We start from the raw sequence: 144,179 nt of genomic DNA, 5'->3' as shown, positions 1-144,179 counted from the left end.
GAGAGAGAGCTAATATCTAAAATATGTAAAGAACTCAAGAAACTAGATACCAAAAACCCAAATAAGCCAATTAAAGAATGGAGTACAAAGCTAAACAGAGAATTCTCAACAGAGGATTCTCAAATGGCCAGGAGATACTTAAAGAAATGTTCAACATCCTTAGCTATCAGGAAAATGACTTATACAGAGGGCTTAGTCCAGTCCCATGCAGGCTCCACAGCTGTTGGTCTAAAGTTCATGAGTTCCCACTAGCTTGGTTTGGTTGTATTTGTAAGTTTCCCCATCATGATGTTGATACCCCTTGCTTATATAATCCCTCTTCCCTCTCTTCAACTGGACTTCTGGAGCTCAGCCTGGTGCTTGGCTGTGGATCTCTGCAACTGTTTCCATCAGTTACTGGATGAAGGCTCTATGATGATAGTTAGGGTATTCACCAATCTGATTACTGGGGTAGGCCAGCTCAGGCACCCTCTCTCCACTATTGCTAATAGTCTAAGCTGGTAGTAGTCTAGGCCCTCTGCATAAGCAAGACAATTGTGTAGCTTGGTCTGTTTAAGGGGCCCTGGCAGTGGGAATAGGATCTATCCCTGGTGCATGAACTGGCTTTTTGGAGCCCATTACCTATGATGGGACACCTTGCACAGCCTTGATACAGGAGGAGGAGCTTGGACTTGCTTCAACTGAGTGTACTAGGCTCTTGTGACTCCCCATGGGAGGCTTTCCTTTTCGGAGGAGGGGATGGGGGTGGGATGGGGGAAAGGCTTGTGGGGAGAGGGAGGAGGGAGGAGAAGGGGATCTGTGGTTGGTATGTAAAATAAAAAAAAAAAATTCTTAATAAAAAAATAAAAAGAAAATCAAAATGACACTGAGATTCCATCTTACACCTGTCAGAATGGCTAAGATCAAAAACACAAATGACAGCTCATGCTGGAGATGATGTGGAGCAAGGGGAACACTCCTCCACTACCGGTGGGAGTGCAAACTTCTACAGCCATTTTGGAAATTAACATAGAAGTTTCTCCAAAAGTTGGGAATCAACCTACCTAAAGACCCAGCTCTACTACTCCTGAGCATATACCCAAAGGACACTGCCACACCACAAGGACACTTGCTCAACTATGTTCATAGAGCTTTATTCATAATAGCCAGAAACTGGAAACAACCTAAATGTCCCTCAACCAAAGAATGGATAAAGAGAATGTGGTCAATTTACATGATGGAGGATTACTCAGCTGTTAAAAACAATGACATCAGGAAATTTGCTGGAAAACAGAACCAGAAAAAATCATCCTGAGTGTGGTAACCCAGACCCAGAAAGACAAACATGATATACAAGTGAATATTAGCTGTAAAGTAAAGGAGATCCATGCCACAACCCACAGACCCAGAGAAGGTAAGTAACAAGGAGGGATCAAGGTAGAGATGCATGAATCACATGGTGAAGGAAAAATAGAATGGGCACTGCCAGTGGAAGGGGGAAGGGCCTGGAAAGAAGAATGGGGATGAGAACAGGAGGGATGAGGTGGGGGGAAGATGGAGGGAGAGAGTACTGAGAGAAACAAGTAGAATCTAGGGGCATCTCTGAGATGAGCTAGAAACCCAGAGCAGTAGAAACTCCCGGGACTCTATGAGGGTCATTCTACCTAAGACTCCTAGGAACCCAGGATATAGAGCCTGAACTGGCCATCTCCTGCGACCGGGCAAGACTTCCAATGGAGGGACTGGGACACCAACCTAGCCACAAACCCTTTGGCCTACAATTGGTCCTGCCTATAGGATGCACTGGGGTAAAGATGCTGTAGAAACTGCGAGAGTGACCAACTATGGACTAGCACAGGTGGAGACCCATACCCTGAAAGGGAGCTCACCCCTGAGGGCCAGGACCCAGAGTGGGATACACCAGACACATAGGATTCCTAATGATATTCTGCTACACTTATAGATTGATGCCTAGCCCAACTGTCATCAGAGAGACTTCACCCAGCAACTGATGGAAACAGATGCATATAGATACAGAGACAACGCAGCCAAACATTAGGTGGAGTTCAGGGAATCCTGCTGAAGAGGGGGAGGAAGGATTGTAGGACCCAGTAGTCTCAAGGGCACCAAAAGAAAACCCATAGAACGAACTAACCTGCACTCATAGGGGATCACAGAGACTGAACTGACAACCAGAAAGCCTGCATGGGACTTACCCAGACCTTCTGCATGTATGATACAATTGTATAACTTGGTCTTCCTGTGAGACTCCTAATAGTGAGAGCAGGGCCTGTCTCTGATTGTGTTGCTGGCTTTTGAGACCCATTGCTCTTACCAGATTCCCTCATCCATCCTTAATAGAAGAGGAGGGACCTAGTCTCACTGCAACTTGATATACCATAGCTGCCCAATATCCATGTGAGGCCTGCCTGTATCTGAAAAGAAACAGTGGAGAGGATGTGGCTGCAGGAGATGGTTGGGAGGAACTGGGAAGAGGGGAGGGAATGGAGGAAGGGAAAACTTTGATTGGAATGTAAAAATGAACAATAAATAAATAAAAACAAAAAATTCTCATATAATAAAAATATTTGTAAGGAATCATAAAAGGATACATAAGCTTGTGATAAAATGTTTATAATAATGAAAGGTATATTAAATGTAGCATAACTAATAAGAAACATGAATGTTTGTAAGAGAAATTATAAGAAAGTTAATTGACTACAAGTTAAATTTCATGAAGTTCCATTCAGAATACCAGTAAAATTTAAGTAGAAGTTGAAATATATATTTGAATTAAAAGATATACTGTCCAAATCTTTAAAAGATGAAAGCAAACAATAGATAAGATTGAGCATGTTCAAAGTGGCATGGCCATAAATGATGCAAATAATAGAGATTAATTTCACATGTCCTGATAAAATCATTAAAACATTATAATTTTGCAGAACATCAAAAGCAGACCACTGAAATATGATGATGTGAGAAAGTAAACCATGTATCTTTAGTAAATTGATGCATGGTCAAAAATGAACCACAGATCAAGAAAAACGGAGTAAGACTTTGTGTAGGCAGTTTTGGAAGAGTTGTTCCTTAGGGAAAAAGAAAACAAACACAGCCAACATTTTACAAGCTGTATGAAGAAACAGCTGTAATTCCCTGGCCACATGTGAAAAGAATCTGATGGAGAGTAGTCTGCAGGGCAATAAAGGAAAGACTATCCTAAGCAACTTGCCTATTGGGCTTTCGAATTGGTCTTTAGTGTGGCAAAATAAAACAGGAGAGACGTGACAGCGTGGTATATTCCACACATGTTAAAAATTAGTGTAGGGATTTCATTAAGAACTTAATGCTAGTAAATTCAATAACTTACATGAAAGCAGACAAATGAAGAAATAACCTGGAACCATACATATTAAATAAATTGAAAGGTTAGTTAACAATCTTCACTAAAAGAAAAATCTAGATCCAGATGTTGCTGGTGAATTCTAATTTAGCACTTATGGAGAAAACTTCCCAACTCAGCATTACTGTTTCCATAAAATTAAAAAGGATGAGATACCAGCCTTATAAGTCTAGGATTTCTCTTACAAAACAATATCCATCATAAACATGAGTGGAAGCATACTAAACAAAACTTTATTGCTATAATCCTACAATATAGCACAATGATAGTACATTATGATCAAGTTGCATTTTTCCCAAAAATTCAATGAACATAATTCACCATATTAGCAGACTTAAAAACAAAGGTCTGGTGAGATGGGTTAGTGGTTAAGAGCATTGTCTGCACTTACAGAGGACCTGGGTTTGAACCTCAGCACTGCATGGTAATGCACAATCATTTGTAACTCACAGATCTAGGGGAATCTGACGTCCTCTTCTGGCCTCTTAGGGCACTGCCCACATATGGTGCACAGATATACATGCAAGCAACACATCCACACCCATAAAATAAAAATAAAATAAATACTTGAAAATAATAATAAAGTTATTGGTATTGGAAGGAGATAATGGTGTGTTGATAGGATCAAAATACTTTGATTACATGTAAGAAATTTTCAAAGAATAAATTTAAAATTATCTTAAAAGTCATATAACCATCACAATTGATTACAAACTCTGATTCCCTTTCAAAAAAATTTGCCTTTTCCAGACTAAAGATGAAAGGTAACTTCTATAGTCCAATAAAACTTATCTATGAAAAAAATCTATAATTAGCATCATATTTAATTATGGAAGGTGATTGTAAGTTGTGTTGATCTCAGTTGACAAACTATGTTGCCCTTTGATTTCATCTTAAATATCACCTTTGATAAATTACATTGACAAGGATTCTGGGACCACATTAAACTTTTATAAGAAACCAGATTTTAACACAAAATAAAGTGATTTGCCTCATATGTGTTTGTCATACTTACTATGGACATTGAAAAATTACTGACAATATGAGAGTTGCATCAAGAGAATAATAAATCTAAAGCTTAAGGTGCTAGAAAACCAAAACATGCATTTTAAAATCAGTAAACTTAAAGAACACAAGACAACTTTGTAACAAACGAATAGGGTGTTTTGTATATGTTCAATAACAAGGTTCTTCCTACCAATTAGGAAAAGGATAGGAGATTGCTTTTCCTATGAGCATCTGGCAGAAGGTATCCCAAATGGTATTAAAGAACACAAACAGTTCTTAGACTAAAACTTTACAGAAACTCAACCAAGAATTTTTTTTCATATTTTAAGAAATAATTGATCAAAGAGGATCCCACTTTTTTTTATAACATATAACCCCACTATTATAACATGGACAATGTAACATCAACCACGCAAGAATTACAATTGAGCTACAGCTTTCACCAAGAATAGATGTGCTGGGCTGTGAAAGAAATCATGTCACACTGATGAGCTACATATTGTATGATAAGACTTGTCCTGGAGAGATACAACACACAACTGCTCACCCCAGATAGAGATCCCACAATAAACAAAAGTACAGATACCACAAAAGTCCGATTTGGTGAACCAATGAGTCTTATCTGGGTTACTTACAGGAATATGGGTGAGGGGTCACTTGCAGGAACAGAAATTACTCGAAGATAGCTGAAATACCAAAGTCCATCAAGCATTTGTGACATCTCATAAAAGCTGAGAATCTGGAGCACATTGCACAGTCTGTAGAGATCTCAACAGCAGGGTGTCCTTTCTAAGTGATTCAGTTGGTCTAAACCTCATCCAAACACCTAGACTTGTTCTGCTTTTTCCAGGCAGCTGGTCTGCTCTCAGAGTCGTCTTTGTAGCTTGGCTTTTCTGAGAAAGACTCTCAGATGTCTTTATAGCTTTCTCCAGGAGGGAGGGAACCTAATAAAACTGCTCAGTTTCAGGGACTTTTGAGTTGTTTACCTTCTGGCTGAAGGAACTTCCCGGCAGGATGGAATGTTTCAAACTCCAAGGAAACTGTTACAAAACATTATTCAATGCTATTGATGTTACAAATCAACAAACTCCGCCCCCGAATCCCATGGGACTAGCAAAACAAACAAAATAAGTTCTGTAGTTCAATTTTTTTCTAAAGCTGTTCCCATTCTGAATTACTACGACTAGGTAATTACAACTATGCAAATAATAACAAACAAATAGTATAATTTTATGGACTTACTCCTCAGTTAGATAAAGAAGGCAGAAGACATGTTTGGAGTATAGCAAATATCTGGCACCAGTTCTATTCTTATGTACCTTGAACAGGGATTCAGATTATACAAAACTGTGAGAATATTGTAGTTTGACTGAAGAACACAGTTTAGTGGCTAAGAGTGCTTGCTGCTCTTCCAGAGGTCCAGATTTCAGTTCCCTGTGTCCATATCAGTGGCTCACAGATTGAAGGGTTCTGATGTCATCCTCTCACTTCCATAGGCATGTGCACACATGTGTACACATGTACATATGCATGCACACACGCACGCACACACACACACACAAATAAAATATATCTTTTAAAGAAAGAATATTGTGGCCATACTAAAAACACTTTTTGCATATGTATTTCATATTATTATTATGGGAGACAAGGCATGGCCTAGAATTCTGATTGTTTAGTAAAATACATTTCACGTTTCTGCTCCTTCTGGTGCTGACAAAAATGTAAAAATAAAACATTTCCAGGCCAGGAATAGTAACACATAACTTTAATCTGAGCACTTGGGAGGCAGAAGCAAGTAGATCTCAGTGAGTTCAAGGCCAGCCTGGCCTACATAGTAAGTTTCAGAACAGTCAGGGCTACATAGTGAGACCCTGTCATGAAAAAAAACAAATTCCAAAAGGTAACTTACTTAAATGTACCAAAGATAACGTACTTAAATATAGAAACTCATGCTGCATTAGTTTTTAGGAGGTCATGTTGCTGTATTTGTTCTCCATATCAAACATTTCCATTATTATCCCCTTAAATCCCAATGTTCTAATTAAAATATAGTTTTACAGCTCCACTCTCCCTCCATTGGGTCTCTTTAATCTCGTCTTCCTAAATTTTTTAAGGAATATTGCTATTAATAATTCCACACATTACTCTGTTTCGCTTTTAAATGAAAAATATAGAGAGAGAAACAATACCAGTCATACTTTTTGGCACTCGTGCATTTTGAAGCTAACAAATGCAGTTCACAATAACAAGCTGCCAGAGACTTCAGGGGAAACAGCAAACACTGCCTGCGCCAGAACAACTCGCTTGCCATCAGTCATGTTGACATAATGAGCATACACTGAGAGAGACGTAACAGCACCCTGCTAAATAATTCCAGGAACGGGGTAAATGCTTAATAGAACAATTAGTGGGAGATTTTTAACCTATTTAAAGACTGATTACAAGACAGGTTCTGCATTTGAAGTTCTATTAAACATTGACTCATTTGCTTTCCGAATGTTTAGCTCAACACTTTGAGAAAGCAATTATTCGTCATAGACCTTTGAGATAAATCTTGAACAATATAAAGATAACAAATTGATCACTGGCTTATACTCATATTGAAAAAAGTGTGTTTTGTTGACATCTTTTTGTTTGTTTGTTTGTTTGTTTGTTTGTTGTTTTTTTTGGTTTTTTTTTCTTTTTTTTTTTTTTTTTGAGACAGGGTTTCTCTGTGTAGTTTTGCGCCTTTCCTGGAACTCACTTGGTAGTCCAGGCTGGCCTCGAACTCACAGAGATCCGCCTGGCTCTGCCTCCCGAGTGCTGGGATTAAAGGCGTGCGCCACCACCGCCCGGCTAGTTTTGTTGATATCTTAACACTAAAAATATCGTCAAGTCTTAAACTAAGGAGATCTGTGGACATTTTCTTCGTGCTGCCCCCCTCGCAAAGCATCTACATATATAAACTAATTTAGAGGAGTTCTGAGAGAACAAAGATGAAATCTATAAAAAGTACAGCAGAACTAGCTTACATCCAATTGTGGGAAGAGATTAGTCATCACAAAGGCCTTATCTGATAGTGATAGACAGTACTCACAGAATTTGCCTGATGAAATAGAAGTAATGCAGAAGTAAAACATTATGGAATTAGTAACACACATTTTTAAAGTCAACCAGAAATTGCCCCCTCAATTATAGGATACAGTTGAGCATGAACAACACAGACAGGTGTTATCTCTATCACGGCAAAATAAAATTCAATCAGAACATGAGTGATATCACATATCATTTAATTCTCAGACTTGTTTTCAAAATTCTTAACTGACCAGTTTAAAATTTGGTAGCTAAAATTTCATTGAGATGAATCACATACTACAAATTAATCACACTGAAATTTGGATTCACCACATTTTCATTTAAAACTTGGTTTTGTAATTTAAGGAATGCAACTTTTCCTTATCTCCATTGTTATTCCTGTGTTCAAAAATTACTATTTCAGTACTAGGAAAAAGATTCAAAGAGACCACAAGTTGAGGATGGGCATGGGCTACATGGTGAGCTCCAGGTCTGACAAGGCTATATCAAAAATTCCTGTCTCAAAAGAAAAACAAATATATAAGCCAGACATACGGAAGTGGACCAAAGGCTAATAGTTCTTGTTGCTGTGTATATCAAAAATAACTCTTATAAAATACTTTAACTTTCATTCTGTAAGTAGTTATCATTCAACAAATAAGTGAATAAAATACTCTCTTACATATTTCTACATAGAAGCTTCCCATAAGAATATAATACAAAATTCTCAGTTGTCTGTAGGATCTCTGTGGTGTTCTCCATCAGTGTCAGGATTTTGGTTGACAATAGAATAAAAGAATGCAATCATAATTCTTAGGAAAATAGATGTGGTGTGTTGGGTTGTTGGTTGGTAGATTGGTGGTTGGCTGGTTGGTTAGTTGATTGGTTTTGAGGGTTGGTTTACTGGCTGGGTTGTTGGTTGGTAGATTGGTGGTTTGGTTGTTTTGTTGGTTTGTTGTTTGGTAGATTGGTGATGCGGCTGGTTCATTGGGTTGTTGCTTGGTAGAATGGTGGGTTGGTTGATTTGTTGGTTTGTTGAGTGGGTGGGTGGGTTAGTTTGCTGGTTTGTTGGTTGGTAGGTTGGTTAGTTGAATGGGTTGTTGGTTGGTAGATTGGTAGGTTGGTTTGTTGGTTGATCAGTTGGGATGATGACGTATACTACCAAACTTCAGTATGTAAATATGTACATATATGTACATCCTTTGATTTGCTGTGACAGTTATCTAAGAAAGATCATTTAAATGGAGAAAGGTTATTAGGGCTTGGGTTCTCAGAACTCTCAGCTCATAGATGCTGGCTCCATTGCTGTGGGTTTGAAGAGAGGGTATATGTCATGGATGAGCTGGTGGAAAGAAACAGCTTACTTTATGATAGAGGAGAAGCAGAAAGGGGTAGGAAGGAGCTGAGTCAAAACAAAACTCCCAATTAACTACTTCTTCTAAATAGATGTCACCACCATTTTCACCATTCAGTATGGTGATTATACACAGGGGAATCATTGCTTTGGAATATGTCATTTCACAGGAAGTGAGCTTATCTTGATATCTGGTTATACCAAAGGGAAAAACAGGAAATTAAAAGATATATGAACTCAGGAATCTAGAACCTAATCTAAGCAGGATATTTTGTTGTTGTTTCCTTACTACTATGGCCTCCATAGAATGATTTCCATTCTCGAGAAACCACATGTATATACATGCACGCAGGCACAAACACAAATATACAGACATAAATTTATACAAAGCCCATTGTTACTGGAACATGAGATAATTTTTCTCCCTTTATAGTCTATTATATATCACAAAATTATACAATGTTCCCCTTTTCAACCTCATGCTTTTAAATTTACTTTGCAGTCTGTAACATCAGTTAGCATTTCAACATCCTCACCAACATTCAGAAAAAAATAAACCAAAGAAAAACAAGAAACTTGATCATCTTCAAAATTAGTTCCATGTTATTTAGTGATGAGGAAAAACACATCACATGTGTCAAGGCTAAATTTACTACAACCTATTTTTTCTACTTTCCAAATAGTTTTTTCAGTAGAAGAAATTTATATTCCTCAAAAATCAATAAACAGGCTAAACTGCTAGCACAAATAACTGAAAATACTTGGTTCTTTTATTTTATAAATAGTATGCTACCTTTTGAAAGTGACTTAGCACCATTGTAATTAATCTTCCATGTTATAACATTGTCCTGATCATAATGATAACATTCTAACTTGCAATTACTTTTATAAGACAGGATGCCACTAGTAAAACACAAATGCAATTAATAGAACAATTATGATATTTAGGATAAATGAGACTAAAGCAATAAATAAGCTCCAAATTTTAGTACCTTAATACAGTGTAAAGTTATTTCTCAGAGGCTCGTATTCCTAGTGACTGCAGGTTTTTCAGGCTGCGACTTAGGAACCCAGATGTTTTTCAAGCTGTGACACCACTACTCAGTAGGGGCTTCTACATCATTAGCTGGCTCTAGTTATATAAGAGAAGCACTATTGTCCCCTGAAAGTCTTACCTACAAATTGAATGCAGTATTTCACTTTACTTTCCAGGAGTATTTATAAGGGGGAGTAAGAAACAACACTCCTCTAGGAGGTTAGCCATCCTTCCATGCCATATAACATGCATAAAATCTGATGTATAGCTTGGTATCTTTGTCACCATTATGTTTATATAAGCACAAAAATATCCCAGTCAAGACGTACAATTTTTGGACAAGAAAAAAGGTATTAAAACTAGTGGTTTTATTTTGATTTTTTAAGCTGTTCTGAAAAAAGTGCTTTGTCCAACAAGGGCATCAATTTATTCATTATAGAATGTATCCAAACAAAACGATTGCAGAAACATGTGTGATGGTTCAGCCGTATGACTCTGACCTATTCCCTAATGATGATTTAATAACTCATCTACAAACACAAAGGCACATCTGTTTCCTGACTCTTCTTACTGGTGTATCTATTTTTGATCATGTGAACACTAACATTCAAAACTAAAATAGAATGTTGTGGTGGTTAATATTGACTATCAGTTTGACTGTATGTAGACTCACCTAGGAGACAAACTTCTGGGTATGCATGTGAGGAATTTTCTAGAGTATGTTGAGGTGTGAAGACTCATCTTAACTACGGTGGCTTTATTTCATGGGCTGGGTTCCTAGAATGAGTCAAAAGAGAAAGTATTGATGATGCTCTCTTTCCTGGATAGTGACCCAATATGACCAGCTGCCTCACCTTGCTGTAGCCGTGAATTTCTCTCAATGGTGAATCCATTGGTGAGGGTAACCTCTAATCACAGGCCAAAATAAACCCTGTTTTACCTAAGTTGCTTCTGTCAGATACTTTGTCACAGCAATAGGACAAGTTTTAATAGAAATATTATCTACAAACTGTAGGAAGTACCTTTAATATACACCTATCTATATATAGCTCCAACAACACAAATTCCAGATGAACTTCTAGTTAGTTAAATTGACAACGAGATACATTGTTGACTCAAAATCAGTAAGTCTAAAGCTATGTGTATGTCCTTCCTCTTGAAACATGAAATTTTCTGACTCTAAGAGCTTTGCAAATGATCTGACCATAATACCAATACCAATAAAACCAATAAACTAAGGTTTATTCCCCCACTCAATCAGAAAGTATTTTGGAAAAACATCTGCACAGTGGCCAAACGAAGCAATGCAGCATGGTTCTTGTAGTTAAAAAACAACTAATCCTGTAAGATTTAAAGATGTGTGACGCATAGGAAGGGATGAGACAGAAACAAATTGAACCGATTCTAAATTGAAAACACAGTGAAACTTCAACCAATTGTGCTCCTCTACACTGATGGATGCGGTCCAGCACAAAAAGAAACCTCCATGATCAATGTTGAGAACAGCCCCAGTTTATGGATATGTGTGTGTGTGTGTGTGTGTGTGTGTGTGTGTGTAATTTGAAAACATGACCATTTGTAAAATAACAGCAGCAAGTTCTGCTCTAGGACCTATGACTTCCCCAACATGGCGTTTGACCTTGAGTGCAGAAGGAGCCCCTTAACACCTACATCAAGAGAAAGGCAGGTAGAAAGAATGTAAGAGCTAAAGGCTCAGAGAAGTGATGCAAAATGATGTTTTCCGATCATGCTATCATACTCATGAACTCAGATCAGCTGCTGTTCCTACACAAAACCAGCACAGGGTCAAGTCATCCGCACCCATTGGAAGCATGAACCAGATATAGCAAGGTATTTTAAAAAAGGAAAAGAATACATGAAGTTGAGTAGGGGACATATTGAATGGGATATGAGGAGAGTTAGAAGGGGAAACAGAAGAGATACATCTTGTCATTGTATTCATGTATAAAATGTTCAAGAATAAATAAAAATCATTGAATAAAAAAGAGATTATCATTTCAGTTGCAACCAATGATTATGTGAAATACATCAAGAAAACATTGACTTAATTAAGGGACTGCTGGAGATATAAAAATAAAAATTAATATGTTTTGAAAATTAGAAATTCAATTAGTGTTAAGTCATCAACTACATACTTTTAAGTCTAAACTATTGTGTGAGTAAAGTTTCCAGAAGAAAAACAGAACATCTAGCTAGATTTGAGCTTCAGATGAATAATGAAAAATAGTCTTTGTCCCAAGTATCACAGATATTATACTGCAAATGTTATGTGGAGTAGGATGATTAAAAGGCCATTTGTGCCTTCTCTAAAATACAATCTGACTCTGCCACTGATTTTAGTTGTTATATCTATCAGTTTTGTGCACTTAACACTCCAGGAATGGAGATTAATTAGTACTATGATCAGAGATGATCACAAAGTAACTATAATAAAATTGTTTCATTTTCCTGTTTAAATGTAATTTTTATATTAAAAGTTAAATTACTGAATAAAAAATATCACAGAACAAAAGGCTTAAATAGAAGTTTAAAAGACAGAGTCAGGGAATTCTCTTATATATTGGATTTTTAAAAATAGTAATAAATAAACAAGAATAAAATTATATGATGCATAGAGATTAGAATTTTTCAAAATCTGGCATCTAAAGGTAGAAATAAGGAAAACAGAGAAAAGGGTATTTTAGAGAATTATGTTTGTATTCCACATGAGGTACAGCTAGTAGAAGTTTCCTAAACTTTGAATTTCTAAAGAAAGAGGCAACATATATTAATTAATATGGAAAACTAATGGATAAATTTATGACAATAAAAAGAATTATCAAGCTGAGGCAAAGAAATGGGATAAGAAAAATACTTTCATTTTTCCTTCAAGTGCAGAGAAAACAATGACTCAAAGTTATGTGTTATAATATTAAATTCTGTGATAATATATTTATCCCAAGTTCTCAAAACAGAGTTTCAGAATAAGGCTTAAATGTTCTGTTCCCAGGAATTAAAGAGCATAAAAATGGTAAGTTAAGTACAAAAGGAAGTAAAGAAGATATTAAAAACAAATTATTGACTTGGTTACAACTGGTAACTAAACGTCTGAAGGTGCTAGTCAAGCTACCAAAGGAAAAAAGCAATTCAAAGTCCTACCCAGGTGTAAAGCCCATGAACCCCAAAAATGACCAACAGGGCAAAAATATCCTTAAAGGTGCAATAGTGGTACTTATCTAAGGAGTAACCAACAGCCAGCCACCTAATTGGACTTAAGGCTGCTCCATAAGAGGGATTTTATGCCTAGAAGTATAAACTTAGTCAACTACCTGTGGCTGGTGAAATTATGTAATGAAAGCTATTGAGGTCCAGCCCCAAATAACCTTCTCCCAGAGTCCCCGGAAGAATCTATATAACCAGCTGGAAAATCTACTTATCGATGAGTAAATCTACTTATCTGAGGGTATATCAATAAATCTACACACACTATGCTCTTTCAGTCTATCACTTTATTGTTCTAAGTAAGCTTTCTCATCTCTTTACTATTGTCCCTTTATTCTATCGCTTCTCTAAATCTACAGCTTCTTTTCAGCTCTCATTCTTAGCTCCTCTCTTGCCTGACTATCCTTACATTTCTAACAGGAGACTCCTTGCAATCCTGCGAAAATTTCAAAACCCTCAAGGTCATAGCATATTCCTAGAACATACGATAAGGAACAGAGCCATTACCATAGTGACACAAGGTTCCAAGGTCTCAGGACCAGAAGGAAGGGGCTCAGTGCCCAGTGCAACAAACTCTGAGACACAGCTTTTTATCAGTAGACTTGGCAAGTGAAGAATTGGCAGGCTTTTCTTAGGGTATTTTGTGTTAGCAGCCTTGGTAAGATATCTGCAATTCTGACTTTGTGCATAACTGTAAAGTTTTAAACTTATGATCTATTTACAAAGGCCTTTAGTCTAGCTTGAACTTGCTCTGAGGTAAACGTGAGCTAATGTGTGCAGTTTGTGTTAGACTGAGGAAAGATTATTATTTTCTGTGTTAGTCTGAGCAAAAGGAACAAAGCAGGCTTTAAGTGTCTACAGTTTCATGGGACAATGGATCTGGCTATGAAACATATCCTAGTATATTTTCTATATATCAAAATTATACAGCTAAATGAAAAGTCATCTTCCTGACCACCCATGGATATGTGCCCATAACACTGAGATATAATCACAAGATTCATATATACATTACAAGAAGATGCATGGTAATTGGGAGATATAGCTGTTATTGCACAAGAAGTTTACAAGAAACAGCCAGTTCATTCAAAAGGTAATAACTTTCAATAAGTATGGACCCAAGAAGAAAACTTTCTACTGCCAATTTCCTAAACCAATGTAATTTCCAAATACATGCCAAATACCTATCATTATTTCTAGAGATAAGTGTAGCTCTCGATCCTCATCAAAGAAGTTTCATTCTTCAGTAGCCCACTACTATGATAGAAATCCACAACTGGTCAAAGTGTAGAGAACTGACTGTGGGATGCCCATCTCCAACTGATACATCTAAAACACAACCTTCACACATAAGTTTTAGGAAACATTCAAAAGAAGGGATAGAAAGATTCTAAAAGCCAGAAGGCCAGCATGTGTACTATGAGGTAATGTCTTCTATATATGACAGAGATCTGTATCCACGAAATCTTAATAAGTTGGTTGCCTAAACAAGACCTACACAATTAGTTGACATCCCATAGAGGGAGGGGAAAATCTCACAAGAGATTTAGACCATCACTTGAAGATGAAAAGCAATACGTAACTAATAGCTACTAAAAGATAATCAGTCTTCTCTAGAGATAGGCACTCTGGTAGATTACCCAACCCCAAGTGGTCACCCTTTAACACATGCATGTATGAGCAATACTAAATGGACTCACCAAATTGTATTTATATATACATATACATATATATAATACACATAATTAACAATTATAATTTAAAATGAAAAGGGAGTTGGAAGACATAGGAGGAATTGGAGGGCGGAATGTGGGAATGGAAATTATGTAAATATTGTACTTACATTTGGAATTTTCATAAAATAATAAATGTTTTAAAAATTCATATTGGAATATGTTGGAAAATGAAAAGAAAAATTTTAATCCTTCTACTCCATGCTTACAGGCTAAATTCAATAATATAACCCATTGATAATTTAGCATACTATTTCTTTTTAATATGCCAGTCCACATCCTTGCATATTTTTTTCAGATAACATTATAGTTAAGGCCTCTCTAAATACTTTCAATTTCCAAATGAATCTGTATTAGTTAACATTTTCTGAGGCCCCTGTGTGTATATCTCAGGTAAATACATTTATTCTACCTGATTATGATTATGTCATTACTTGTTGCTTCTTTGCCCAGGTGGCAAAAGTTGATCTCCTTTAAAGAGTGTCTATTTATCATCATGTGCTTAGTACATGCATGACAATAACATACAATGTTGACATGCAAAGGTTAATATCTAACACTTCGTCAAAGCAGGCTTCTAATGAAAAGTAAGGACTAGTTCAGGCTCATCTTGAGACTAAGTTATTTGATTTTTCATATATTAAGTTTAGACCCCTTTCCCCCCACCCTCCTCATGTTTATAGACATGCAGGCTTTAATATGGGAGCCACACAATATTTTCCTAAATATTTATAAAAATTTAGTTCACACACTTTTTTCTCTGCTTATGTAAAATAGGTTCTTCATAGAATCTTTCTTCCAACAACACAAATAAATATAAGGCCACTGTGATGATTTTTTAATTCCCTTCCTTATTAGTCTTCATCGTGTGTGGTATTAATGTAATACAGCTTTGGTTATATCTATATAAAATCTAAAATTTATTTACCTTGAAAACTTCATCATTTATTAAGTATTTTTTCAGTAGTTAAAAAACTATTAAAATCTCGATAAAGGTTCTACTCTCCCAGTGGAATACACTTCTACCAGGTAAGAGTTATCTGACTCAAAGTAATTTTCTGTGTAATATTGTGTAATATTATAAGTAATTATATTATTTTTACACTGTTGTGACCATATTAGAGAAAATACTTGAACTGTGTTGCCTGCATGTTACCCTAGGCAAGAAACAAGAGAAAATATAATCATGATATTGGCAGCTCTGTCCAAATGCCCTTCGAAGAAGTCTGGTCAGGGCAAAACACTGCTTAAAAACAGATATTTATAAATTGCTTTAAATTGCACGACACCTTTCCTCTCCCATGGAAACGACTCTGATAGGATTCAGTCTGTGGCATTTCAAAAAATTGATCGCTCTCAGTGTGCATGTCCAGAAGCCCCAAGGACATAGCCATATTTTTCACAGACTTAATCAGTAAAATTAACTTGGAGCCAAAAGCAATGAAGGTAAGCCAATGCAATCCAGCGGTCATCAGGAAGACCTGGCGTGGCACACACTGCTCATCTCACAGAATGTTTTTCTCTAGGCGGCAAAGATGCCGAAGTCAGTGACCTTTCTCTTCCTGACTCCGTGCTGACTCAGTAACAGATATGGGCAAAGGAGTCACCAACCATTGTGCAGCTGAATGTATTTATCTATTAGAAATTATGTTACTGGACAGCTGTGTTCTAACAACACCACCTCCCAGACATTACAGGGACCGATGAGATCATATTGTAAACAGATTAGAATTCCTCGGAGAATCAGAAGGAGCAAATCATAACTCATATCTTCCTGAGGGAACAAAGGAGACATCCCACTGCAGCTCCACTCGGCCCACCCTCATTTCTGGGCATGCAAATTCCTTGCATTGTCTTAGAAACATTTGCCTCAAGAGAATGAGGTGATACTCCCTGAGTTCAGGCAACTGTGATCAAGATCATACAAAGAATAATAACAGACTGAGACAGAAACTCCAGATAACAGATAACAGTGCTAAAACCCTCAATATTTACAACTCATAAGACATTGATACTCTTTATTCATTTTTATTTTTATTTAAAGAAATATGAGATATATATATATATATATACATATCCAGTTCCATATATATATATATATATATATATATATATATATATATATATATACATATATGTGCATATATATACATATCCAGTTTCCCTTAGTTCTGGGATTTTGTCTGAATAAAACCTGTATAAGTCTTGTGTATAACGTCATAGTTTATTGTTACATATATGTATCTGTCCTACTGTATGCAGTTGATGCTGGTTCCATGGCTTCATCCACCACTTCTGGCTAGTTACTTTCTACTCTTTATCCTGATAATAACTACAATGTACAGTTGAATTTAGTTAAATTAGGTTTAAATGAAAAACACAAAAAGAAAAAAAAAATGTGTCACCATTTACGTTTTTCAATTCAACTCTATACATTCAATAAAACACTTGTTTTTTTCTGTTTTTTGTTTGTTTGTTTGTTTTGAGTAGATAGCAATGACCCATATATTTCTTGTGACTAATTATCTGCATTATTGTATTCCCAAGTTGTATCAGATATAAGAAGAATGAAGGGGTATGGTATATGTGGGCTTACTTGATCAGTTTTGGTTAATGGTAACTCAATCCCACTTTACATTAATATTACCTACCATTCTCAGCAGAACCTCAGCAGAAATTAAAAACTGGGTTTAGCAAACAAACCTCCAGTCTGTGTGTGTGTGTGTGTGTGTGTGTGTGTGTGTGTGTGTGTTGTGTCTAGTAATTATGTGTCTCTAGTGAGTATGTGTATGTTTCTTGTGTGTGTGTTTCTTGTGTGTATATAATAAGTGTGTGTCTCTGGTGTGTGTTTATATGCATGTATGTGTGTGGTGTGTGTGTGTAGTATGTATGTGTGTGTGGTGTGTGTATGTGTGTGTAGTATGTATGTGTGCCTGGTGTATATGAATATGTAGTATGTATGTGTATGATGCGTGTGTGTGTAGAAGATATATGTCTCTGGTGTGTATACGTGTGTGGGTATATGTGTCTCTGGTGTGTGTGAGCGTGTGCTGTGTGTGTCTGTGTTTAACATAACACACAGCCCATTTTTCTCTATTTTTCTACTGCTTTGTCCCATTAGGCTTTCCCCATGGCCTGCAGCTAACTTTTGACCTGATATTTCTTACAATGTTCTGCCAATGAAGGCAACAGGTCCAACACTGCCTGACAGTTGAGCTCAGCACTTTCCACTTTTCCTCATTTGTTCTGATGTCCTCGGACTCCCATATGCCAAAATGCTCTTTACTTGTTTTGTGTCTCCTCGTGTCTGAGACATTTTCCAGAACTGGGGAAAGACACACACTGAGACTTTTCCTCAGTGATGCGGATTTGAAAAGAGTCATAGATTAGAATCATTTGTAGAAAGTTTGCCATATCTAGTCGTGAAAATGAAGACTCCAGAAGAATTTTCAAACTCTTCCATGTCAATCATCTTATTTCCTTAAACTAACTTTATATGCATCTTGCATTTTGAAAGACATTTATTTATTGTTTCTCTGAATCAATGGCTACCCAGCTTCTGTTTTCTTATTCCCTAGGAACTGATTGTGCAAGCATAGATAAAAAGTCTGTGGAGAGTTGGGCTCTTGTCCCCTCAAAGAGATAAAACACAACAAAGAAAGAGTTGAGTGTTATGCCCAACAGTGCGAACATATGGTTGATCTCTTGTTGTACTCTAAATCAGAACCTACTTGAAGTAGCCCCTTAGTACATCCAGGGTAATTGTTTTTACTTTTGCCTCCAGGTATAATGGAACACATTTTTTATTCGGGTTCAAGATTTTATTTTGTGTACTTTTTTCTTATTTTCAATTAAAAATTTTTCACATATTTTAATCATGTTTTCTCTTCTCCCAAATTCCTTCAAGATTCTCCAAGGAATGCAATTTTTAAAATTATGTGAATCAATGGGTTTCTGAAACTGAATAATAGGAAGAACTGGATCATGGCCTCTGAGAGAAGGGAAAAACGTTTAAGTCCTCAGTTTGCCCTATCTTACCACCTGAGGAAGTTTCCAGCACGGGATGATGACGTCTCAAGGAAGCCATGAGTGATTTGAGTTGAGGAGATAGAAACAATTAAGAAATCAGGCTTTGCCGGGCGGTGGTGGTGGTGCACACCTTTAATCCCAGCACTCAGGAGGCAGAGCCAGGCAGATCTCTGTGAGTTCGAGGCCAGCCTGGACTACCTAGTGAGTTCCAGGAGAGGCGCAAAGCTACACAGGGAAACCCTGTCTCGAAAAACCAAAAAAAAAAAAAAACAAACAAACAAAAAAAGAAATCAGCCTTTGAGAATTCACAAGACAGAGAAGAAGAGATAGAAGGCCACTCAAAGGTCTGCAAAGGGTTCTACAGCAATCTCATGTGCATTGGAAAGCAAGAGCAATTCTGCTGAGAAGAGACAGAGGGAGGACAGTGTCTGCTGTGGCCTTTGACTGATGGAGGAAACAACCCTAACCAAAGGAAAGTGTGGGATGCAGCTCTGGATGCTGGAAAAAGGAAGAGAGTGGATGGATACCCTGGATCCTCTGGACTAAGTTTGACCCAACATACTATTTGGTCTTTTATAGAAAAGGGATGTCAACCCTTGATCTACACTACATAAAGAAAATCTATAACTCAGAAATAAATAACTCAGATTTTGTAAATTGGCAAATAAAAATTGGACAGTTTACAAATGGAAGTACATAGATGGCCAACAAACATAAAAAGCTCAAGGTCATCAGTTACTAGGGCAATACTAAGTTAAAAAGAACAAGGAGATGGAACTACATACTAAACAAGAAAACCTCAAGTTAATTATAATGTTTTTTAATTAAATTAATTACTGAGGAAGGGGGAAGGGAGAGTGAATTTACAACTATTGTTGGTAAGTATATAAAACTACACAATTATTTTGACAAATTTGACAGTTTGATTATTTTTTTAAAGCTAAACACACACTACTGTTTATTTCAAGCATTCTATACTTATTTACCTAGAAAAAAATGAATGAATGAATAAAAATATTTAAAAAAAACTCTCACTGAAACAACAAAAATGAAAAAAAAAAACCCACTGAAATAGTATAAATATAAAGCACATTTAAAAGACCTAACTTGACTAAGTTGCAAGAGGAAAATGGGCCTCGACTTATCATTTTCAAAGTGACCCACTCACTGGATCACTAATGTATTCCTGCCCTAACAGACTTAGTCCATTCAAACAAGCAGTACTCTCAGGACCTAATAATCTCCCAAAGGTGCCACATCATGAAACTATTACAGTGGCAATTAAATCTCAACTTGAGTCTCAAAGGAGAGATTCAAACCACATAGGTAACATAATATTAAACGGTAATGTTAGGTGGTTAAAATCACTTTAAAATCTTGGGAGACTCCCTTGAATTCATTCTTCCCTCAATTCTTGTATATTTTGATAAAGTGGGATGGAGGGTCATTTCTGAGACTTACAGACATCTAACTTGTTGGATTAAAGCTCTCTAAATTTAACTTCAGAATCAATGGCCGAAATAACTGAGGAAAACTCAACTGTGCAAGCAAATAGCTCTTTAGTTCTTCTATAATAAACTCTGGATAAGGTCTAGTAAGTACAACTCAGACACAGAAATAAAGGTCTAAAGAACAATTCAAAACACAAAGCACATGTGTTGAGAAAAGGTCACACAGTGGGGAAAACATTATCCCCCATTACATCCTTTGTGTATATTTTTACCATATTCTCACATTCATTCTAAATCTGTTTCTCTAAATCTATTACATAAGAAATCAAATATTATCTCCATTTTTTTCAAAACATTGTGTAATTTTCCAATGGCATTCAGCTGGGGATCTAATTCCAATTGTCTCCACATGCAGCCTAGCAGAGTCCCTCTGCTAGCCTATACTAAAATGTGAACTACCCTTGCAAAAATCACTGTGAGGACCTCTCAAGTTCATATATGAGCAGTTCAGGTAAGACTAAAACAAATGCCCTGAGTCATTGGCTCTTGTGATGAGCCAAAACCTGAGAGGCCACTGCAGAGTTTCAAAATCATATAAATAAAAGTTTATCTCCAAAACTTGGATTATCTTCCCATCTAAATGAAATAACAGGCCTGGTTAAGTTTCATTCGGTTAAAATAATAAAACTGCTGAGCAAAAAGATTTTTTTTTTAATCTGTATAACATTCTTCCATCAAGTCGGTAGTCTTAGGAACTCCAGATGTGTTCTCAGGAAGCACCCCAGCCAGACTTCCTACTAAGAAAGGCGTCCCCATCCCTTAGGTAGATTTACCACGTTTATCCTACCTGTTAGCCAGCAATTAGGAGTCGTGTGCAACCTTTCTCCTTTCCTTATTTAAAGGCTTAGCAGAAATAATAGCCAGAAAAAAAAAAGAAAAAAAAAAACAACATTGCGGCCTTGGAGGATCATAAACTTCCAAGGTGAATTTGGAAAAGCATCTGAAAAGGCCACAATGCAGGCAGAGCAAAAACAATGGTGGGTTTCTTTCCCCCTCCTTTCTCTCTTTCATTATTTTTTCTTTCTTTCTCTGAGAAGTGGGGGAATTGTTCTGCATTGCATTGGGTCTGCTGGCACACTGCACACTAACATATTTTTAACTCCCCTTTCTCCCTTCAGATGCTTTTAGATGTGCCCCTAAATTAGCTTTCCTTTAACTCTTGAAGGGGTTTGGCTTCCATTCCCTACACAGAACAATAGTTCTTCTTGGGCAAGAGTGCCAGCTACATATATTATCTGTCCTCTTCCCAGCAGGGCATTCCAGTCTCTACTTAGAAAAAAATAGTCCCGTGAATTTTTTGATTGGTGAAAGGACAGCAAGCTTTAGTTGTCATCTTTAATTTGTAAGAGGATTGGACTGTTTTTCTCTTTCCATCTCTCCCATTTACTCATTTTGGACGTTTGTAGATGCTTCGCCCTTTATCCGTAATCGTCAAGAATGAGCCTATCTTTGGAATGCTCTAAGAACTACAGACACATTTAGCCTGTTAATGCTGCAGATTTGGCCCAATTCCATTTAGGCTAATTACACTCTGTTCTTCAAAAATATCTCTTTTCACTTTCATTGGGTGATGAAAAAGATTGTTTTTCAACCTCCTTTTCTGAGCTAGAGCTCCATCGTCAAAAGCCCAGCATGGATCCATCTGAAGTGGCCCAAGGATAAATTCCCCAAGTGTGGGAGAATCCGAAAGAAACACGGCCATTCCCAAAATCAGTATTCAAAGAAAAATATATGATGATCTGGCTGCAGAAGCCAGTCTTTCACTTTTAAAAGAGATACTTCTTCACCCAGCAGTAGAGATGACATACTTAAGGATCCACACTAAATACCATCCAAGAGAGTCAGGAATTCCCTGGAAACACATTGTCTGCTTCTTGTTCAAAAATGAAAAGCATTACAAAGTAATCCAAAAAGTCAGATTCCTACAGTTTCTAACCTCTCCTTTGACGCTACATGTTGCATATTTCCAACGTGTCTGGCATGCTAAAGACATCAGTGAAATGCACACATCTTCTCATGATGTCTCTCTTCTTTTAGCTGCAACGTTCATAACAAGGGCTTCTCACGTTTGTTTCAATTGTGTCACACAGAGTGAGGTTTGGCTTTGTTATCCTAGCTTCCTTTCAGAAGTTTCTATAATGCTTGTCTATGCAAGATTTTCTTTATGTTAACACATGAGAAATTTGCTTTGGGCTCTGCTGACTTGATGTTTAAACATTTTTCTTATGATGAAGTTGCTTGTTTTAAAACCAGATGATGTCATGCAACTAAAACAAAATAGAATTATACTAATTGTGATCTAGAATGACAGATTTATAAGGAATCATACTTTATGTCTATTCTTGGAATATATAGTCATCATCTATCAAGTATTCACATGTACGCTGGGATTTTTCACACTGACTTTTAAGACTCCAAACTTAACCACACAGAAACGAAAATAAAACTTCAAAGGCATGCAGGTTTCATTGAACAGCAGCACCGGGAATGAATAGATTCATTCTGCTAGTCCGTGACTAGAAAGTTCTCATGACAAGGAATTTTTTCTTGAGAGTGGGATAAAAGAATATATCGAACATTATGATTCATGAACTTAAATAGGTTCACAGGGGCCTTACTGTTACTGCTAAACTTCCATGTTTTCTCTGGCAAGTTTTATAGAAGTGAAAAATTGCATTCACCTCTCTCTCCTAAATAGCCTGGAAAGGGATGAATCATAATAGAAACAGATTTCCCCCTAAGATATCAGAGATAATGAGGTCTCCTAATATATAGTTTTAGGTGACAAGGAAGAGGGGAGAGACACTGTGAAATGTCCCAAATTGTAGTTAGCAGTGGCCTTCCACTGAGAGAGAAAAATGGAAGACAATCTATTTATGAAAAAGAAGACCCTACATCAAGGCTGAACAATTCATCCTGCCATAGGAAACGGGCTACAAAAAGCCACTTCATGCACCTGGGATAAGTCCTGGTCCCACTGCCAGGGACCCCACAAACAGATCAAGTCATACAACTGTCACCCACATTCAGAAGGCCTAGTTCAGTTCCCCCCGCCCCCCACGGGCTAGGCCCTGCCTTAACTTGGTATGACAGACTTTGTTGACTCCCTAAGGGAGGCCTTAGCCTCTCTGAGGAGTGGATGGGGGAGGGGAAGGGGGGAGGGAAGGGGACAGGAGAAGGGGAGAGAAGGGGCACTGGGGTTGGTATGTAAAATGAAAAAAAAAAAGAAGACCCTAATTGTGTATCAATCACACATAGACTGCTCCCAGAAGATGGCACTTTCTTCCAGACAGTATTTTTTAAGTATAATTTTACATTTTTACTGAAACCTAAGTCTTTATCTTTGGCCACTGTGGAACCTTTCCCTGAATTACAAAATAAGCCCTGGTAAGTCTTTCTCTAGGAAGGCGTCTATAATGAATAACAATGCAGTTATTTCCATGAAAGAACAGTTTAGATGTCTTTATATAAAACGTGAGTACCTTCCGAATACATGACCAAACTAAAAACTTACATGAAGAATGTAGTCAAGGTCAAAGACAAGTGTTCAAGTGTTAGCCTTGGGTGCCATTCCAGTATTTGAAGGGGAGAGAAGTAATAAAAAAAAAAAAAAAAAAAAAGAGTGGAATTTTTTTTTTCAAAATGTATAGCAAATTGGTAAAACTTCTAGGCCAAGAAGTTAAAACTGAGTGTGAATCGTCACATCAAACGCACATCACAAACAACAGTAGGAATTTGACCATCACTATCATTTGTTTACCTCAATTTACTACAGTATTAAGAGAGTAATTACCAAGTTCTCTGAAATATCATAGCTTGACTTTCAAAGACAATGATGAAGAAAAATCCCGATTTTAAAACTCGTGAAAACAGGAAACAGAAACTGGTCGAATAGGGCCCAAAGCAGCTCTTGGGAAAATGTCCTTGCTGGAGGCCAGGAATGCCAGAGAAAGTCCTGGTTCCATTTCCTGGTTTTCTCCTCAATGAGTGCCTTTGCCGAAACATTGACTGAGACTAAGATTCAAACGGACAGGAGGCACCTGGGGGGGGGGGGGGGACTGTGGGACTGACCGGCTCATCCCGCACCTGCTGCCCCACGCCCCATACCTCATCTGGGTACCTCTTGAAAGCCCTCAGAGTAATAGGTCAACGCACCTTATTCCTGGGCTCTCTCCTGATGTACAAGAACTCTGCTCGCTCTTCTTTGTAAGCCCTTACCTATGGATCTATAATAAATTTCTCTCTAAAATATCCTCAGAGGTACATGAATTTCATTCTTTGAGTTCTCAACATAAAAACCAGATAGATGCCTTTGCCTCAGTGAAGGCTCTGTGTGAGTGTGGGTGTCTGGCACCTCAACTTCTGAGCAAAGCCAAATCGAGAGCCAATCAAGGTTCTAGCACTCTAAAACGCACCCAAATATTTCGGTATCAAAATCAGAAAGCAATTTTTTAAAGTTTCTGTGTAAGGACTCTTTTACTCTCTGGGATAAAATTCTAATGATAAATGGAAGCCCTAAAGAATAGTCAGTGGGAAAATTCGGAGAAATTTGAGTATCTGCAAAAATAGTAACCCCAGAATGTTTGAAGACTACAGAATCCGTTACTGCTCTATTTCTCCCTAGTCTTTGGGGTACTTTCTGGACATGACAAAATGCCAGACTTAAATAATAATAATAATAATAATAATAATAATAATAATAATAACTTGGGTTCCTAGTCAAAGTGTATCCTACTACAGTTTCACTGTGGATTTTGAAGTTTCTAAGAGTACTTAAAATAATCATACTTCCGTTCCTTACGTTAAGTACTAAGCTTCCTGTAGTGGGATCAGAGTCTATGAAATGCTCCTTATTATTTTCACTTACTTTGTTTCACTATCCTTATTTTACTTTATTCCTTTATTAATTAATTAACAAATTTTTGCACTACTAGAGATAGAACCTGGAGCCTTACCTATGTTAGGCAAGTGTTTTACCACAGAGCTCCTCCCTGGGTCATTAATTCACTTGATTGGTTTTTCCCCTATTACTTTTCACATTTCAATGAATCTCACTGATGATTTTTTTTAAGTGTCTGGTAAGTCTAAAGTTGTAGGAGATTCATAATTTAAAATATAAATTATGGCCTGGAGAGATGGCTCAGAGGTAAAGACCACTGTCTGCTCTTTCAGAGGGCCCAGGTTCAATTCCAAGCACGCACAAGATGGTTCATCAAAGTATCTAATTCCAGTTTTAGGGGATCTGATGCCCTCTTCTGGCCTCCGCCAGCACTGCATCCATGTGTTGCACAGACATCCATGCAGACAAAACAGACAAATAAAACAAACATTTAAAGTGCTTTTCCAAATAAATTATTTGACCAAGAAATAGATTTTTCCCTCATCTTCTCACACTGATAGATGAACAGCATCATGTTGACACTAAAATTCAAAGGACAGAGAAAATACTGGAAAGCCAGTGAGCTCTCCTGCCAGGTAAACAACAAAACTTAGAATTTAAATCTCAAAAAGAATCTAGAGCGATCACCAATTGCTAGGTGTGATTATCATACATTTTACACATTTATTAATTATGTCACACTGTCTCCTGATAATGTGCGTGATTGCTGTGTGTTAAGTAAAATAAAATATCAGCACAGTTTAACCACATTATGGTCAGTCATGTATTAATTTCACCAATTCACTAAGCTTAACTATGTATTTTACCTCATTTAACCTTGGAATAAATAGAAATTAAACAACATTGCCATTTATGACTTATAAAGCTGTCTGTCATAACTGATGAAATTATTCCAAATTCTAACTTTAACCAAAGGATGTACTTGCATGAAAATTGGCTTGAGTATTTTGGCTTGAATTTCAACTTTTGCAATAGCTCTAAATTTTATCCATCTGAATTTATTAAAGTCAGAATATCTTCATAAATAAGCAAAAATCTCAGTGTACGACACTCCCTTGAAACAGAAACCAGACATGTTTTTGAGAGTAGGATTTCTCAATTATCCACAGCTGAGTTCAAGCCAACAAGTTTAGTTAGCTGTTTCTTAATTAAAGGTGTGCCCTTATTGGCATTCTTCCCGTCTACCTACTTGGCTCAGGTAGCACACTGGGAAACCTCCGAAAAAAAAGCATTGACAGAGTAGCCTCTGTATGTTTGTACGGATGGTTTTATTCCGTGGTTTTCTGACTTACAAAACTCAAGAAAGACTTTAGTAAGAAGTAAAAAGTAAATCTTTGTGGAGATCATATATATATATATATGCAAAGATCAAATATATTATATATATACAAAGATTATGAATGAGAAAGACAAAGTTGGTATTTTAGGCAAAGTGGCATTGATATTTAACTAAGAGCATATAAATGATAAGGTATAGTGTCTCCTGCCTGGAGTCTCTGAACACTGGGGGCTGAGACAGAAGGATTGGCATTAGTTTAAGATCAGCCTGGCTGGACTATTGTGTTAATCCCTGTCTCAAAAAAAAAAAAGCAGAAAACAAACAAAAACACCAATATAGATAAGAGAATAAAAGTCGTGGGAAAATGACAAGCTGAAGCAGAAGATAACAAATATTTTAATTAATAAAAAGAACCGATTAATGGAAGTCTGTGGGAATTTCTCAGAAGTTAGGTCCCAAAGCTTAAATCAGACAAGTCAGATTTGCTAATTCTAATGGGCTGCAACAAACACAGGAGCATAATCCTAGCATTCAGGAGGTGGAGGCTGGAGGACAAGGAGTCGAAGTGCAGTCTGAGATGCACAGCAAGCCTGATCCAGCCTGAGATATATACCAAGATTGTGTCTCAAAGAAAAAGCAAAATAGAAACAGGAGAAAAAGAAAACCTATACTGAATTACGATAACAATTTTCAGAGAGCAATTAACTTCTAGGATTTGAATATTCCATCCATGCTGCAATTCAGAGATTTACTTGTCATGGCAATAGTACTGGAAGGTGAGGCTTTTAAGGGGTCAGTAGGTCACTGGGAACATGAATGAGTTAATGTAACTCATAGTGGGCTACCTATAAGAACAAAAAGCTTGGCCTAATTTGTGGCTCACATGCTCACTTGCTCTTTTGCTTTTCACCATGAGATGAAAAACCACAAAAGCCTTCCCTGGATACCAGCACTGCGCTCCTGGATTTTCAAACTCCAGAATGATGAAAAAACAAATTTGTCTTCTCTTGACACATTACTCAGTTGTGAGCACAGCAGAAAGTGAACCAAGTCAGGGTGTGAGCCAGTTTTCTGTGTGTGTGTGTGGAGGGGGGGTGTCAAAATACCTGAGAACAATAATTTAAAGGAAATGCTCTCAATTTGGGGAGTTTCAGTACATGGTCAGTTGACAAGTTCCATTGCTTCTGGATCTGTGACGTGAGAGTGCATCAGGACAAGAGCCTGAAGCGGGGGAAGATTGTGAAAGAAGAGAGAGAGAGAGAAGTTGGAGGTGGGCTGGGGAAAGTGAGAGAGAAGAACAAGAAACCAGACTTGAATGAAGACACTTTAAGGCAAGCCTTTAACAAATTTCTGTTCCCTAGGCCATCATATAAATGATCTACCACCTCCAAATAGCACCATGAGCTGAATATGAGCCATTGAACTAGAAGAACGTTTAAGACCCAAGCTACAAAAGATGGTGACTAACAGAGTCATGTTCATAGCATATATGACATCCCTGTTTTCTTTCCTTCCTTGGAACAGTGCTTTGAAAAAGAAAGAAGAAAAATAAAATTAATATTTTCTTTTTTATTTAATTAATATTTTTTCATTTATTTTACATACTGACCATAGTTTCCCCTCCCTCCTCTCCCATATTACCACCTCCTCCATCTATTCCTCCTCCATCTTCATTCAGAAAGGAGCAGGTCTCCCATGGGCTTGAACAAAGCATTGGCACATCAAGGTGAGGCAGGACCAAGCTCCTTCCCCTGCATCAAGGCTGGGCAAGGTTATCCAGCATGGGAAACAGGTTCCCAAAAGCCAGCTAAGTGCGCCAGGGACAGGTCATTTTCTGATGACTCACTTTGAAGCAAATAAGGTGTCTCAGCACACTGTTCTCCTCATACAAAGGAAAGGCTAGAGTGCTGAGGAGTAGGCTGTGTAGGCAGAAGACACAGTGTGCAGAATTTTTCAAGAACTTCCGTGCTCTGGTAGAGCAAGAAGTGCACTTCTCTACCTGGATCTTCCTAATGTGATGGATAGGAAGATCCATATCACTTTTGGAATAAAATCTGAAGACCAGGGCATTTAGAATTGAAAGTTGACAGCAGATATCTAATACAGACTTTGAAATATCAAGAGAACAAGGGACTCCAGGTCTCTAAAAGAACATGTATATACCCTCCCATATTTGTTTCTTAAAGTTTCCAGTGTCCTCCTTGCCTATTATATTTGTGATGTCCTTCTACTTTCATGACATGATTGACTTTAAGGCATAGAGCTTGCATCCTCTGACTCATAATGTAAACGAATAGTTGAAGAATAACTACCTGGTACAGGGCAAATTAGGGAAAGACATCCCCAAAGGATACTTGAAATTTCATTTGCTAGAACCAAAAGAAATTGAGAAGTCGGGGTAGAATAAGAAGACCTTGTTACAGGTGCAAACAGAGCAGCCTATAAGTTTTGATAACTCATGAAGCAAACTGGCATTACATCATGTGTAGGTGTAACTGTGGAAATTTAGGGTCATGAAAACTGTGTGGTATGCCCAAGGTCCAAGGTCATCCACCCAACAGATGATAGCGTTAAATTCCAAGCATGGTTATGATCTACTTTAAAGCCCTTACTCACACTATTACATCACCATGGCCAGCACAAGCGAATCTAAAGTCAATAGTGAGAAGATGGAACTGTTAGAAGAACAAGTATGGAGCAAAACTGTTTACAATGCTTAATACAATCAGTTTAGTTGAAAAATCATCACCAAATATAAAATATCACACTATGAATACTTTGCAGTATCAAGAACTAAAATAACCATGAAATTCCTTAATTTAACATGAGTAACAGTGATTTGTGTTAGATAAATAGACACATGCTTGTGTATGTCAAGTTGGGAAGAGGTAGATTCTGCTGTCACTTAATAGAAATTATATATAGTTTTGGTTATATCTATGTTCTACTGGACATATGAATAGTTTGTGGACTATGAAAGAACATGAACCTGAAGTTCTGATCCATATATTGTTATATGACTCACAATAAATCAGTTCGTGGAATGTCTGCACATGAGTTTTCTAACTATAAAATATGAGGCAGTTGGCCAAGATCACTAGATACTGTAAATTATTTTGTCACAGATTCTTGGTTATGAACCAGTTATTCGGGTAATTTCAACCAGGTAATGCAATAAGAAGGACAAAATAAATAAATAAACATTTTCCTTTGAGCCACTAGGTTTGTGTTTTAAATAAGCCTTGCCTTGAAAATATCTGGAAAAATTGTGGTGATATTTTAATTGTGCTGAAATGTGATTTTATTTGTATGTTAATAAATTAAGTTTGCCTGGAGATCAGAGGTCATAGCAAGCCAGGGACAGCAGTCAGGTGGTGGTAGCCCACGCCCTTAATCCAATCACATGGCAGGCAGTGTCTCTGTGTGGTCAAGGACACAGCCAAGCCTGGTGACACAAACCTTTAATCCCACTACCAACCACAGAGACCAGGAAGTCTGTATAAACAGGCAGTGATGAGGAAGTCATGTGGCTGGGCTTAGAGTCAATGAGAAAACAGAACAGGAAAGCAGTAAAAACACAAGTCAGACATTAGAAGGTATGTCTCTCTGGGGAAGCTACCGTTGGGGGTAAGCTAAAGCTAGGTGGCTCTTGCTCTGATCTCTTTGGCTTTAACTCTGTATTTGGCTCTGTGTTTCTTATCTGATAAGACTGTTTAGAAATTCGCCTACAGGCCGGGCGGTGGTGGCGCACGCCTTTAATCCCAGCACTCGGGAGGCAGAGCCAGGCGGATCTCTGTGAGTTCGAGGCCAGCCTGGACTACCAAGTGAGTTCCAGGAAAGGCGCAAAGCTACACAGAGAAACCCTGTCTCGAAAAACCAAAAAAAAAAAAAAAAAAAAAAAAAAAAAAAAAAAAAAAAAGAAATTCGCCTACAAAAGATATTTCCGCATTTTTCATATTCCTGAAAATTCTGTACCTTAGAAATACTCTTTCAAAAGGATCTCTGGAGAACATTGCAGAGTGATGAATACTATACACAACATGTTACAGAATCAATGGCATTTGTAAAATGGAAACCTGGTTGACTTGTGTATTATAAATGACCTGGGGACACTTTTTCACCTCTAGTGAATTCTCAAAGAAACTTTTTAACAGGATTATAAACTCATGAACGCCATGAATTCCAAGGACCTTAGATTAAATATGTCAATTTCCTTCCAGATCAAAAATGTTAGCTATTAGACTGTGGTCCTCAGTGAATAGCCCTTCCATGGACAAAAAAAAAAAAAAAAAAAAAAACAGCATCCCATAAGCACAGTAAAGCAGGTGTAAATGCAATGTAAAGAATCTTTAAAAGAGAGAGGAGGTGATGAAACACACTTAATGGTCTTCAGTAAATAGAGAGAGAGGGAATGTAGATTTACAGTGAAAGTTTATTTCATCTCCCCTTTATTGACTGTAAGCTACCTCAGGCCTCCTATTACTGATCCTTCTTATTGCTGCTTTCGGCTTCTCAACTCAACTTTTAGCCAAGAGAAAAAATAATATGGAGAGGGAATGTTAGACTCTTAGAGTTGTCAAACATCCATCCACCTATCTGTTCCCCCTCCAAGTCCTGGTCACCAGTACAAGATTTGTTTTCATCAGTCTTTATCCTCAACTTCAAAAGAGGCTTTCTCTCCATGTTGATATCTAGTACCATGGGTACAGCTCCTGTAAGAAGACAAATAGTGGGACCTGGGACTTGTGTCCAGCTGAAACATGTACTGATGACAAACCCTTCTTGAAGTGAGAGTATCTTCATCATTCACAGATATCTCTAAAATCACTAAATGAAAATAGTCATCCCATAAAAAGAAGGCTGATATCACCTTATCTCTACAGTTAGCATAAGCTGATAGTTCTTTTAAATGTTCTAGCATCAAAATGTAAGATTATTGTTTCCAACCAGTTGGTCAAATTCTTAAGCAGGCCCTGATGTTCACAGCTATTCATTTAGAAAGACTCTCCATTCTTGTCCCCAAAACATCAGAGTTTCGAGGAGATCTCTGCCAGTCTACCAATGCCAAAGATGCACGGCACCATTTACAAATTGATACTTTGGTTTTCCATCAAAACATTTTAATATGTACTGTCATCTATCACAATGAACCATTCTCCATGTTGTGTACAGTGTGATTGGTAAGCTAATGTTGGAATAAACACTCCCACTGTAACATGATACCTGCCCATTGGGGACATAAATTAATCACACTAAGTATATGACCTAAACTCACTCTCAGAAGAAAAAAACAATACTAAGAATTCTATAACCCAGTATAATTTAAAGACAGAAAACTTTCCAGAAGATAGCAACCAAAATGATGCATGAGTTTACAGTGTTTTACTTATGTGAAAATGTAAATGAGCATAAACTATGTAAGAGAAACTTGCTGAGAGAAGAACATCTTTTTAAACTCCCCTGATGGTCTACAGATTGTGGAAAGTGCAGGCATCAAGCCTAGAAAATAATTTAGTAGGGCTCGAGGGTCAATAGTGTGGATAATGAGAATGTGCACAGAGTAAAACAGAAGCTGTGCCATGCAAAAATAGCACAGGGACTACAAATGTAACTAGAATATAGTTCAGGAACGCAAACCTGGAGAACCTTTAGGAAGAGATTATCACAACAGATTACACTTGTGTTAGAGGAGATAAAGCTCCCTAAACAGGGATCAGTACCCTCTCCTCTCCATCTTGCAGAACTGTCTTTCATTCTTTGATGAACAGTTGGCTCCACTGTTTTCTTACCATCTCTTTCTAGCACAGCAAAATCTGTTGGGAACCTTAATGTTTGAGTGACAGGCTGCTCATGCTGTACTATGGCATCTGAAAAATGAGCAGATGCATTATGAGCACTTTAAAATCCATAGTGAACTTAATTTCAATGACAAATAGCAATCCTATATATTCTCAATAGTCTTCCAGCCTGTCCAATAAAAATATGATGTGAGGCATATGTGTAATTTAAAGTTCCTAATGAGATAGCACTTGTTAAAAAGTAAAAAGAAACAGTATTCATTGTAATGACATTTCATATTTTGACTCAATATGTCAAAAAGTTCTTTGTGATGCTAATAAAGATCCTACAGAAAAATGCAGTTTTCACTTGAGACACCTGTGCTTCATAGGCATAGGTAGACAGGGCGTGTATGGTTCAACCTATGAACGGGGGAAAGAGTAGAGACACAATGGAAAGAAAAAACTCTATGGTGGGGTCCATGAAGATAATTTCCCTTTTACTTAAGGTAATGAGTGCAAGGGCCATATCCAGTTCTATCCAAGGTACTCCACTGAGAAGGTAAATAAGCACTAAGTACGACAGATATGCCAGGGGGCCAAGTCATCCAAGTACCAATAAGAGCTGGGAAGATGGCTCAGTGGATAAAGCGCTTATCATATAAGCATGTGGATCTGTGTTTGAATCTCCAGAACCCATGTAAAAGCTAGGTACATGGCTAGAAATCCTTGAGTTCCTATGAACAGGCGGGAGGCAGTGATGAGAGAATCCCCGGATACTCACAGGACAGCTAACAGAGTATGTAACACCAAAGGAGACAAAAACCAGGGTGGTCCTCTGACTTCCAAATATGCACTGTGACATATGTGTACTCAAACACACACATGAACATGTAAACATACATGCACACAGACTAAAAAAATAATATATAAATAAAAAATAATTGCTCCTTATGACTGGGTATTTAAATTTTAGGATAAAATGAATTTATTTATGTCCTTTCTAAGTATTTAGTCAAAAATAAATCAAAACATAATTTTTTCAATCTTCTAGAAATTGTCATGGTGTTCAAATATTGTGACAAGATAAGAAAACATTTTAATGAAAACTGACAGGAATGTGGTTGACAGCACTAAGGCAATTCTATGACAATTGAAGATCCTCAGATTCAGAATACCAAGGTGAGATCTTCATTCAGAAACATACCAACAATGGACTCCTTTATTGGAAATTTCATTAGTATTCATTGTATAGTTAAAGTTTGTTTAGATCCTGGAATAAGCAGAAACAAAATATAAAAATCTATGTTCCCCCAGGGCAAATATTCTTGGGTAGATACATACATTCATTGGTCAAATAGCTTTCATAGGGATTTCCTCCTTCCGTCTACAGCTGATGTGGTCTACACTTTGCTAACATATTCAACCCTAGGCTGTCAGCATCAAGAAGTCCAGAAGATATTTCATCTATCTCTAAATCTACCTCAGTCCATAGCAGAATGCTGTAACTGTTATTTAATGATGATGTTAAATAGAATAAATTTGAATTACTTCAATTTGCACTTAATTGAGTTGATAAAAAAAATTCTAGTTCATTGCAAGGCCTTCTCTACTAAATGTTAATACAAAAACCACATCAAAACATTATAAGGAAAACTATTAACCAATGTCTGTGATGAACACCAGTGCAAGTATTCTCAATAAGATATTAACAAGTCAAATATAATAATGTCAGTAGAATTACATAACATTGCTAAGTGGAATTTATCAGAGGAATATAATAGCTTTTGAATCTGTGATAACCAATTAATATAATTGATCATATGAATATAATTACAGAAGAAAATTTAGAGGATGTGGTCAATTGGTTTAGAATTAGTATATTTAATTTCTACTATCTTATGTTGAAAACTCTTAGCAAACTAAGAAGAAACAGGAATTTCCTTGATCTGATGTACATAACAGGTAGCAAAGCAAAATGCAGTGATAAGGAGATGTCAAAGGACACAAGAGCCTATTGAAACATCCCCTATGGCCCAAAAATGCAAGAACTATGATAAAACAATGGTATATCATTGGATTATAACCTTTAGGATTAAAAAATATGTATATGTTCAAACTAATACATATAATTGTGTCAATTAATAAGCAGAGATGACATAAAACTCTCGTGTAGTGCAATTCCAAATATAACATTTAAATATGCCACCTGAAGGAAGTACGCTCAACATCTCTGCTTTACATAGTAATTTTCTTCCAAAAAAATACAATATTGAAAGTGGCATTGAGTGAGGAGAAAGAGGAGTAGTAGATAAATGACACATTTTATGACAGTCATAAACTGTGCAGTCTTCACATGACCCTGAAATTCTGTAGTAAAAAATGGCATGTACCTCTGTGATCACCTTCTCAAAGGCCATACTCCCAATCTAACAGCAGCAAAAACATAATATTACAATGGTTGGAAGGGATATCCTACAATACATATAACTGGCACTGTTCAAAGCCATTAAGGAAAAAAAATGGAAAATGTGAGAAATTATCAAAACTAAGAAGGGGCTAAGAAAACACTACTCTAAAACAAAAAAAGAATCAATGAGCCCAAACTAAGGAAATATGAACAAAGGATAGAATGGAGTCAATAATATTTATCACCATTAGTTCTTTAATTTCAACAAGGGAATCATTAATTCATCAACAAGAGAAATATGGAATTCTTCACTGTGTGCTTCATCTTTTTGTAAATCTAAAACTGATGTAAACAATAGATTTTATTAATAAAAATTAATCTAATAAATCAGCACACTTATACTTTAATATAAGATCTTTTTTTGAATCAACCAAACTTGTTAGTTAGATTGGAAAGCTTAGTGATGTCACCCAAACTTCAATGTCATTTGATGAAATGTGAAACTCTAATCATGCTTACTCATTTATTATGAAAACTGTACTATATGGTGTCAATTCCTATGAGAATATAACATACTGAAATCAACACTCTAAACTTATAACCTAGTCCAACAACCACCCTTTATACCCATTCACAGCTAATTTTGAAAGATTTCCCCCATACTCACTGTCTCTGTCTCCTTATGTTCCACTTATTGTTTAGTACACAATTATCTGGCTTCTGCTCCAACTTCACTTCCAAAGTCAATAACAGTTATCTGTTGGCAGAAGCAGTAGGCACTCACCCATTACCTGACTTTATTTCTTGGAATCACTAAGCACAGTGTCTAGACCTTCCTTTTCAAAACATCCTCTTCTTTCAAATTCAACCCATTTCATTCTCCTGATTTTATTAACACCTCTTCTGTCCATAAAATTCAGTTCAGCATTTTTTTTATTTTTCATTCCTTAAAGTGTGTGATTATTTTAACTCTTGTGGCTTTAGTCAATATTATGTACTGCTGTCTTCCTTCACTTCTGTCTCTAACTTAGAGCTCTTTCCTAAACTTAAGAAGATGTTAACCTCCAATTTACACTGATATTTCCATTCTTCAGTCTCATTTACATATAAAAAACCGGCCAATCTCTTAATACCCTATCTTTGCTTTCTCCCAAACTCCTAGCCTTTATTGCCGCCAATCTAGAGTACCACCATTGTCTACTCAAGACAATAATGTAGCTATCATAATCAATTCCATCTTCACTTACAACATGTTGGGTTGAGGTCCAAATTATCTTATTTTGCCTATAAGACCTTTCATAATTCTGGCACTATATAACTTTTCTAATAATAGTTTAAAAAGTGATTAGCATTCAAAAATATTTGATAGATGGATTTATTGATAGAAATGTAAATGCATGGTTGAAGTAACTCAGAAAAACTTTCAAAAGTGTAAAATCTAAGCTAAGATATGTGAAGTAAATCAATACTCTGGGTGGAGTTACAATGACCTGAATGTCTTTAATAGACCCTGTTAGCACCCATGTTTTCATACATGGTCCTAGTTGATGAACTATTTGGGAAGGATTTGGATGCATGGCCTTGTTGGAGGAGCTGTTGCTGGAGGTGGGCTTTGAGGTTTCAAAAATCCACATCAAGCCCAATTTCTCTGTCTCTCTGTCTCTGTCTCTGTCTCTGTCTCTCTCTCTCTCTGTCTCTCTCTCTCTCTCTCCCTCTCTCTCTCCTGCTTGTGGATCAAGATGCAAACCTCTCAGGTACTGCTCCCTGCCATGACGATAATGGACTTAAACGCTGAAACTGTAAGCAAGGCCCCAATGAATACTTTCTTTTGTGAGCATTTCCCTGGTCCCAGTGTCTCTTAACAGTCATAGCACAGTAACAAAGACAATATCATTAGTTTCTGTCAGTAAAAAATCACAAAGAATATACACTGTATCTCAGATTTAAAATGAACATTTTTCAAGTGAGTATTCTTGCTTTTAGCTGCAATATTCACATTAATTACCCAATCCCAAATTTAGACAACACATGAATGAACAGTACCAAAATTCCAAGACATCAAAGCACTCTCTAACTTTGACAATAATAGCTTGGAAGTAATGAGAATATTAAAAGGAAGGATTGTCAGCAACTGAAGGGTATCAGTGGGAATTAAGCAAGACATATCACAAGTCCTTGGTGGTAGACTCAATATATGATGTGAAAATTGCCACAGAAGCAGAACCAAGGCTCTGGTTCAGGCATCTTTAAGATTGAATGACTGAACAGTCCAAGACAATGTCAAAGTATCAAGGAATCAGTTGTAGAGAAGATTAAAGATGTTTGGTTGCTAATAGGAGCAGATAGAGAACAGTAGGGGGTGATAACACAATATACGCCTTCCTTATGTTCCTTTGAACTTGGTTCAGTTATCTCTGTAGATTTCCCCACCATGATCTTAACTCACATACCCCCCCTTGCTCATATAATCCCACTTCCCTCTCGTTGACTAGACTCCTGGAGCTTGGCCTGGTGATTAAAAACACTAATGACAGCTTGTGTTGGAGAGGATGTAGAACAAGGGGAACACTCCTCCACTGTTGGTTGTAGTGCAAACTTGTACAGCCACTTTGGAAATCAATATGACAGTTTCTCAGAAAATTGGGAATTAATCTACCTCAAGACCCAATCTACCCACTCTTGGGCATATACCTAAGGGATGCTCAAGCACACCACAAGGACACTTGCTCAACTATGTTCATAGCAGCATTATTCGTAATAGCCAGAACCTGGAAGCAACCAAAGATGCTCCTCAACCAAAGAATGGATAAAGAAAATGTGGTACATATACAAAATGGAATATTACTCAGCTGTAAAAATGACATCATGATATTTGCAGGCAAATGGATGGAACTAGAGAATGTCATCCTGAGTGAGGTAAGCCAGATTCAGAAAGACAAACATGGTATTACTCACTCATAAGTGGATACTATGTAAAGTATGTAAAGCAAAGGATAATCAGACTACAACCCACAGCTCCAGAGAAACTAGGTAACAAGAAGGACCCTAAGAGGGATTTTATGAATCACCTTGGGAAGGGGAAACAGAGGAGAGCCCCATGAGTAAACTAGGGATTAGCAGGCAATAGAGGGGAGGGGAGATGAGAGCATGAGGGAACAGGATGGTCGAGCTGAGGGAGGGATGGAGTGGGAGACCAATGAAAGAGATATCTTGATAGAGGGAGACATTATGGGATAAGGGAGAAATCTGGTGCTAAGGAAATTATCAGGAATCCACAAAGACAATTCCAGCTTAGACTACTAGCAATAGTGGTGAGTGTAGATAAATTTCTAAACAGTCTTATTGAATAAGAAACACAGAGCCAAATACTATAATAAAGTTAAAACCTTCCTTTTTAATTAAACAGAAAAGGGAAAATGCTGTGGGATAATGCTTTTGTACACTGGTTTAATAAAACACTGATTGGCCAGCAGCCAGGCAGGAAGTATAGGCAGGATAAGCAGACAAGGAGAATTCTGGGAAGTGGAAGGCTGAGTCAGGAGATGCCAGCCCACCATCCAGGGAACAGCATGTAATGGCACACAGGTAAAGTTACGGAACACGTGGCAACATATAGATTAACAGAAACAGACTGAGTTTAAGTGTAAGAGCTACTCAGTGGTAGGCCTGAAATAATGGCTGAGTAGTTTTAATTAATACAAGCCTCTGTGTGTTTACTTGGGTCTAAGTGACTGCGGACTGGGTGGGATACAGGAAAACTTTCAGCTACAGGTGAGGGTGCATGAACTGCCCTACCCTGATAATCAGATTGGTGAATACCCTAATTGTCATCATAGAGCCTTCATCCAATAACTGATGGAAGCAGATACAGAGATCTACAACCAAGTATATATCTTTTAAAATACACAATCAGAGGCTAGGGAGATGGTGTTGAAGCATGAAGACCTGTGTTCAGATCCTCGGCAGGTGGTAAACCCAGTGCAGATGGTGTGGGCTAGAGACAAGTGGATCCAAAGAGATCACTGGCCACGCAGTCCAGACATTCTTTGACCCCTGAGTTCAATGAAAAATCCTGTCTCAAATAGTGTGGACTGTAACATGAATCTTAAAAGGTCTTATTAAAAAAACAAAAACAAAAAACAAAAAAAAAACCTGATGCCAGATATTGAGGTGAAAGCTGAAAGATCAGAGAAACAGAACAAGCCACTGCAAACCTCACCTCACCAACTCCTCAGCCGATCCTGTTTCCATGAATTCTCAGACTGAAAGCCTCTGAGTCCTCACCTCTGAGGGTCTCAGTTGAAGTGCTGCTTAGTTCCTGTCTCCTCAGGCCTTATATACTGTTCTCCACCCAGCCATGTCACTTCCTGGGATTAAAGGTATATGTGCTTTCCAAGCAAAGGCATGAGATCTCAAGTGCTGGGATTAAAGGCATGTGCCACCACTGCCTGACTCTGTTCCCAGTGTGGCCTTGAACTCAGAGATCCAGATGGATCTCTACCTCCCAAGTGATAGGATTAAGGGTGTGTGCCACCACTCTCTGGCCTCTATGTCTAATCTGGTGACTGGCTCTGTTCTCTGATCCCCAGATAAGTTTTATCTGTTAGAGCACAAATAAAATATCACCACTGTGGATAATAATAGACACTCAACATTGACTTCTGGCCACCATACATGCATGCATCCACTCACACATGCACATACATACACATAAATAAAAATAAATTAAAAATATCAGAGAGAAGTACATTCCAAGATGACATTAATGATATACTCCCTATTATCACAATTAAAGTAACATAAATCTTTCTTTTGATTCTCTAAAAGGCTATTTTTTATTATCCATTAGTGATTTTTTATTTGAGGACATTTTCCAAAAGGAATAGCTGTCCACTCATCAGTTTTGAATTTATACTTCTTCCATTGTCTTCACTGATACCAACTAGATGATCTACAAAGTAGTTACACTGGAAATGAGCTGTCTACCCAATTCGAGATGTGTTAACTACTTTAGCTCTCTAGATCCAACTGACCATGCTGTTGCACACCTTTCCTTTTATCTCTTCTGCTTAGAATTAACCTGCCATGTACTAAATTCCTGAGTCCAGAAGTATGGCTCGTCATCCCCACGTCTCACCAGTAAAAAAGAAAGAAATTCATCTGTATTCCTAGAAAGTACTGGGGAATTCCTAGAAAGTGAGGAATGAGCAAGACATCTGAAAAGAAATAACTGTTAATCTTTAGTTCACCTTGTATAGGTATTCCTAGGTTGATAAATGTATCATACATATATATCATATATAATTTATGTACATATGTATATGTAGCAGCAATATAAGAAAATAGGTCATTAATTTAAAAGAGCACAAACAGGGGTACATTTGGAGGGATGAAAGGGGAGGGAATAAATGATGCGATTATGCTATAATTTCAAAACTAAAAAAAATATAAATATTTATACATTCAACAGTGAAAGTGCAACATTTAATGTGAAGCTCCACTCCTTCAGAATGGCTACTGCAATAGTACAGAAGTTCGCTGAGATACATAGGCTTTGACTCTGGCTAGTTTCAGTGACTGGTAGTTTTTATTATCAAGTTTTTTGTAATAAAGTTTACTTAAAATCTTAAACAAAAAAGAGGAGTTTAAAATGTACCAAACATGCCTATCTTTTACTCACAATACACAACTGCAAATTCTTAATTTCTGCAAGATGCGAGATTCTTTGTGACTATGTTTTTACTACATTCTTTTAACATATTTCTTGGGTTTCCATATTTTCTTATTCACTTTCTTTTATTTCATTCATTTCTGCATATAATGACTTTTAATCCATAAAGTTGTTGGTATAAATAATGCTATCTTGGATGAACACTGCATTTAAAAGGTTAATAATATTGTTTGATAATAACTCTTATCTTTAAATAAATGAAAAGAGGTACAATATACTAATTATGTTTAGCCCTCCAACTTTGTGTGGGCACTTGATATATAGGATGGCATTAGAATAAATTCCTTTCTGCCTCAGGAACTAGAGCTGTGCTGTAGTGTTCTCCAAGTATTAAATATTTACTTGAACTTCCATACAGAATGAAGTGCCAATTATATTAAAATAATCTAGACACTTAAAATCTAAAGGTCTATTCAGTGGGTAATTTGGACTTCAAAATTCATGGAAATAGTGATTGCATAGACATATGCAATAACTAGTTTCCCTTGGCTACTATGCCAATCAGACCAACAACACAGATGCAAAATTTCACGGGGAAATTTCCATTTTTGTAGCTATATTTGTTTGCTCTTAAAAACCATCCAGTAGCATGATGTGAATTCTATAACTGGAAGTCTTCAGATACTAACCCTCTCAAATTTCATAAGGGATGCAAAATAGTTTATTTATTCTTGAAATTCATAAGGAATAATTTTGGGCTGGGGAGATGGCTCAGTAGGTAAAGATATTTTTTAAAACCTATCCTTTCCTATTTCGGTTACTTTTTTTGTTTTCTGTGTGTTTGTTTGGTTTGGTTTTTTAAGACTGGGGTTCTATATGTAGTCCTGACTATCTTGGAATTCACTCTGTAGACCAGCTGACCTCAAACTCAGAGATCTACCTGACTCTGCCTTCCTAGTGCTGGGAATAAAGCTGTGCACCATCACCATTTGGTTTTGGTTGTTTTTTGTTTGTTTGTTTTTTATATTATTTGACTAGCTAAAACTTTAAACACTGTGCTGAATAAAAGAGAAGAGACTGGGCACCTTTATTTCATCCCAAATTTTATAGGAAATGCTCTCCATTGCTCCTCATTTCATATAACGTTACTGTTAGGTGTGATACGTATAGTCTTTATTATGTTGATTATGACAGCTAGTTTTATGTCACCTTTACATAAGCTAGAGGTATTTGAGAATAAACCTCAACTGAAAAAGAAGCCCCCATAAGATTGAACAAGTCTGTTGTACATTTTCTTGATGGTTGATGTGGGAGAGCCCCAATCACTATGAGTGGTGCCATCCCTGGGCTAGTGGTCCTGGAATCTGTAAAAAAGCAAGCTGAGCAAGCCAAGAGGAACAAGCCAGTAAGCAGCACCCCTCCATGGCCTCCAGGTTCCTGCCATTTTTGAGTTCCTGCCCTGACTTCCCTCAGAAAGGGACTGTGATATTAACCTATAAGCTAAAATAAATCCTTTCATCTCTAAGCTGCTTTTGGTGGTGATGTTTTAACACAGTAATAGAAAGCCTAACTAAGACACCAATGTTCTTTCTATTCCTGTTTTCTTCAGGTCTTTTATGAAGAAGGCATGGTGAGCTTATCATGTACCTTTTTTCCATCGATTGGGATAATGTTTCATTGCTGTCTTTTAAGTCTATTTATATGCTGCATTATGTTATTGATTTGTGCACACAGAAAGAATCTTACATGTTGTGATAAAACCAACTTGGCTCTGATGTATGATACTCTTATAGAGTCCTGGAATTCAGTTTGAAAGTATTTAACTAAGAGTAGATGCATCTATTTAATTGGGGAAATGGATCCATAGTTGGCCTTTTTGTTGTCCCTTGTCCAGTTTTAGTATCCGGACTTCACAGTATATATCCTAATGATCTTCATTTCCTTGGAGTCTATTGAAACAACACATATTTCATCACTAATTTTATTAGTTTGCATCTTCTCTTCCTTTTTTTTAGTTTTCCCAGGGGGTTATCAATCTTGTTTATCCTTTTGAAAAACCAGTGGTTTGTCTGATTGATTCCATACAGTATTCTTCTAGTCACCATTTCAGTAATTTCTGTCCTCGTCTTCATTATTTTTTTAACCGTCTACTGAATTTGGGTTTATTGAGCTAATATTTTGATGAACACATATTGTAAAGTAGAATTATAATTTTTAAGCTTCTAGATAACTGAAAGGCAAAATATCAAGCTCAGTTCATTTCCAGCCCCATGGGTAGAGAAGGTGTGACGGTGGGAGCATGCCTTACTTATACTTTATGGGCTGGAAAACAAGAGTTCTAGGGAGAGCTGTACCCATGCTATACAGTGCAGAAGACTTGTTCCCTAGCAACTCACTTCTGCCAGAAGGCTCACCTCCTAAAAGGTCCACAACTGCCTAAATAGTGCCACCTATGGGGAACCAAGTTTTTAAACACGAGACTAAGATGTTTCATTCAATCTCAAGCAATGATGGTGGCATTTTTGTACTATGCCTCCAACTGCAACAAAAATATTACAAATATCTTCACTATCTCTAGAATACTCTAAATTTTGATTCAGTAAATTAAATGAATATAAATGGGTGATTTTTTTATCCATTTGTGACCATAACACAATTAGACAGCCTTACTTCTCTTCCCCTTGCCTTTTTGTCTGTCTTACCAATGTCCCAAGCTTAGTACATCAAAATCAACATACTCTTCTCTACTCACCCCAAATTCACAATATATGCATTTTCTCAGTCTCACTTTCATTTGGCCAGACTGTCATAACAAAACGTCACAGAGTAGGTGACCTCGACAACAAAAATGCACTTTCTCACAGTTCAGGAAGCTGGACGTCCAAGAACATCTTTGCAACAGGCTTGGTTTCTCTTGAGCCTCTTTCATAGATCTGCTAATGGTCAACTTTTTTATGAATTCTAATACAATATCATTTTATATACATATGAATTACCTTTCTAAGGGTTGTGATACCAAGTACAGCCATGTTTGGGGGTATGGGTGATCACAGCCTAAACACAGGCATTTTGAAAACTATAATCCAATAAACAACAAGATCCAAAACTTCTTAATTATCTCAAAATTTCTTAATTTCTTTTTCTATAAAACTTTCCCCTCCTCCCAAATAGGTATTTATACCTAGATTAGTCTTCAAGCATGCTTGGAACTTTCATGGTAATGCCACACCTGTACTTCCCAAGCTTAGAAGCAACAAATCTAAGCAACTCAGAAACCTAAGATCCCTACTACAGCCTAGTAATTTTTTGATTATTTTTTAAATCTTGGGCTGACCTTTAAGGAATCTCCCCATCTCTTTCTAAAGAGGTAATCAATATTATACCCTATGGTATCTCTGTGAAATTTTTTTCCCATTCTAACTCTTTAATGATAAGGTAAACTTTATTTCAAGAAACAGTAACAATTATCACCATCATTATAATCACCATCATCACTGTGACCATCATCACTACCACCATTATTGTCACCATCATTTTTTGCCTTGACATCATCATTACCATTATCAATGACTTCATGACACCATGACCACTATCAATCACTTCATGACAGCTAGCTTATACCATGCCAGACATGTATCAATACTGTAATCAACTTTTGATGTTCATGACATGCTTATTTTTAATGTCTAGGACCATGTATTCTACATTGAGAGTGAAGAACTACTGGTGAGCCATAAAAGTCAATGTTAGACACCGTTTGAGATCTTAAAATATTTTCCCTGCATTTTATTTATGTCTGTGTATGTGTGAGTACACACATATCTTATGATGTGTGTGTGTGGACATCAGAAGATAACTTGTGAGTAGGATTAGTTTTCTCCTTCTACTGTGTGGGTCCCAGGAATCAAACTCCAGTTGTTGGGCAATTAGCAAGCATCTTTACCCATTGAGGCATCTTGTTGTCCCTTAATATCATTTCAGACAGTAAAGGATGGAATGACATTTTAAGAACATTGAAATATACATACATGGAATAAAGTCTGAGTGCAGACTCTGAACTTTATATTCCACCTAGCTATCCCTGCACTTTTTTTTAAATCATATGCCTTTCTTTGGCTATTTTCAAGACAGTCTTATTGTATAGGTAACTAGATTACAACATGCGAATATAAATTACATCTATTTCCTGAAATAGTAATTGAATTCTGCTCACAGAAGTGCCTATTTTCTGAAACCTTTCCTCTGACTGCTGACTGACAGGTGGGTTCAGAACCTTGTCACCACATATACGGCAGCATGACAGCAGTAAAAGCAGTGAGAATGCCACATCCCTTGGCATTCATTTGTTGCCCAGGCCTGTGAAGCCTTCATTACTGCACAATTCTTAATTTACTATTGAGTAGACCTAGACTATTAGTCATGTACAGGTGACGCAGTAGGTACTTTAAAAGATTTCTGATACATACATATAATCATATACAAAGCCAGGGTGCCACAAACCAATGAATGTAATAAAGATGTAAGCATAAAAGTCTCTCTGAATACAGGAAGTAGAAGAAAAGTCTATTACAGCAAGTCTTACCTGCTGTGGGATGGTCTGTATGTCAAGTGTGTTGCTGATTGGTCAGTAAATAAATCACTGATTGGCCATTGGCTAGGCAGGAAGTATAGGCGGGACAAGGAAAAGAATTCTGGGAAGTGGAAGGCTGAGTCAGAGAGACACTGCCAGCCGCCATCAGGACAAGGAAGATGTAAGGTACCAGTAAGCCATGAGCCATGTGGCAAAGTAAAGATTAATAGAAATGGGCTAAATATAAGAGTAAGAGCTAGACAATAACAGGCCTGAGCTAATGGCCAAGCAGTTTAAATAATGTAAGAGTCTGTGTGTTTATTTTATAAGTGGGCTCTGGAACTGGCGGGACTTGGTGGCGGGAGCTGGAGAGAAATTCTCCAGCAACAAATGGCGCCCAACGTGTTGGCAAGAGTTTCCACCTAACACCTGAGTAAAAAGATTCTAAAACGGAGCTAAAAACAGCTTCCTAATTGTCTCTCTCAAATGAGCGGCAGCTGCTGGTTTGAGCTACTGGCAGGTTCCTAGGGTGCGTGCTCGACCTGCCGCCGTATGGCGGGAATGAGGCCTCTGCGAATGGCACATTAAGCTATGTGGTGAATTTAGCCTTTGCTAGCACAAAACAAAAAAAAAAAAAAAAAAAAAAGAGGTTTCTGGGCTACACGCTACTTTGGTAAAAGTGTAGACCCACTATTTCTGAGAGTTATGGCTCCCAGAGCTGGCGGAAAGCGGACCGCCGCCATGTTGGGAAGCTGAAGTGGGCGGAACCAGCAGCCACAGCGCCAGTGCCGTTTCAGGCTTAGAAGGCTACAGTTTAAAGCAATAGGCTCAAGCTAATATAAAAAAAATAAGCCACGTAAAGATGGCTACCACACAGAGAATCTGGATTATGTTCTCTTTGATATTCGTAACTGCAGAAAAACATTTGATTGTAAAAGCTGTTGAGTTATGCCAAAATGTATATTTTAAAGGTACCTTGACTTCAAAATTTGGATATAAGGATATGTTACTTTGGAAAGGAGTCTCTGCTCTTGTTTCCACAGAAAGCCAGAGACTATGGATTTGTTCCAGATTAAGATACATCAGGTTTGACCAGCCAAGACCCCCTGAAAGGTCTCCAATGACACCATGGCCCAGATGATTCAACATCCAGAATGGTTTCAAGTCAACTGGCTCAGACGATACAGCCTCACGGACTACTCCATGATCCTAAAATTTTCTTTCTGTCTCCAGAAGATACAGCGCCCCCCTCCAGCAGGAAGTAGTAAGAGAAGCTACGCCCAAATTCCCAAATATACCAAGCTGGCTTTAGAGATGGAATTGGCTCACTCCCCCTCTAAACCCAGACATATTGCTCAAAAAAAAAAAAAAAAAAATGGTTAAGAGATTCTTGTGTCCCAAATCAGAAGAGCCCTCTGGTGTGGGACAGAGAAAAAACAATATTTTTATTTAAATCAGGTTGATTATAAATACAATCTCTTTCTAAAACAAAAAAGGGGATAGTTTAGATATGATAGGATGAAAGGGTAGATTAATGAACCTACTTTTAAAGAGTAACAACTTGTTTAAAATGTTTTGCATTGCTATAGATTTTAGTTTATTGATACAAATTTAAACTTAATTTTGTTATACTGTATATATATTTCTATTCTTGTTTGAGGTATTATGTTTATGTAACTCATTTAAAATTATAATGGATAATTAAAAAATAGATTAATAATTAGTCATCTATGATAATCATATTTGTAGCCATGTTAGTTAAGTCTTCTAGGTATACATAGTTATATTTCAGATAGATAGGTGGTCTTCAAACACTTCAAAGACCTACAGAATATGGCATTTAAAATGTTTTAAAAATTTAGACTTTCTGGACAGTGAGACATGTCTGCTCCTGACAGCACCGATTTACTTCAGAGAGGAGGATGGGCATCGAAGACACTCCATACGGAATTTATCTTCACCTTGACAAAAATAGCCATTTGGGCAAGAAACTGTTCTTGCTTGGACTGCCTGATCAACTGGACATGCAGGACCCATACAAAGGTGACCACTGAACTTTGCTTGACAAAATGGTCCTTCAGGTTCCTGCTTTGCAGAGAAAACTGCCAGACATTCTACAGGACACAGAGAAAAGTGAATAAGAGACTCTAGGCCTGTGGGCTGAAGACAGATGCCCCAACTTTACAAGAGAACTTTGAATGACTGTCCAGGCTGCCAGCTGTCTCTGTCTACCCTACAAGACTCCTAAAAGTTGCTTATATCCTTCTCCATTTCTCAGGTAGTAGTATATCCTTCTGAGGTCTTTGATGTGGTTAAAGACTAGATACTTACAATTTTCCTTAGTTATAATAAAAGATAAGTTAGATATAAAACCTTAAACTTACAAATATAAGATAGATAGGATCTCTTCTTTAATATTGTAACTGTAATTCTTGCTTGATAATTACAATTATATGTAATTTTACTATGTTAAAGTTAAAACCTTCCTTTTTAAGAAAAGAAAAGGGGAAGTGCTGTGGGATGGTCTGTATGTCAAGTGTGTTGCTGATTGGTCAGTAAATAAATCACTGATTGGCCATTGGCTAGGCAGGAAGTATAGGCGGGACAAGGAAAAGAATTCTGGGAAGTGGAAGGCTGAGTCAGAGAGACACTGCCAGCCGCCATCAGGACAAGGAAGATGTAAGGTACCAGTAAGCCATGAGCCATGTGGCAAAGTAAAGATTAATAGAAATGGGCTAAATATAAGAGTAAGAGCTAGACAATAACAGGCCTGAGCTAATGGCCAAGCAGTTTAAATAATGTAAGAGTCTGTGTGTTTATTTTATAAGTGGGCTCTGGAACTGGCGGGACTTGGTGGCGGGAGCTGGAGAGAAATTCTCCAGCAACACTTACCAAGCTGTAAGATCATAGATTGTCAACACAAGGGACATACATTAATGGGTCAAGAGAGATCATTCATAAAGAATGGAAAGTTGATTTTTATGTATTTTTTAATCAAATATAAAGTTAAAAAGATGCATGTGTCTTAGTTAATACTGGCTGCCACAACAAAATATAGAGCTAATTAAACATTCTTTCTCATACTTCTGAAAGGTAGGAGCTACCAAGTAAGGCACCAGCAGATTTGATACTTGATGGGGAACTTTTCTTGATTCACATGACCTCAACATGGCCAAAAGAGACTCGTTTTGATATCCTTTTCAGTTGCTAATAGTACTGAATTGCTTAGAGTGTATATACTCTGTTAAAAACGTGATTTTAAAATCTGGCTGCTTCCTAACATCCAGTTGAAGGCCACCGAATTTATCTTTAAAAGTAAAACTTGAGGGTAAGAGCTAAGGCAAAGATACTGAGAAAGATATCAATTCATGTATATGTTCTTGAACACCTGATGAGTACGGTTTTTTAACACACATACAAATGTGCATATGTATATCAGTGTAGGCGACATGAAGTTGATAAATACAATTTTATGAATTTTGACAAATATTTCCATTCATTTTGTCAAAGTACCTAGCTCTTACATATTATTTTATGTTTTATCTTAGCTTGTTAACCTATGCTTGGAAAATATAGACCTGCTATAGTTGATTTAGTGAGAGCTGTTAAACTCAGCAAGGTCCCTGGGCAGCACCAAATGACTCATGAAGGATCTGGACTGTAGTCCTGAACCCTTAATAACACAGAGATGATGCAAAAACAGTACTTCTAAGTCACACGCCACCATAGGTTGATGTAACTTCAGCCTCGTTCCCCTATCTGAGTGATGGCAGAACTCCCTCTGATCATGGCAGAACTCTCTCTGATCTTGGCAGAAATCTCTCTGATCTTCTGACCTCTTAATCCTTATCCTTCTGCTCCCATCAAATTCTAAATCTACATCTGGTATAAAAGAAAGAATGGCATTCAGCAGAGACAAGATACCTAAGAAGCCAAGAAAATCCCTTTGTTTTTCTTTTAAAGAATGAGATAGCTAACAGTGTCCTTTGTCTTACCAAAGCCTTTCAGTTCATAAAATGGCAGCCTATAGAATGGGAAAAGATCTTTACCAGGCCCATATCTGACATAAGGCTGATCTCCAAAATATATAAAGAACTCAAGAAACTAGATATCAACAAACCACATAATCCAATTTAAAAATGGGGTATTGATTTAAACAGAAAATTCTCAACAGAAGAATCTCAAATGGCTGAGAAACACTTAAAGAAATGTTCAACATCCTTAGTCATCAGGGAAATGCAAATCAAAACAACTCTGAGATTCCATCTTATACCTGTCAGAATAGCTAAGATCAAAAACACAAATGACAGCTTATGCTGGAGAGGATGTGGAGCAAGGGAAACACTCCTCCACTGCTAATGGGAGTGCAAACTTGAACAGGCACTTTGGAAAACGATATGGCAGTTTATCAGAAAATCGGGACTCAATCTACCTCAAGACCCAGCTATACTATTATTAGACCATATACCCAAAGGATGCTCAATCATATCATAAGGACACTGTTCAACTATGTTCCTAGCATCTTTATTCATAATAGCCAGAATGGGAAAACAACCTAGATGTCTCTTAACTGAAGAATGGATAAAGAAAATGTGGTACATTTACACAATGGAGTATCACTCGGCTGTTAAAAGAATGACATCGTGAAATTTGCAGGCAAATGGATGGAACTAGAAAAATATCCTGAGTAAGGCGCCCAGAAAGACAAACATGGTATGTACTCCTTATAAGTGGATATTAGCTGTAAAATAAAGGATAGCCATGCTACAATCCACAGACCCAGAGAAGCTAGGTAACAAGGAGGGCCCAAGGGTATACTCATGGATCTTGGGGGGGGGGGGCGCGGCTAGAGATCCTTGGGTAGACTGGGGGTGGAGATGGGAACATGAGGGATCAGATTGGGGGGTGGAGGGGGAGAGTACTGAAAAAGATGACTAGAAAAGGGGAGCATTTGGGGGTCAGGTAGAAGGTACAGGAGAAACTACCAAGAATATGTAAGGACGACCCCAGCAGTCAGAAGGTTTCTCTGGTCCCACCCGGCCCCCATGGTCCTGCCCAGCCCTGTGATCCTGCAGCTGCTTATAAAATAATCACTCAGAGGCTTAATATTATTTACAAACTGTATGGCCTACAGCAGCCTTCTTGCTAGCTAGCTCTTTCATCTTAAATTAACCTATTTCTATTAATCTATATTTTTGCCACAAGTGGTCTGCTGGCATCTTGCTTCTCCTTTCTTTTCTCTGTATCTCTGGTTGGATTTCCCACCTGCCTCCAAGCTGCCTTGCCATAGGCCAAAGCAGCTTTATTTATTAGCCAATGGGAGCAACATATATTCACAGCATATAGAAAGGCATCCCACAGCACCCAGCTAAGACACCTAGCAATGGTGAATGCATAGCAGGATTTGGCCATCTCCTGCAACTGGGCAGAACTACCAGTGGAAGGATTGGAACACCTGCCTAGCCACACAGTCTTGACCTATACAGTCTGTCTTGCCTATGATGTGCTGGGCAGGGCTGCAGGGGGGCAGGGAGAGTGTAAAGATGGCACAGAGACTGAAGGAGTGGTCCATCAATGGTTGGACCAGCCTCAGACCCATACCACGAGAGTGAGCCCACCGCTGACACTGCTTGGAATGCCAGGACCCAGAGGCTGGATGGCCCAGAGACCTAGGATAGAACCAGGTCTATCTACCCCAATTGTCATCAGAGAGCCTTCATCTGGTAACTGATGAAAACAGATGCAGAGACACACAGCCTCATCATTGGCTGAGCTCAGGGAATCCTGTTGAAGAGAGGGAGGGAAGATTGTAGGAGCCAGAGTGGTCAAGGACATCACAAGAGAACCCACAGAGACAGCTAGCCTGGGTTCGTAGGAGCTCACAGAGTCTGGACCAACAACCAGGGAGCCTGCATGCGACTGACCTAGGCCTTGTGCATGTATCTGACAGTTGTGTAGCTTGGTCTTCTTGTGGGACTCCTAAGAGTGGGAGCAGGGGTTGTCCCTAGAGCTTTGTCTGGCTTTTGGGAACCTATTCCTCATACTGGATTGAGTTGCCCAGTGTTAATACATAGGGATGTACTTAGTCTTACTGCAACTTGATATGCCATGCTTTGTTGATACCCATGGGAGGCCTGCCCCTTTCTGAACAGAAACAGAGGAGTGGATTGGAGGCGGGGGAGTGGGGAGGTGGGGAAAAGGGAATGGGAGAAGAGGGGGGAGGGAAACTGTGGTCAGGATGCAAAATAAATGGATAAATTTAATTATTTTTTTTTAAAAAGCAGAACTTATAAGTAAGAAATGGAAAGGATATTATGTGCATTTACAATGATTCGAATATGCAGGAAATGCCTTTTATGCTCCGTTTTTCCATCCTTGCACTGAGGGCATAAAGCTTCAGAAGGAGCCAAGAGGGCTGTAAGACACAGCAACATTTTTGACAATTCCAAATCATTATCCAGATGTGAATTTTAAAATCAATTACTCCAGTGAGATGGTTTTTTCCATTTCCAAGCTCTACAGAGTATCATTCTGGTTTGATAGCTGAATTATTCTTTCCATTTGGATATTATAAAGCTACACATATGTGTATGGTTCATTCTGATATAGAGTTTTAGTTACTCAAGATTGTGATCTTCACCTTGGGACAAGATATAAAATGTGATACAAAGGTCACCATTACTATATTACTTTAAAAGTGTGAATTTTAATGGTGTTTTTTTCCTAATTCTCTACCCTTCCCACCCATGTAGATGAGTATGAAAAGGAAGTCTATTACTCTAGCAGTTTGGCTACGTGATACTAGAATTTGCATTTAAGTGAAATTCATTTTCCATGAGGCTTCTGCTTAGTTCATTAATGTTTTTGTAAATTTTATGGAACCTGCAATGTGTTGCATTGTTATTTTGTTTGTGAGAAAATATGATACTAATATGATATATTCAAATATATATGACATTTGATCAAAACCTATTCTAAGCCAGGTGTGGTGGCACACAGCTTTTATCCCAGCACTTGGGAGGCAGAGGCAGACAGATCTCTGAGTTCGAGGCCAGCCTGGTCTATAAAGTGAGTTCCAGGACAGCCAGGGCTGTTACACAGAGAAATCCTGTCTCTAAAAGCTAAAACAAAACAAAACAAAAAACAAAAAAAAACACCTATTCTAAAACATTTTAGATTAAAATCTGATTTCCATGAAAGATTATGGTCAATGATTAGATTAATTATTAATTGATTATCATGTCAGTTATGTCAGAAATCTCTCATATATGTCAATAGGATATCGAAGACTTAATTCTAGAAGACACTAAGATATCTGGCCTATTGTTACCTAAATAAAAGGACATACTCTTACATGTATAAACAATTATTAAGGCAGCAATTATGAAGAAATTCCCATTAACACTGGTTCTTAGTGCTCACAAATTCAAAAACCTGGAGAAACAAGTTTGACTTGAGATAATGAAGACATTAAAAAGTACAGGTGTACACATAATGCCTACTAGCTCCAACCAACATTTACCATGGAGGACCTTAGCCCTTGTCTTAACAATTCTGTCTTTTCAAAGAAGTTAGCTCAGGTTTAGTGTATGGAACCTATCATACTCTAAATGTATAACAATAATACACTAAATACCATCCATACATTTAAAATGTTAGTCACTAACACAATATGATTAAAAAAATTAAATCATCCTTACATTTTGGACCAACCTAAAAACATCTGTAGGCCAGATGTGTTTAATAAGGCACCAATTAGCCAATTTTACTCCAAACTAGAGACCTTGCCTTAGTTAGAGTTTCTATTGCTGCAATGAAACACCATAACCAAAAGCAAGTTGGGGAGGAAAGTGTTTATTTGGCTTACACTTCAGCATTGCTGTTCATCACTGAAGGAAGTCTGGACAAAAACCTGGAGGTAGGAGCTGATGCAGAGGCCTCAGAGGGGCAGCTTACTGGCTTGTTTCCCCTGGCTTGCTCAGCCTGCTTTCTTGTAGAACCCAGGACTATCAGCCCAGGGATGACACCACCCACAATGAGCTGGGCCCTCCCCATTAACTACTAATTAAGAAAATGACTTACAGCCTGATCTTATGGAGGCATTTTTCTCAATGGAGATTCCTTCCTTTCAGATAACTCTAGTTTGTGTGTCAAGTTGACATAAGATTAGCCAGCACAGACCTCTTGCCTTGTTTATTACTGACACCTTTTAGTTAATTTTTCATTTTTATACCCATGTGCTTCTCTATGTGCACCCCTTTCCATCAGGGAGCTGGGGCACAATAGGTTCGTCATGTTCTCATTTCCCATAATACATCTGAGACTCTATGGACACACACTTCTGAAAGAATTTGATCATGGTAAAAGCTACAAGAGACAAGACCCCATACATATCTGCATATTTGATAGGAGAGAATTTTGTCAATCAATTGAAAGATAATATACCAACATGTTCCTCTTCTACATGGTTAAACAATATGCAAATTTAAAAAAATAAACTGCTGTGAGTTGAGCAGCAAATACATTTTCTGAATATATGGAAAGTGTTGGAAGTATGTACATCTCCAGGTGCTGAAGAAATAAAGAGGAAACATATGAAGAGGAAGGGAAAGTTTATGTTGATTCTCACAGAATGGCAAAGTAGACAGAATTAAAGCCTTTTCAAACAAAACATAGCTCACTCTTTTTATAAACTTTAAATCCCATACATGTAAAAACTAGCTTTTAACCAAATATAAATGTATAAAGTAGGGATGGTTTGTTGTTTTTTCCTGTACAGTGGATAAAAAGAGGCTGAGCCCTTTCCCACAGGGCTCCTGGTTTTGTCTCCTGCATAGCAGTATCATCTGAGTTTTAGAAACCCCCAAGTCTCACCTCAAGGACCATTTTGATGGACACAGCTTACTTTGACAAGTTGGAAGAAGCATAATTTGACTTTGAGTTTCCCCAAAGCAAATCTTACAGCATAGACAAGCCACACCCCTGTGGAAAGTACCCTGCTCTCACCCTCCTCTGAGCTTCACTGGATTCTTTCAAAAATCAAGTGCCTGAGTCGCCATGCAACAGCACTATCATAGTCATTTATTAATATCTGAATAAATTAAGACACACCCATTAATGCAGATGACTAAATATATAAATTGTTTAAATGACATTTCTAAGATTACCATTGTTACCTTGAGCTTTCTGTTTTCTAAAACGTGCCCCTTATTTTCACTTGACTTTAGGCAAAAGGCCAAGAAGCAAAACTGTTTGTTTTTCTTTCAAGATAGCCTCTCCTCATTCTTCTTACTAAAAGTTTTTCATAGTAGCTAAGAGTGAGGAAAAATCCTTATTGTGTAGTGAAATAACTTATCATTCATAATAAATGAAAGAGAAGGTCAAACTAAGTATATATAGACTCATAGCTATTCACATGCAACAACTCTCAATGGTTAATATGTCACTTAAAATTATACCAGGCATGGTAATTCATTCCTGTAATCCTAGCTATCTGGAGGCTGGAACAGGAGAATCACCTTGAGTTCAAGCCCAGCCTGGACTGGAGAGTTAGATCCTGTCTCAAAAAGAACAAACAAAAAGTAAAAATAAACATATAGTAAAAGATTGAACTACAAATGACAAAACACCTAAGACTGTTAAGAGGAAAGAAAATATTTCTCCAATGAGAAGTTCCAAGGACCACAGCCCAGCATTGGAATAACTGTTGTTGAGGTACCACAGGGACCCAGATCATTTCTACTGTGTTCCACCATTTCAGCAATGTTGACTTTCATCATCAAGCTTGTCACTGCACAGACAAGCACCCAACTCATCAACATATAAAAGAAAAAAGGAAAAAGTAATACTAGTTCGTTCATCTGTCCTTCTCTCAAGAACAATGAAACTTTCTCAAAAACTCTCGAAGATGTTCAATATAACCTCATTACTTAAATTGGCTTTAAAAACCCGTCGACTATAAAGGGTACACAGTCAACCTCACCTACAAAGAAACTAGGAAAGAAAATAACATTTCTGGAAATGTTGCTGTCTATCACATCTTAAGTTCTGTTAGCAAGAAGAGGAAAGTAGATGTTTGGTAGGCAGATGATAGCATTGACCACAGTGCCGTATCTAAATGTTAGCAAAAGCATCCGTGGGTTCATGCAAGCATGTTAGAGGACGCAAGGAGATACTGAGAGAAGCAGACATATGCTTACATGATCTCTAAGCAGCATAATGATTGTTCTTCGTAGCTTGGGCATTACTTTTCTTTGATTACTTTTCATCAGCATACAAAGTATCAGGTTTTCATGGCATTTTCCAAAACAGAAATGTGTTTGTTGGTTCTTGTCCATCCGTACTCTCCCCCACAGCACTATCACCACTGTACCCTTCCACATACAGTAGCCCCCTTTCAGCTTTCATGTCTTACATGTCCTATTGCACAATTACCCTTCTGGAACATCTTTTTTCCTTTGTCTGGTCGCCTTTTTAGTTTCATGGCCTGTACAAGACTGGGTACCTTTAAAGTATTTTTGCTTTGGAATAAAGTTGTCTTAGTATTTAGATATTTTCCTTGTATTTTTCCCCACTTGACTAGCAAGGTTGGTTTTTTTAAAAAAGGGGGGGCGGGGGAAGGCTGCTTTTTAAAAGTTAATGTGAGCCTATTCTACTTACATTTTTCAATTTCAGGTCAGTAGAGTGTGAATGCTGTTTCATGGCATTACTTGAAACAAAGCCTTCAGTGTTAAACTTAGATGCTGAAGTTGATATTTAACAAAATATACGGTAAGTACTGAAACTCCCATTGAAATTGCAAATAATTCTACTTTAATCCTTTATAGGAATTTACAATGTCCTCATAAAGTTCTACTGTGGAAACAGTCAAAACCTTTGAGATAAAAAATATTTATTGTTGGTAACATACAAATCATAGCAGGATCCCACATCAACCACCAAATGATAGTGACGACTTCAAAGTAAACTGACTTGGGAGCTCTGTTAATTCTCTCCATGAGTCCCCTCTTTCTTGTTCTCAACTATGCCGCCCCCTCTTTCCCTCTGTCCTTTCTCTCTCCCCTCTCTGTAGTATGTAGATTTTTCCTGGACCCCAAGCATCTTCCACCCAACCTTTCTCCCTCATTCCCATTTTGCTCTTCTACCAAATATTTCCCTTTCAGATTTCCTTACAGTTTCTTCACGGCTCTCAGCAGGCCTGGGCAGAGCCATAGGTGATCCAGTTTCATCCTTGCAGCAGGTTCTGCCCCCTTGTCATTTGGAGCTCAATTTGTCCATGAGAAACAACCTCCGTTGTCGCCAACACTAAGAGCTACAGTGGGGTCTTCACGGACTCACTTTGGGACTTTCAGCTGCTCACCACTCCCTCACAGATTTGTCCTCAATTCCTTTACCAGCTTAGTTACTGCACAGATATTCGATGCCAAACGACTTAAGTCAAACTTTTCATGGTTTTTGGGAGGATTTTCAGTTTCAGAAAACAGAAAGACCTCTACGTGTACACACACTTTCCACAGACATCTACAAATATATTCACCTTACACAAAGCTTCCCAAGCAACACAAAGATTCTAAAATGGGCTACAAGAAAGTGAGGGAATTTTCCAAATAAAACTCCCCTTCATCTGTGCAGACATCATTGTAACAGTCAAGATATGTCATTAAGTTAATCTTTAAATGACTATCCATCCTCATTTCACTTTTATGGCACAAACTTTAAATACAACTATACATAGAGCTATTGTCTTTTTCCTTTGGACCCACTAATGACAAGGTCCTAAATTGCCCTAAATCTAATGCTTCTGTCTAGACACTTGTCACATCTTCTGTTGAAGCTATAACATGATATTTAGTGGAAGAGCTTATAATACCATGGAAGTGTTCTGTTCTCTGAGAGCATAGGGTAGCGTTCAAATCATCAGAGACACTGTGGCTCTAGCCTGCATGTGGTATGTGAATTAACTGTGTAGTGATTTGAATGTTTCATTCCATTCCTATCTCCCATGTCACATTTCTGTCAAAAAATCACAGGTAGGTACAATGTTGCCTTTCTGGTAAGAAAACTGTAGTCAGGTACAAGTTCTAGGTATGTTTTGTTGCCTTTATTCAGCGATTCCCTCCCTCCCCTATGTAATACCTGGATTCTGTTTGTTTTGTCTGTTAGGAAAGGAAAGGAGGTGAAAAAACAGGCATAATTCAGCCACCCAAAGCTGAAGAGCAGTAACTACTTCGATGGCATTACAACTTCTAAACGATCACATAGAATTTGGGGGAAGAAAGAAGGGGAGAGTTCTACTTTATCAGTTTTGAAGGTCATTTTTTCCTGAAAATGAAAATTACTTTGGTGCTAATCTGGTCCAGACACCCCACATTGCAGTAACTGAAATCAACAGAGGCAAAAAAAAAAAAAAAAAAGGTATGTGACATTCTGCAGCTGTTCATCCAGGATCCAGACTCCATGAGGGTCCTGGTCACAGAGACCTCTGGCTCAAGCACCTGGTCTTTGTGATCACAGCTCTGTCTCAGAAACTACTATGTGGGTTTGATAATATATTCAGTAGGATTTCTTTTTAAGTCAGTCATTTTCCTTTGTGGTGGGAAATTCAGAAACAGTAACAAAATCATTGTCTTTGGGGTAGGTTTTAATTGAAAGAATGCATCAAATAATATTAATATGAAAAAAATCCAAAGCCAAAGCATTTTCACCAATATGTATGATAAGTGCTCTACATGAATGAGAAAGCTGGAATCAATATTAATGCACTTGCAAAATGTGAACTCTTTCCTCAAATACACATGTGAATTGGCTGTTGATTATTATTTGACAGGACACATTTCACCTGCAGCAAAATTCAACATTTTACTATTTGCAGCCGTATGTGAAAGCCAATCAATAGGTTTTTCTAATGCTCTAGGCAGTAGATGCTAATCATATGCAACACTGCTGAATGGAAAACACAAAATCAGGTTTAAGTATTTCTTGCTCACGATAAAATGGTAGTCGAATTGTATAATTACAAAAAAAAAAAAAAGACATGCTATTGAGCCATGGGGGTTTGGGACTAACTGTTCGGACACAGGAATTTCAGCAAGCATTGATTACGCTTCTGATAATATTTTTCATACCTAATGAGATGGTCAATGACAAGTTAGATGAAAGGGTAACTAAAAACTATATTTTCACTCAAAATGGCAGAGAAATTGTTTTTAAAGTAACAATATAAACCATTGAAGGGACTGTGATCTAACTGTTACTTCAACAGATGAGAACTTGAGGAGGAAGTTCAGCTTCTGACTCAGGCATTCAAAATTATCTAGGTACCAACAGAAGTTCAGACCAAGAAAAGTAAGTTTATATACAACCAATTGCAAGAATATAAGTGTATTTGGAATAATTATTCACCACCAATCACACAACTTAAACTAATAAGTCACAAATGCAAAAAAGGGTTTATATTATCTTTTCCAAAACAGTTAATAACTTAAGAATATCGTAGAATAGTTGACTAAAATGCTTCTAAGAACTTAAACTCCATGTTAATTCTGCTAATTATGTGTTTTAAAACAGTTTCTAGAAATAGTAAAGATATTGTGACCACACCTAGTAGAAACAAGACGAGAACCCAGCATCCTAATAGGATAAATTAATTCCTTAGGTATGTTTTGTCACTGTTCTTGTATATAAAAATATATTCATTTTATGTCTATTGTATATTATCCAGTCTCAATCAACAATTTGCTTCTTTACCCTAGTAACAATAAACTAAACCATTTTTAGCATACCCATTGATTTACGTCTTAAACTCAATTCCCCATCCAATACTTTAATACAGAACCAGGCACTGGAGTAAATAGCATTAGCTTTTCTTTGATAAAACACCAAGGCTGCTTTTTAAAACAAAGCCAATTTACTGATGTAATCTATGAATTAATGTGCCTTATAAATATGCCTTGTTAGCTGATTAATGAAATGCTTATAATTGCAAATTATAAATTAGATTGAGGCAGATGGAAAGACAAATGAACTTATCTGAGATGTAGGTCCTATTACACTTAAGACTTAGTTAATAATAAATTCTCGGGTAATTTGGGGTGATTTTCTGTCTTGTGCACTAATCATACCCTTCATCAGCTTTAGTGACTGAGGTGAGCCATTGTCCTCCACTTCTACCTGAAACACATTAACTAAAAATTGATTTTTTTCCCCACTCTTATTTTCAGAAAGTGCAATCAGCAGGTGACACTTCAAGAAGAAAACCAATGTCATCATTTCACTTTCTATTTTTATTTTTCCCATCCTCTTAACTCCTACAAGCTTGCTACATCACTAGAGATGTTAGTTGGGTTTCTTCAATATTTCTTTTGAGACTTTGGACATCATTCATTTATTTGCCACATATGAAAAAATCAGCCACACAGCCCTGATATGATATTTTTAAAAAGGAAGCCTATCCTATGTGGGAGACGGGTAAATGGAAGATTTAGTTGAACGAAATGCAAAGAAATCTAAACTGGAAGCTTGAACAATAGGAGCAGAGATTAAAAATTTAGAGAGAGGAAGCCCATTGGAATCAGTTTTAAAGATGGAGTAGAATTTTGTCCACTTTTCAGATTGACATAGCATTATAGGTTAAAGAAGACATTTGACCATAGCATGGAGTTTAATATCCTTTCACAAAATTTAGCATGTGAAATTGCATCTCTGATTCTCATATAAAACTGAATAGAGTGAATTAACTATCTCTTCTAGTACAAATGCATTGAGTTAAAACTAATTGGAAGCATAATAATAAATGTTGTCAAACAAGAGCTGGATAATAAATGTGCTAATATGGACAGGGAGAAATCCCACCAGGCTTCGACCCTACAAAAAAGGACTATAGGAAACTACAGAATGAGACAGTGAGATAGTCTTCCCCAGGGAAGAGAACACCAATTGAATATCCAACACAAAATATTCATCCCTGAAAACACACATGTAAGTAACATTATATAGACTGAAGAGGGTATATTTATATAGAGAAATAAATAAGTATATATGTAGATATATATTGTTTTTAATATAAACATATATGTATATACATATCTATAACAAAAATAATGCAAAAAGAGGCTATCAATTTGAGAGAGCAAGGAAGACTATGTGGAAGTGTTTGAAGGAGGAAAGGGAAGGGGGAAATGATGCAATTATATTATAATTTCAAAAAGATAAATAATGCTATTTCAATGCATCCTAAGGCATCGAGATGGACTTGGGTCACAGTCTGCAGATATGCACTTTCATATTCATTATTATTATATTTTTGTGACACTCCAGAATTTCCATTAATGTGTCTTGCCTTTCTTATCAAGGAATATTTGAAAAACTCCTGTTTGTAGAAAGAGTATAAAGTAGAGGCACAAGGGTGTTCCAAATTTCTTCTGACATTTCTTTTCCCTTCTGAAATGAACTTTAAAGACTCATTCCAAACGCTATGAAATATAAACCTGAATAAAGATTTAAATTTACATGGGGACACTTCTCTGACTTGTCTTTCAGTTCTCCCATAAACTACTAGTTCCATTCATTAAGTGTGGCAAACAGTAATATTTATGATACCCAACTCCATGGTCAAGGATTTATTATTCTCTGCTTATTGGACACCTTGAGACTCTCAGTGGAGGAGTACAGTGTGTGTGTGCACACAATATCAGGAATGCATGGTCTCCCATGAAAGAGCCACATGCTCCAAATATTCACCAACATCTTACCTTAAGATCCAGGAGAGCCCTAACCTACCTTCTCTGACTGCTATTGAACCCATGAATGGCCTGATCCCAGCTTTGGCATTGGCAGCTCTGCTGTCAGACTCTAAGTGAATATGATTACCCATCTCTGTATTTGTGCATTCTCATCCTCTTATCATGCACCTGAAGCTGGTAAAAAAAAATGATCACTTCATTACAGTCATACTACTTTCCGGTTGGAATAATCCTGGATGGAACGTGTGTGGTGGACAGAAAAACCATGATGTAATGAGTATTAGCAGGCTTAAAACTATAATACCCAGGCACTCATCTTGTACTTCACAAGACATGAACAAATAATTATATGAATGTCAATTAAGATGAATGTTTAGCAGAAAAATAGGATGACCTAGTAGTCCTAGGTGAGAGGCATCTGGGACAAAGGGGAAGTGTAAGGATTTCAGGTCAAGGAAGATAAAGTGCCAAACACCAAGGAAAAGAGCATCTTGGTGTGCATGGAAACAGTTACATTCTTCTCATGCAGACAAAACAGATAATCATTATTTTTCTTCAAGTTGTTAGTGTTAGTAATTTTGAGCATACTATAGATGAAGACATGTGTTGTGGAACATTACTTGTTATGTAAAGATGTGTCACGTTTGTTTATGTTGCAGAATATTACTTTAACTATGTAAAGGTGTGTTATAATTGTTTGTGCTGCATTTGTTTAACTAACTAAAGATGTGTTGCTGTTTCACCTTGCCTGACTAAGGCACCCAATTGATCTAATAAAAGGCTGGACGGATAACAGCTAGGTTGTAGAGGGATAGGCAGGGCTGGTGGGCAGAAAGAATAAGTAGGAGAGAAAAGAACAAGGGAAAAAGAGAAGATGCTCGAAGCCAGCTAGCCAAGCAGCTGCCAGCCAGAAAGACATGGAGGAAGCAGGGAAAGTAACATATACAGAATGAAAGAAAGCTTAAAAGCCCCAAAGCAAAACACAGATGAAGAGAAACTGGTTAAAATAAGTTACAAGACCTAGTGGGACAAGCATAAAACAAGGCCGAGCATCCATAACTAATAGTAAGTCTCCATGTTATAATTTGGGGGCTGGCAGTTCAAAAAAGCCTGCTATAGACATGAGTTAAGAGATTACCATTTAAAAGCATAACATTAACCTTGGACAGTACAGACGGCATTAATAAGTAAGAGATTACCAAATTGCTTTATTTCAAAAGAAATATTTCAAGAGTGCTCACAGTTTATGATGTTCTCAACACTACTTATCAATATAAGGATCAAATCTGAGACCAGAGACAGTCTGGCACAGTGAAGAAAAAGGCAACATTAAGGAAAGACAACCCAAGATATGTGTAACATACACAGGCACTGAAGATAGATTTCCTACCTCAAAAAATCTACAGATGTGTATACTTAATACTAGCACTCTGCGCAAGTGGGAGACATTGTTTTTGCATTATTATCACAACATCACATATATGTTACCTTAAGCCACTTAGAAAATGACTAAAATGTCACCTAAAATCTAGGTGACAACTAGATTGTGTATATATATATATATATATATATATATATATATATATATATATATATATATATATATTTGAGTGATATGTCTCTCATGTTCTAATTCAGCAAAAATGTTACTAAGTATATGAAATTAAAACCTGAAATTTTCCCTTGAAAAGCTTGTTGTCAGTTATAAGAGACAAACATGTAATTAGAGAATATCAAATTATTATGATAACAACATATGAAAATGGAAAGAGATACTTCACTAAATCTTCCTCAAGTAAACGGTGTTGAGGAAAAAATTGCAATATATGTAATTTAGTTAGAGCAATAAAAGGTGTTATATAGGGTCCAAAAACTAACCTACAATAGCCATGTTTCCAGATTTGAATGGGTACAATAAGCATATAGCAAGCAAAAATACAAATAAATAAACAAATAGCAAGTAGCAGATAGAAAGAAGTAACAGACCGAGAGCAAAAGATCATCAAATCAGTCACTCCCTACTTCCAGCCAAGATAACTATAGCAGCATGATAGTGAGGGGAACTGAAGTAACATCATCAAGTCAGGGCTTACAATGTTCACCAGAAATCAACTGGGGAAGTCGAGGCAGTCATCTGGAGTTCCAGATTGAGCTCTGTCTCCGTGGCTGAGCTTGTCTTCTCTTTCCCACCAAAGCATGTTTATTCCATGGCATACATGACAGTAACCTCTGATAGTAACGGCTTACCTTCCTCTGTTGTCAAAAGCAGTGATTTCAATACCCTTACCTGCTTGCTCTTTCACTTCCCCTGGTGCAGAGTTGAGGGACCACTACTCTCTCCTATAAGAATTCAAATATGCCTGTCAATCACCTGGACAGGACAAAAGTTTCTCACACACAAAAAAATTGCTTATTCTAGAGAGTTTTTAAAATAGTATAAATGTAGATTAGAACAGTTTTCTCTCTGATAATTGTCCACTCTTATCCCTTGAGATGATGTTCTGCTCCATAATTAATTCTGCCTTTCATCTATGTTATACTTTGTTTATCTCATCTAGATTTTTTTGGATCAATACCACAGGGGCCAGGGAGACAAGTTGAGTTAAGATAATGTTCCCAGCAACAAGCTTACTCCAGACTGTCTTATAAACATAAATGAATGTAAATGATTATAATTTTGTATCTCCCTATTTCATAGCAAATATTTTAGGACTGAATGTCTACACATTATTGAACATGGCTAACTCTGTTGATGGACCAAATGCCTGTTGGTTTCTTATTTTTATTTTATAGTGTTTGTAAATGTGTTGTTTACTTTTACAGTAAAAAAAATCACATATGTGTATTTTTCATGGTGCAAGAACCTCTCAAATTTTGTAGTGTCTTTCCTTTTAAATAAATTTCAGTCACTAACTTTATCTTAAGAATTACATTAAAGAATTTTATCTAGCAATTGCATTTGAGGGCCAAAGATAACAAAGTAAAACCCTCCAAGATTCCAGAGAATTTTTTTCTCAAGGTATTTCCCTCATTATTATCTCAGAAAAAAAAGATGAAGTGAGAGAGAACTCAGATCTAAGGATATTGTTTCAAAAGATAATTATATAAAAGTGTCTCATGCGGTGCCTTGTGCTCAGGAATAGATGTTCATGTGAAATTAGGTTCATTTGCACAGTCTCCCCTAATATCCCATTAGTCAGTTTGGGGAAAAGTCTGCCTGAGGGTTTTTCAAGTTCATACTCATTTGCATTTGTGATGGTGGCCACGGAAAATTGCACTGTCTCTTTACAAATGCAATTAAGAGAGGGGAAAAAAAAAACTTGGGAAGGTTCTGGCCTTTTAGATTTTCATGAAATTTTCAGTGTCTGATTTGACATTTGAGTTTCTGATTTTCTGTGATCTGTCATTTATGAAGGCTGCAGTGAATAAGCGAGTCATTAAACAGCCGCACAATTTGGGGGACTTTTCACAGCCCAGTCATCAAACACAGCAGGGGATCAGTGAGGATTAGGCGCAGGGAAACAGACAGGCGTTTTAATTTGAGTAATATTAACATTCGCAAACTGTCATATTATGAACGTCACTGGCGGTGCGCGGGCTCTGCTACTGAGGGAAAGGCTGCAAGCGACAAAGAAAGGGCAGCAGCCAGGCAGAAGTGTCACCCATGGCTGGAGGGTAGGAAAGCCAGGTGAGGCAGGACTCCAAGAGACACCGAGGGGAGCCCCCCAGAACATTCCCAGCTTCGGAAAAATGCCGCATCCTACTCCAAAGCGTTTCTATAAAGAGATTGCATTTTCTGGTTGCGGGCCATCAGCCTGCAGTGTCTCTTTGTTGTAATGAGGACATTACAGAGACACAGGGAAGATAACAAATCTATAACATGGCTCCTGACTAAATGAAAACGTGAGTCACAGCTGCACGGGTTTGGGCGACTTTTCACAGCCCAGTCACCCAAGACTCCAGAATTCAGAGACTCCTGGCTTCTGGGGCTCAATGAAACTGTTTACAGATTCAGGTACCTACAGGATAACTCCTGGTAATAAATCAGAGGTGGGTTTTGACAGGAGACGGATGGGAATTGACAGGGAAAATTAAAAGTATACAGACAGTCAAGTGGCAAGCTAACTGCAGTCTGAATATTCTGAGACAAAAATCAGTGTGCGAACAATGCTGAGCAAGGGGGAACGGCGTTGAGTCTGCCTTGTTCAGCTTCTCAGTCTGTTGACACTTTCAATACTGTATAGTGACCCGGTATATAGTGACCCAGTGGCTACGGACCTAGCACAGCCTTCGCCAAATGCAGCATCTCCCCCTCCACCTCTGAAACCAAAGACTCGGGCACCCACCGCCCCACAGGAGAGCACCGTTGAGAGCAGACTAGAAGCCTTCACGTCTACATAAGAGGTGTAGACAGTGGAGAAGGTCAGAGAGGCTACACCTCTGTGATTAGTCAGGAGCCAACTAACAACGTTCTTGTTCCTTAATTACACGCTAGTGGAATGTTAAGGAAAGAGAGCTTACATATACCTACACAGGGCGTGGATAAACTGAGAACTCTAGATAATGTTCCTTTTAATCCTACAGAAGATCTGTTGGTGTGTCACTTCATTGTGAAAAACAGCTTCCCTGGCACGCAAAGTAAACAAGGTTCCCGGCAGCTAAATCAACTGATTACTTCTCCTAAAAAGTGTCGAATAATTGTGAACAGATAAAAACTGGCAATTCGTTTCTGTATTTCCAGTTTGCTTTCATTGAAAAATAAAATGATTTTGTCTTCTTAATTTCCTTTAATTAAACTCCCAGAACCAATACAGCATTCTTTTATGGAAATATCTTTTAATGGGATAAGTACTTTACAGAACCTGGGGTTTTAATTACTTGGCACTTTCTTTTAGGCCTTCCTTGGCCTGGGAGTCTTCCACAATACTAAAACTTACTTATGTGCAAGAGAGGGAACTCTCTAAGAATTAGACATTTCCATACTTGCTTCTCTTTATTTCATTATTACCTTTATCATCTTTATGGTTCAGCTTATCTAGTATCATTTTATATGCTCCAAACTAACAATGTATTAAACAGCAATATTGATAAACGTATTTGTGAAGGAGAAATCCTAGCTTTGGAAAACTGAACTGACAGGTTGATGTTTTCTGAAAAAATGATGGAGCTTCAGCATTATATCACTAGTCCTTAAATTTCAGAGCTATATCTCCTTAAGCAGAACACACACACACACACACACACACACAAATTACTTCAGAAACCCACCAGAGAGAATAGGAGGACAATTGAGGAAACAGGAGTCATCTCTCACAAATGCTGCAACAGTGAATTCTTCTGAAAACATGATCGGAGAATAACCTTAGTAAGTGCAGATGGAGACAGAAGAGAGGAACATGGAGAAGTGGGATCAGGTACAGAAGGACTGAATAAAGTAATAGCAGGGTCAAGTATCACACTCACCCACCATGAATTTCTCCCTACCACTCCCCCCCACCACCCCTGCCAACTTCTTGAGAGGAAGAATAAATATCCTGGTTCATAGCATATGTATGCATAGCTAGCCTACATCCCTGTGTCTCTCAAATCTTTCCATATGAGCTTGCAGGGGACGTGGGTGAGTGTGTGTGTGTGTGTGTGTGTGTGTGTGTGTGTGTGTGTGTGTTGTAGACTGTCCATTTCTCCATAGGGCCACTATTTGGTAAAACCTGTATGTGGAGGAAACCATCACAGAAATGGAACTGTGGTCTGTTAATGTTCTTGGCTGCAGGAGTGCTGGCCCGTTACCTGTTACCTCTTTTCAATCAACAAAAAACACTTTCTTTCAAAATCAGTTTAAAATATCATGGTAACAATTACCTAATGGATTTACTACTTTCTATAAAATACCTTATCCAGGATCACACAGGACTTCCATAATTGAAGAAGACGTGCATATTGTTTCCAGCGATAATAAATTTTGGCTGGATATAAAACAGCCGTCAACCTCAATCTTGAAAAATTCTGGCTGGAAGCCAGGACCCTACAATATCATGCCTGTTCTAATCCAACCAGACAATGAGACTGACATAGAACCTCTCCCTTGGCTTTTTCTACTTTTCAGTAAAGCACAAATGCCTCCCAGGGGAAAGTGATAATTTTCAAATATTATCAGTAAATGTTATTTCAAAAAAATTGTATTTGGAAGCATCACACACATCTTTCTGATAAGTACAATATTTTCACTTCCTTTGTGATTTTTTCGCATGTAGTATTTGTTCGATTTTATAATAAGTAAGGGGCATTTGTCAGAACTTAATCATCAAACAAGCCTTCTCCACTAATTCTTTGTTGGGGTTGAGAGGGGCAGCACCAATAAATTCTTCTGTGTTTTGCAATACCTTCAAACATCTTCACTTCCTGACCCTAAGGAAGTTATTTTTTTTTTTGTGACAGTTACAGAGATCTCAGTTGAATTTTTGGCCTAACATTGTCTACATGTTTATTTTTTCTATCTCATCAAAAAACCATTTGTGAATGTTATTAAGGTTATAACAAAGCCAATGTTTCATTTCAAAGTCAGCTTTTAATTTAACCTTGATGAGGCATGTTGTCTTAGACAGACTGTGTGGCCTATGAACAGCAGAAATGCATTTCTTAGTTACAGGGCTAGAAGTGAAGAATATTATTAGTGTAGCTGGGTTGTGGCAAGGTCTTAAAGTGCATACTAGAACCTCATGCGGCTCTAAAAAAAACCTAGAAAGTTATGTAGGATCCTTTCATAGAGAAACCCATTCCACTCATGAATATTCTGCTTTCATAAACTTAGTCCACATCAGAAGCCCTACCTCTCCTTACCTCCTCCTAGCATCATCCTGAGAGTTAGGACCTTAACAACCAATCTAGGGAAACACAAACATTCAGTCTTTTTCTCTAGAAGAGTGTCCTCATAAATTTATCATACAAAAAAAATTTAATGTTATTATGTTTTATGTAATATAATATGTATTATTATGTATATAATATAATATATACATATATAATATATATAATATAATATATAATAATATAATATAATATATAACATATGTATTATGTTTATCTTACAGCATTTCCTTCCCAGCAGTTAATTGGCATGTGACTCTTGGTTCCTTGCACAGGTGCAGCCTGAGGATGGTGCAGCATCATCATGGAGGGGAAGTTGGAGAGTTTGAATCACCAAAGTACCCTTATGTTTAATTTTTTACGTTGACTACAAATTCACTATGCCTATGAATTTTCTGTGCCCCTGCTGGTTAATATGATCTAGATCTTGTAACTCAGTCTTTGACTAGTGCAAAAATAAACCTACTTTTGGACTACTGTATACAGGAGACAGGAATGATATATGTTAGGAAAGACTGTTCTATCTTTCAGCATAGAGTAGCTGCATCAACTTCAAAACTCGTAGGCACTTTTGAAGCTCAGGGGTCTGGCTCAAGGAACCTGAAGACCTGTGTTTTTCACACACATTAAATAAATATTCTCATCCAATATCTATGAGTTTCATCCATTACCAGAAACTCCCCTGGTCCTTTTATAACAGCCCTAACTAGTTGGTGAAGTTAACTTGCCCTTAGTTCTATTATCCTTAACACGTGAGCCTGGTCATCAGCCTCTCCTGCCTTCAGGCTGAAGAAAATGAGAATCTCTTTGTGTGTTTATAAGGAGTCCCTTTAGCATTCACATTTAGTACTTTATTGACAGTTAATCTCTTCCAATCTTTCATTTTCTCTTCCCAGAGTGCCAATTGCCCCTAGCAAAAACTATCCAACACCATTGCATTTATAATTAGTGTCTCTCGTGTATCTTAAATGTTTACTAAAGCAAACTCAGTATTGCATTTCCTTTTACCAGCATAATATCACATAAATAAACACCAATGGTGAAAGCTTTATAATTTACACCTTGTACCAGTCCATCCTTGTACTTCCTTGACATTGGCTACTTTGTCAGTGAATGACTCAGCTCCAAACTACCATGTTATTATCTACTTTCTCAGAACAACTGTTAAACACACTTCTGCAGGACATGGACTCTGAGATTTGGAAACTGAGATTTATTTAGGCTAAGAACTTCACACAATTTCAATTAACACTATACAAAATAACCATTAACTATGAAGGTGGGAAATAGCACTTTTACATTTTGGTCTTCTTTGTAATTATTATCCTAATCACATGGTCAAACTTACTATCAGCAAGTAACAAAAGAACAATAACTGATCCTTCTGACTTAATACAATGGGAAATACAGACCATCTTCTATGCGTTACTTTTGACAAAATAATAAGAAATCTGATCATAAGGAACCAACTGGACAAATAAAATTGTGTGTTAATTGTCAAGACCACTAGCCTATATTCCTGAAAATACCATAGTCACAAAAACTAAAAAGATGAAAGGAATTGCCTTAAATTCAAGAAGTTTAGAGAAATATGATGACCAATTTTACTGTGGGATTATTAATCAGTCACAAAACTGAAGTTAAAGACAGCTAAAGAGCATATGGGCTCAGTTGAGTAATCCTGGATATGGACTGCATATTAGAGTTCATTATAATATCAGAATTTGATTTTTTGAGTATGGTAATACCACTGTAATTATATCAGATTTACTTGGGTACATAAGGATCAAATGTCACAACATTATGACTGCAAAAGGTTATTTTAAAGAAGGACATGAGAAGAGAAGACACAGCAAAAGTTCACAATTAGAGGATCTGGCAAAGTAGACATAGGTAGTAGTATTATTCTTTCTATTTTTTATTGGCTTCATCTTTTTCAAAACATAGAGGAGCAACATTCTAAATTCTAAGTGCAACCCAAGTCCTGATCAGCTTCAACCAGTTTTCCCAACATAAAATCTGTGCACAAAATTCAATTCTTATTCTGCTTAGAGATTTCCCCAGAACCAATGCTTTCTTCCTAAAATTAAGGCAAACTAGATCAAGTTAAATTTGATGCAAGTTTAAAAGGATAAATAAAAATAATGTTTTAAAATAGGGAAAATGTGTTAATTCTACATTTATTAGAAATATCCCCACAAGGCTCTCATGCAGGCTCTTTATTTATTAGTGTTTATTCACTGTACAAAGTAACAGGCTTTGTAATGATATTTTCATTGGTATTTTATCTCTTAACACTCATTTTCACAAATTCACATAGATCATGAACACTAAATCTCAACATTCCCTAAATATTTGCTTTGGACACCAGTTTTTAGGTTTGGGGAGTCTGCTTCTATTTTCTGAGGTGACAAAAATCCCAAACTATCTTTGAAAAAAATATTTAATGTGTTAAAGAAAAATTACCATCTTTTAAACTTCCTTTCCAAAAAAAAAAAAAAAAAAAAAAAAAAAAAAAGGGTTTCTCCTGTCTTGCCACTTCTTTCTGCCAAGGTCACATTCCAGCCTATTTTCAAAGAGAACATAAAGTAAAACTTAAGTTCTATAATGACCATCATTGGGGGATTATGGAAAAATAGATGCTAGAAACACAGACATGTCTTAACATATATAGATTAAGACTTTGGGAAAAAAACTTTTTAATCTCAGGTTTACAAAGAAGTAGTAACCTCTATCTTGTCGTCTTATAAAGAGCTAGTTTTAGGTGGTATTTTTCTCTGAATGAATGACTCTCGTTTCAGGAATGTCTCCTTTCTAAATTTAAAGACTTTGCTGTACTTCTTACAGACAAGATACGTCAAAGTGAAGAACTCACATTTAGGAGATTAAGGCCCTGGATATGTGTACAATATCTGAAGCGTCCTTGAGATTCAGGCTTCAGTTCTTTCTTATGAGAAGATGTCTTCTCTTTCCTAGCATATTTCTTGAACCAATAACACTTTGATGGAGCCCAAGTAAATTTTAACAAGTATACATTTCTCCAAGATTTTTCTTGCTTTGCTATTTAAAGTCTCTCTCTCTAGTCTCACAAATGGCCTAGTAAATTCAGACTCATATTTTAAAATAAGTACACATATGCATCTACGAACCTTTATAATACAGTTATGGAAAGGCGCCCCTCACTCCATACATAACGAGGTGAGCTACTTTGAATTTTGCCATGGGAAATATATGAAGCTATTGGGGAAGAAAATGAAGCAGACGCTCAACTTAGCTTTTATTGGACAAAAAAAAAAAAAAAAAAAACACTCTATGGTTTTGTGAGCAAAGAAGGAGAAGTTCTCCATAGGGTTGAAATGCCAAGGAACTGTTATGTAAAGCAGTTTTATTAGAAATATATTGTTCCAGACAGCGGCAAAGAGAACAGTTTTAATCCAAAATGCTTCTGGGCTCCGTCCCTTCTGGCTAATTAATTTGATTTCAGTACTGCTCTGGTTGCTTCGGCCTAGCAATAGCTATTAAATATAGTGTTGTGCCTTTCAGAAGACTTTTACTTTACACGAGAGCCAGAAGGTAAATCTGTACAAAATTGGATAAGGAGTTGAAATAAGATTTGGAAATGGAAAAACATATTAGCTCAAAATATAATAAATGAGAATCTTCTTGGGGGGAAAATTGGGTGACAAGTGCCAGTCAGCATGCATTAGCCATCAGTATCTTTTAGTCAAAGCCTGGGCAAGGCTCAACTAGCTATCTATCCAGAAGTTATCAAATATTTCTCTTTTATTTATTTCAAGGCTGGAGAGAAATGTCAATATTTTCTAATGTAAGGATTAAACTCAACAAATACCTATTTTAGAAAATACTGGATAGGCACTTTGACAAACACACCTGAATTAAATAACCTCTGCCCTTAAGGCAATCTAATGTGTAATGTTGGGCAGGCTTTTTATCCATGATGAGATAGGATAATTCTGCTAGTAATACAGCCCAGAGCTCTTCTACACTGCTTCATCTTATCACATCCTATTCTTTCTCTTTTTCTCCCACAAATACGCAGTATTTTACAATCCGAAGAAGGCATCCCTTTATCCTCCAATCTCATAACGTCTCTCAAATTCTTCAATAGCAGGTTTGAAATCTACAGATATAAATTGCTTCTCTCTTCTTCAGTCCTTTTTCTTTATCTGATGATGGGTTGTGTCCTCCGAGTATCAGATCCAGTACATACTCCACCTCCACTTCTACAGCCTTCGCTGTCTCTCAGGCCCCGCTTTCTCCTCACCTGGGTTACTGTAGATCAGGCGTCAGTCCTCTCCGATCTGTCCTTTAGGCCTTTGATGTAGCCATCCTCCTTGATCCACACTGGGCTATCTCCTTCTGTCAGTCTTCACAGTGTCAGAATGATCTCCAGCTCATCCATGACTGCCTGTATTCATAACTTCCACTTCTGGGAATACGTGATTTACTCCAAAAATATGTATTCTCATTTCCGGAGCTGTATTTTGAAATCCTGACTAGCTATCGGATATCTCCATCCATGGAAATCCCTAGGTTCCCATCATCTGCCACTTGTCATCTAGTTTTCTTCAGCCTGGGGCTTTTCACTGTGGACTTGTTACCTCAACAGTCTACATACTTGTCTCTGAGGAGGACTCTTCTTTAAAAGGTGGCAGTAGCATACAAATAATTTTAATAATTCATGATGACTTAAGCATTATGAAAAAATGGCAAAAGAAATTTTGGACATTTTGACATTACATTCTATAAACTAAATTTAACATGAAAGACCATCTTTAAATAAGACATAATATCAGAATATATTTTAGCATCCTAATAAATAGAAAAGCTATTCATGATTGCTATTATTGTTACTGTTTTTGGTGTCCTTACTTGATAAAATAAAGGGTAATTTCAACCTAAGAAACAGTTTGTTAGGTCATGAAATCCAATTTTTAAAAAATTTCCCCATACATACACACACACACACACACACACACACACACACACACACACACACACTTAGAGGTCAATAGTCCCGTAGAGACCCTAGCCTCATAATCTCATTTAACCTAGTCTCAACCCAAAGACCCTGGCTCCAGATGCCGTCTCATCGTAAGTGAGAGCTGATTATGAATGCAGAGCAGATGGGTACTCAGACCACACTGTCCTTAAGGTCCTACTGTGAAATAAAGACCAGAAAAACAAAGTCCACATGCGGATCCCTCTGCTGCTCTTCTTCCTTGCAACTACATTTCCTGTTAAAAGGAGACAGGTCAAGAGTCTTCCACACATCCGACTTTCAATATAGAATCTTGAACACAACCAGATGAGGTGAAAACAAAATGAAATTAAAGCCCCAAACTCAAAATATATAATAATTAATATCAGGTTAGTTTTGTGCATTTTTAAATTTTTTCCTGTTATTCTCACATACTGTATAAGGTAACATGCTGTGGGTTAAAGGAATGCCATGGATTTTTAAACCATAATATCAGTATTAGGATGCTGGTTATAATATGTACCACCCCTGAGTCTACGGCAAACTTGGAGGTCATTCACATGGGCTTCCTTACTTTTGGTGACACTGAACGAGTAATGTAGTCTGATACCTTTCAAAACTAAATGAAATTGCATAAATAGAAAAATCTGGAAACCTAAGAAGTGAGTCATAATTGAAAAATTAGCTCAGGTTAAGAATAAATAAACTGTTCTTCAGCAAGCAGTCAGAAAAGGGTCTGAATCCTGCCCATTCATTCCATACCATATTCAGGGCATGTTTCTGCTTCACGAAAACTCCTTTGTCCCTTTCACGTGATACTCAATAAATCCTTGCTAAAAATTGAAGCAAATGGCAAAGCCTACCTGAAGATGTAATGACCAAGCTCCTTGGAACAGTGTTTTGACCTGGAGACTTTGAGACCATTAACACCAAACCCTAGACAGTTTGAAGAATCTTTGTTAGTTAGGTCAACCTTGGCTAGTATAATAAATACATGCAAGATGTTAGTGGCTTAACAGAGAGGTCTGATACAAGTGTTTCTCATTGATAGGCAAGTACCTTCCATGTGATTTAGATGCATGTTTCTTCTCTGGCTTGCATTTCCTACAGCTCCACATCCTCTTGGCAAAACCTACTCGCTTGGCTGTATGAGAAGGGAAGCGGGTAAGGAGTAATGTAAATCTTGGGCAGCTGCTTTGCATCGATAATTCAGACCAAAATTACATGTTAAGAATTAGCAGCTCTAGTTTTCCAAAAACCTTGTCATAAGAGTAGGAAACTATGGTGGGGTTGGCCCAAGTGGGCTGTAATTCATCCCCCGCACTCTTGATGTTTCCGCCAGCCTGAATGCCATTAACTTGCACCCACACACAAGTTCTGTCTCCCTCCATAATCCCACACTAGACTCTTGCCTGTATTTAATTATTCCCCTCTTCATGACCCCCAAATCCTCTCCATTCATCAAATGTTCCTATAAACCATAAACTTCTCATGTTTTAAATGTCATTATACTTCATAAATATTTTTCTGTTGGACTAATTTTAGACCTGTATAACAGTTGCAAATATTGGTCACAGAGTTTTCATGCATTCCTCATTGGGTCCCTCCAATGTAAACATTTTAAGACATTGTTCAAAGTCCTAATGAAGGCCATATCAGGGGGACAGAACTAATTCTGCCTCATTAATTGTCTGTGTATAGTGTAAGATGTATATGTGTTGATGGATATGGATGTGTGTGTATGTGTGTGTGTGTGTGTGAGTACATGTGCAAGTGGGGTATCTGTGTGTGTGTTCACATATATAGGGTACAAATGCATGTGCATAGAGGTTAGAGGTCAACCTCTACTATTGTTCCTCAAGAATCACACACCTTGTTTTTTGACACAGAGTCTCTCAGTGGAACCAGTGGCTCACTGACAGGGTAGGCTGCCTGACCAGCAAGCCCCAGCAATTCACAGTTTCACTTCCCAGTTCTAGCATTACAAGTAAAGCTTGCTTTTGACATTGGTACCAGAAATCAAACTCAAGTTTTTGTGCTTACACAGCAAGCATATTATCACTGAGCCGTCTCCCCATCCCCCATGACACTTTTCTTTTATTCTTTTATCTTATTAATTAACAAATTAATTAATCCTTTATTAATTTCATACATGTATATAATGCTTTCTCGTTACTTTCTCCCAAAACTCTGCCTCTCTGTATCTCTGTCTCTGTCTCTCTCTCTCCCTCTCTCCTCCCCATCTCTCTTTCTTTCTCTCTCTCTCTCTCTCTCTCTCTCTCTCTCTCTCTCTCTCTCTCTCACACACACACACACACACACACACACACACACACACACCTTAAAAGAAATTAAGCTACTTGGGCTAACAGTGCTCCCAATACCCGGCTGGTTGGTCAGGGTAGTCCAAGAGCTTCCCAAAACAATATAGATTATAGATGTAGCCCTTGGTTCCCTCTCAGGGCTTGCAGATGGACCATATCACTGAAGACACTGCACATTTAGAACAAAAGACTTAAATGACTTGAGCTAGATAGGACCTGAAAGCCTCCTTCCTTTGATTTGGCTTCCATGGTTCCAGAAAATACTATGCACAGTAGTTCTCTATACATTCAACTCTGTTCATCTTTCTCCCTAAGTCAAAGAATTAAAATTTCTTTGGGTCCTCTCCTAATTGTAATCCATCTATTAGAATGTTATGTGTAATTTCTGTTATACACAGAAGAATTGTGAGGCATGGCATATTTGTAAAATAGTGTCCAATGACATGTCTTGTGAGAATTGCAGGACTTTTATATGGAAGAAATAGTGAATACTATGTAAAGGAAGGGCACACTAGTCACCAAGTAATATAAATATGGTGCCTAGAACCATGAGCTTTCAAGAGTTTGCTCATATATGGCTTTCAAAAGAAAAAAAGCATTAGTTCAAAACAATGAAGAGAAAAATTTTAAATTCAAAATTAACAACTATCAATTAAATTATTTATTAATGTCATTATTAAAGTAAAATATAAATGGCTTAGACTGAAAAAAACTAGGAACAATTAAAATTATAGCTATAAAATATGTAGTTTATGTCCAGGAAAATTCAGATTTATTTCATGCATAAAATATTAGGTCTTTGTATACTAGTGGCTTCAGGCAATACCAGATAGTTTACACTAACTCTGTGATTTATGTTTCACATTCTAGGCTAGGAGGTATCAGACTTCCTTCTATAAGGGGAGAGAATAAGCAAAGGTTAATCATCTCAGCAGCCCATGCCTATGAGACTGTGGGCCAGCAGTAACCATGGGCAGAAAACTTGAATGAATGTTTTTTGTAAGTTGGGGTAATAATTATATCAAATTTTCAGACTGTTATGATGATAGAATGAGATGGTGTGTTTTACATACACAAGTCAGTGACGAGCATGATCCTAACAATAATGACTGGTTAAATAAAGTGGCGAGTTCAGGAAATCCAGAATCTGGAATCAAAAAAAAAAACAAAAACAAAAAAAAACATATATTTAACATGGTATCAGTGGTGATATGAGGGTAAGAGGAAGAGAGAAAGAATAGAAGATGGAGAGAAGAGGAAAGGAGAGAGGAGGGGAGAAGAGGCAAACATACATTAATCTGAAGTACTTTGACAGGACCTGGATCAGGACACAGACCACAATGTAAGCAATCCTATACAGTTGGTCTCTGGTCTATGTATCGTATCTTAAAGGACAAAGCCTAAGTAAATATATCCCACCTACACTTTCCTTACATTTCACACCACATACATTCTTTAATGGTGTAGCAGCACGCATAGTGGCTTTTGTAAAGGAGAATGTTGTCCTTCTCCTTAAAGCCATACAAAACACACGTTTTACATAAAAATGATGACCTGCTTATATCCGAGCAGTGTCAGGAAACATCCTTATTTTTCTACCCTCCAGTCGTTATTTTCTTCCCACTTAAACCAGTCCTGAAGTTGGTGTCATTAGGAAGAAAGATGACTGTCCCTTAATTACATGGTTTATCATTGAACATTAATAGTGATGAAGCTGGAACAATCCCAGAACCTAATGAGAGCATGGTTTCCATTGTAGAACAATTTATACTGCAGCTCTACAAGTTTAAATGTCACTCCAGATATTTATGAAGCTGCTAAACACTGAAGTTTTTGTTCTGGTCCACAGGCGACATCATTGGGAAGCAGGTGAGATCTTTTGTAAGTTTAGCCACGCAGCTACATGGTCATTGTCTCCTTTCCTCTCTTACCAGATACGAGTACAATGCATCCTTTTTACTTGACGAATATGTATTATAATACATGTGTATTCACTCATGACTTCTCTAGTGGAAATCTTCCAGTTTCCTTGGGGTGCTCAAATAGATCTCTTAAAGCTCTGGGACTTTGCTGTGGATACTAGAACAGATTAAGCAATAAATTTCAAGGAAATCTGTTCTTTCTATCTAACTCCCAAGAGTCTCAAACACAGGAAGTTGCTGTGGGATGTTCTGTATGGCAAATGTGTTGCTGATTAGTCAATAAATAAAACACTGATTGGCCATTGGCTAGGCAGGAAGTGTAGGCGGGACAAGGAGGAGAATAAAGCTGGGAAGTGGAAGGCTGAGTCAGAGAGACACTGCCAGCCGCCATGATGAGAAACAGCATATGAAGATCCCGGTAAACCACGAGCCATGTGGCAAGGTATAGATTAATAGAAATGGATTAATTTAAGCTGTAAGAACAGTTAGCAAGACGCCTGCCATGGCCATACAGTTTGTAAGCAATATAAGTCTCTGTGTTTACTTGGTCGGGTCTGAGTGGCTGTGGGACTGGCGGGTGACAGAGATTTGCCCTGACTGTGAGCCAGGCAGGAAAACTCTAGCTACAGGAAGTATTTGAATATTACATCTCGTGGTATGAGTCAGACCAAGACGGAACCTTCCCTATCTTCTATTTGTGTCCTTCCTTACCAGCCAACGCCACAGAACTGCTTCTACCAGGAAAGGAACACCAAGGCACACAATCTGGTAAAGGTCAGACATGGAATAGGTGGGATTTCTCTCATTTCTGACATTTTGTATAAGGAAAGAAAAGTAATTTGAAGGAAGTTAACTTGGTAAAGCATCAGTTTCATCTTTAATTAGAATTAATTGGTCATGGAATAAACCTAATAATTATAAGAAACACACCCTAAGAAATTCTATCTAGAGCTGAAACCGTGAATTGTGTCTCAGCATCCAAGGGGAACAAAGATCTCTTTTATTCAAAAGGCTTCCTGTTCTGGATTCTGTTACTTAAATCTTTGAGGTTATCAATCAGGTAGTGTCTATGCCAACCTTGAAGTGTGTGCCACAATAGAGGCTACCTACTTAGAATGACAGCATGCCCTATGGGTACATAGTATCTGTGGTTGCTTGCATGAGACTGGCCCCTATAGGGTTACAGCTTAGAATGCTTAGGACCCAGTTGATGGAATTGTTTGGAAAGGATTAGGAGGTGTGGCCTAATTTTTTTTTTAATTTTAAAAGTTGGATTTTTTTTCAGCCAGACATTGTGGTACAAGAATTCAATTCCAGCACTTGGGAGGCAGAAGCAGGCAAATCTCTGTTTGCCTCAAATTTCCTGGTCTAGTCCATCATGACAGAGAAGTCACAGCAGCAGAAGTCTGAAGAAGCTGGTAACATTGCATTTACAATCAAGAAGCATGGAACTGTGAATCCATGCCCAACTTGATTTCTCAATTTTATACAGTCTGGGATCCTCTGCTCAGGGAATGGTCCCATCCACAGTTAAGATGGGACTTTCCACTACAATTAGCATAATCAAGATAGCCCCTCATAGCTACTCATCTCCTGGGTGATTCTGGAATCCGTCAATAAGACAGTTAACACTAATCACCACACTTGTCCAAAAACAATACTAGCACATACAATAAATAAACAGTAGTTCTTAAATAGAGATGTTTTCCTAGCAGCAGAGATTTGACAATATACAGAAACACTTTCATTACCTCAGTTAGAAGCATAGAGACCACAGAAGCTGCCAAGCATCCTAGAATATACAGGATAACCTTCTACAGGGAAGATTTGATCAACTCAGTGTTAACTGTAAACTATTGAGAAATCTTGCTTTTCGTCAGTATAGTAACCACCAAGAAAATATTTGAAAAGTCCGATGATAATCACAGCAGTTATATCAGCTGCCATGTATCTAAAGATTAGCCTAAAAAGACATTCAACGGAACTTAATAGCAGCAATGTCAGGCTCGCTCTAACATTAGGTGGCCCAAATGAGAAGCTAAATTTATTGAATAATATTTTATATTCAAGACTATATTAATAATAACAATATTATAAATTTATTGATCCTATCCTAAAATCACCAATAAATTTTACATAGTATTTTTTTCCTTTTTATTAAGAGATTTTCTATTTGTTTTATATATCAACCAAGGATTCCCCTGTCCTCCCTCCTCCTACCCCCCAGACTTCTCCCCCTCAACCCACCCCCCATTCCTACCTCCTCCAAGGCAAGGTCTCCACTGGGGAGTCAGCGGAGCCTGGTACATTCAGTTGAAGCAGGTCTAATCCCCTCCTCCCTGCACCAAGGCTGAGCAAAGTGTCTCAGCATAGCACAATTTTTTAATCATTAGAATTTGGTGATCCAACGTTGATGTTTTTACTTATTTGTTTTATCGTCATTGTAAATATGTAAAGTATGGGTGCATACATACCATGGCATACACGTAAAGGTGTAAGGACCTTTCAAGATTTGTTTCTATCCTTCCACTGCAGGTTTGGGGAATCCAACTCAAGTTGTCAGGCTTGGATAACAAGCTCTGTTACCAACTGAGCCCTCTCACCAGCCTGATGCTGACATTTTTCTTGGAGTGTTATCTGGGAAATACGTTTAAAGGTTAGTAACTTCTTCAAAGGTCACAATATGGTACTGTAGAGGTATAACTTAGAGGTCGAGTAAATGGTTAGCCTACAGGAGTCCATGATTCAGTACTCAATGCCATGTAAACCCTGGAAAAGTAGTGGTAGCAAAGGTCAGACATAAACACACTGTGGTATTTAGGGGCACAAATTTCTTAGCTCAGAGCCAACTGTCAAAATTCTTGATACATGCAGTTTAACCTACTTGAAGATAACAAAAGCTTTTCATCTTGAAGGATTAAAACTGCATGTTCAGCAGGAAATAGCTTTCAAAATAACATTAATGCTATCTCAAAAGCATCACTGTTTAAAGTATGCACACATATAGCCACATGTGAAATATGAACTATATGATCAGATACAAAGTTTTGAATGTCATTTTTCCTTTGTTCTGCCCTGACATGACATTCTGCTAATTTTAGTACATGCTTTATATCAAAACTCCCTAATTCTAATCTCCCAGAAGCTCATTAATCTGCATTAATAGCCTTTCTGGGAAGCTGTAAGTTTAATCAATTCTTATTTGATAAGGGTCTCTAATGCTTTCAGTGATGGCAGACCTTCTGAACAGAACACTCTTTCAAAACCATCCACATTCTGAGTCATGTCAGATGGTGATAAAGTGAAATTCCTCTTATGCTACAGGAACGCAATTCTCAATTCTTTATCCAGAGAAAAGGTTAATAAAATAGAAAGCCCTCGAAATGTTATCAAACTACTAAAAAAAGATAACATTAAAACCATGCCTTTTTAGAATCTGGATACTTTTGTATTCAGATAGTGCCAGCTATTCATCAGTAACGTCCTGGAGCTGTAGAAGTTGCCATTTGCTTAATGTTTAAATTGTCTGTTTACCATAATGAAGGTGATAATTGTGGCTAACAGTTACTCTTCAGTAAAGGCTTTCCCTGAGCTGCATTCCAATTCATTATTATCTATACAATTTTCTTACTTTCTGCCTAACTGTTTGTATCAGCCATTTTATTTCTTCCTCAAAATAACTCTATAAAGAAGAGAGCAGGAGCAATAGTTTCACCAACGTGGAAATGACCCCAGTAACCTAACACAACGTAATTAAATATCAAGTACCTTGCTGTCCTAACATACTGTCCTGAAAAAGAACCACAATTTGGGAAGAAGATAGATCAGATATTGAAAAAGAAAGTTAAACACATGGACACGGGTAAGGCCTAAAGGAATTTTCCCATGACTATTTAATAAATCAGCTAATATTCATTGACTGTGAATGAATTTTTTTTACATGAAACATTGATGCTACAGGTCTGCCATCAAAATAGCATGCTTGCTATTTGATGTCTACAAAGTTGAATTATTTTTATCCAATTCTCATTCTATTCGTGCTGTGTGTGTTCCTTTCCAATGCTCAGGGGCTTGATGTGAACAAGATACATTTATAATAATTACATTATGAGCTGCTTGGGGATAAAACTCACTCATGCCTCTGTGTCTCCAGTACTCTGTCCACTGTCTATATAGCGAAAAAGAAATCTCTACCTTCATCCATCACTAAACTCCTAATTGAGGCTTCTACAATACAAAACAGATTAACAACAGTAAACAGCGATACACAATTACATAATAGGATTCTTACATGACAAAGAAATGAAGACCTAAAAGAAACAGATCAAACTATATTTTTGATGCAGTGTTTGATGTAGAAGTGCACGGTCATGGAGAAATTTGATTGGACAAAAATGGTTTGATCTAATCTCAATAATCTGGTGGGATTTGGGTAAGCCTGTGTATTCATTTCCTATTCCAGGTCCTTGCATCATCAGAGCTTATAGTATGGAAAGTGCATTTATTACATGAGGGTCTTGTAAACTGGAGGGTCAGAGGTTACAAGTGACCTTCCTATTTCTCAAATCCATACAACTTAAAATATTCTAGTTTTATGATTACTGAATCCCATCACATATATTTTTTTTAATTCTATATTTTAATGTCCTGGCTGTCTATTCTGATCTAGTAATTCAGCAGGCCTCCATTGTCTTACCCATCACATGGACCCCATCCCCGTATACTTGTGCCTAGAAGTCATGGGATTACTTATCTGGCAATCCACAACTCTAAATAAACATCCTGCTCCTCCAACAGCTACATGTATTTCACTTTCTACCTATCATTTCTCTCCGTGCTTGTCTTCCTGCAGAATTACATCCCCTTCAAGCCACAGATCAAATGCCACTTCCTGATGAAGGTATTCTGCGACTCTGACTCCAGGTCAGATCACAAGCATAAACGTCTTTTTTTCCAGAAATGAACATGTTTCACTGCCCTCAAATGCTGCAGAATACCAAGCTCTGTGCTTTACATGGCTACTCTCAGGGTGGATTGTAACACTGAAGTGTTTGAGAACAGGAATAAAAATGTTCTGGATTGATATTGTTTAAATAAGTGATTGCAAGGATGCTTCACAATCGTGAGCTCAACTGGAAATTTTAATCCCCAGGGATGTCCTTCTTTAAGATATAAATTTAGGAAATTAGTCCCAGAATGTCAAACAAGAATGTTCCAGTGTTAGATGGAACCATTTTTCAATGTCATGCAGCTTCCAAGTTTCCAAGAAGTCTTGATCTTTCACATTACACAGCTTCAACATGAATTCAGGTGGGATGGGACAGGGCATGGCAGAGTGGAAAATAGATCAGGATCCCAGCTGGACCAGAGGGATGAGACAGACAACACCACTCAGGAACTAGGATTAACAATCTGGCTATTCTGTTGCCTTTGAAAGTAGAGCTATTACAGTAGAGTCTGGATAAAATAGATTTCCATTTTCATCTCTTACTGTAATATTTAAGCATTTCTATCCCTCCATGAACTGAAGATTTGGGTTCTAAGAGCACAAACAATGCCAAACTCTGAAACTCCTCCTGGCAAACTTGGTTTTGCTGCTGACAAAAAAAAAAGAAAGCATAATTGGATCTGGATTTGTCATATTGGGAACTAACAGTACAGTGGCATTTTAGTGTGGTGTGTCCTGGGTTAAAATACTTCCACAAACAAGACCCGTCCCCTTTTCTGGAGGTCTCTCACACTTACGTCATTCTCCTTACTTGGAAGTATCCATTTGTTGTATTCCTGATTGCTGTGGGATGTATGGCAAATGTGTTGCTAATTAATCAATAAAACACTGATTGGCCGTTGGCTAGGCAGGAAGTATAGGTGGGACAAGGAGGAGAATAAAGCTGGGAAGTGGAAGGCTGAGTCAGAGAGACACTGCCAGCCGCCACGATGACAAACAGCATGGGAAGATACCGGTAAGCCACAAGCCATGTGGCAAGGTATAGATTAATGGAAATGGATTAATTTGAGCTGTAGTTAGCAAGAAGCCTGCCACAGCCATACAGTTTGAAAGCAACATAAGTCTCTGTGTTTACTTGGTCGGGTCTGAGAGGCTGTGGGACTGGCAGGTGAAAGAGATTTGCCCTGACTGTGGGCCAGGCAGGAAAACTCAAGCTACAAATGGCGTCCAACGTGGTGGCAAGAGTTTCCACCTAAAACCTGAAAAAAGATTCTAAAACGGAGCTAAAAACAGCTTCCTAATTGTCTCTCTCAAATGAGCGGCAGCTGCTGGTTTGAGCTATTGGCGGGTTCCTAGCGTGTGTGCTTGATCTGCAGTAGGGCGGAAATGAGGCCTCTGCAAGTGGCACATTAAGCTGCATGGTGGATTTAGACATTGCTAGTATAAAACAAAAAAAGAAGTTTCTGGACTACATGCTGCTTGGATAAAAGCATAGACCTACAATAGCTCCCAGAGCTGGTGGTAAACGTAGCCATGTTGGGAAGCTGAGGTGGGCGGAGCCAGCAGCCACAGCTGCTGCAGTTTAAAGCTACAGATTCACAATAAGACAGATTCAGATGTAATAGTTTACAATGTGTGTAAAAGATACGTAGGCTTGAAAGAGACAAGAAAGGTGATATATAGAGTTATAGAAGCAAATACATAGTTTTAAAAAATAAAGTCTTTAAAGAGACAGTAAAAGTAGTATAAAAATAAGCCACGTAAAAATGATTATTACACAGAGAATCTGGATTGTGTTGTCTTTGGGATTTTTAACTGCAGAAAAACATTTGATTGCAAAAGCTGTTGAGTTATGCCAAAATGTATATTTTAAAGATACCTTGACTTCAAAATTTGGATGTAAGGATATGTTACTTTGGAAAAGAGTCTCTGCTTTTGTTCCCACAGAAAGCCAAAGGCTATGGATTTGTTCAAGATTAAGATACATCAGGTTTGACCAGCCAAGACCCCCTGAAGGTCTCCAATGACACCATGGCCCAGATGATCCAACATCCAGAATGGTTTAAAGGCATCTGGCTCAGACGATACAGCCTCATGGACTATTCCATAATTCTAAAATTTTCTTTGTTTCCCCATAAGATACAGCGCCCCCTTCCAGCAGGAAGCAGTAAGAGAAGCTACGCCCAAATTCCCAAATTATATGTAATTTTACTTTGTTAAGGTTAAAACCTTCCTTTTTGAAAAAAAAAAAGGGGGAAGTGCTGTGGGATGTATGGCAAATGTGTTGCTAATTAATCAATAAAACACTGATTGGCCGTTGGCTAGGCAGGAAGTATAGGCGGGGCAAGGAGGAGAATAAAGCTGGGAAGTGGAAGGCTGAGTCAGAGAGACACTGCCAGCCGCCACGATGACAAACAGCATGGGAAGATACCGGTAAGCCACGAGCCATGTGGCAAGGTATAGATTAATGGAAATGGATTAATTTGAGCTGTAGTTAGCAAGAAGCCTGCCACAGCCATACAGTTTGAAAGCAACATAAGTCTCTGTGTTTACTTGGTCGGGTCTGAGAGGCTGTGGGACTGGCAGGTGAAAGAGATTTGCCCTGACTGTGGGCCAGGCAGGAAAACTCAAGCTACACCTGATGTTTAACTAGAGTGTTTTCCTCCACAGATTTGGTTCTATTAGTGTTTTATTTCCTGGCACCATTTTAACTAGTTCTGAATAACATCTGAAGTTTCCAAAGGTGGTTGGGTAGACATCTCTGTCCTCTTTATCCTCTTAACAGACATGTGTGCTTGATGCCCTTTATCTCCCCTCACAAGATTGCTCCTAGTTTTTCAACTATTTCTGTGGCTCTTCATAAGCCCTTATCCTTAAGGATTATCTCTAAATTTTCAGTGATGAGAAACCCTCAAAATAACCCAAATTAACAAATCCTGTGCAGCGGGTCTCAGAGTCCTTTAGCATCTATTAAGACATCTGATCTTTGCAACAGTTGTATGAGGCCCAGCCTAGTACTTTAGCAATTTTACTGATGAGCAAATTGGAAAGTGGAAATATTAAGTGATTTTCCTAAATGTGTTCTTGTCAATGGAAGAGCGAGGCTTAGAGCACAACTCTTCCAGCTGGGAAGCTGACCTCTTCACCACTGCACTACACCACAGTGACAAATGGCTGAGGGGTAAATTAGAAACTGTTATCTCCCCTTTTCATGACATTAGCATATTTATGGAGAAGCAAAGTTTAAAGCAGAGTCTAGAGAGAATATTGTCTTCATGTACTCTGACAGTACTAGTCAGTATATAGTCTGTCTTGTACTATTAAATCCCAAACCTAAATATTAATTCAGCAGTCTGTTATTCTCTCATTGTTATTCCATGGGAATCTTGGAAATATTTTTGACTCCAAGATCTGTTTTTCATAATACTAGTATTCCCAGGGATGGTTATGAATTATGCCTTACCAATTATCCATCACCTATCATCACAAAAACACCAAGAGTAGATGACAGCACAAATTGATGAATTTGATGTATGTCTTGCTTGGCTTTTTTCTTTATTTTTCCATGCTTATATCAAACATTTTCTTTATTTTTTTAAATACATTACTCTGAACAATGGCTCATCAATATGGCTGCCTAAATCTGACCTGAACAAGGGTGACACCAATAGACATGCTCATGAGACCTCAACCATAGACAAAAAAAAAAAAAAAAAAAAAAAAAAAAAAAAAAAAAAAAAAAAAAAAAAACTACAGGAAACTAAGGAATGCTGAGAACAGGAGACGGGGAATAGTCTTCCCCTGGAGAAAGCACACCAATTGATTATCCAATACCAAATGATCAGCCCTGAAAACATATGTACATAAATAACATTATATGGACTAAGCAGATTATAATTATATATGTAGGAATATACATGCTTGCAATGATATATTTATATACACTTACAGTTTTCTATATATACACATATACTTTCTGGACAAGCCTGGCAATCTGTTTTGGATCCCTGGAATACACAGAAAGATAATGGAAGAGAACCAACTCCCCAAAATTGTCCCTTGGCCTCCCATCATACATACATAATATTTTTAATTAGTTGTCTATTCATTCATTTATCTATCTAATTTTTATCATACTTGTAATTCTGTAAGCATTAAATGAGTATGGTTGCCAGGCGGTGGTGGCATATGCCTTTATCACAGTATTAGATACTATGATAAAGTAGAGGGAGGCAGAGACAGGAGGATCTCTGAATTCTAGGCCAGCCTGGGCTACAGAGTGAGATCCAGGACAGCCAGGGGTACACAGAGAAACCCTGTCTCAAAAAAAAAAAAAAACCTAATAATAATAATAATGTTTGGTAAATTTAAGGGTGATGGAAAACAAAGTCAAAAATAAATCCCATAAATGTTTTTTACCCAGGAAGGAAGAATGAAAGTGAAACAAGACCAGAAAACTCATAATTCTGATAGAATCCCTGTAGACAGGGCATATTTCCAAAGAAATGGCAAATGAGAAGATATTATTTTTATCGTAAACGAAATCTCAGTCATTAACATTAAACGTGTGTATATATATATATATATATATATATACACACACGTTTAATGATTAGAGCAATGTAAAGTAGAAACACACTATAATAAATTGCATACTGCAAAGTTAACAATAAACATTCTCATTAATAAAATGACTGACCAGAAGTACTGTTAAGAAACTATGTCAAATAAAACTGTACATGAAGCCAGGTGGCGGTACACGCCTTTAATCCCAGCACTTGGGAGGCAGAGCCAGGCGGATCTCTGTGAGTTCGAGGCCGGCTTGGTCTAGAGAGCCGGCCATTGTTCCATCTGAAGACCTAGCCGTCTGAACTCTGTTTCTTCTTGTACTTGTTGCTTTTCTGGTGCTGTGATAAAACATCATGACAAACAGCAACTTAGAAGAGAAAGTGTTTACTTGGGCTTAGGGTTGCAGAGGGTAAGTGTCCATCGTGGCAGGGAAGCGTGGTAGCAAGGGGCAGGCATGGCAGCAAAAACGAGATGTTGAAAGCTCACCTCCTTTACTGAAAGCATGAAGCAGAGACAAGAAACTGCAGTAGGTGAGACACTTTACTATCAAAGCCTGCCCCCAGTGAGGTTCTTCCCCCAACAAGGCTGTCTCACCTAAACTTCCCACAAACACAGCACCAACTGGGGACCAAATGCCTGAGACTATGGGGACACTTGTCAGGCAAACCCTACACCTACCTCTCCTTGCTCTCACTGCAGGTGTCTTCCGCCTGATTTCTAATGACTGTTCTTGGCTCTAACTGATGCTGCATGTAAGCACCCCCAGGAAACGTCTGCTGTCTTACCTTCCCTGAACCCCATTCACACATATCAACACCGTTGAACCTCATGACCTACCAGAAGGAATACTACAAAGCACAATGAAGGCTTCTTAAAATGACCAAAATCGCTTTACTCCTTCCACATCCTCGACTCACAAACCTTGTTCCAGTTCACTAGTACCTTCTAAGACGTTTGATGTGTGGGAATCCACTAACTTTAATTTTCAAACCTTGTTACACCGCTTGATGCACATTGTCTTTATGTAAGGCAGGTTAAGTTCTAGACAAAGTATTGTGTTTAATACAGAAAAGAATGTTTTATCTTTTATCCATGAAAGATAGAGTAACCGGCTGCCCTTAAATGTGAGTTTCATTTTCTCCCTCGTTATATTTATAACGTGGCGTGTAACTTTAAAGGAAAGAGAAGTAAGAGAAACACACTGAGACAGCGCTATCTTTATAGCCTCTCTGAACTTGCCCTTCCCTTCCTCCTCAGTTTCAAATAGAGACAGCATAAAGCTGCATGCTGGCAAGCGGATCACAGTCAGGGAGGGAGTGAGCTCAGCTGTGTATGGAGAAACTTGGTTGTTTTTCTTTGATTCATCTGATAGCATCACACTGGGTCAGTCTCTTGTTTATGCTTTCTTTATTGTTTCTGGTCTTAGAACAATAAACATCCCTAAGTGGTTTCAATTACCGCAGCAGAACTGTGCAAATGAACTTTGGCTTTGTTTCATATTAGATAGAGGGTTTTTATGATTTTATAAATGGTGAGGATGTTCAGGCCTCTTGCCAAGCCTGCTCTATAAACAATGAAGAGCCACATTTACCAGCTCAGGGCCTTTAATCACCCAACTATCCTTCCCTTGATATGGATAAAATATTTTTAACATTGTTTCATAGAGATGGATGAGGATGATCGAATTATCTGTGGATTCAGCAACAATTTGCATAAACAAAGAACAGGAACATTTTTGCTGGTCCTGTATCCATGTGCTGATGCCTTATTTTTTCCTTGTATGTTTTCTTTAATGGCAGGAAAATACTGCTTCAGGGGCATGCAATTTTAACAAATTCAGTGCACAATCATATCAGAGAGGATAAACTATATTATGCTATGGTAACAGACACCCGTACTCCAGATCTTACAGCTTTTTCAGAATAAACATCTATATATAAAACAGTATATAGTCGGGATAAGCATGTGGGCAGTGGGAGCCTATTCTAGAGACACTTACATAAGCAACTGAGCTCTCCAGAAGGCCTCCTTCCAGGAGAAATTTGAGAAATTCAACCTTCCATTTTGCTTAGGGGGGTGCTGTAGTAAGACACTAATTTATTTATAAAACTTGGGGAACTCAATGTTACAGGATATAGCTATAGAGAAGCCATCAGTCATTAGGGAAAGCGTCCGTCTTCTGAGGCTGAAAGTATAAAATACGTAGGTGGATTAAAAAAACACACATTTCTACAGCTTCTGAGGCTGTTAAGTATGACTATGGTGTTAGCAATTTTGGTTTCTTCAGAGGCTTTAGTTTCTCTGTTCTTGGCTTGGAAAGGGCTACATTTCTTTGTGACTTCATCTGTGTGTCATCTCTATGCACACAAGTACCTAGTATCACTTCCTCTTAAAAGGACATCAGCCATACTGGACTGGAGTTAACATTATGACCTCATAGAACCTTAATTATCTCTTTGCTGGCAGTAGTACAAAATGTGGCTACATTCCCAAAGTACTGTAGGTTAGGACCTCAAGTTATAAATTTTGTGAGGAACACAGTTCATCTTGCAGCAGTGAACAGAACCCTGTCAGGGTGTTCTGGCAGTTCAGATTTACAAGTTGAAATACTTTCTTTGTAAGCAAAAGTTTAGCTCACCATCATCATGAAGCTTACATGTGGATTTAAAAAGTCTTGAGTATGAGAAAAATCTCTTAAGCACATTTACTTGAAAAATTGAATATGATGATTAGAACATCACCTATATTGTTTGAACTAGCTGCCTTAAATTTTTACAAGGTATACTCTCTCTGTTATCATTAATTATTTTTAAAAAGAAACCCCAATTAAAAGATACTGAGAAAATTGTGTCTGTATTTATTTGCTTTTAGAGGACTATCACTTATCCATTCAACTTCCTGTTTAGCATCTAGATTCAGCAGAATTAGGAAAATCTGTAATTACATGTATATATGTGCTAAATATTGTCAAAATGTGTTTCTGTAGACTGAACCTATGTTGCATTTGTTTATCATTTTTCTCGAAGTTAACCTTGCCAAACTTCAATTTCTTTATGCTCATGATAATGATAGTAAGACCGACTTTTCACCTTTAATGCAGTATAATATGTGAAAGTGACTTGTAAATAAACATCCATATAAAATATAATGAAAGTCAACTTTAGAAGGTGAAGATCCCTAAGACATAAACATGGAGTTTTATGAGGGATTGGCAAGGATGCCTCACCATCAACATAGAAGGGTTGTTATTTTTATAAGATTTGCTTATTCTCTGCTACAGATGTATTAACAAATTCAATAACTCAATTCAGATTTCTTTCACTGGATCCTTTATTAAATCACAGACCTATACTTCAAATGATATAAATTTAGTAGCCTCAGACACAGGTTACTGCTGATCATGTTAACACTAATCAATTCAAAGTACATTGCAGATGTTCCAGGTCTCTGCTGCTAAAAAGAAAAATGAAAAAAGAAAAAAACAAAAAAACATTTTCAAGTGTACACATTTCCACTAACAAAACAATGTCATTGGAAAGGATGTTAAAGGCTATTTATAAGACAACAAATGAAGCAAAACCAGTCTAGTAAAATGCAAGATTATAAGACAGCTTAGTTTACGGAATTGAGACTGCACAAAAATATACCTATGACATTTGGGCATCCAAAGGTGAATCTGGGATAAGAACAGGTATATAGATGTAAAGGAATACAATTGAGAGCCCAAATATCCATGGAGAACTATAAATATGGTTAGCATCCTTCCATAGTATCTCTCTTTCCCATCCCTATCTCTCTCCCTCTCCTATCCTGTCTCCTTCTTCCCATTCCTCCTCAAAACATTTTAAACAGAATAAAATGCATCAATCTCTTCCTTTAAGCCTGAGCTTTCTTCTCATGGTTTTAAGTCACCCCTCTCCTCAATGACTGTTTAGTCAGAGTTACCAAAGAAGTGGAATCAATAGGAGATGCTTATACAAACAGAACAAGACTTCTAGGAAACTATCTGCTGCAGTTAGAGGCCCAGAACCCCACTATCCGCCAGCTGGAAATGCAAACAAAACAGTCAAGTCAAATTTGAAAGGGAAAAATTATGTTTCAGCCTAAAAAAAAAAAAAGTGCAACTTTTGCCCTACGTAACAAGGGAAGAATGCACTAGACTGATTTTGTAAGGTTAGCAGTTAACTGTTGTAAAACGTCAGCAACTCCACAAGGTTGATGCAATATAGGTTGAAAACGCCACCATTCCCTCCTACTGATCCTTAATATTCCCTTCATCCTTGCTAACGTTTTCCTCTTACTCAAATCTATTTCTAATATACATTTGCATCCATTTATCACTCAATCAGATCACAACACAAATGGATGCTTTAAATACCGTAACTAAGTCCTTATGTTTTAATATTTAATCGGACCCATGCCCCCATGTTATTCTTTGCAAACTAGCTTTGCTTTTTTCGTTCTAGGCAAGCTCTTTTGAACTGGTCAGCTGAGGCAGTAAACAGTGAGAACGGGACCTGCTTTGCAGCACATTCCAAGAATTAGTGCATAAACCGTCCTTCAGTCTACCACAGCAAGTCAATTTAGAAAACCACTGGGGCTGGCAATGCCGATCAATGAAGAGAATTGGCCTAATGGGCATGAAGCCCTAGATTCCACCCTTGGCATGGTAAAAATTAAAACCTTAAAATTAAAACTAAAATTTTGAGAAAATAAAGCTTAAACATAACCAGCAGAGCCTCATTAAAGTAGCCCCACCATTCTAGATGAGCGAATATCCTTAGGGTAGAATGGAAAGCAGTAAATACAACTAAGGAGAAAGAAGCTCAAACATAAAAAGAGAAACCAGAAGAATGGAGGGCAGAAAGCAGTACACATCTGCAAGCCGCTTTTCTCCCCAGGGCTCATCTGCTCCCTTTAGATAGACTCACTTCTTTGACCAATAAGTGAGCCAGCATGAGAATCAGCTGGCATGCTAAACCAGACGTGTAGTGCTGAGCAGAAGAGAAATGGATGGCATGGACAAGACTTGGATGAGAAATATCTGAGGACATAGCCAATCAAGGTGAGTGAAGTCTACAAACAAATTGCAGCAATAAAAGTCATTACTTCACTAAGCACTACTTAGATTTTGTTTCTTTATACAAGATGCCCCTGAGCAGAGAATTCTGGGTACCTATCGTATGGAATAGCTCAGCAAAACCTAGACACACACACACACACACACACACACACACACACACACACACCTATTGTATGGAATAGCTCAGCAAAACCTAGACACACACACACACACACACACACACACACACACACACACACACACACACAAGCAAACTACTGTTCTAATTAAGAGGGAAAGTTCACAGGTGAGTGATAGTCAGTCTCCATTTGAATCAGAACTTGTCTCAACTACAGAAAGGAGCCAATGGGGTTCTCAGAACTAGAAACGGGAAAGGAAGCCCGTCACCATTTCTCAGTCATGTTACTTTTCCACGTAAGCTAGATGATGGCGAGGAAGGCAAGGGAAAAATAAAACGGTGTATTAACAGGATGTGTGAAAACCACAGTGTTAAAAGGGTTGTGCTGTTTTAAGGAAGGCTTCCATTACTCTGAACAAAACACAAAGCCTTACATGAGCTACAACACACAAATTCTCTAATTTTGGTGATTCTACATAAGGTTGAAATGGTGATGAATTTGTATTAGTAGGGCCATTGTATATGACTTCTAAAATTCATGCAAATGGTTTACAACTTGACTATGTTTACCTAGGATTATGTTAAAGAGAGATACTGTGAAAAGTCATAGAAAACTATGAAAGAATTTTTTTTCTATTTCAGCACCATTCACAGAATATTTTTCCTGTTTTTAAAACAAGGAGGCCTCGCAGTTTCATTTGAACTGGATCTTACAAATTACATCAAGACCCTGCACACCTACCAACTGATTGGTTTGAACAGAAGGTAATTGGTTTGGAATTAGGTTGCACTGAAATCAGAACCTCAGAGGAATTCAATTACATTCTTGATGTCCTTTCTTGAAGACAAACTTAGTTCTAAACATCTGCATCGACGCGCAAGTCTCAAAGCTTTCTTTGTTCTGCCGGGACTTAAAACTCTAGATAGTTTACCCCTTCTCTACAGAAGAGCTCAGGTGCTCCATTCCTCCTGTTACCTGGATGCCATAACCTTCGGTTCCATGTTACCAAGCTATAAATTACCCTTTCTCATGTTAAAAATGAGAAGCTGGTATGTGCAGAGTACTGAACCCTCTGCAAAAGCCCTTGAATACATCTTTTGTTGCCTTAATTATGGGTAATGATGTGTTAAAAAATACTGGCTCCAACAGATTTTTCCCTGTGAAAATATGATAGCCCAATCATTTTACCAGGAGTGTTAAAATCAACACTGTCATGATGGAAATTGTAAACTCTTGAGCCCAGGTGTTGGGTCACCATGTCATGGGTGGGGCTATTTCTAAGTGCTGGTAACAGTCAAGAAGATACATGGATTTACTTCTCAGAGCAAAGCTTGTTGCTTTATATTTTAAACAAGGAAGAGTTCTGTGGCACCCCAGTAAATGCTCGAAAGTGCATCAAAAAAGATCACCAGAGAGAGATGTAGGAGGGACACCCGCATTTTCGACTTTTCTCCTGCACCTCCACTCCAGCTATACCAGCCCTATGTGGTAAATGGGGTTTGCACACAAACTCTTCCTTGAAGAAGCCATCTTGAGAATTAAAGAAAAAGAAGACAACAAGAAACAAGCCTTTCCCATCACCTCACAGAGTAACCTGCTCATTATAAGATGAGAGAGAGAGAGAGAGAGAGAGAGAGAGAGAGAGAGAGAGAGAGAGAGAGAGAGAACTGAAGAATTACTTGTTTCTTCTTTTTGCAATTATTTTTATGAGATTACCACTGATAGACCTATAAAAAATTATACATTTTATGCTCCTCTTATACTAAATGGAGACACTTAACATGTCTTATAAATTAGAGCCCCTGGAGAATCTTTACTTTTTTTTTCTTTTTTGTGATCTTAGAAATAGAGAGAAGGCTCAGTGGTTAAGAATTCTTCCAGAGGACCTGAGTTCGGATCCCAGTACCCACACTGGGCAGCTCACAACTGCCTATAACTAAGCTCCAGAGGATCTAACAGCCTCTTCTGGCCTCCACGGGCAGCACGTGCATTTGTTGTGTTGTGCATGAATGCATGAATACACATACATAAAAAAACATATCTCTTTTCAAATTGTATTTCATGAGGCCCAAAGTAGACCAGTGGTTACCACAGACTGGAGAAGATAGGAGTTATGGAAATACTGACAAGGTAGCAAGATATAATTAGAAAACAGTTGAAGGTTTGGTATGCTATTACATAGGCAAATGAAAACAGGTAATAATGCATTCCATATTTCAAAGTGTCTAAAAGAAATATTTTTTAAATTGCACGGTAGAGAAATGATAAATGTTTTGAGGTGATAGATAGGTAATTTTCCTGATTTTTCATACATGTAGTTATACAAATGATTTTACCTATAGGATAAATGTTATATACTTTATATAGACTTTGGCCATTTAATATTGGGAACATTTCCCTTTGATATTAAATGTTCTTCTATAATAACACTTGAACAGATAAGTGATGTCTATCATTAGGAAGTATTTTCATCACTAAAGGGACTCCTTGTAGATAGGATTCCTCTCACACAGGGAGAATGTGGAACTCCACATTTTCAAATATCCTGTTAGCTTTCTTTCTCTAAGTTCTGAGATAGAGAATTATCAAGTCAAAAGCTTAGGGAGATCTTAATCTTTTGACTATTTATTGTATTTGCCTGGATAAATTATGCGACTATTCATATTTTCCTGTGTCCATCCCATTAGGAAGATTATCCATCTTATCACTGTGGTTCACTATTCCTTTTTCAGAAAGAGCATTTATTCTTCTCCCACTAACCAGAAACCATCGGGCTCGGCTATACTGTTTGACTTAGCCAATAGCATAGAGTAAAGCAAGACTTATGCCACATCCCACTCAAAAATCTGAAAACTGCTGTGGTTTTGCCCTGGCCCTTTCGCCCATTTTTTTCTCCTGTATTCTAACTGCATGTCCAAGCTTAGAGCTGTTCCATCAGCTTGACTTCCAAAAGACAAAGAATCCTTGCAGCAGAGTCGTGAGGAGTCAAGTGGCCACCAGCCGCCTGCAGTGATATCTAGCCAGAGCACATGGTCTCAGCCTCAGGCAAGAGGAACAGAACAAACCCCAGCACAAAACATGCACATGTTTGATAAGATATGCTGAAGAAGCAGAGGCATGGGAATCATGAGTTCAAGGGCAGGCTGGCCTTCATCTTGGTGGGCTGGAGAAATGACTCAGCAGTTAAGAACTAATATTGCTGTTGCAAGGGACCAGAGTTGGTTCCTAGCACCCACATGAGGGAGTTCAAGACTACCTGGAACTCCAACACCAGGTTGATTGAAGGCTTCTGGCCTCTTCATGCACCCACATTCATGTGCACATACCCACACAGACCTGCACACATACAATTAAAAGCAAAATAAATCTTCTTTTTAAAAAAAAAAAAACATAAACACAAACAGAAATACCCATAAATACTGTCTTAGTTAGGGTTTCTATTAACGTGAAGAGATACCATGACCACGGCAACTCTTATAAAGGAAAAACATTTAATTGGGGTGGTTTACATTGGAGTGGTTTAGTCCATTATCATCATGGTAAAGGATGGTGGTGTGCAGGCAGATAGGACGGTGCTGAAGAAATAGCCAAGGGTCCTACATTTTGACCTGCAGGCAACAGGAAGTGGTCTGAGATACATGGTGTAGCTTAAGCACATACGAGATCTCAAAGTCTGCCTCCACTGTGACACACTTCCTCCAACAAGGCCACACCTACTCCAACAAAGAAACGCATCTTCATAGTACCACTCCCTTTAGGGACCATTTTCTTTCAGACCACCACATTTCACTCTCTCACTTCCAAAGGCTTGCAGCCGTATCATAATGCAAAAATACATTCAGTCAAACTTCAAAAGCCCCCATAGTCTATAACAGTCTCAAACTTATTTATTTTTCTAGTTGAATCTTTATAGCTTTTTTTATAATACAACATAAAATATTAATATATGCAAGCCCTTGAGAATGCCTAAATTTCAGTAATTAACATATACATTACCTTACATAAGTAGCAAGATTTTGTTTTCTTTTTGTTTGTTTTGTTTTTGTTTTTGTTTTTTATTAAGAGATTTTTTATTCGTTTTACAAATCAGCCATGGATTCCCCTGTCCTCCCTCCTCCCCCCCAAGCCTTCCCCCTCTCAATCCACCCCCCATTCCCACCTCCTCCAAGGGACTCCCCTGAGGAGTCAGCAGAGCCTGGTACATTCAGTTGAGACAGGTCCAACCCCCTCCTCCCTACACCAAAGCTGAGCAAAGTGTCTCAGCATAGGCACTAGGTTCCAAAAAGCTGGCTCATGCACCAAGGACAGGTCCTGGTCCCACTGCCTGGGGGCCTCCTAAACAGTTCAAGCTAAACAACTGTCTTACTTATCCAGGGGGCCTAGTTCAGTTCCATGGGGGCTCCTCAGCTATTGGTTCACAGTTCATGTGTTTCCACTAGTTTGGCTAGTTGTCTCTGTACTTTTTCAAACTTATTTAAAAGTCTAAAGTTCAAAGTCTCTTCTGAGATGCATGGGAATCTCTTAACTATAATCCCCTGTAAAATTAAAATCACAAAACAGATCACATACTTCCAACATATAATGACACAGGATAAATATTGCCAGTTCCAAACTCAGGGAAGGGAGCAGAGTGAGGAAATACTGGACCAAAGAAGGACCAAAAACCAGCAAGGCAAATTCCAGACTCTGCATCTCCATGTCTGATGTCAAAATACTCTTCAGATCCCCACCTCCTTTCAGCTTTGTTGACTGTAACATACTTCTTTCTCTTGGGCTGGTTCCACTCCCTGTTAGCAGTTTTCCTCAGCAAGTATCCCAGGGCTCTGGCATCTGCAAAATCTTGGGGTCTCTAAGGCAATCCAGGCTTCACGCCTGGCCTCTCTAAGCCTCCATTCAGGGACACCACTTACACAAGCCTGGCCTCAGCAGCTTTCCTTAGTCATGGAGGCAAATTCCATAGCCCCTATCTTCTGTCTTTAACTCCAGAACCATGTGGCCAAAGCTGCCAAGTTCTGCTGCTTACTGGGGCTGAAAACATGGCTTCCTTGCTCAATTACATCTTCACCAACTTTCTGTTTTTGATGTTTCCCTTCACTGCCTAAACTTGGCTGTCCTTTAACTTGCTCTGTAGACCAGACTGACCTCAAACTCAAAGATCCATCAGCCTCTGGCTTCCTAGTACTGGGATTAAAGGCATGCACCACCTTACCCGGCTCTAAACTTTTCTTTAATTCCTTTTCACAAGTTGGAAATTAAGCTGGATGAGATCTTGCCATGAGGTCACCACTCCTTTTATTCCATTTCTTAATCTGTTTATCTTCTTGAACACAGGACTTAGCTCCATTACACTCTCTCATGCTCCTTTTCTCCTCAATTTTACATTTTGTAATTTACCTTGCTTAGCTTGCTCCTTTCCATTATAAATCTTCATTCAAGTTACCACTAATAAGCATATAACAGAGTTCATACTAGGCTTTTAGCCTCAGGCAGACTCTTCAGCAAGGGCAAAAAGCAGCCACTTTCTTCAACAAAATATCAGAAGTATGATCTCTAGACCACATATTAATAGTCTTCTCCTCTAAAACCTCTTGAGTCCCGCTCCCCAGTTCAAATCACCCTCAGCACCACTGTCTTCCATGCTCCTACTAGTATGGCCCATTAAGCAGCAGTTAAAGTGTTCAACTGCTTTTCTAATCCACAGTCCCCAAATCCATATTCCTTCAAACAAAAACATGGTCTGGCCTATCACCAATACCCCAGTCCCTATGAAGAGACAACATGACCATGGCAACTCTTATAAAGGAAAAACATTTAATTGGGGGCTGCTTATATTTTCAGAGGTTTAGTCCATTAATATCATAGTATAGCATGGTGGCATGCAGGCAGACATGGTGCTGAAGAAGTGTCCTACATCTTGACTTGCAGGTAACAGAAAGTGGTCTGAGATGCTGGGCATGGCTTGCACATACATGAGACCCCAAAGCCCACCTCCACAGTGACACGTTTTCTTCAACAAAGCCATACCTATTCTAATAAAGCCACACCTCCAAATAGTGCCACTTCCTGTGGGGGCCATTTTCTTTCAAACCACCACACATGCATATACAAATACATAGACATAAGCTACTGAGATCTGAGGAATGATTGTAACTAACAAACCCTGACAAATACTAACTTTATAGATTACCCACATGGACACATTTTTTGCCATTTTATCTGTGTTTATGAGATTGTAAGCTATTCAATGGACTCCAAAAATTGATAATTATACTGAAAATGATTACCACACACATAAGAGGTATGAACATACTAATTACTTATATGATGAGTCCTTGGGGAAGAGCACCATGTACTTCCCATGATCATTCAAACATGCCTTGAGATAATAAGAAAAGACTGGCTCAGGATTTTCAGTGATGTCTAGAAGTGGGCCTGGGGTAAAGATGACCACATACATAGAGTTTTCTGTGGTTTGAGCTTCCCTGGCTTCCAAAGGAGAAAGTACCAGGCTTCCTTAGCAGCTTTCTAGGATGTGAGGAGTCAAGAGGGAAGTATGAGGCTTTATTTTAAGCTGCCAAATATCACAAAATGAGTCACACCATTTCTGTGCATGCTTTTAAAAGTATGACTAAGATTCCTCCCATTGAAAGATGCAATCTGTTTCTTCAACTCTTGGATTTGGGTTGGGCTTGTGAAATATTCTAATATAACTTGCCAGAGGAGATTTTTAAAACCGCAAGCCTACATCTCAAGAGGCTTTACTTCCTTCCTTTTACTCTCTTAGAACCATATCACCAATGATATGGATTTTTGTGATAGAAAACCTGCCTATGCAAGAAGTCATCCTAGATGAACTTAGAGTCAGCCAATACAGTCATTAGGATAACAGAGCTACCAACCAAACCGACCACTAACCACAAATGTGTGACTAAGATTAGCCAAGACTGGATGAACTTCCCAACTGACTTTGGAAGTTACTAATTTTTGTTATCACTTGTTATGCATAAGAGTTAAATGATTCACTGATTAATAGAAATACCTAGAATGGTATAGCCTCCTCAGTAATATAGTAGTGTGCTGGCTAGTTTCATGTCAGCTTGATACAAGCTAGTGTTATGTGAAAGGAGGGAATTTCAATTGAGAAAATCCCTCCATAAGATCCAGCTATAGGATGTTTTCTTAATTAGCGATTGATGGGGAGGGCCCAGTCTATTGTGGGTGATGCCATCCCTGGGCTGGTGGTCCCAGATTTCATAAGAAAGCAGGCTGAGCAAGCCAGTAAGCAGAACGCCTCCATGGCCTCTGCATCAGCTCCTGCCTCCAGGTTCCTGCCCTGCTTGAGTTTCTGTCCTGACTTCCTTTGATGATGAACTGTGATGTGGAAGTGTAAGCCAAATAAACCCTTTTCTTCCCAAGTTGCTTTGGTCATGGCGTTTCATCACAGCAATAGTAACCCTGACTAAGAAGTAAGGTGTTCATATCTCCATAGCTTTGTCATTTTCTAAAATCTATTCCATTTCAATTTTATTGATCATTTTATTATTATTAAAATAGATCACTGATGAGGCAGATGAAGAGTACCTGAATATATTTTCTCTGTTCCAAGCATCACCCAAGGAACCACGATAATTATGAAAAATTAAGGGAAGAGACAAAATTATTTTATTTGATGAGTCTGATATCTCTCAATATAAACATTTGGGTTCATACCACCTGTCCTACCTGTTGTGTACCATTCCCATGAAAGCCATAGGGTCCTTTCCATAAGGAGCAAGCTACTCTAAAACAGACTAAAATAGACTACTGCTAAAACAGACTGTGCTGTTCAAGATTCAATATCAGGTGAAAATGTTCATGGGGGTAAAAGTTGGCCTAAGGCTAAGCAATAAGAAAGGAAATGAAAGCAGAGCTTCTTCAATTAGAAAGAGGAGGGTTTGTATGACCGAGAATTGTTGAGACCAAGATTGGAAAAAGCACAGGGATAAATAGCCAAACAAATGGAAACACATGAACTATGAACCAATAGCTGAGGAGCCCCCAACTGCATCAGGCCCTCTGGATAAGTTACATAGTCGATTGGCTTGATCTGTTTGGGAGGCACCCAGGCAGTGGGACCAGGACCTGTCCTCAGTGCATGAGCTGGCTGTTTGAAACCTGGGGCTTATACGGGGACACTTGGCTCAACCTGGGAAGAGGGGACTGGACCTGCCTGGACTGAATCTACCAGGTTGAACTCAATCCCCAGGGGAGTCTTTGCCCTGGAGGAGATGGGAATGGGGGGTGGGCTGGGGGGGAAGGTGGAGGGGGAGAGGGGGGAGGACAAGAAAACCCGTGGCTGATACGTAAAATTAAATTAAATTATAAAATAAAATAAAAATAAAAACATTTTTAAAAAAAGAACTTAAAAGTCAGTGACAGTTTGGGGCTATACACCCAGGCTCCCCTCAAGGTACTGCAAACTTCTTACAACAGGAGAGAAGCTGGTTGTGGCCTAAGTGACAGTTGAGGCAGGACATATTTCCAAGTCATTCTGTATTGAGGACAGCTCCTTCATTATCAGGAGCTCAATGCACAAGTTAGGGTGCAAAACAAACATGTTCAGTAGTTTATCTGAAGCTGTTAATAACCAATACCACATACTAGATGAGGTTTTTATCCCTTTTTGTGGTGCTGGAGATCAACACTGGGCACAGTGTGGCAGCGCTGTAACCCCAGAGCTGGACCTATCCCAAGTTCCGGTTCAGTGGGAGAGGTTTCAAAACATAAGTCGGACAGTAAGGAAGGAAGCTCCTGACACTGCCCTCTGGCTTCCACACATACAAACATACATGCACACCCAGACACACACACACACACTCACACACACACACACACACACACACACACACACACACACACACACACACACACGCAAACATATACACATATGCCAGACTCGGGGAAGAAGAGACAGAGACAAAGACAGACGGAGATAGAGAGGAAGGGCTTTGTTTAGCAAATTTCAATGTGCTTTCTGATTCTTTGCTGAACTCTGACTTACACAGATATCTCCAAGTCAATAAGTCAAAAACTAAACCCCAGCTGCCACTCCCAACTCCACAGAACTTACTGCGTCTGCGATCTTTTTCATCTTTGGTATCATTCCAATTGCTCTGACTCAAGTCTCAAAGTCATTATTGATTCTTATTTTTTTTCTCGATCTCTCATATCAAAAAAAACAAAAAAACAAAAAAAAAAAACAGGAATTGTGTTACATTTACATTCTGCATGTGAAGAAAACTTGATAAAAATTAGAAGGTTCCAATTTCTGAATGAGATGGAAGGCTGGAAGCTACCGCCACGTAACCTCATTGAAGAGTCAACATTAGCAAGAATAGATTCTCTGCCAGTGAGAAAAAGAAGAACTTTGTCACTCCACAAAGGCGGCAAAGAACAGCAGAAACGTGAGTCTCTGCGCCCTTCCAAAATGACAGGTAATGCACCAAATAGGAATCGGCCAACCTGAACATAACTCAAACCACATGGCTCTGTAGTGTGGGAAGTGGAAAGAGAAACTTCATCCAAACTAGAAGGCAGGACACCCTGATGGAAAGAAAACAGCAGACCCGACTCCAGAACAGCCACACCCCTCCAAAGCCTCAAGTGCATTGGGTGTGTTTGATGAGATAAAGATCCCTTGGCAAGCTACCATCCACGGTCAAGGAATCCCAATTTGTCCCTACTTTGCTTCAGGTGGGAAGTGGCCACCTGACATCTTGAGAACGAATCTATTGTTTAAAATACAACTATTGAGGGTGCAAGAACAAAGGAAAACCACTCATCAGGAAGGGTGAATTGAACCTGCCATAACTCCCGGGTGTGACACAGCTCTGGGAAGCAATTCTGCGAATGGGAGGGAGGACACTGAGGGGCTGAAAAGTCCACGCTTCAGGTTCAAGCGTCCAACTGTATAATCGCAGCCTTTGGCTAGAAGCAGATCTCATCAACTGAGAAGACCACCAGAAAGTGGGAGCTTGGAGACGGAGGCCACCACATAAATCCTTTGTTAGCGCTCCCTGCTGCTCTCTGCTGAGCAGCTGGAGAACTCTAAACTGCACCCCTCCAGCTGGGTGATTAATACTGAAGACATCTGGAAAGAGAGATGATAGGTCCTCCAGCTGTACGGATCTCAGCACTGGGCATGTTGGCAACAGTTCCAATGCACCTGAGAGACAAGAACACATGCCTAGACACACACGCGTGATAAAATCTTGGGTGAAACTGCCCATCTCATAGACTGCAAACCTAACTGGTCATCAGAAGCCCCAAAGTACAAAGAGGGAAATGCAGACAGGCTTGGTGGGCACCAGAACTTTGTCTATCACAGGCTTAGCACAGGTATAGGGAAGCACTGGGAAGACTGGAGTGCACAATTCCCTAACATCCATGCATATACCCAGCAGTCTAGAATTTCTGAGGCCCCAGACAGAGGTGTGCCCCAACACCTCAGCTTCTCTTTTGTTTGGCTTCATTTGTTGGGTTGACTGAGTGTTTGGTTTTAGTTGTGTATGTATGTATGTGTGTTTGTATGTATGTATGTATGTGTGTATGTATGTGTGTGTAAGTTTTTTCCTTCTTTTCTTTTTGTATTTGTGCTGTACTTCTTAATTTTTACTACATTTTCAGCATTGTTTTTACGTGATTGTATTTTTTAATTATATTTTTTCTTAATACACTTACTTAATTTTGTTAATGTATATATTCATTTGGCAATGTTTTTACTTTTCTTTCTTCTTTTCTCTCGTGTACCCTATGTTCCTTCTTTCTCTGTAAATGTTAGCATATTTTTTAGTTTTATCATTTTGCTTTGAAAATATCATGCACTCATTTTTATTCCCCTTCTCACATTTGTCTAACTAACTTTTTCTTAACTTTTTCATTATTAGGAAATCTGTTTGGAGTTTTTTTTTTTCTCATCTCTTGACCTTTCTTTCCTGCAGAACATTATTTTCATGCTGCTCTATCTCTGTTATTCTTCCTCTGGTTTTTTCAGTCTGCTGGTGAAGTTTTCTATGTTTTCAGTTTAGTTTGATTATTTTTCCCCCTTCCAACATTTCTTCACCCACCTCAATTTCCTTGCTATATTTTTCTGCCAGGGATCTGACTGGTTTGTTTGTTTGCTTGTTTATCATTCATGTTGATGATTTTGTACTGTTTGCTGATATTCCCCTTCGGGTCCTGGAGTGAATTAATCTGCTTATTTGTTTTGTTTTGAAGGTTATTGTTCATTTTTATTAATAAACTTTTGAAATACCTATCCTCTGCATGATCTGTTTCTGTGTCTTTTCAGTTGGTAGTTAAGGAGCTATAGTCTGGGGGAATCCTCTTGCTTGGCTTTTTCATGCTCCACATGCTTGGTGTTGCAGCGTGTACATCTTCTGTTTTGGAGAAATCTATTAGCTTTATTTAGGAAATATCCTTATTAGCAGCCTATTTTTAAACAATCCATCCCCTGTACCAATCAGGGATCACCAAGGGAAAAGTATAACATCAACATCAAACCCTATGAGATACAGAAATGAACTTTGAATTTAAAAGATACACTATCAATAAATTGACTTCATATTTATAAAAAATAGAAATATTTACATACTGAATACCTGCATGATGGAATTAAGAAGCTGATTAAGGAGCTGAAGGGATGGTTCAGAGGCTAAGCATGTACCTTGCAAGATGTCAGGTGACTGTGAAAGCCCTCCCATAATTCTAGTCTGGAAAGATGGAAACAGGACACCCAGAGCAAACCGGCGGGTAAAACCTGCCATGTCAGCAATCTCCAGGTTTGGTGGAGAGACCCTGCCTCAGGTAATAAAGTAGAAAAGCAGTAGAGGATAATTCCCAACGGTCCCAACAGCAGCCTTTGGTTTCCACACGCAGGACCACATGGGCACACATCCCTGCACATGCAAACACACACACCCTGAGCACAAAACATGGAAAGGGGGAAATCTGATTAATAGTTTATATGTGATAATTACATTGCAATTGCATTTTAAATGTTCTCCTTTGTTGTCACTTTGTGTTTTATCATCATTTCAAAATGATTCATTCGAGAGAAATGGAAGTGACTGCGAACGAAAACAGGCTAACTATGAGAGGAGCACTCTCCACATGGATGGCAAGAACTCACATAGGAAAAGGCTTTTTGTAACTTTATTAAAACTAACTTTCATGATCGTTTGAAACCTCGGTGATAAGAAAACACTGCACAGCTGGCCAAAGGGGACAGATCTGTGCTGATGAAAGTATTTTTATTCTATGAGGAAAATAATGGTTCATCCTGAGGTGCAGACAATGAAATGGAGGCGCCGCTACATCTTGTCAAAACTCTACTTGAAAATCTGTAAGACACGGCTTTTTTTTTTTAAAAGAAAAAAGTTAAAATAGGAAAGTGCAATGACTTTTCACGGAGCATAATCTCTGCTGTAAAATAAAATGCTTGCATCTTTATTTCACATTTAACGCAGAGGTGAAATACGATACGAAACTCTGAAAGAATGTTAGAGCGCATCTCTGGTCCTTTTCTCGTTGTGCCCCACATGACTCTGTGCTATTTTTACAGGAACATGATTTGCCAAGTGGAAAAAAGTTTTTATGTGCTATAAAAAAAATACAGAGCTTTTATTAAACCAGCAATGATTTGTACATTGACCTGTTTTGCTCTCTGGATATTAATCACATGCATCTTGTTCATCTGCTCCAGTGAAGGAAAAAGCATGCTTTTCATGAACTTCAAAGCTACTGAAAGTCTATGATCAGAACCGTAATCAGCCATGCTAATACCTGTTACCAGACCAGCCCTTGACCATCATGGTGCTTGCCCGGCAAGCTCCGGCAATGCCCACAGTGAACTTGTCACAGTAGCAGCTGCCAAGTGTCATCTCTTGGATTTGGAAATCAAGGTCCTGCTTAGCTGTGGGAACAGAGCTTTTCTTGGCAGGAACAAATCAGCTAAGCAGAGGAACCAGGTCCAATGGAACCTGCTGAAGCCGTCTGAGAAAAGGATCGTGCATACCCTAAACGAACACCATAAAAGCCCATGGGATGCACTGTTCTTTGGATGTGAGCTACAAACTGAAGGGAAAGTATACCGCCATAAACAAGGCTTCCCTCGGCCTCCCGGTTGAAGTCTGGAAAACAGAATCAAATTCCATTCATTTTTTTTCCTGACCACTCTCCATACTCAAGCATACATTTTCAGTCTCACCGATGAGTCCAGTTGAAGACGCACCACGATTTATGGAAAGCCGTTTTAGCATAAAGTTTACCAGAGACTACAAACACTCTGAATCCACTTCAGAATCATGTGAAGTTAGCTACTACTTATGGACCACATTTGGCAAGTGAGATAGGGGGTAAATAAAGAGAAACATGCTTCCAGAGCCTTACTTCTTGTCAGTCTATGGCCGGACACTCTATGGCTACAGTGAAAACCTAAGTATGACTGATCTATCTATCTCTGCCATTCTATCTTCTCCCTCCAATGTTGCCTAAATCCCCAAAGAAAAGAAATATAGGACTTCAAACTCTTTAAACACTATTACCCCCAGGTCTAGGCTCAGGAAGGAAGCCTCCATTTCAAGGCCCTCTGCTCCCACAATTATTTGGCTGTGTCCTGAACATCCCCATTGCGACCAGCTCTAATAACTCCCAGAAATACACCATCTACCCCCATGAACCAGCACACTGTAAAACAGTTGTTTTCACATTTCCCACAATACAATCCAGACAATAAATCTGGTTTCCGTTATCCGATTTTTAATAGTGGAAATGTGCTTATGATTTTTAAACTAACAGCGTCAGTCAGGAGGAAGGGTAATATAGGAGGCAACAGACTCAGAAATGTCTGTCAAAAAGAAACTGCACCACATTGGCATGTTAAGATGCTGTAGAGGGGGAAAAAAACCTGTAAAGTGGAGAGCAGGACCTTATCTGAAAGCAGTCACGTCAACATGTGTAACCAGTTGACCTGGAAGGTCAAAGGTCATGGCACCAACACTGCAGAAGAGAATGGAGACCATGGAGATTCTCTTCCAGGAAAGTGGTTTTAACATTTCCCCAAGAACAGACTTGTGGGATTTTGAGGCCTTCCTTACTAAAAGGCGCAGGTTCATTTTTCCCTCTCTGGGGGAATTACAAGTGATGGTGCACATAACGAAGAGTCGGCAAACAACGCAAAAGAACTGCTTGTAACTGCACACTTAGAAACTAGAAGTGAGGCGTGGGCCCACTGTAAAAGACTGAAATATAGTTTGGAAGAGAGAGAGGGCTCCTGCCTGGTCCAGCCACTCCTTCTCACTTTATGCTTTGACCCAAAGATTGGCCTGATTTTAGAATATTCTGGCAATCTTTCAAGATCGTGCTGAAATTTGGCTTCAAAATCATTTCCTACTCCCAAACTCTCCACCAACCATATGTTCCTACATCAGCATTTACTGTACATTTTTATTATTTATATCATCACAGAATACAAAATAGAAGTTCACTAAGTTGATAGGACATACTTATTTTATGCATTCTGGGAAATACTATTCAACTTTATTGCCCATCCTACAAGAACTACTGAGGAAGAATTTAAACTACTTGTAATGGGAATATACCTCAGTGTAGGGTACCCTTCTTGTATGTAAGATGCCCTGGATTCTATCTCCAACTAGTGTTATATATATAATTTCCTTTCTTAGCTATAGTAAGTCACACACACACACATATATATGTATATATATGTATATATACATTTATATACATATATATGTCACTTGTTATAATAATGGGAAGCATACACAAGCAAATACTCTATATGATACAGAAAATTATGAACTAAACATAAAGAAAATTTTAAAGATTAAAGCAATTCTAAGTGCATAAAATATAATTTTTCTAGTGATCAAAGGCACTTGTAGCCATGTTTTAGGCAGTTGATGAGCAAGGAAAGTCATTCTACAGAAATGTCTTCCTTTCCAAGGCAGACCAGTTAGAATGCTTTGCAGAATATAATCCTGAGTTTTCAGTGACATGAGCACTAAATTTCACACTATTTTTTTTTATAGCACCATCATCCTAATTAAGACATCTGACTAAACTGGTATGTTTAACTTTGCAATCTATTATTTAAAAAGACAACACAATTATTGAGAAAAGTTGTATAGATATTTTTCAATCCAAGAGGGTTTTGACAACAATATAGGCAAATAGGCACTACCTGAGTCATAGGACACAAATAAAACAAGAGAACTCCACAGAAAAGCAGCAAGGTTTTCCTTCCAACTCTCCAGTTCTCAAAACAAAGAATCAAAGGGGCAACGAACTTAAAATTAATACCAATTCTACCTGTGTCATGAAGAGTGTATGTTAGGAAAAATTTCAGGATTATGATTAACATTAAGAAAGTCTTATTAATTTAAATATGCAAATAAACTGTGCGCATGATTATGTATCCACAAAACAAAAAATATTTGGGAGAAAGGTGAGCTCAGGGCACTGGAGAGCTAACCCATGCAGGCTCTACCCAGACTTACTGCATGACCTTTAAGCCATTTATCTCATCTGCTCCTTCTCAAGTCTTTCAAATGAGAAAAACAGGACATTCATTCCTGGCTGCCTCACAGGATGGTTATAAACATCAAATGAAACAATGAATATTTATGTACTTCATAAAGTATGAAATGCCTGCCCAAAATGAAGTGCTATTTTTACTGTGTGTGCTGAATGAGAAAGGAAAGTCTGAGGTTTGCAGCTAATTGTCTTTAACATATGAAACACATGTTGTAATAATTATGCTTTTGTGTGTCTTTCTTTTCTTTAGAATTATTAAATGATGGATACTATTGTTCTGAAAATCATTAAACTGAGATTTTTTCCACTGCTCACAACCACAAATATCTGTCCATCAAGCAAAACTGGATGTTGAACTCCCAAATGCTGTTGAGAGCAGCCAAAAGCCTGCAATGTTGCATGGGAGCCTTTAAAATATTTTGCCACTTCTAAGTGGTTCCCAGTTGTTTAAGAAAAATCATGAGCTTATTTTGAAGCAACACAGAATAATTTTATTCTAATCCTCTATATAATTTCTCCTCGATTCTGGAAATTTCTCTGAAATTATATCAATGGAGAATTTCATTTTGTGGGATTATCTTTATCATTAGAAGTGATGTTCACTGGAATAAAAATGAATCACTAAGATGTCCGTGGGGAAAATGTGTCTACCAGAATTGTCTTTCAGCCAGAATCATAGTGGCATATACACATCCCAGAAGGCAAGAGAAACAATGGAAATAATGAAAAACACATTAAAACTTTTAATGAATGCTGCCCAAAGGTTGATGATAAAACTGTGACTATTGAATGTTTGAACTCCCAGGATACATTACAAGTGAATAAATAACAAAGGTTGATGATAAAACTGTGACTATTGAATGTTTGAACTCCCAGAATACATTACAAGTGAATAAATAACTACACTTACATTGCACAGTGTATGTTTGCTCAAGTATTTTTCACTGATAACTGGTAATACAAATAAAAAATTGTGGAAAAGCACCAACTTAGACAACAAGAAAAGTTTTCAACTTTGCTGTGGTTCTCTCTAGAAGGCACTTGAGCTCTTTGCACAACATAATACTGCAGAGCAGTCTAAACAGAGGTAACATTAACTAACAACAAGGTGCTTGTAAATTACCCATCCCTGCCTAACTTACTGGGATAGTACAGAACAAAAGCTAGCCCTGTGCCATTCACTGGTAGATATGTCCACGGCTTTGGGAAACCATGTTCTGTGGTCCTTCACTGAGAACACTACAGAAATTCTGATGCAAGTGTTATTAAAGCACCTTTTCTTATTATATAAAAGTAAAAAGAAAATGACGATAGTCGTCTTTCTTCCTGCTTTCTCCAAGGCCAGTATGGTTCCCTCTAAAGAAACAGACAGCAAGCATCTACAGATGGCACAGCCTGGCGATAATCAGGAGTTCCTGGGCACTAACCTAAGAAGATTTAGAATCAAGAACTGTTCCTACTGATTCATAACTTTAACCATGCATGAACTGTGAAAGGGGGTTATTACCCTTTCTATAATTTCGCCCTCATTGATTTCTAGACTCCTCTCTCCAATTACTTACATTCTTACATTGAGCTCACCGCATTGATTTCCAGTGTAGCTATTGGGGTTTTGCACAACTTGTAAGAATGTCAGATCTGAGCTGGATGGTGGTGGCGCACGCCTTTAATCCCAGCACTCGGGACGCAGAGGCAGGCGGATCTTTGTGAGTTCGAGGCCAGCCTGGTCTACAGAGCAAGGTCCAGGAAAGGCACAAAGCTACACAGAGAAACCCTGTCTCGAAAAACTAAAAAAAAAAAAAAAAAAAAAAAGAATGTCAGATCTGTAACATACTTCCTCTCTGAGCTGCAGAGTTCCAAATATGATCATAGTGTTCTGTCATACAACTTTTAGAAAATATTTTTGATTACTCTATGGTTTGTCTACACTGAGTTGAGTTTTTCACCTACAACAATGTTTAAGAGAAACCTCTCCAGCTTCATAGACTTCAAGATCTGGGGATAAAGGTGCATGAACAAGCCATTATAACAAGAACTGTGCTAAGAATGATGTTGTGGGCATCCAGGGAATATAGAACACAGTCCTAACATAGTGAGTTAAAGTTTTTCTTAAAGAGACTTTTAAATTGTCCTAAATATAAGTAAGACTTGACCAGGCCAAGAAAGGTAACAATGTCCAGATAAGAAAAAGTCATTGGCACTATACAGAGCAGAGAAACATCTAAACATCTCAAGTCAGACCTAGATTGTGGCACATTTGTGAGGAAAAATCATGACACTGTAAGCCATGTGGCCTTCCTGAATTGCCCACTCCCTGATACGTGTGGCATTAGGTGCCCCCTGATGAGTTAGTGCATCTTGGGTAGGATGAGAAATATTTGTGAAGATTTGGAGCTGGGAAAATAAGAAAGGGGTACACACCAAAGGACACTGTCGTTCAAGTGTTGTGATCTGCAGGCACATATCTGAATCAGAGAAAAAAGAAGAGCATCATATCCCCATTTTGCAGAGACTTCTCTGTCAGATTATGATTTTTTTTTATTTTCAGATAGTATTCATCTGTACCAATCCTCCATCTTTTAAATCTGTATTTTGCTTTTTCCCCCCTCTAAATTCTTTAAACTGTACATTTTACTTTAAAGTCCTTGTCCTCTATGTTCAACACCTGGGTCACATGACAGTATTTTCCTGATGACTTTTCTCTTTTGATTATGAGTTACAATTCTGTCTTTAGACTCTGTAGTAAGTAATATCTCCACCCCTGAAATGGCATGCTTTTCTCCAGTTGGATAGCTGGGGGTCAGGGCTGAATTCTTTTTTTTCTGTTTCAAATGTTATTTTATTGCAAGATGGTATAACTTGTTACAAGTTTAACTATAACTTGGTAATTTTCGTCAGGCAGCAAGTTGCTGCAAATTACTAATTCAAAAGTGATCACCAGACAACTCCAGATACACAGCAAGGACCAGAAATATCTGACTGGCCAATAATGTTAAGTCACTAAATCAATCTCAAATTCTTTTGCTAAAAGTGTAAGTGGATTCCAAAGAGGTCGCTGTTCAGCTTCAGCTGACCTCTTGCTTCAAGTGCCTTGAGGTCAGGCTCAAAAGATTCTCCTTTGGGACTCCCGGGATGGGAACTCTCAGCCTGCTGAGAGTTCTCTGCCTTTCCTTCCAGTTCTCAAATGACAATACCATCAGGTATCCAGCAGCTGGGGGCGGGTTGAGGGAAGGGCTGGTCAGGAAGCAATTACTCCACACTTACAGCTTAGTCAGATTCCAACCCAACAGGTTAGCCAGCATTTAGCTCAGAGAAGTCTGACAATGTGGTGTTTTGATGAGAATGGCTTCCATTGGCTCATGTCTGAATGTTTGCTTCTCAGTTGGTAGATGACTTAGGAAGTATTAGGAGGTGTGGCCTTGTTGGAGTAGGTGTGTCACTGAAGGTGAGCTTTGAGGTTCCAAAGTCCATGCCATTCCCTCTCTGTGTATATCTCAGTCTCTCTCTCTTTTTGTCTTTCTCTATCTGTCTCTGTCTCTCTGTGTGCATGTGTCTCTTTCTCTGTCTCTGCACGTGTGTGTGTGTGTGTGTGTGTGTGTGTGTGTGTGTGTCCTGTCCATGATATCCCCTCCTAGCCCTCAGCTCTGTCCCCTACACTCCACTCTCCTCACCTCCGCCTCTCTGCCTGAACCCTAAGGATCAAGATATGTGCTCTTAACTCCCACCAGCACTACACCACCACGTTCATGAAGGGATCCTCTGACACTGGAAGCCCCCAGTGAAATGCTCCCTTTTATATGCTGCCTTGTTCATGGTGTCATCACAACCAATAGAACATGACAGCCAAGATGTTCCACCACTCAGAAAAGATTCTCTGCTGATTCTAAGAAAGATGCTATAAATCTGTATGAATATGATTGTTAAATAAATTTAACCTGGGTTCTTCCAAGTGCACATGAAACAAAGGGTTAGGGGATAGTACTTAACTCAAGACTATTACTAATTACTATTTACTAATTACTGTTATTAATGGGATCAAACACAAATGACAGGGAGTCCCTGGACAGGCCTGGAAGTGATATTTGGATAATGGCAGAGTGGAAATTTGGTTTTTCTTTCTTGTTTGTTTGGCTTTTGCTCTTTGGTTGTTGTTTTGGTGGTGGTGGTAGTAGTAGCGGGGTTTTGTGGTGAGGGAGATGTTTGCTGGTTTGTTTGTTTGTTTGTTTGTTTGTTGGAAAACAAAACATGACAGTATGTGGACCCATCAGTGGGACTGTGGCAAAGCATGAAAATACTTGAGGCATGACATCATAGTGAAGTACACTCTGGCAGCTCCAGGGAGAAAGAAGAGATTGGAGGAGAGCACACAGAAATATACAAATGTCTAGAACAGTAAAGAAACACATATGGTTGAAAGCAATTTATCCTGTTAACGAGAGCATTAGAAACTGACCTAGCCAATTTGGTCACTCATCTTCCAGAAGATATATGTATATACATGGTCATGTGAACACATATGCATACACACACACACACACACACACACACACACACACACTCACTCACACTCATACATATTTTCATGAAGGCTCTGATAATTAGAAGTTAAGGGGTGCCTACTGATAATGATAATCCCATCAGATATCTCTTAGGCACCACAGTGAATTCTTTCAACCTCACTCAGCTCTTGCTTTGCTTTGTGCTCAGCAACAGTCCTATATAAGCTCTGTCCAGGCTCACGTATGCACCCCCTCACAAAAGCCTGTCTCAATTCCATCTGGTATGCACTTTCTTTTAGCCAGAGCTTCCTCGGGTAGGATTCCTTTGCAGTCTGCTTGGTGTCTATGTCCCACATGAAACTGAAAGTACATAGGAACTAATCCTTCCTGGGGAAAGAGTAACCCATCAGTGATGGGATTCAGTGGATCCATGTTCCCACCTGCTCTACTGCATACAGAAAATCTTCAGGTATAATTCTTAGGTGGTCACGATGCAGTAAGAAACCAGTCCATGTAGCAGAGTATGATGAGTTAGGGTCTCCTTTTCTTTGTCTCTTCCTTCTGCCTCTTCCACGACTCTCTTGCTTTTTTATGATCCTGTGGGTTGTACACCAAAATTAAATAATAGGCTACTGGCCTTTAATCCTTACTTTTAGATGTGCTGTATGAAGAATTCACGTTGAAGGCAATAATGATTATATTAACTAGCGTTGTTGAGTCTTTATTCTAGTTTTTCAGGTCAGAAAACTAATGCAGGAAAACACTGCCTGAGATTCCTCCTCAGTAAATTCTTGCCAGTAGGGTTGTAGATATTGACTCATTGACACTTTCTTTTTCTGACAAGATAAGGAAAAAAATATGTAGCTATGTAAACAGACATTTCCAGTTTGTTACAGTAACAGATCTAACACTGATTTGAAGGCATTGTCAAGTACAGTTTTAAATTACCCGTTAGTCATTATCATCTCATTAATTCTAGTAGTAGAATTATTTATTTATTTATAACTGTCATCATTGGAGACATTCACATTGATTTCTAGAATTTTTTGTTTTGAATAATGGGCATTCTGGGGACAGAACAGTGAGCTGGCAAGCGTCTTCTTGGGTGTCTTCAGGGTATACATTAGCTGTTTCTCACAGGCTTCAGCGCTTTAAAGATTGTCTTAACAATGAGTCTCCAAATCATGAAAACATGGAAAATGAAGAATCGAATAAACATGAGATGTTGTTTGCATTTCTTTTTGAGATGCTGAATTTTTGTCTTTGTGCCACATGCCGGACACCCAGACTGAAACGCATTTCCCAAGTCACCATCTATAATTGGTTCTCCTTATTTACATTTAGCAAACTCTGGACCCCAGAATCCACATCTACTAACAGTGCCTCCTAGGTATTTGTACTGGAGCAATCCTCAGAGGCATTCTTTCAGCCAGGAGTTATGAAGACAAAATAACTTGAGAATCACTGGATATTTGTTCTGGAATAACGTGGTATAGTTTATGAATTAGTTAATGTTATTAAAATACAGTAGATTATATAGTCTGGAGCTGCTGTTAATTTTTTTTAACTCAGATTTACTTCAGGGAATGGATGAAATGCTTGCCAGGAATAGTTAGCTTTACTGTTTTCATTGTGCTTCTGTTAGAGTTTGCTCCATACAATATTCCTCCCTGGGTACCATGTCGCCTGCATGTTATAGACTTCTATTTTTAATGATTGCTTTCTGATACCGGATCCTGTAATGTAAATGGTATCTTTTCTAATAGTTTAGTTAAACATGGAGTTTATCTCTAGATTTACAGCTTCTATCAGCTAATGAATGCTAACATTTTAGGATTTCCTAACCTTTAACTGAGGTGTTCTATAAGATGTCAGGCAATTGCAAAGCTGTGGCACCTCCTCCATGCATACTGTCTCATCCAATAAGTCCTTTCCTTTGTGTGACTGATGGTCTCTCCAATGGATCCTTACATTGGCAAGTTGCCTGCTCTATACCATGGGATCAGGTTGAGTTTTGGAGTAAAACAGACAGAACTGAATTTGTAATTACATTTTGGAAGAAAAAAAATGGAATTAAAAGGTATGCATTTAGTAAATTTGAGTGTTTGAGGAATTTCCAGTACTCTGAAATAATGGTTAAGATGAACATTAAACTCAAAAGGTATTTACACTATTTGTAAAGGGGGAAGGGGGGCAAAGAGATCGTTTCCTCTAAAATAATAAGAAAATTGTAAATGTTATAATGTGAAAAAGAATGAAAAAACAAAATTACAGAAGAAGTATAAATGATCAGTAAGATTTTTAAATCTACAATTGAATGACTAATAATATGGCACTGAACTAATGAACGTGTTTGATTCTTATTGAAAGTCTATCACTAATAAGTAATTAAAATACAGGCCCATGTCCTACACACTGACAAATCCTTGTAAAGCATTTTTCACTACAAATGTCTTAAAAGAATGTTTTTGGCCAATAAATTCAAACTTTTAAGCATTCCCAAGAAAATCATTAGTTAATTATATTAAACCTTAGCTACAGTAACTTCCTTTACTGCTATACTTATAATTGAAAAAAACAGAATCTGTTTGTAATTTTATGCAACAAAATACTATGCAGCCACTAAAATGAATAAATAAGATATATAAATATTATCGACTAATTCAATATATGTTGTTAAATTCTAAAATGTCATCTACAAATTAATATAATCATAGAACAAAGCTACATAAATATATTTTAAGTGCATATGAATTAATTCCAAAACAATAGAGGTTGTATCTATGTGATAAAATTTTGTGATATTGAAGTTTTGTTTGCCTGTGTTTTTGTTACTGCAATCCTAGATAGTTCATGAAATCTATTAATATAAAAATATAAGTGATAATGCTGATGAAATTCCTAGAAGAGAGAAACATTGTACAGGCTAATTGAGGAAATATAGATTAATTTCTGGACTAATTCCTACTCTGTTAGAGTTTACAAATAACAATAACTTCTTGCTTCTCCTGAAATATAAATGTGATTCCAACCAAAGAAGATACTTTCTAACAAATGCTGTATGGAGGAGGCTTCCCATTTAAAACAACAGTCAGTTTAGCAGAACCTGATAGAACATTTCTGAATTTTCCATAAATGTATTTGGAAATCACCTAAAAGATGCAAATATGTATAGCATATCTAAAATCCTCTACAAAAAACTACTTCCTTACTTATTAAGGCACTCAAATTCAAAAAACACATGAGTAATTTCCATGCCATATCTTCCTGGAAATATGTTTTTGTGTCGACCTTTCCATTTTGAAACTTTACCTAAGTGCCGTGGGCTGGGCCACAGCACAGTGGCTGAGTGCAGAGGTTCTGGGCTTACACAGACAAAAATGTACAATATTTCATGCTCATGTGCTGGCATCATGGCAGCAGTATGGTAATTTTCAGATAATTGGGAGAAAAGCAAATTCCTAAGACCTTGAATAATTTCTTCATTCAAAAATAAAGGACAGTCATTGTCTCCCTAGCCAAAAGCCAAAATTTTAACTACAATTGTGCATCATTAGGGATGAGAGAGAAGGGCACAGGGCAGCCTCCGGGGCTTAAGGAGCAGTGACGATTGCTGTGATGTGCTTTCAATTTCGCTAGTTAATTTGGGCACATTAATCATAATCAACTCTCTTTAATCAGAAATTGGGATTTCCTGAGGACTTTCCATTAATTGCACACTAGAGTAGTAGGCAAATTATCCTTCACTGTAGATCACAGTACCTCTTTTGAGGTTATGCTCATATATCCCACTGAATTAAGTTCAAATAGAACTGATATTGAATCTTGCCGTCTTAACACCACACGGCACCTGTTAGCTCATTGACGCTAACAGTATATGCATAGCCTTAGAATGGCTTGCCATGAAATGGCTAAGCTAATAAGTGGCTCTTAACTTCCACAAGCACACCTTGGGGCATGGAGCTGAACAGTTTATGGGGCTGATGTTTTATTCAGCATTGAAGTAGTTAAGCCAGCTTCGAAATCCTCCCTACTGTGTGGTGGACGCTGGTGACATGAAATCAAATTACAGCCCTTTCTCAGATTCCATGCTCAGCCTTCCTAATTCTGCCACTGTAATGAAAGCGAAGTAGGGCTGCGTGCAGTTGTGTTGATAACACCGAACGTGTCATCAACTACGCTCTCTAAACAGCAGCCTTTCAAGTGACATGGGCATTTTACGTGAAAACTTCTCACCACACTTACTGCGATTTGACTACATGTTTGAACCTGTTTATCAGAGGTGGATAATTTCCAGAAAGAAAAAAAAATCATCCTAATGCAATTATTTGACTCAAAAAAAAAGTCTCTGTTGGTCATTACAGCAGATTGGCCACTCTTTCCAGTATTCAGTAATTCCTGCTGTTTCTGTTTCAAAGTGGTCTTGTGGACCCGTGATTTCCAGCATTTCTCTTTACTTTCATCGGGGCTTTCTTGAAAACCAGTGAGATAGAAAAGAACTGGGGTGACACTGAAGGGTCAAAATCTATTTCAAGTTCTGCCTGAAGCTGCTGCGCACATCATTGCCAAGGTCCCCTGGTTCTCTAGCGAAGCTGCTTCTCCGACTATAAGATTAAGCAGTGATGGTAATTAGTAATTATGTCATCACTGTTAATATGAAAATAACAGTAAACAACCAGCATTTATTGGGTGCTCGCCATATGTTGCACAGTAAGTTGGGCACTTTTCCCTGTAAGATCTCGCTTCATCTCCGGTCTTCACCCAGTAAGAATCACTTCCCTATTTATTGATAGGGTCGTTGAGGTACAGAAAGCTCTAGAAACACGTCCAAGCTTTCATGGCTGACCAAGGGCAGGACCCAAAAAGTAACAAATACCTGAATTAGGAATAAAGGATACTGAAATAGCCTCTCAGTTCTAAAACCAAGGTTAAAATGGGAATCCCCCACTCAAATGTAAGTGTGTGGAGGTAAAGGCTTGCTGTAAATAAATGCATTTCCTAAATGTAGGACTTAAGAAACAAGTGTATTTATCTGTGTTTCTAAAAAATCATTCCCCGGTGAGATGTCTTTAGAATGTTGTCTAGTAAACTTTGGTTTGCTAGCTTTCTGCACAAGCACGACTCCTACTTGAAAGGAAGACCACCTGGAATTTTTATACAAAATGCCATGCAGCATAATATTACTTTTCCTTAATGTTCAATTAACCATGATTCTCTTTTAAATTACAGTCAATCACGATGGCTCTCTCTGCCTTTTTCAGCTGTGCAACTAAAATCTTTGATGGAGATACAATTTCCTCATTTAAAGTCAGCAACAATGAAACTGCCTGTGTTCATTCCAACTTCATTAGGGCATGCCTGCTAAGTGATTACCCTGAGCCAAGACAATTCATGTTAATCCCGGATAGCATCCACTTAGAAGTCTCCACATTAGAATGCATTGCAGAGCTCAGTTTAAGATTTGCCTTTCTTGGGTCAGCAAGACCGTGCCATCCGTTCCTTCCTCCAGAACAATGAACTACTGATATATTTGGTTTGGGTTTTTTTTTTATTCACGTTGGAGCTTTCAGCTTATTGCTTCTCCTCCTTTGTAAACTCTTCTGTGCTCTTTATTCAACGACTTCAGTTTTGTTTCTCCTCCTTCTAACACCCCTTCCTCACTGACCCACTAAAACCCATACAATAAGATGATCACAGTGCCATTGGTGCCTTTGGACAGTCCTCCCTATTGTGCTTTAAACCATACTGTAGCATGGTTCATTCTATACCTGTGTAACCTGTCTGCACACAATAGAACGCTCATTTTTTTTTTTTTCAGGCAGCTTTACATGCCCAAAAGCAACCTGTATTTTGGTTCCTGTAGACTGGTTTTATGACCAGTTGTGCATCGTGCTATGGTCCAGGCTGTTCTCATCTCCTTGCTTAGAGTTGTATATATATATATATTATTTCTCAGGCCTACTTTCTACTTATAGCAGTAGAGGGAAATGAACCAAGCCACACTGCACAGACAAATTCTATGCAATGGTTTCAACCATGTCTGTTATTTTCCTCTGGGCCAATGAAAGACGCGTGAAGACCCTTAACCTCAGACAAGAATGGAAATGTTTTTCACCCCTGGGAGGCCAGGACAAGGGGAGGACTGAAGAGTTGTGACTTAGCCAAACACCATGGCATTAAAAAAAAATCTGTAAGCATGGCACAGTGAAACTACCAAACTCGATCACTCTGTGCGTAGAAAGAATAGTTTATTGGGAGGACAAACTGCCAGGCTGCCTCAGAGAGTAGAGACAGCACCCAATGGGAAAAGCATTGTCAGTTTTGTTGGAAGAGATAGTAGTGAGAGTTGGCATGAGGCCAGAACAGCCTGGGAGTTAGTGTGAGGACTTCAGTCTGCTGTAAGCTGTCTGGGTTAACCAGGAACTGGGGACAATTTACTTGAGGCAGTTGACCATGGGGGCAAATAAGGGAAATGGTGGCTTTCCTGACAGAGACCCGCACTGTGGGGTTTCTAAGGAATGCTAAGTTGAGGCTTCTGTCTACCTGATAACAATCCTTCTGCTTTCCCAGCAAGAATCCATCCTGGGTTAGGCCCGGGCTGTTATCTTAGGACATTATCAGTACTCTTGCCATTTTGGAAGCCACTTGTAAACAAACAACATCCACTCATCTTGATCCCACATCCAATAGGGATTTGTACTTAAACCACAGGGAGTACTTAAGACATGTCTGAAAAACCAATCTATCTGGCATTGCTAGCAGTATATCAGCACTCCTCTATTTGGAGAGGCAGACTCTAAACCACATCAAACAGCCAAAGATCTGAAAGACAGGATGAGGAACCACTCACTTCAACTGACTGGCACATTCACTGGCTCCCAAACAAAGATATGAATGCAAAGATACAGACTTTCAGTTAGTAGCAACCTGCTGGACTTAGGGCTGTAGTTTGGACAGAGGCACACACCATAGCCTTAGAAATGTGATGTATCCACGTGTGATACTTTTTTCACTAAACAACTGCAACCATCCACCTTTCCCCCTTCATTCTTTGCAATAGGACTCTATCACTCCCTCTGCCCCCCATTAAGAGGCAGAGTCTATTTCTATTCTCCTTGAATCTAGCACATCCTTGTGATTCACTCTGCCAGTATGGTGTGATAGACACAACTATGTGCGATTTGGGCCTATGTTTTTTAATTTAATATTTATTTAAGTTTTTATAATATTTTCATTTTACATACCAACCACAGTTCCCCCTCCCTCCCCTTCTCCCGACTTTCCCACCTCCTCCCACCCCCATCCACTCCTCTTAGGGGGAAAGGCTGGCATACCAAGTTGGGGCAGGACCAAGCCCCTCCCTCCTGCATCAAGGCTGGACAAGGTGTCCCACCATAGGGAATGGGCTCTAAAAAGCCAGTCAATGTACTGAAGATAAGTCCTGGTCCCACTGCCAGGAGCACCACAAACAGATCAAGCCACATAACTGTCCCCACATTCAGAGGGCCTAACTAGGTCCCCTACGGGTTCCCCAACTGTCAGTCCAGAGTCCATGAGCTTAGCTCAGGACCACTATCTCTGTGGTTTTCCCCATCACGATCTTGACCACCCCTGGCTCCTATAGTCCCTCCTCCCTCTCTTCATCTGAACTCCAGGAGCTTGTGGACCTATGTTTTAAAGGGCATTTAAACTTAAGCCTTTCCCCCCCCCTTCTTAATTCACCTTCAATGCAAAGAAACTCAGGCAAGGCAACAGAATGAGGAAGGAGCATGTGAAGGAAGGTAAGACACACCCTAACAGCATATACCACCAAAGCATCATCACTCAGATACAGGAGATAGACTGTGGTAGATCCTGTAACCTCAGAAGGTCCTCTCATCCAAAGGCAAAGTATCCACCAAGACCTCTCCTTGGATTCCTAAGACACTGGAGTAAGGGTAGTAAATCAGTTGCTTTAAGCCACGAAATTTGGGGGCAATGTCTTTGTTTTCTTTTGTTCTTCTCTTATACAACCATGGTTTCCCCTCCCTCCACTCCTACCAGCAGCCCCATGCCTCCCCTCTTCCCCAGATCCACTCCTCCTCCATTTCTCTTCAAAAAAAGAGCAGGCCTCCCAGGGATATCCACTAAACATGGCACAACAAGTTATAATAAGACTAGGCACAAATCCTCATATCAAGGCTGGACAAGGCAACCCAATAGGAGAAAAAGGGTCCCAAGAGTAGGCAAAAGAGTCAGAGATAGGCCCCACTCCCATTGTTAGGAGTCCCATGAGAATACTCAGCTACACAACCATAAAGTATATGCAGAGGACCTAGCTCAGACCCATACTTCAGTCTCTGTCAGCCCCTATATGAACCTTGCTTAGTCGATTCTGTGGGCCATGTTCTCATGGTGTCTTCAACCCTTATGGCTTCGCCAATCCTTCCCACCCTCTTCTGCAGGAGTCCCCTAGCTCTGCCTAGTGTTTGGCTGTGAGTCTCTGAATCTGCTCCTATCAGTCGCTGCATGATTCCTCTGTGATGACAACTGGGCTAAGCAATTGTCTACCTGTGAGTATAGCAGAATATCATTAGCAATCATTTCATTAAATTTTTTTCTCAGTTATGTTTGGTTCTATGGCTATCTGGGTCTCTGGCTATCTACTCAGTGTCAAGTGTGGGCTCCCTCTCATGATGTGGGCCTCAACTTGGATCAGTCATTAGTTGACAACTCCCACAAATTCTGTACCACCATTACCCTAGCACTGCATGAGGTTTCCACATCACCCCATTCCCAATGCCCACCAATTCCAGTTTTCTCTCAAAGTACTCTCTCCCACTCCCCTTCCACTGCCCCACCTGATCCCTCTTCTTCCCATCCCCACCTGATTCCAATCCACTTGCAAAATCTATTCTATTTCTCTTTCCCAGGGAAATCCATGCATCCCCTTTGAGTCCTCCTTGTTACTTAGCCACTCTGGGCCTGTGGATTGTAGTATGATTAGCCTTTACTGAACAGCTAATGTCCACTTATAAGTGAGTACATACCATGTTTGTCTTTCTGGGTCTGGGTTACCTCACTCAGAATGATTTTTCTCTAGTTCCATCCATTTGCCTGCAAATTTCATGATGTCATTGCTTTTAATAGCTGAGTAATACTCCATTATGTAAATATACCACATTTTCTTTATCCATTATTCAGTTGAGGGACATCTAGGTTGTTTCCGGTTTCTGGCTATTATGAATAAAGCTGCTATGAACATAGTTGAGCAAGTGTCCTTGTGGTAGGATGAAATATCCTTTGAGTATATGTCCAAGAGTGGTATAACTGTGTAGCTGGAGTTTTCTCCAGTCCTGCTCAGCCCCATGGACCCCACAACTGCTTAGAAAATAATCATTCAGAACCTCATATTAATTAAACTGCTCAGCCATTAGCTCAGGCCTACCACTGTCTAGCCCTTACACTTAAACTCAGCCCATTTCTATTAATCTATACCTTGTCATGTGCTTTGTGGCTTACTGGTAACTTACATCATGCTACTCATCGCTGTGGCTGGCTTACATCATGCTACACTATCCTTCCTGCCTGGCTACTGGCCAATCAGCATTTTTATTTATCAATCAATCATAGCAACATATATTCACAGCATACAGGACATCCCACAGCATAACTGGTCTTGAGGTAAATTGATTGATATTTTTTTAATATTTTGTTAAGTCTTTGAGAATTTCATACTCTTTATTCTGATCATATTAACCCCATACTTTTTCCCAACTCTTCCCATGCCCACTCCACTCCCTAACCCCAACTTTATGCTCCTTTTCTTTTTTAAGATAACCCATAAAATTTGTGTGGCCCATATACTCCCAGGTGTGGGGCCATCTGTATAGTTGTCCAACCAAGGGTCATCCTTACAAAGTACCTGATTCTTCGCCTCCAGAAGCCATCAATTGACTGAAGGCCCTCAATTAGGGGAGGGGGCTCAAGAACCCTTTCTTTGAGAAACATAGCAAAAAGTAACTAAAAGAATGGCTAAAAACTTCTGCTAAAAGTACTGTGAAAAAAAACTACAATGAAAACTCTAAAATACATGGGCTATAATCATTTTATGAATCACTGTTACAAAACTGGTACATCGTGAACATTCTGTATTAACATCTAAAGAAAATAAACACCGAACTTTCAAACAAAGGGAAAGCGACCTCCCAGTAGGTCTTGTCTAAACTCGAATATCTGGGTATAAATATTGTTGGATTTAATGTTGTTAGAAAAATCATCAAGATGTCAGAGCAGCTAAACATTAATAAGTGTGATAAAAAATGATAGGCTTAAGTATCTTATGTCTCTGCTCACATAAACAGTCTCTGTACTGTTCTTGAAAATCTCCAATTTCTATAAACATTCAGCTCGTGTAAAGAGTAATCAGTGAGTAAGTAAATTAAGAAGGCTAAGTTTCTGGCAAAATTCAACTAGCTAATTTTTAAAGTTTCACAGAATAATATGAATGTAAACTGATGTTCTTAAAAGTACAATTTCAAATCCATCAGGGTAAATCCTCTTTTTAGAAATACTTTTTAATCTTCCATTTTAGGGGGATTTTGAAAAGCTTCCATTTTTATGTCAAAGTTCCTTGAAAGGTGATGTAATAAGTATAAGAATAAACACATTTGAAGTTTAAATTCAATTTCACCTAAATATATTACAGAGTAAGTATGTCACATCCACTACTGAGGGATACTTGATGCTTCTTTGGAAATGTAAACGTTTCTACTTTAGCAGGTCTAATCTGATTATCCATCATCAGTGAGTCCAAAAGAAAAGAATATTTCAGAAAGCATCCAACGATCATCAAAAGTGACGGAAAAAATGCTTTGGATTTTACATTCTGACTATAGCATTAACAAGGGGAGAGCATTTTAATTAAGTTTATTTTCATTTTACATTATATCTTCTAATGCTTTATTTTTGTGAGGAGTTTGTACCCATGACATGTTTAAGAGGTTCTCTCTACATGGGGATCATCCCTCTTGCAGGAAAACACCAGAGATGACTATTAGGGGACTCATGGCTTAGCCAGAGGCATCCCATGTTTGGTTGATAAGGCTCAACTGTATACAGTGTTGCTGTGTCCTGCTGGCTTCTCTGTTTGAGCACTATAGATAGTTTGAAGCCTTATTCAGAAAGTTCCACTCATCCTCAGAGAAAGTGCACAAGGCTAGCCTAAAAGCCTCCTATTCCGCAGCAAGCTACAGATAGTTCCAGCACACCGTGGGAAGTTCATCACAGCATCTGTAAGCCACCATTTCAGCTTTCAACTTCTCTCCTTTTAAATGGCATGTGGCTATTTAGCTCTCAGCCTTTATTAGGCTCTTTTCGGTAACAAAATAGGTGAGCTGTCCTGAATGAATACATTTTCATTCACAACCATTTTGTCACATTTGCTGACTTAGTGATATTAGATAATCTCAAGTATGCGCTCATTATCTTCAGACGGCTCATTTACTGTGAAAGTTGTAAATTTTGCTATATCTGGTTCTTCCCACATTCAGGCATGCAGCACATCCAACTTCCTTGCTCCTTGTGAGGTATAGCCAGATGAATGACTTTCACCAAAAACGTGAGACATGCGTGCGGTGTTACATACGGAGCAGAAATTATATTATCCATATACAATTTGCCATACTGCTTTCCTAACAGAGATATCACAAAAGCAGATGTTGAAATGAGGCCTTTGCCAACCTCTACCTCTAAGTGGTCAAAATAGACAGAATCCTTCAGTCAACAAAGATGGATCTATTATAGTTACATTTGATGTCTCTGGGGTTGGGGTTGCTTCGTGTAGTTTCATCTAGCCCACAACAGCTTGCTCATGTGAGTACAGCATTCACAATACAGATTGTGGAACATTTGTACAGAAGCATCCATGGTGGTATATTATGTTTAGGATAGTAGAAGCTTGGACATCCATAAAGTACCTCACTTTAACTTTTTCAAAACATCCCCCTCCAATGCAGTACAGCAAACATCCACCAGGTCAAGGCGGAGGGAAAGAGAATGCGGTGTGAACAGAGAGGGGAAAACTGACTTTGTTAGACTTGGAACAGACAGAAACCTCACAAGCTTAGAGGAGAAGCAATCTCTAACAACTGAGTGACCAAAGCTGTATTTAGAGGAAGTCCACGAAGGGAAGCTGAGACTCTAAAGCCACTAGAGAAATGTGGCATTCAAGTATGGAAAGCAGTGAAGGAGAATGCCTCAGAATGAAGATGTGAACCAACACACCGAAAGAGCAGCAATTCAAAGCGGACCAGAAGTAAAATCAAGAAAATAGATTTCTATCTCAAATAGAAATCTGATTAAAATCCTAAGAGACACAATGATAATTATTATCTACAATTAGGTTTCATTTAATCACATAATATAGGATTAGGTTTCATTTCAACATATGATGCAGGATTGATTTTACCACCATTAAAATGAAGAGTATACACTTAAAGAAAGGATTTAGTTACCAAAAGTACTGTCAGGTCTCCATCTTGGCCCGACGTTAACAAACCAGAGAAACAGGACCAGCCATAGCGCCCTCTTCTGCCCCATCTTGATGCCGTTAGGTGGTGCATCTCACAGAGCGCAGGGCCTCCTAAGTACTTGAGGGTTCTAGGACAGAAAAATCTCATTAAGGAAAAATTCCTAAGAAGGAGTCTTGGTTCAAGGTAGGTATGTGTGCATGTCTGCGTGCGTGCGTGCGTGCGTGCGTGCGTGTGTGTGTGTGTGTGTGTGTGTACTTATAAGTCTTGTATGTGGTCTAGTGTTTAATGTCATGTTGCTATGTATGCTATTAGCCTCAATGCTCTGTATTCATTTGAAATTACAGATTGTATTTATGAAATGCAATACAGTAGTATAAAGAAGTAGTTTTAGGGAACTCTGCACTTTTAAAAAAGCATTAGAATTCTGTTGTATTAGGTGTTAAAAATCAGAGACTAACAGGACAGGCTGAAGCACCAAGGGAAGTTAGAGAGTGAGTAGTAGATAAATATGACCAAAATACACTGTAAAAATGTATGAAATTTATAAAGAATGAATAAAAAGTGTTACTAAAACATTTTAAAACAACCAAAGCTTATCTAGCAAATGACGACCACCATTCCTGTTGTTCATAATAATTTCTACTTCTTGTTGACTGTTACTCTGTCCTCCATGGTTAGATATCTAAAAAGGTCAGGCTGAAAGATAAAGGATTGTGAAGAACAAGGACTGTATTCTCGGTATGACACATTTAGAGAAGACAATTTCCCAGACTGTGTCCCTTCTTCTTAGCCTGTTCCAACCACTGAAATAGAGGTCTCTGTGTCCTGGGCTTATTTCTATTTTCTCATAGCGTTTCATTCTTGTCTCTGTCTAGAACTAGTTTTTAAGGATCCGTTTCAGGACATCCTGGTGATGGATGGTGATGGATATTCAATGATAGTCCCAGACCATAGAAATTTTAGAAATGGGTGAGAAGAATTTTAACTACCTGGAAAATGTAAGGGTCAGGATTCCTTAACTGTTCTCTGAACCATTAAAAAAAAAAAACAAAAAAAAAAAAACAACTGTGAATCTGCTGGGGTCTTTGGAGTCCATGACCAGCAGAGAAAAGTATCCACATTAGTTGTATTTCCAGGACTCCCATACACTGTGTGGGTGATATGTAAGGAAGATGTCAATAAAAAGCAATAGAAGGTGTCCTGCCTGTAGGTGACAGTGAGTTTTACCTCCCAAAACATAACTAAATAGAAATGCCTTTTCGGGGGGTGGGAGGGAGGGCATGGTATTGGATGCTTTTCAGAATAGCTTTCCACAACTAACAACAAAATGGGGAGGTATGTTTTTGTCAACAAAAATGAAGACAGTGGAAAATAACAACTTTCAAGCAAGACTAATGCAAGTTTTATCCAAAAAAAAAGGAGTAGGAAGGACTAATCATCTCATTTCAATGAAATGTATTCTGATTATAATATAAAATGTCTAATATTCCACTTTCAAGGTGTGCAGAACACTTCACTATTATCTGAGGCACTTTATTTTTAAACTCAAGATGCAGAGAGAACAAGCACAGAGTCTCACAGATTACAAAAAAAAGCATGGTCATAAAGAGCTTATAGGTATCATCATAAATAGAGTTGGAGGGTGGTGAAATCTACTAAGCATCATCTAATATTACTTAATTTATATTTGTATTAATACCAGCTCAGATTTTCATGTTTGTGCCAAACATAGACAATTGTGGTAAGTATAAAAAATTGAAAGAAATCAAGAGAAGAAAAGGTACAAGGACTATGTATGAACTGAATAGTTAGTGTTCAGAAAAAAGAGATTTATCAGAACCAAATGGAGGACTTCCAGGGAGATGGAACAGAAAACCTTAACCTGTATTATTTCAGTAGATAAGAAGAGAGTAAACATGTAGAATACATGAGATGAGGATACGCAGAATGTAGACTAAGACTGTTTGATAATGGGGGCAAAAAAATAAAAATAACATACCCTTCAGACAAGGAATTTCCTTGGCCATAGGATGCTTATCTCGAGTGGCCAACTAAATATCTGAATACTTTGTCAACTGTAAACAATATTTTTGTTGAGTCCTTACTAAGACCTAGGATTGAACTTAGGCTAATACGAGAACCATTGAGCAGCAACCCTTCATATGCATAGAGTTTGTTAACATCACCCTTTCACATACAAGCAGCACTAAATGGACTCAGCAGGTGGTACACACATACACACACACACACACACACACACACACACACACACACACAGAGGATAAGAGGTCATAATTTAGGAGGAGGAGGTGGACATGTGGAAGGAGTTGGAGGGAGGACAGGGAGGTGTGGAAATTATGTTAATATCGTATTTACATATGAAATTCTCAAAAATTGAAAATTTTAAATTACAAAAGTTGAGAATAATTAAACAAGTGACAATTTTTTAAAGATGCTTTCAGAGGATGAAGAGATGGCTCAGTCAGTGGTTAAGAATACTCACTGTTCTTGAAGAGGACCCAGGTTCAGTTCCCAGTACCAACACAGCAGCTTACAGCTAATTCCAGGGGATCTAGCACCTCTTCTGGCCTCGATGGATATCAGGTATGCACACAATACACTTACATACATGATGCAAAACACTCAAACACATAAAATAAAAATAAATGGGAGTTTTTAAACACAGTTTTGAATCTTCAGGGTAAATGTGGTACTTTTATAATTTTTATTATGGTAGCTGTACAAAAAAGGTGGAGCTATTGTGGAACAAAAAGATCATAGAATGATGAAATCAAGTTAGTGCTATCCCAACATAATTTTTTTCTTAAATTCAGACATTAAGTATAATTTTCAGAGTAACTAAGAAATAGGAAAATAGGTTAATAGTATAGTAAAAGTACAACAAAATAAAAATGTTATATGAAAAAATGTTTATTTTAAAGGAAAAATCAAGAAACCAATAAACATCATTCAAACAAATAAACAAGTACCAAGACAGTAGACACTAATCCAACTTCATTAGGGGTACGAAAGCAAATGGCTGAAACAGAACACAGAGACTGCCAAGAGAAGGGGAGAGAAAATGAGCAGCTACTCACTAGTTATGGAGTTTCAAAGTATCAAAGGATAGGAAAGGAGAACTTCTGAGACTGTCGTGCAAAAGAGAGCCCAAGAGGCTACATCCATAGGAGATGACAGACTTCATGAGACAGGCAGAAGGTCATCTTACAGTGAAAAAAGAAGCAATTTACTAAGAGTGTAAACATTCACAAACTTTCAGAAGAAAAACATCTTGAAAAACAAAAACAGCAATATTTAATGGAGAACTGGGCTATTCAACAAAATAGTAGGTAATTTCAATGCATCATTCTCAACCATTTTAGAACAACCTAGAAGAATTGCAGTAAGTGAATAACTTGAACAATGCTATAAAACAATTCAGTCTGCAGAATTCTATCCAACATTATCAACAACAGCATCTAAGTGTACACGTTCATTATTGTTAAAATACCTGAGAAAAACAAATGAAGGAAACACATATACTTGGGGTTCAAGGTCTCGGAGTTTTTACTTCATTGCTGGCTGGCTCCATTTAGAGCTGTGTGAAGACATAAACATCGTGCTGACCAGGTACATTAAAGGAGGAAGGCTCAACTCATGGTACTCAGTGGGAATAGCCAGAAAGTCAATGCAAGAGGAAAAAAGCAGAAATGGTGGGAGAAACAGAGGCTCCAGGGACACGCTGAACTCCTCAGAAGCAAACTCCAATGACCCATGTCCTCTAAGTTATCCGACTTCCTAAAGCCCACTCAGCTATGAGCTCACTCAGTGGGTTAGCCCACCCTTCATGATACAGTCACATCTCAATGGTGTCACCAGATGGGAATCTAGCCTTCAACTCACGTAAGTCATTTACAGGAACACTTAACACCCAATCATAAGGACTTCTGATGAAGCATTCTCCATTGCCATAATCAGGCCTTGATAAATTTAAAATGATTGAAATATATAAAGCCAGGATGACATAAAGTTATAAATCAATAACGGGAAAATCTGGGAGATTCCAAAACCTATAAAAATTGAACAATATCATTTTAAACAAAAAGTGTCAAACAAAGAAAATTTCATAGAAAACTTGAAAACACTTTGATATAACTACAAACAAAGTTTATTGATATACATAAAACTAAAACATATGGATGCTGCTACTATAATATTTAAAGGAGAGTTGTTGTTATAAATGCCTGTTCTTTAAAGGGAATGAAAAAAGAAAGAGCCCATAGTAACCAAATTGACACCAAAGCCAAGGAAGGGATTTATAACAATTACAACAGATACAAATGAATTAATAAAAAAAAAAAATGAGTCAACAAAACACATTCCTGAGTGCAAAGCAAAACCCAAGTTTTTCACACTCTGCTAATGTCCATGTTATGTGCATGTCTTTAACATGTGACCTGAGGACACCTACCAAGACGTTAGAGCATTACAGAGAAGAGTAGCCTGAGTCAATGAAAGAGTGTTCTCAATACTTCCCTTTTTAACCCACTTACAGAAAAAGTGAGATGGTAGAGCTGTAATAAAGAAAATCACAAGACGACAGCCCAAGTGACTCTAAAATTTAGCAAACAAAGCCTGTCCTATGAATGGTGCCATGGATAAGTCCAAGCTTCGCCAATCAACTCTGTCTACGGCACGACACTTCCTGTGACATCACTAAAGTAAAATTAATTTTAGTTTTAAATTATATAGAAAAAAGGAAAGGAAAGAAGTGCATAAGATGTGTTCTCCCCTTGCATCTATGCCATAGAAAAAAAAAATAGCTGTAATTGAACTAGAAGTTCCTTCCCTGCTGGCTAGCATTCATAGAGCCAGATGGTGCTACGCAGACTGCTGGGAGAATCAAAGCATCTATGCTCTTAGCCAGCTGTGAGCTCTATTAACTATAACACCAACCTGCCAGGCAAGAAGTGCACACTCGTACCATAGTAGTATGACTATTATAACAAACCAATCCCTGACTGGATTTGAAGAATGTTCCAGAAGAGTGAGTCTATGTCTCATACTGTAAACCTGTCAAAATCCTATGACTAAAGAGGTCTTAGGCCTTAGGAAGGACCTACTAATTTTGCTTAGTTAAGTTGGCATAGTATCAAACCACCTTGTAAGCATCTACTTACACCTACAGACAAAGGCTATGCTCAGCCTTAATCATAAAAACATTTCTCTGCAGTGAATAGGGGTAAATGTCTAGATCCATGGATATACAGAATGTGATAATAAAAGACAGTTAAAGGCCAGGCGGTGGTAGCACACATCTTTAATGCCAGCACTCAGCATGCAGAGTCAGGTGGATCTCTGTGAGCTCAAGGCCAGCCTGGTCTATAGAGCGAGCTCCAGAACAGGCACCAAAACTACACAGAGAAACCCTGTCTCGAAAAAAACAAAAAAAAAAAGAAAGAAAGAAAGGAAGAAAGAAAGAAAGAAAGAAAGAAAAGAAAGTTTTCACTTCCCATTAAGGCTCATAGCCACTACAGAAGAGAGCGCAGAAAGAATTTAAGGGCTGGAAGACAGAGAAAAGGACTTCAACATGTCATTTTCTAAGCACCACATGGCCTTGGCAATCATGAACTAACAGGAGATGTGTCTACTGGCACTAGGCCTACACAAGTTGGGCCAACCCAACTGTTAGCTATGGATATGGAAAGGACTCATGGAGTCCCACCACTTACTGCTGAACTGTTGGCAACTAACAGATGCTGGGAGAGAGGGCAGTATAGTATCTAGTTGAGTACCCACCGGTTAGCCCACAGGTTCTAATGAACAGTTTCAACACCAAACAAAATAAAAAGCCATGAACACAGGAATAAGATTTATGGGAAAGAAGAGGAGCTGACAGGAGTAAGAGAAAGATTTTTTAAAAGGGGGGTGGGGGTAGAAAGTATAACCAGAATGCATACATCATATACACATGTGAAATTGTCAGTGAGCAAAACTTAATAAAAAGAATATTGTATGTTCTTTAAAAGACTTGTCTAGAAATATTAGATACCACAAAACAGAATCTGAAAACAGCATTAATTTGCTTCATTTTTTTATACCAGCAACCCCAGATTTGTTTATTTAAAATGATCAACAATATTGGCAGATATTTAGCTAAATTGACAAAGAGAAAAGACAAGATTCAAATTTAATTTTAAAAATTAAAGAAGGGGCATTACTAAACTAACAAAAATTTTCAAAAGATTAAAAGGACATGGTAAGGCAACTACATACAAATTAGGTCATGTAGAGGAGATGAACGCATTTCTGGAGAGATCTAAACGATGAAAATTGATTCCACAGGAAACGGAGCATCTTAACAGACAAATAACAAACACAAAGATTAAATGAACAATTTAGCTCACAAAGAAAAAGAGCTCAGCCTGTGTGGGTCCAAGAGTTAACTGTATTACATGTTTAAAAATAGTTAACATTGATTTTTGACAAACACTCCTTTGAAAAATTAAAGACAAGAGAACACTCTCCAGTTCATTCTCTTTAGTGTTACCAAACTTAGCCAAAGAAATCACAACTAAGGAGAACCACAAACCAAGTCTTTTGTGAACATTAGTGCAAGGGAAACCCCCTCCAAAAAAAATGCTACAAAACCAAATCCAGTAACTTTCTAAAAACGTATTCGATGTTGTTGATGAGTGAAACTTATCTCAGTAGTGCAGATTTGGTTTTGAAAAACGTTCATGTGCTATACCATGTTAAAGCAATGACGAACTGAAGCCATTGTCATCCTTGAGCCTGCCTGCATTCCACATTCTCCTTCCCTCTCTCCTCTGTCCACTTGTTCCATATGAAGCACCATTACCATTTGCTATGATGTGACACAGGAGAGCAGGCTCTCCCCAGAACTGAGTCTGTGCCATGCGCTGCTTTTGGAACTCCAAAACTGTAAGCTAAATATAGCTCTCCATCTTCATTTAAAAAATATATTCATGAAAGAAAAGCATCTCATGTAACCCATCCAGTTTCAAATAAAAGGTTATCTGCACCAAGACCTTTCTAGCCAAAGCTATCCACAAAATACATACAGCTCATACTCTTAACTGTGAACAACTATATCCCTACTAAGATAAGGAACAATATTATAATATCCTTGACTCAACACTGGCCAAAGAAGAAAATAAATAGCATTCATATTGAAATGGAAGAAATAACAATATCTATATTTACTGATGATAGAGGCTTTATGAAATCTTAAGAAATTGATGAAAAATATATTAAAGTAAGCAAGTGCATTAAGATTGCAATATGAAGTTCAACATAAAATTAATCATATCTCTAGAGACTAGCAATATAAAATCTGAAAAGGAAGTTAGGAAAGCAAATACACTTATAATAGCATTGAACAGAATAAACTACTGGTAATACCGTTGACAAAAGAATCCCAGGACAGGTTCACTATAAATCATTATTTAAAGAAAGTAAGAATGGAATACACAGAAAAGCATTACATGCTCATAGGCTGAAGTACTAACGAAAACTACTGGGGTCCAGCCCCTCGATAGTCTTCTCCCAGAGTTCCAGAAGAGATGCTACCAGCAGCAGATTAATTAATCTGAGGGATACTCAAAAATCTACATACATGAAACTCTTTAGTACACTTTATTCTTCTGAGTCAGTTCTTTCTCTACACAACTTTGATTCTGCTCTCTTATTTAGCTCCTTTCTTTCCTGAATTCTCTCTACATTTTTCTGCTGTTTCCTTTAAGTACTATCTTAATTCCTTCATCCAGTTCTGCCCCATCTAGGTTCTCATCCATCTAGTTCTTTCTCATCTTAGCTCCTCTCTCATCTCCTTCTTTCTTCTCTTATTCTTTCTCATCTTGTTCTTCCCCGCCTGGCTCTTTCTCATCTTCCATCTCATTCTTCTAGTTCTCTCCTCTAGCCCTCCAATCTAGTTCTCCTCAGGTCTCTGAGGTTTACAGTTATATACCCATGCAACAGCAGTGCTGGCTAAGACAAGGTCACCAGACTTGAATTCCCTCAGGGTCAAAAGGAGGGGCAATAAGATCCTCAGGAAAGAGAAGTGATTGCCAGCCATCATCTGCAACCCAAAAGGGAAGTGGTTAATGGGGAATTAACCAACTGAGGGCTAAATTCAGTTAATAGATCTGAGAAAGGGAATTTATGTGCTCAAACTATATTCTTAGAAGTGGTTAGGTAAAGTGTTAGGAGTCTATCAGTGATGAGTGAAAATAAAACTGACTTTTTTTCCTTCAGCCCCTTTATCTGTCCAAGCTATCTCGGCTGCCACAGTTTTCTGGCATGGCAAGGGAGTGCGCTCAGGAGCAAGGCAACCTGATTCACAGCTTGAGGTACCTGGTAAGTAAAAACTCTTTAGTTCTGAATTAATTGATCTAGAGCAGAGATAGCATTTGGAAGAAAAAGGGTTAAGCTTAATTAGCACATCCACCAGGCCTTCTCAAACAGATAGTCTGGATGCTTAAGTCTGTTCTTAGAAAGTCTGAGAGGTATCTCAGATAAGATACTTTCAACCAGAGAAGGTCCTGGTCGGATGTTGCTAATGACAATAATTACAGAAAGGCCTGAAATTAGGGATCTGGCTGTATTGCTGCTTTAGCACAGTTGGGGAAGGTTGCCCAAATATTCCAATAGCATAGGGGAAATTGTGCCCAGTGAATTATAAACACATTGTTCTAAAAATGGAGAAGCTACAATAGCAAGCAGGAAATTCATGGCAGCTAATATTCAAGAGCCAATATCATCAAGACTTCCTTGGGTCTTGGCTTCATCCTCTGGAAGTGCTCTTGGCTTCTTCCAGGTATTAGCTTTTGCCATAGCCAGCTGAATTCCTACTTCATATTTCTGCAGCTCCCAGCAGAGTACAATATTGTGAAGATACAAATACTCCCAATATTGATCAATGGATAGAATATAGTCCCGATAACTCTGTCAGCTGCCATTTTGAAAGAACTGTCAGGGTAATTTTAAAATTGACATGGATATAAAGGACCCATAATAAACAAAACAACCTATGGAAGAAAGCAATGTTCAGATTTTGATATCTACTACAAGCTCCAATAATCAATGCATGCACTTTGGGCACAGTTACAGGCATAGAATTCAGTGGAATCAAATTGTGAGTGCATAAACACTGTTATATTAATGATTCTAGTCAGAAGCTTTCCTGTGTCCCACCTGGCCTGCTGTCAGGACAAATCTCTCTCATCTGCAGTCCTCAGCTGCTTATAAAATAATCATTCAGAAGCTTATTATTATTTATAACTGTTCAGCCATTAGCTCAGGCTTATTATTGACCAGCTCTTACATTTAAATTAACCCATAATTCTGATTTATGTTTAGCCATGTGGCTTGATACCTTTTCTCAGTTCTGCCTTGTCATCTTGCTTCCTCTGTGTCTGCCTGTTAACTCCCTGACCCAACTCTTCCTCTTCCCAGTATTCTCCTAATCTGCTTGCCATATGCCTATACTTCATGCCTGGCTACTGGCCAATCAGTGTTTTATTTATCAACCAATCAGAACAACACATATTCACAGCATACAGAATGACATCCCATAGCACTTCCCCTTTTCTGTCTAATCAAAAAGGAAGCTTTTAACTTTAACATAGTAAAATTATATATAACAAAACAGTTATCAAGCAAGAATTACAGTTACAGTATCTAGTCTATTTGTATTTGGCAAAATTAAAGAAAATATTTTATCATCTATCTTATATTTGTGAGTCAGAAGTTTTATATCTAATTTATCTTTTATCATGATTTAGGAAAACTATAATTATAACTATCTAGTCTTCTGTTATATCAAAGACATCCAAAGGATATAATATTATCTAAGTAAACAGGAAATATATTGTAAGCAACTTCCAAAATTTTGGAAATGACAGAGACAGCTGCCTGCCTAGACAGTCATTCAAATTTCCTCTGTAATTTTGGAGCACCCATCTTCAGCCTATAGACTTAGAGTCTCTGTCACTTTTCTCTGTGTTCTGTAGAATGTCTGGCAGTTTCTTTTGCAAAGCAGGAACCTGAAAGACCATTTCACCTTGCAAAGTTCAGTGGTCATCTTTCTATGGGTCCTGCATGTCCAGTAGATACAGCATTTTGTCAAGCAGTCCAGGCAAGAACAGTTTCTTGCCCAAATGGCTACTTTTGCCAAGAAGAAGATAAACTCCATATGAAGTGTCTTCGATGCCCATCTTTCTCTTTGAAGTAAATTGATGCTGCTAGGAGCAGACATGTCTCTGCTGTCTAGAAAGTCTAAGTTTTGAAAACATTTTAAACACTGTATTTTGTAGGTCTTTGAAGTGTTTGAAGATTACCTACCTAATTGAATTATATCTATGTCTACCTAGAAAACTTAACATGACTATAAGTTTGACTATCATAGAAGACTAATTATTAATCTGTATTTCTTAATTATCCATTATAATTTAAATGAGTTACATAAATATAATACCTTAAATGAGAGTAGAAATATATATAGTATAACAAAATCAACTCTAAATTTGTATCAATAAACTAAAATCCATAGCAACATAAAACATTTTTAAACATGTTGTTGTTCTTTAAAAGTAGGTTCATTAATCTATCCTTTCATCCTATCTATACTATCCCCTTTTACTCTTTAGAAAGAGACTGCATTTACATAATCAACCTGCTTTAAATAAAAATAAACATTCATAAACAATATTTTAGGAATTTGGGCATAGCTTCTCATACTACTTCCTGCTGGATGAGGGCACTGGCAACCTAATGGGGATCCTGAGAAAATAAGAATTATGGTCAAGTCCTGATTGGAGTAGTCTGTGATGCTGTATTCTCTGAGCCAGTTGCCTTGAAGCTGTTTTTGGATGTTGGATCATCTGGACCTCTCAGGGGATCTTCCTTGATCAAACCATATTAACTTAGAAGCAATCCGTAGGTTTTTTATCTTCTGTGGAAACAAAAGTAGAACCTCTTTTCCAAAGTAACATATCCTTAGAAATAAACTTTGAAGTCCAGATACCTTTTTTTTTTTTTTTTTTTTTTTTTTTTTTTTTTGGTTTTTCGAGACAGGGTTTCTCTGTGTAGCTTTGCGCCTTTCCTGGGACTCACTTGGTAGCCCAAGCTGGCCTCGAACTCACAGAGATCCGCCTGGCTCTGCCTCCCGAGTGCTGGGATTAAAGGCGTGCGCCACCACCGCCCGGCCAGATACCTTTAATATATATATATATGCTTAACTTAACAGCTTTTACAATCAAATGTCTTTCTTTTTTTTTTTTTTTTTTTTTTTGGTTTTTCGAGACAGGGTTTCTCTGTGTAGCTTTGCGCCTTTCCTGGGACTCACTTGGTAGTCCAGGCTGGCCTCGAACTCACAGAGATCCGCCTGGCTCTGCCTCCCGAGTGTTGGGATTAAAGGCGTGCACCACCACCGCCCGGCCAAATGTCTTTCTGTAGTTAAAAATCCCAAAGACAATGTAATCTAGACTCTCTGTGGGATTTCCATCTTTACATCGCTTACTTTTTATATTATTATTACCGTCTCTTTAAAGACTTTATTTTTTAAAACTATCTATTTGTTTATATAACTGTCTATATTCATTTTCTTTTCTCTTCCAAGCCTATATATATTTCTATACACATTGTAAATAGTTTAGAGTTTTATTTTATCTGAATCTGTCTTATTGTGAATCTATAATCTTTGTCTAACCAGGAGAGATTTTAAATTGTTAAACTGCGTGGCTAGGACAAAAAGGAGCGGCCTTGGCTGCTGATTCCATTCACCTCAGCTTCCCAATATGGCGGAGGTATGTTTACAGCCAGCCCTGGATGTCATGCTCTCTGCTCACTCTGGGAAGCAGTGGGTCCATGCCTCCATTCAGCAGCGTGTAGCCCAGAAACCTCTTTTTTTTTTTTTGTACTAGCAAAAGCTAAATCCACCACACAGCATTCTGTGCAGCTTGAAGATACATGTGTCCCATGGTGGGAATCTGCCATGCTGTGTTTCAGCCTGCATGCCACAAACCCGCCATATTGTAGCTCAAGTCCACACGCCACAGCATCTCTGTACCTTATGGGTTAATTTAAATGTAAAAGCTAATCAATAATAAGTCTGAGCTAATGGCCAAGCAGTTATAATTAATACAAGCCTCAGTGCATTTACTTGAGGGATGCAAGTGGGAGAGACTTGTTCCTGACCGCCAGCTGGCCAGAACACAAAAAAACTTCCAACTACATATGGTCAATTGATTTCCATTGAATGCCAAAGAAACTGAATGGATTAGGAAAAACTAATGAAAGGTAGACCAGAAAGCCCTGCCTTTGCTCAGGCATGATTTAGAGCACATGCTAACAGTCCCAGTACTCAGGAGATGGAAGCAGGAGAGCCAGAAGTTCAAGATCAAATCTAATCACATAGTGAGTCTGAAGGTAGCCTAGGACAGAGAAGATCCAAACTATTAACTAAGTGATTATCTGCTTGCCTAAGAATGAAGTTGCTCAGGCTCCAGTACATCACACACACACACACACACACACACACACACACACACACACACCATGCTTATGCAAGTAACCTTAATCCAATGCAGTGGGAAAACCTACAAAGACATGAAACTAGAGGGGGTACTTATGTGGAAGAAGAAAGAATTCAGTATGAGGAGAATTGGGGCTAATAGAGGATAATAGGGTAAACATGGTTAAAATACATAATATATGTATGAAATTGTAACAAATAAATGTTTTTAAAAAAGAAAACAGAGATGCACTTTCCATGTTCAAACTACAGCTTAATGGCCATTTTACTGTATTCTAGCTATTTTCAAGTATAAGTTGGAAAAGATAAGCAATAAGACATACATTATATCCTTAAGATACTTCAGTTTTACAACTATGCAGAAAAACTGTATAAATTTAAGCCAAATTAGTATAAAATAGTGAGTACTCTAAAGAACAGGCCACAGGTACTTTTGTGTTTGACCAGAATTATGAACTCAATCTCTCAACCTGCCTCCCAGAGAAGTTGAATAAATAGATCTCAGAAAACATTTGTTTACAAAACCTTATCATGATAGACATAGCTCCTCCATGCCTACCTTAATCACCAGTACCCCACTCTTAACACTCTAAAAATACAGTCACTCAGTCTATCAAACACTTGTGCAACCTGCTTCATAAAAGCATCACTGTGGCTTCAGAAGGACTATGATCAGTGATCAAATCGATAGATGAAATCATATCAACTAAGTTGTCCAACTGATATATTCCAAACATGACAATTGTAAGGCACCCATTTCAACAATTCTACGAATCAGAGGTAAGAAACACAATGAGAAGAAGAAGGTATTCAAATGTCTACAGGCCTGGACCAGATGTCAAACATGTCTCTCTGTATCCTGGATAAGAACAGACATTTTACCTTCCTAGAGGAAAGCAAACACAGAAACATGGATTTTTCAGACCTTGAAGGGATCTCACAGAGCATGAAAAGCAACCTCTGTATTTGACAGAACAGACAACTCCTGGACAAAGCAAGGTGGGGCCAGACACGATTCATGTACAGAACTGCTTGGAAGTCAGGTCGTTGCATGCAGGCTCTTTGATCCGTGAACCCTCATCGACTCTCCTTGGCAATCTCAATTCCACTTCTTTAAAGCAACTTCGAATTGTTTGTGAGAGAAATTTACCCCACTCTTTTTTCTCAAACTCCACAAAATGTGTGCCACAGGGCGAGCTTGTATGAAGTTTAACTTAGTCCCCTCAGCAGCCCTATGAAATACAGTTTGCAGTTACCCTCAGACCACACCTTGTTTTAATGGTATAGAAGCAGACTGGCAATTTCAAATCCTTAAAGCCTGGCATGCCAGCAAGAGTCCCTGGGTAACTGCCTTCTTCCCAGGAGCCCAGAACCCCACCTTACCAATGACTTAGAAGTTTTCTCTCTGTCTTTACTGTCTCGTCTATTTCACTTTGCCACTCTTAAGCACTTTTCTAATTCCCTGGCTTTCATTTTATTTCTCTGCTCAAATATACAACACAAAGGATGGGACCAAGTCAGGGATTTGAATGATGAGCATTTGTTCCTTTTGTTTCCTCTGAGAACTTATTCTCATAACCCCAAATATGTGATTAAAGACACCAGCCAGTTCCTGTTTTCTATAAGACCCTTCCTCGTTTATTTTCATCTCTCTGCAGACTGTACAGACAGGAGTACAAATCACTAAGACATTCTCTCACGATTTCTGCATTTAAAACACTTAGCAGTTGGAGAGGGGAAGGTGGACATTCTGACAATCTCTCTTAATGGCAGTATTATTGTTGTTTTCCTCTCCTTTTATCCTTAACAAACTGAAGCCTAGAAGGTGCCAGTGTTTTGTTTATCACGTCAAGTTCTTACCACAGCATCTGAGCTGGAGTTCATCCAAAAATCTATAACTCACCATGTAATGCATAATTTTTCTGTCAGACAGTTGCAAATTTTGACACTTACTTTGCCAGAAAACACAGGTATGGCTAGGAAAGAGGCCCCCTGTGGGATTTACAGCTTACTCTCTCACTGATTCCCCAGTCTGCCATTGTCAAAGCTCTGCCACCCACTGCATATTTCCAAGCAGATTTCATCACCCTTTGTTTCTGTTCAAATTCGCTCAAAATCGCCCATTGAAAGACTTCTTAGTGAGGCTCGTTTAACTGTTAATTTATTCTAATCTGTCAAAAAAAATGAAATGCCGTAAACCGCTCCCAACAAAGAAGTTTCACAACAAACATACCTGTTAATAATTTTACAGTTCTCTTAAAACGGAATTGTAGATGTTAACAGCAGATATTGAGGGTAACTTTTTTTTTAACTTTTTATTGATTCTCTGTGGATTTCACCTCATGCATTCCAATCTCATTTATCTCCCCATCCCTGCATATCTGCCCTCTGCCCTTGCAACTTCCTCTCCCCCAAAAAATAAAATAAATTTTGAAGGAAAAACAAAACAAAAAGACAAAAACAAACAAACAAAAATCTCGGCATGGAAGCTATAGTGTGATACAGTGAGTCATATAATATACCATTTAGTCCATACATCTTTACTTGTAAGTGTTCATTGCAGTGAGTCATTGGTCTGGTTCAAGGCCTGTGGCTTCTGATACACCCTGAGAAATGGGTCTTCACTGGGACTCCTCTTGGATATCCTGTTTTTTACCTTGTGTCATGGAGATCCTGCCACTTTGGATATTCAGGTCCAGCCCCTTCACATGCTCCAGCAGTTTATAGATGAGGTGGCTTTTTCTTATTTATCCACTTTGATCTACAAAGCACTCTCCTTCCATACTTACCTGACTCAAAGTTCCTTGTATCGGGTATATAAAAAAAAGTCACTCACAAAAGCAAAAGGTGTAATTTTTTAAACTAAGGAAATGCTAAAATGTAAATATTAAAATTCTTAAACTAAATTTTTTATTTTGATAAATCTGAAATTCAGCATTTCCTGGGTTAAATTAGTGCACTACTTGAGTATCTGCAATTCAAATAAGTCATCTGAGAAATTGGCCCCATAACCAGTGACGTGCTGCTTAACTGAACAGATCTCCAAACTATCCTAACAGATTTCTTTCTTTCTTTGTAGAATTATTTCCATCTGGTGCTTAGATATTAAACCTGGAATATGGAAAGGCTCTCCTCTCTCACCCTGTTTGACTTCAAAATGCTGGCAAAGAATTTGCATGGTCAATGAATTGAGTATTAAAATTTTGAACTTAACTGTGTAGTTGTAAGATGAAACTTTTTAAAGTGGTAAGTATCCAAAGTAGTGGGATTTTCTATGGACTTCTAAAATGTTCATCATTTATTGAGGATCCTTCAAACCTGTTGTGTTTGAAAAGAACAAAACTCTCCTCAATTTTTCTCCAAGTTATGGATATTGAAACAAATTTATGGAGAGTGTCATAAGCCATACTGAACATTTTAAATACGCTTAAATTCGAGCATCCAAAACTTTGAAGATCTAAAAAAATGCATGCATGCAGGTCTTTATATAAGTATAAGTAAATAGCTATTTGCATGCATGCAAATGACACTTGTCCCTGACAGTGATTTCTTCATGAAAATTTTAAGGTAATGATAAATAATGTCTAACTTTTAAGCATGGCAACATTTTTCATGGCGTCTTGACTGGAAAGCACAGAGTTACTTCTAAGAAACATAATTGCTTCCAGAAATTTTTAAACCACTAAGAGACTGTTTATATGAAATGAGCCATAGTCACAAGGAGTGAATAAACCAGTTCCTACGCACATGGCAGCTCAGCCCGGGCACGCACAAGAACTGCAGGGGACCCAGATGCAGGACACACCACTACGCTCAGAGTCTTCCTGCTGGCATTCGTCCTGCCTCCTTGCCATTCTTCTACCGTGCAACACTGGAGGAGAGCGCGGGCCTTCCATCACCAAACGAGTCCAGTTCACTTTCCCAAGTCTTCACGCTGGCTTCTGTGCTTTCTGCTCTCCTTTCATTCACAAGCCGCATCCTTTCTTCACGTTGTCTCTTGCTCATTTGCTTCCTTTGATCTCCTTTGAGCGCTGATCTTCCTTGATCTTCTGCAACTGTTTGATGCTATGAAGCAAAACAGTACTTCACAGCTAATGATAAAAAAAAGGGCTGAGTTACTACACAGAATTTGGAACTATTCCTCATCTCTATTCCATTCGTACCTAATTTTGAAAAAAAAAAAAAACATTTGAGGTGGGATCTGCTGTCCCAAAGGGTCTTGGGTTGTTCCATCATGCCATGCCAGGTTCTTTTTCTCAAACAATTAGGAAAGATACCACGGAGCAATAATAAAAGTATAACTCTATTGAAAGTAAAAGTGGAAGTACGGTCTGCAGGTTGGAAGAGGACTTAGAAAACTCATGCTAAACATGAAGGAGTTCTTCTCCAAGGTTGTTGTTGTTTTTTTGTTTTTTTGTTTTTTTTAATGAGTTTAGGAGATAGAGCAGCCCATCCCTAGGGTAGGGAATAAGGTTAATTCCTTTCCCTGATTAATAGATGGGCTGTTTATAACTTTGGACCATCTGTACATGCATGGGTCACACATCCCATAATTCTAAGCATCTGGGAGACCTATCATGTATACTCATGAAATGGTAGACACAGACTTTCCCCTGGCAGGTCACTTTAATGTCAGACCAGCCCTTAATGAGTTTGAGCCAAATTCTGGCATAAGCTTGCCTTGTTTGTGTTTATATTCATTTTGACCATGACGTGCCTGACCCCCAAATTACCCACAGGAGAAGAGGTACTGAGGGTTGCCCCTCAAAGAGCGGGGCAACAAAGGAGACATGCCCCCAGGGCTGGGCTGTGCCTACAGTCACCCACTTCAGGTTCCCACAACCTGGAGAAAGACAATGAAGAATATATAACTACTACATGTTACTCACCGTTTTAGTAATGTTTAAAGAGATGGAAGGATTGAACGTTGATTTGATCATTCTATAATATACATATCTATCAAATTATTGCACTGTACCCTGCAAATCTGTACAATTAAAACAATGTTTAAAAAAATAACTTTGGATAACAGAAATCATAGAGTCAGGAATAATGCTCATAAACATCTGGGGGAGTCTTTAAAGTATCTCCGAACAGTTAGAACTCAGCAAGACCTAGCCACCTGATCCAAAATTCTCGAAACACAACAGCTCTATTAAATAAGTGAGAATCTTCCATAAAACTTTAAGATGCCATAGGATAGATTTTTATAGTTCCCGGCTATGCGAAATGTTACTGTCCAAATTCAGAGTTTGTATGTGAAGCTTTCATCTGAAATTTAAGAGAAACAAAACAGTAATACCCATTGCAGTTTACAGAAAAATCACAGGGTGTGCTTCTGGCTCAAAGCAGCAAACAAAAAGATCTGTGTTGAGGAGTGATTGATGTAGCTGTTTTGTATCTTTCATACTCCAGGGCAACAGAAAGAAAGCAAGGAGAATTGAATTTCCTCTCATTAAAAGTTGCATTTTCTTTTCTGTCTTTTTCTCCCCGCCATCTGCCTTCCACATCGAACCCCCTCCCTGAGCTTTCTCCATTTGTATCCTGGTGGCAGAGATTCAGAAGAAAGGTGCAGTCTGATCATTTGGGTGGTCCGAATAAATCTTTAGTCTTTGGCTAACCTCTCCTTAGACTGGAAAGTGGCCAAGAATCTGCAGTGTTAGGGAGAGTCACTTTGAAAGGCTGCAAGCCTACATCTGGGTGCATGTCAATACAGTTCCCCTGGTTTAGCAAGAAAAAGTGAAGAGAAACTTTCCAGCCAGAGCAACTATTCCTCCCAAACTTAAAATGCACCCTTGTAGAAGCTGTTTCTTATCTGTTATAATGTTCCTTTATTTCAGTTTATGGCTTGACTTATCCTGCTAGCTAAGCCAAGAAACTCGTCATTCTAAAGAAACAACTCCACCCCACATGTATTCCCTGTGTTTGGACTCTCTGCTCTCTCTGACCCTCACAACATTTCATTAAATACAGGATCAGGACTAGATAAGATTTGCTTTTTGTATCTCAGTATAACTTTAGGAACTATATATAAAAATCTCTCCCCACAGCACCTCTTTTTTTATTACAACATTAAATTAGGTTCATATTCATTCTGAAAGATCAGTTGTATTTTTTTTTAATTAAAAGGAGAAATAAAATCACCTTTTTCTATAAGTAAGCTCACAAAGAATTCAGGAGTTATTTCTCCCGATAATAACTTAACAAAAGAGGTTTAAATCCTCTGAATTAGAGTGAGGATTATAGGGGGAGATCACCTGCACAGTAAGAATACACTGTCACAAAAGTTGAATGGGGATGTATCTTTTGGTACCTGGCAAAAGCTAATAAAAATATCTACGATGGTAACAATGGTGCTAGTATCATTTCAGTGAAAATAACCCAAATTGCTGCCAGAAGACAAGGTTCTAAATCCACTTAGGCTCATCAGTGCAGGCCTGGAAATTTCTCATGAGAAACTGCATCAAAGGAAGGTTGAAACACTTTGTACAAGATCAAACTTGTAAAATTAAACTCAAACTGGTGCAATTTTTTAAAGTGACAGATTCCCACTGTTCTAATCTTTTGGCTCTTGAGAACACTCTTCACTTGTTATATGTGAGGTGAGCTACAAGCAAAAAAAAAAATGGATATTAAACACGGAAGACTTGCAGGATGTAACTAGTCTCCATTGGTGTGCAGCTCCCTACGGAAATCCTAATGCTCCAAAAAGTGATCAGAATAGGACTGGGAAAGATAAACAACACTACACTGTAATGATGAAAATATTTTATCTAGGTTAAAACAACTAGATAAACCTTGCTGTTCCAATAAAAAATTCCAGCAGAAATGGTATACCAAAATAAGGGGGGGGGGGGAGCATTTCAAGTTCATATTTGAAGATTTATTTTATTCTGTTTGTTTGTTTGTTTTTTGTTTTGTGTGTGCACATGGAAGTGTGTAAGCGTGTATATGAAGGCCAGAAGAGGGCAGTGGAGTCTCTGGAGCTGAAGACAGAGATGTGAGCCACCCCTGTAGGTGGTGAGAACCAAGCTTGGGTCCTCTTCATGAGCAGCAAGTGCTCCTAACCTCTGAGATCTCTCTGTAGCTTCTCAGGTATTGGAAACACCACAGGGAAAAAAAAAACACTTTCTAGTTTTTAATGTATTTTTTCTATAACAACACAGGGCTAAACTGACTGAGCTACAAAAAGGAGCAAGTTCACGTGATACCAGACTGATGTTTTAAAGAATTACAAACTATTAAAATCAACCTTATTTCTATATTGTTGAGTCTTCTTATTGGAAATAGACTTTTTTCATATAATATATTCTGATTATAGCTTCCCCCTCTCCCATTTCCTACCAGATCCTCCACTTTCCCATCCACCCAAAACTATACACTTTCTTTCTCTCCTTCATAAGAATATAAACAGACATCTAACATCATCATCATCATTATCATCATCATCATCATCATCATCATCATCATCATAGAAGCAGGAGAAGGAGAAGGAGGAGGAGGAAGAG

The sequence above is a fragment of the Peromyscus eremicus genome, chromosome 12 (genome assembly GCF_949786415.1).
Source record: "Peromyscus eremicus chromosome 12, PerEre_H2_v1, whole genome shotgun sequence".
NCBI lineage: Eukaryota > Metazoa > Chordata > Mammalia > Rodentia > Cricetidae > Peromyscus > Peromyscus eremicus.
The sequence above is the reverse complement of the archived record's forward strand: the minus strand, read 5'-3'. Positions refer to the sequence as shown.